The sequence below is a fragment of the Ictalurus furcatus genome, chromosome 28 (genome assembly GCF_023375685.1).
Source record: "Ictalurus furcatus strain D&B chromosome 28, Billie_1.0, whole genome shotgun sequence".
NCBI lineage: Eukaryota > Metazoa > Chordata > Actinopteri > Siluriformes > Ictaluridae > Ictalurus > Ictalurus furcatus.
In genome coordinates, this window is record NC_071282.1 from 9,417,966 (window position 1) to 9,562,144 (window position 144,179).

General features: G+C 39.3%; 4 protein-coding genes across 11 annotated transcripts in view; 1 reads left to right on the forward strand and 3 right to left on the reverse strand.

Moving 5' to 3' along the window:
- Positions 1–3,406: 3,406 nt before the first annotated feature.
- fbxw2 (F-box and WD repeat domain containing 2) lies at positions 3,407–19,487 on the reverse strand. 6 transcript variants are annotated; one of them, XM_053618371.1, is made up of 8 exons: positions 19,469–19,487; positions 15,232–15,314; positions 14,294–14,803; positions 10,729–10,923; positions 10,045–10,178; positions 7,088–7,174; positions 6,536–6,705; positions 3,408–5,998 (listed from the first exon to the last, which is right to left on the reverse strand). In XM_053618371.1, exons 2-8 carry the CDS (start codon positions 15,290–15,292, stop codon positions 5,707–5,709), a joined length of 1,449 nt encoding a protein of 482 aa, XP_053474346.1. In that variant the 5' UTR covers positions 15,293–15,314; positions 19,469–19,487; the 3' UTR covers positions 3,408–5,706. The 6 variants fall into 6 exon arrangements, with proteins under 6 accessions (XP_053474347.1, XP_053474346.1, XP_053474344.1 ...); XM_053618369.1 differs by lacking the exon at positions 19,469–19,487 and adding an exon at positions 17,236–17,360; XM_053618370.1 differs by lacking the exon at positions 19,469–19,487 and adding an exon at positions 17,047–17,162.
- Positions 19,488–23,392: 3,905 nt separating this feature from the next.
- ncs1a (neuronal calcium sensor 1a) lies at positions 23,393–84,523 on the reverse strand. Of its 3 annotated transcripts, none has more exons than XM_053617977.1 (8): positions 83,912–84,523; positions 53,039–53,063; positions 38,635–38,773; positions 37,706–37,784; positions 36,949–37,037; positions 36,662–36,739; positions 29,833–29,951; positions 23,393–27,239 (listed from the first exon to the last, which is right to left on the reverse strand). In XM_053617977.1, the coding sequence occupies exons 1-7, from the start codon at positions 83,973–83,975 to the stop codon at positions 29,853–29,855; spliced, it is 573 nt and encodes a 190-aa protein (XP_053473952.1). In that variant the 5' UTR covers positions 83,976–84,523; the 3' UTR covers positions 23,393–27,239; positions 29,833–29,852. The 3 variants fall into 3 exon arrangements, 2 of the variants coding, with proteins under 2 accessions (XP_053473952.1, XP_053473953.1); XR_008385028.1 differs by lacking the exon at positions 23,393–27,239 and adding an exon at positions 36,117–36,509 and having other exon boundaries at positions 29,885–29,951; XM_053617978.1 differs by lacking the exons at positions 23,393–27,239; positions 29,833–29,951 and adding an exon at positions 29,958–36,509.
- Positions 84,524–95,652: 11,129 nt separating this feature from the next.
- gpr107 (G protein-coupled receptor 107) lies at positions 95,653–131,904 on the reverse strand. Its single transcript, XM_053617769.1, has 18 exons — positions 131,494–131,904; positions 130,956–131,078; positions 128,274–128,324; positions 128,089–128,177; positions 125,932–126,041; positions 124,799–124,830; positions 124,615–124,671; positions 122,861–122,986; positions 119,944–120,077; positions 119,742–119,817; positions 119,110–119,183; positions 118,912–119,029; positions 116,606–116,736; positions 116,124–116,167; positions 110,595–110,644; positions 105,700–105,783; positions 102,147–102,271; positions 95,653–97,122 (listed from the first exon to the last, which is right to left on the reverse strand). The coding sequence occupies exons 1-18, from the start codon at positions 131,686–131,688 to the stop codon at positions 97,032–97,034; spliced, it is 1,710 nt and encodes a 569-aa protein (XP_053473744.1). The 5' UTR covers positions 131,689–131,904; the 3' UTR covers positions 95,653–97,031.
- Positions 131,905–132,274: 370 nt separating this feature from the next.
- Positions 132,275–144,179, forward strand: part of ndor1 (NADPH dependent diflavin oxidoreductase 1) — a 21,218-nt gene continuing 9,313 nt past the window's right edge. Inside the window, exons 1-9 of the mRNA XM_053617768.1 lie at positions 132,275–132,460; positions 135,661–135,814; positions 135,991–136,068; positions 136,903–137,000; positions 137,862–137,960; positions 140,597–140,698; positions 141,039–141,242; positions 141,396–141,523; positions 141,830–142,047. Of these exons, the coding sequence (XP_053473743.1) occupies positions 135,680–135,814; positions 135,991–136,068; positions 136,903–137,000; positions 137,862–137,960; positions 140,597–140,698; positions 141,039–141,242; positions 141,396–141,523; positions 141,830–142,047 (1,062 nt within the window). The 5' untranslated portion in view covers positions 132,275–132,460; positions 135,661–135,679. The remainder of the gene's footprint in view (positions 132,461–135,660; positions 135,815–135,990; positions 136,069–136,902; positions 137,001–137,861; positions 137,961–140,596; positions 140,699–141,038; positions 141,243–141,395; positions 141,524–141,829; positions 142,048–144,179) is intronic.

Below are 144,179 nucleotides of genomic sequence, written 5' to 3' on the forward strand. Positions count from 1 at the left end.
TGTTAAGGTGAGTTAATATCATCAAAAAAAGTTTATATTAGGCCTATATATTACCAGTTTGATGTCAGTGATGAAGTAGAAATGCTTTTGTTTGTGGTGAGAGAATGTGAAGCCTAACAGGAGTTTTTTTTAGAATTCAGTCACTTTATTCTGTTAATATGAATTAATAACATTCAATAAGTAAGAAATTATACTTTAATCTTCAGAATTTAGTTAATGTGTTACTGTTAATTTGAGTAATGTATTTTCTGTTTATGGGACCAGTTATTGTGAAACAACTTGTTGAAATGGAGAAAATAAAGTGTGGAAAGAATGGTGAATTTCAAATTGTTTATTGAATAGATTTTTTTTTTTTTTTTTTTTTTTTACAGTTAAAGCAGGGTTTTGATAACCACCGATTTAGACAGAATCTTTTGAAAATAATGAGTGAGTGGATGCTGCCAACTGCCAGGAACTTTCTTTAACGTTTTTTTTTTAAAAAAATTATTTACACTATGGTCATCTTGGAAGCATTTGACTTAAACCTTTAGAGCCCTCTAGTGTCTAAAGCAACATGACAACATCAGGAAGACAGAAAACAATGAGGAGCAAAAACATATAGAAATATCCTAGTAATGATAACCAGATTACTACAACCCTATTCCAAAAAAGTTGGGACAGCAGGGAAAATGCTAATAAAAACATAGAGGAGTGATTTGTAAATGTACTTTGACTTGTATTTAAACAGAAAATGTATAAAGACAAGGAAGTTGAGGTTTTACCTAATCAACTGCATAGTTTTTGGTAGGTAAACATTTATTTTGAAAGTGATGCATGCAACACATTCCAAAAAAGTTGGGACAGGGCCATTTAGGACTAATAGCGATGTGAAGTTGAAATAAGAAGGTGATGTGAAAACAATCAGAAGGTGAGGTGAGGCAATCGTCTAATCATAGTATATAAGGAGCATCCAAAAAAGGCGTAGTCCTTCAAGAGCAAGGATGGGTCGAGGCTCGCCAATCTGCCAACAGATGCGTCAGTGAATAATCCAACACTTTGAGAACAACATTCCCCAAAAACAAATCGGTAGGATTCTGGACATTTCACCTCCTACAGTGCACAATATCATTAAAAGATTCAAGGAATCCGGTCAAATCTCGGTGCGTAAAGGGTAAGACTGAAAACCACTTCTGAATGCACGTGATCTCCAATCCCTCAGACGTCACTGTCTTAAAAACCGTCATGAGTCTGTAATGGATATCCTGACATGGGCTCGGGAATACTTTGGTAAAACTTTGTCACTCAACACCATTCGCCGCTGCGACCACAGATACAAGTTAAGGCTTTACTATGCAAAGCAGAAGCCATACATCAACACTGTCCAGAAGTGGCGTCGACTTCTCTGGGCTTGGTCTCATCTGAGATGGACAGTAGCACAGTGGAATCGTGTTTTGTGGTCTGACGAGGCAACATTTCAAATAGTTTTTGGACAAAACAGCCGTCGTGTTCTCCGGGCCAAAGAGGAAAAGGACCATCCAAGCTGACCATCAATGTCAGGTCCAAAAGCCAGCGTCTGTCATGGTATGGCGGTGTGTCAGTGTCCATGGCATGGGTAACTTGCACATCTTTGAGGGCACCATTAATGCAGTACATATTTTGGAGCAACATATGCTGCCATCCAGAGCAGGACAACATCAAACTACATTCTACCCAGATTACAAGTGCATGGTTGTGTAAGCAGAGAGTGCGGGTGCTAGCATGGCCTGCCTGCAGTCATGACCTGTCTCTGATTGAGAATGTGTGGCATGTTATGAAGTGCAAAATAAGGCAACGAAGACCCCGTTACACAAAGTAAAACATCAAATAATGTGTTAATAATGTGTTTTCAATATAGGGCAGGGTGAACTGAATTTTCAAATGACTCTTTTTGTTTGTTTGTTTGTTTTGCATTTTCCATACTGTCCCAATTTTTTCAGAATTGGGGTTGTATATTCAGAATCACTTAGTACACACCAGACAGTAGGCTGAGACAAGTGTCAAGAACATAAAAATATGGGCTTTTACTCAGAGCATGGAAGAAGGATCAGGTCTACTGTTGAACTCTTATGAGAAAAATAAAAACCTTTTCCAGAGAAAAAGAAGAGAAAGAAAAAATATCGACCAGGACCTGAGGCATATAATCTTTCTTTGACTTCTAACACTTAACAATGTAACTCCAAGATTGCAGTTTACCTCTTATGCCCATTTAGATTCCCAAGACCTAAGGCTTACTATTCAGTAGCTACACTGAAAATTCAAAGAAATAAATCTGATATTATGATTGATGAGAGGAATTGTGGAAATTTATAATCTTAAAAGATTCTAAAATATTTCCAAAATAAATAATGAACAGCATGAGGTGGAGGTTCAACAAAAATCTTATTAGACAATAAAAGCTCTCACATTAGTACTTTATCAAGAAATTCAGATTCTATATATATAGAATTTTTTATAACTCCGTCTAGTCATGGATGCCAGGGACCTCATACTTCTGAACACATTTGCCACTTTAAAGTTTTGGTGTGGCACGGTGGTTTAGTGGTTAGCACGTTTGCCTCGCACCTCCACCCTGCGTGCACGGAGTTTGCATGTTCTCCCTGTGCCTAGACTGATTGGCATCTCTAAATTGTCCGTTGTGTGTGTGTGTGCGTGTGTGTGCGTGTGCGCATGACTGTGCCCTGCGATTGGTTGGCAGTTTGTCCGGGGTGTCCTCCGCCTTGTGCCCAGAGACTCTTTGGAGACAGGTTCCAGGCTCCCCCAGATCCTGTGTAGGATAAGCGGTACAGAAAATGGATGGATTGGTATCTCAAAAGATTATAATGTAATATTTATTAATTTATAGTGAATCTAAAAAGTCTACACACCCCTGTTAAAATAGCAGGTTTTTGTGAAGTAAAAGAATGAAACTAAGATAAATAATATCAGATCTTTTCTCACCTTTAATGTGTAATTGTAAAGTATACCAATAAAGTGAAAAACAGACATTTTTGTAAGGAAAAAAAAAACTTGCAATAACCTAGTTTCATGAGTGTGCACACCCCTAAACTAATACTTTGTTGAAGCAGCTTTGATTTAGATTTTATGTGCATGGCACTTCTTGACTTGGCAATATTTAATAACCCTATCCATTGTAAATCCAATAACATAAAAAAAATCATAGCTAATGTATTTCCCTTGTGATCAAGCAAACCTTACCTGCCAGCTGTTAGCAACAGATGATGAGCTTGTTAGTTTAATTGAATGCCAATGTCATGTAAAGAAGAAAACACACTGGATGTGATGTTAAAGCAAAATAATCAACAAAGCAGTGTTGGGATGTATTACCATCCCAAATGTGATTATTTTCCTATAGCAGCATGTCCCTAAGTGTTTTATTCCTTGAATACCACATTAAAATAACAACATATACATTTGATCTGTTTTTAATTACATCTAATGTTGTAACACTTCCATGAAGCAAGTTACACGTATGTTACAAGCAGCTACAGTATAAACAGTTGTTCTCTTGCCGGCCTCTTTTCTTTTCTCTCTCTCTTTCTCTCTGGAAGTTACAAAGATCTGAAAATTGAATGGTTTTTGGTAATTAACATTTTCCCTCAAAATCTCTTGAATTCTTAACTGGCTATGATAGTTGATACAAAATTAAAGCTAAAGCATTTTTTGATGGTTTATAAGTGTTTCAGTACTGCCTCAGTGACTCATTTTTGACTTTAAATCACCAAATGATACAACACATTTTACATGACAAAGTGTACCCTCTGTACAAAAACAATTGCGTGAATTTCACTGACAAGTAAGTCTCATGACTGTGTAGTGCAACAATGAACTTTTTTTTATCCTATTATAAGAAAGAGTATGCAAGATAGAATAAATAATATGCCATTTCAAACCCTGCCCGTGTGTGCCTTTGTTTCACAATATATGCATAAAATGTGTCAGATTCAATACCAACTGATTAACTAACATCTTTCATCTTGTGTTCAGTAACGGTTACAATTTTGAGACAGATGGGATGATGGGACACATCAGTGACAAAGTGTCCATTGCTTCACACTTCTGTTACTTTAATTTGTTTGCATTTTCAGTGTGAAGGCACTACACTGTTGTGTAAAGTATAAGTGGTTCATAAATGTGTAATTTGGGACACAGATAATGCTGGCACATTAAAGGAAATTCTGCATATAAAACACAGAACAAAGCCCTGAAGTAAGATGGAAAATACTCCTATTTTACTTACTGCATATTCAGTACTCTTTGCACAAAGAGAGAGAGAGAAAAGAAAAAGAGAAAGAAAGAAAAAACAGAAAAAAAAAAAAAAACACAGAACCATCTTTTCTTAGCCATTTTCATTTATTCAAAAGACAGCATGTTATATACAACCAACATACCAGAAATTGCTCATTGTGAACTGATGGCATTATGGTCTACAGTGGCATGAGTGAATGTTACAGTGAGGTCTATGTCTTAAAGAAGTGTTGTGATAAACCATGCAATGTGGAGGGTATAGCCCAGGTTCCACTGGTAATGCCCTAAAAGCAAAAAGGCTTCCCCTGATGTTATAAGAAGACTCGCACTACTGAAACCAACCATCAAGCCTGACTATTGAACAGCTACCAAAAGACAAATGTTTTAGGTTAAAGTTTGTCCATGTACTTTGATGCAAGTTAAAAAAGTGAGATTTTTCTGTACATCTATGCGTCCTGTAGAACTAAAGGATTGTGCTGAAAATAACATTAACCTTCTAATGAAGTTGATTAGTCTTTAAAAATGAAGCTTAAAAAATTAACATTCACCGAGATTCACATGAAGCATTTTTAAGTGAATTAGCCTCTGCAGAACGGTAAGAGTACATACTGTGGTGTTGATTATACTGGGTTAAAAATAACGAAACTGTAAAAAATAAATATACCTTTCATTCTGGAATTTGTTCCAATAAGGATTGTACTAATGAATTTCAAGATCTTTCATAACATACCTGCAGGCATTTAAGTGTTAAAGGAAAAAGGCACATGACTAATTTCAAGTGAAAGTTGAAGGGTCAATATTAGTAAAAACCTAATGACTGTCATACAAACCAACCATACAGTCTACAGTTTATCACACAACAAAGTGTACACCACACGTGACATGCCAGAGCGCATGGGTGTGGCTATCTGCAAAAATCCTGAAAGGAAATCAAGAAATTAAGGCAATCTTCATTATCCTGTATTCTGATCACAAATTTAGACCAACTAAATACTTTGGGTTAAAAAAAAACAAAACCCAAATGACAATTTATTTTTATATAAATTTCATGTTTTCATGAATTTGGATGATTGAGCTGTGGCAGAACGTTACTGTTCAGTCAAGTACTTGATTCACAGTTGCTTTCACTTTTCTGTAGCAATCAGAAAGAGGTTCAACCCAGCCAGCACCTTCTTCAAGGTTTCATATTGTATCCACATACTGCACTTCAAAATACACGTCAGAATGTGCAAGAACGGTTTTTACTTGACCAAAGGAAAGAGCCAGTTTCTTCTAAAAGCTAAAAGCAACCAGCAGAAACTGAAAAGAGGAAATGAAGAAAGACAGACTTTGGTCCATGCAATATCTAAGCTGCAGGTTTTTGAAATCAAAAGCACCCTTTTTTGTCTTTTTTGTTTAGCGTCCCTGGTGTCAACTAAAGTTGGCGCATGCTCACTTCCTTCTTCAGCCGTTCTCCTTCCACAGAACCAGATGAATGCTATGGTCCGGCATGCTGGTGGCGAACACCAGGCCGGCATCGTTCTTGCCGTCAAAGCCATTGAGCCATGAGGTGATTCCTGGAAGGAAACTGGAGCCTCTTTTGGATTTGCGGTAGGCTGGCAGCGGCCAACGGCCTGTGATGGCTTCAGTCCTCAGGTCCATTACATACAAGTGGTGGTTGTCAAACAGTAGAGCGAATACCTCACCAAAGCTTAGAAGGGAGGGACTGGCTGGGTCTTGATGTGGTTTGATAACTCTGTGAGGGGCATAAAGGACATGTAACACACTAGAAAAGATTAGAGTGACAAATTCTACATAAATCATACAAGGGTGGCAAGACAAATTAACATTTTGCCACAAGCAAGCAAAGGCAAGCAAAGTTAAACTTATAGTAAATAACCACAAGATAGGCTTAATGACTCCTCAGCCCATTGCAACCATGGTGCAGATATTCATGTGTACAGAAAAGATATTTGGCTGTATTTAAATGAACTAATTTACTGCTACATTCCCTTATTTGGTACACTCCAACCCTGTAATGTGAACATAGTCTAACATCCAGCATACAGGTTGCTACATACATTATCCCATAATTCCATCCAGAGGTCACAATAATTGTTATTTCATAAAATTTTACCACATGACAATTCTTCTACTCATACAATCAGACTGTGGAATATTACTCGTCATTATGTAATATAAACAATGCAGAGAAAGGAAAAGTAAGATGATGGAACACGTATGGAAGACTTTTGTCGGTTTCCAATTTGTGTAATTGGCATTAAAGCTTTACCTTAGCACATCAAAACTGGCAAAGTCCCACTGGTAGACACCAAGGTCTGAACTGCAGACAATGTAGCGGCCATCAAACTGTAGACGGGGCTGCAGACAGACACTGCGATCCTCAGACACGGACAGAGTCTTTAAGCACGTACAGTTGATCTCTCTCCCTATAGGCCACACCTGTTTTGAGCAGAGAGATGGGCCATGCCCTCTGTAAAGTCCTGTCATAATACTTACACATTGTATTCAATGATCATATAGTACCATGCACGTTTAGTATGCACACTACCCACTCATATTTATGTATATTGTGTATCTCTAATATATGTGTGTGTATTTTTGCATCCTGTAAGTACATTATTATTTTTTCTTTTTACCCAGGATATCCTTCATGTTGCATTTACATTAGTATATTTTGTTAGTAGATGTTATCTGTTAATATACGTCCAGTCTCCGTCAATGGAGCAACCATAAGAATTTCGATGTGCAGTTTCCCATGTGTCAGCCGTGCTAATGACAAACTCTGTGATTTCAATCAAGTTGAAAATGATCTTTAGATTACCTTGATTTCATATTTATCTGCACTCAGTAAGATGTAGTCCCCAGGACTGTGCATCATGGACTCAACTTGGCTTTTCTGAAGTAGTACCTAAATCAGGGTGAATGACAGGTTCATATCATAGATAAACATGTTACACGTAAGGAATAACTGATGACAGTCCATTGAATTTTTAGAATTTAATGCACACCTGGGGTGCAAAATCACGGGTGTGCATTATTTTTTTAATAATTCAATGGACCGTTATCAATTACTCCACTTATACCACAGTCACTACACCTCACAACATCGCCCAGATGTTTTATTTCAAGACATTTGTCAGGTTTTTTTTTTTTACCTTAAAACGCTCTTGTGTGTGGAACTAATGTATTACACATTCCACCTCAAGCCTTCCAAAACATAATTTTAGAGCTAGTAACAGAGGCTTGAACTATTGATATGTAGTTATTTTAGAGAGAGAGAGTGAGTTCAGTTTTTTTTTCATTTCATGCTGATAAAATAAAAATAGAACAAACAAAAAACACAAACAGATACTGATCGGCCTACTTGTTCACAGAATCCTTCATTTTTTATTAATGCAAATAATATGATGAATAAATAAATAAATATTTAGACATGTTCACCGTCTTTTGGGTCTCATTACTACAATCACATGTGTTCTCAGGCTTTCTCTCTTTTTTTTCCTTGTGCTCTCTCTCTCCCTCTCTCTCATGTGACTGCACATCAACAGCTCAAGTCCCCCGCTTCGCCTCGTGGCCACATTACCACCTCGGATGCACATTATTTTTCTAATAATTCAACGGCCCGTCATCAATTATTACTATATGATTTCTGAAAAATCAAAATGGTTGTCATTTTGTTTGTTGTTCAGTGCATGTGCTGTGTGGACACTAGGCTAACTTTTCCGTTATTTGAGTTAACTTGGCCGAGTGATATGGAACTGTAATGCGCCCAAAACCTGACCGGACCTACTTTGGCTGTGCATTTACTGAAAAATATTTGCAGACCTCAGAAAGTAAGCCAATCAGAATCGAGAATTTAACAGTGCTGTGGTATAATAATAAATAACTGATGACATTCTGTACACAGCACTATAAACTGTAAACATTATAATTTGTTATCCAATAAATCAGACATTTGTCATCAGACAATTGTCGATGAACAGGAAAGGCTTGACTTCAATCATTTTCCTGCAGTCAGATGCAGGTGTGGGATTTGTAAGAATACGCTATTCAACTTAGCAACCATATAAAAAATGCCTATTTAGCAGACACAAACTGGAACATCACCTGCACTTTGAAGCTATACAAACTCAAGCAAGACATTCAAGTTATTTATTACACTATTGAGACCCAATACTAGATAATCCCCATATGAAGACACATTGTATTAATTACACATCTAATGCAGTTTCACTCCATCTGTGCAATCCATAGGGTTAAAATATACAGAGGGCACGCTGGTCACATGATCGTTCTTTCATGGAGAGCATGTGAAATCTGCACTTGTGAAGCCGATATCTCCGGATTGTAACAACAAACAAGCATTACACGTTGAACATGTTATAATGGTTAAAAAGAACTCTTCATTAGCTTTCAAAACACCACCAGAGACTGTGGAAATCTGACATTTTTGCTGACGCTGTAGCTGATTCTGCTACAAAGCTCATCATGTTTCAGTCAGTCAAGTGCCCGGGTCAGACACTTTGTTTATTCAATCAAAATTTGGAAGAATTTATAAATGTATTGTTTATAATTCAGAAATAAAATAAAAAAAAAAAAACTAAATAAATGAGTCTTTTTGGTCAAAATTTTTCTTCATTCAAATTTTGTTCCAAATATTCTGAGAATCATAAATCAAAACAGTGAAGCTAGTGTCATGAATCGAATCGAGATTGGAGTGTATTGCTACACACTACACAACTATCATGGCTCTAGACCATCAAATTTTTTTGCTGCGCTGCTTGCGCTGAATTAAAGGGTCAGTACACTGTTTAAAGATTTAAATGAACTATCGGTGATATTGGCCGATATCACAGTGAATAATCGGTTATCGGTATCGGCTGAGAAATTTCGTATCGGTGCATCTCTAATTTTATATGATACTTATATGATTCTTTGCTCTTTTTTCCATACTGTGGGTTTTATTGAAGTTTACTGAAAGCAAACATCAACAACAAAACAATTCCTCCTCAGCATTCAGCAACTACACGTGAGACGCCTTGTTTGTAAGCTATGGTTGTTCCAACAAACTACTTCCTGTTGTTTTATAGGAGGATAACTCAGAGTCGCCCCCATTCGTTTCAAAGAATATTACAATGGCGAGCGTGTCAAGTATAAACACCTCGTCTGTTTGGGGAGGTGTGCACGCAGTCAGTGGAGGCTTGCGGTGCGGAGCCAGGTGAAGGTATAAACAAGGCTTCAGCTACATGAGGATGAAGTTGATGGTCCAGAAACATCTGGAGCTTTTCTTTTAAGAAATCTGTCCATATTCTTTTACACTACACACGCATCATCACGCCAATTATTAGGATAAAACACACACATATGTTACGCATACTGATGTTGATGTGCTGCTGACAGGTCGAGGGAATAATTTTTTTTATATATAATGTTTTATTATTATTTGTTATGCATGTGTGTCAGTCTTATTATTTCTGTGTCTGTGTTATTATTTCAGACATCAGATATTCATCATATATATTAAAGGTTTTATACACATTTTAGCATTTTAGAAACACTTGAAGGATTTTTCACGGCACCCCTGCTCTCATCAGACCGTACCGAAGGAGTCTGCAGGTAAAACTGCTCTAGACCACCAGTGTTTTGGTGCTGGAACCAAACCTGTTTTGTAGGCCAAAAACCGGCTTGTTTGTAGTAAGAGAGCATGGAACTGATCGAGCTAGAGAGTGGCACATTGCTTGTGTGCTTAAATAACGTACTTAAGTATAAAAGTATTACCTTAGTAACCCACTCCGTGTGCCCAGTGAGGGTGTTGAGACATGCTCCGGCTGACAGAGCCCACACTTTGACAGTAAAGTCTGCAGAACCGCTTACCAGTGTGTCCAACTCATCATTGTAGTCTACGCTGAACACTGAGAAGAAAGAAGAAAAAAAACACATCCTAATGCTCCAGTGTAAGCACCTGCACAGTCATGTAGTACAGGCTTGGCAGCAATCATTTTACCTTAATCGCAGTTTACCTGATAAAGATCCTGATGAACAAGTTAATCAACAAGAAAAGTAAAAATAAAACTAGCCCACAATAAATAAATGAAAAGCCTTGTAGCACTGCCTTAATACGAAGCAAAATTGACTATTTTTAGTCCATGAGTTCTTTGGCAAAAAATATCAGGCAAAATAACACACGAGAGAGAGGGTAAGAACATTATCCATTGCAACGGTCTTTCTGATACACATACAGGGAGGCTCCTCTCTTTTCCACCAAACTATAGTGTCAACTGTTGATAAAGCGTATTATACAATAGACATTACATAACCTTAACGAACTATAATATTTCTATTTGTACAGACCGAAAAGCCACAGCACATACACTAAATACCTGTATATCCACAACTCGATTCATCATTTCTACTGCATGGCGCAGAATACCCGACACTACAACATCGCAGTGGGACACAAACCTGCACCAGTGTGTCCACGGAACTGCTGGATTTTGGCGCCTGTACTCCATTCCCAGCATGCAATGGTGTTGTCAAATGACCCCGTCACTAGTTTTTGCTCATCAAACTTCACAGTAGCACAGGTGTGTGTCTGGATGCCGTAGATACACTGGCCAGTGCGGACATCCCACAGTTTGGCTGACAGGTCATCAGAACCTGAAGGACAAGTACACACATCCTTCATGTTAAACAATCATCTGCACCAAGTCACTTTGAAATGTTCAAATATTAAATTTAGGGGGGTAACCCATCCCTAGTTTTCAATTATTGGGATCTCAATATGTCTACCTGTAGCCCTACAGGAGCAGTGCTTACTCTGGTGTAGGTTAAAATTCAAAGTTATAACTGCCCTGCAGTTTAGGAGTGAAAACCTAAGAAATAAGCGCTGCATGCTGCATTGAAACTAGAGCTGCAACAACTAATCGATAAAATCAATAATAATTTATTAAGAAAATTGTTGTCCATGAATCTCATTATCTCATTATTTATATTAAATGCCACCAAGAACATTGTAACTTATGTTTATATCCAAAATGCTCCACTGTGTGCAAAGGACAAGGAAAAATGGTGCGAGTTGCTTAAAAGTTTTAGTTTAATTCAAGTTTATTATTATATGCTATATATGCACGCTTGCAGTGTAAATTCTGTTATTTATTATAACGGGAGCAATCTGTAAGTGATCTATTAGTAATGAGGAGTTCTATGTAAGTGATCTATGAGTAATGAGGCCGCGTTGCTCCTCACTCGCAGCGTAGACGCGGTGATAAACAGTGGGTAATGGTAAATGGTCTGCACTTATATAGCACTTTTTTAACCTTAGCGGTTCCAAAGTGCTTTACACTGGATCTCATTCACCCATTCACACACCAATGGTAGCAGAGCTGCCATGCAAGGCAGTAGCTTGCCATCAGGAGCAACTTGGGGTTCAGTGTCCTGCCCAAGGACACTTTGGTATGTGGAGTCGAACCGCCAACCCTACGATTAGTGGACAACCCGCTCTACCACCTGAGCCACAGAGCATAAGTAATATCTGTAATGTCTAATTAAAACGGTACGATCAAAGTAAACACAAGTAAAACAATATGCTTAAAGGCAGCAAGTAACAGAAAGCGTAAGATGCACTGAAAGTGAGATTTTATTAATTTACAGTAATTATCAGTGCTTTTTTTCCCATGTAAAAACAACTGTTCGTCCAATTTTATATATTATATATATGGCCGATAGTTTAAAAACATCTGGTGATCAGGGCCGATTATATCCTGTCAATCAAAGAGGGCGGGAAAACATCAATTTCGTGCTGTGTGTAAAGATATCTCATGTGAAATGACAACAAAACTGCAGTTTGTAAGCACTGCACCACTAAAATTTTACACCGGAAGTGAGCGGCAATAAAGCGGCATCGAGTTTTTGTTTCCCCCACATGGACAAAGCAACATAAAAAATATCAAGGCAAAAGACTGACGTGACCTCTAGCAAGCAGCTACTCTGTTTTTTTTTTTCTCGAACCAAAGAGATCACAGGCCCAGGTTTTGTTTTTTTATTGATAAGACCGATGTTTGTCACATGTCACCTTGATATCAGCGTGAAGAAACAGTAGCTACCAGACACACATCTTTCACTTCCAGCATCCTTTCCACTTTAAACTTTGATTCAACTATGTATTATTATTATCGCTTGATCAGAGACCACTGCTTTAGCTAAAAACCATAGTTTTCGTCTCCCTTAATCACCATAACAAGGGGTTAAAATCTTAAAATGCTACAGCTAACAGATAGATGTTGGCACCTGTATACATCAAATGAACTACTGAACTGGTACTAAATGAAGTTTCAGGTTGCTAAATGTTGTTGTATTAGTTCTTAGCTACATTAGCCTTGTAGCTAAAGACACAAACAGTGGAAGCATGTCTTAGCTAGTTAATTACTTCTGGGAAAATTTGAAGGATATTTTTTTTATCATTCGATTTATTTAAATCTTGGTTGGAATGAAAACCTGTTTGTCCCATGGCATATCTCGGCACAGAATGGTCCTAGCTTCTAGGAACAAGAACCAATCTCTGGCACACATTACAAGGTACATGAACGTATATTAACATTTTGCACATTCTTGTTCCTTAGACTTAGATCTAAAGTCCTAATAAAATGTTCAAGACTGCTCACAGTTCCACTTTTAGGGTCAATTTATAATGGGAAGGGTCCGAGTCTTAATTCTGTATCGATTCACAAAATGTCAAAAATCTATTTTCTAAATGTTATTTGATAAGGTGAACGCAAAAGGCAGAACACGGAAGTGCAGTGCCCAGACAGTCTGTGGCGTGCACATAACAGACACGCAATGGCTGAGCGAAAAATCAAACCACGCACCCTCTGAATTAAAAGCTAGTGTATGGAAGCACTTTGGCTTCTATGAAGTTGAAGAGAAAAAAAAGACCTGGACAAGAGCCACACTATATGCAAGTTGTGTCAAACTAAAATAAAATATTTGAGAAACAAGACAAACATGAGAAACCGTATTACACGTTTCCACCCAGAGGAGGAAGAAAAACACCCGGTTGTAGTTGCTGCCAACAAAAGGCTTCCACCCAACTTGGAAAGTGCGAAGCGAATTACAAACTATCACAACTTTTATTGCCAAGGATTTGTGTCCATATTCAATCGTTGAGAGCCAGGGTTTTCACACTACGCTGCGCACTTTGGAGTGGAGATATAACATCCCATCTCAAAGATATTTTACTGATCCAGCGATCCCCACACTCTACGACGAGACCAAAACCGAAGTCATGGAATCACTGAAGAAAGTGGGTAGGATAGCTGTAACATGTGATGCACAGAAATCCATTGCCACAAAATCTTATGACAAAATCTTCTGAAGAGTAGCAGCTAGCATCTCATGTGCTCCAAACAAGAGCAGTGAATGAGAGCCACACGGCTGCAAATATGTCCGAGCTGTTAAAGAATGTTGCAGAGGAATGGCAGATCACGAAGAAAGATTTAGTTTTAGTTACTGAGCAGTAATGGCGATTTGGCATACTTCCGGGTTTCACCGAATTAGTCAATATAAAAATAAATAAATAAATAAATAAATAAAAAGATGCATTGATAATTGTTTCATCATCACATCGCAGCCCTGTGAACCCTAATCGAATTGTGAGGCACCTAGAGATTCCCACCCCTACCGAGTCTGTCTTAATTTTTAGGGGGTACTTCGTTAGGGATAGTGTGCATACAGAACATTTCAGGTTTGAGACGTTTCTTTTTTTTTTTTTTTTTTTTTTTTTTTGAATGGGGGCGAGAAATGTATCTAATTCCTCTCAATTTCGGATTGAATATCTCTGGTGAGGGACCAGATATAAACCTGAAATTCCCACAGAAATAAGTCCTCTATAGTAGCATTCTGATGTAAAAATTTTGTTCCACCAGTTACAGAGCTAGGTCTAATAGAAATCTGGGTGAAAAAGCCTACTTTATACATGCAAAATCCATAAAATAGAAGCAAGACCCAATTCCTAGGCTGTAAAAATCCACACCTGTGCAGAGGAGGCCATCCTTGTAGTACAAGGCATACACTCGAGCGCTGTGCCCAATCAAGGAGCTGGTCTCAAATGCATCCTCCTCTTGCAGCTGTTTCATGCGACGCTTGGCCTTAAGGTAGACGCGTTTCCAGTGGCCAGCATCCTGGATGGAGTCGTCGATTCGCCAGCCCAGGTCTCTACACACACCTTGCCACACTTCAGTGCAGGTGTTGACTACTTTGTTCCATTGCTTGCATACCAAGCAGCAAGTGAGCAGCGTCTGAGGGTCAAGCCAGCGCAGCAGGTAGAAGGCCAGCTCCAGGGGTAAGAGGCGCAGGAAGTCACGCTTCAGCAGTGCCTCCAGTCCATTGGAAAGGTGCCGGAGTTGAACTGCGCCACTCAGAGAGATCAGGTGGTCCAGCAGATGATTGCGTTGCTGGTCATTCAGTGCCAAGAAGGAGGTGGAGACCGACTCCAGCCATCCCTCGAAGGCCTCCTTCTCCATGGGCACATGAGGGCGACTACCTGAAAAAAGCAACAATGGTTTAAAAAGTCAAGTTCAGCTGGCAGCATCTACAACTGACAACACTGAATATAACAGTTCTCAGTCTGGTGTTTGGACACTCCAATTCTTTACCAAACTGATGACGAATAAAACATTCATGGCATTGCAGTGCAGCAAGTCTGACATCTCTATAATCAATTCACAGAAATAAAATTTAAAAAATCAAATATAAGCTTCTAACATTAGATTAAGATATATAAGCTATAACAAGAGTATATGGTTCTCCTTTAAAAGATTCTGAATCAATGTACCAAGTAATCAGACTATCACATTGGCTAAAGCTTCAATTATTTTTATTGTTAAATGTTAACAGTGCCAAACATTTCTGATGAACTTTAAACAGTAAATGAGAATTTTACACATTTCATTATTGTAACAGACCACTGACCTATGCTTGGCTGTGAGATCTTATGCTTCATAGCTCTACTCCTGAATTCACACCACTCCATTTAACCCACACCTCACATTTTCCTGAAACAGTGGAGCAGTGCACAAACAGCCTAGATGACTTTTCTGATTTTCTCTTTTCTAATAATCTACAGGCTACACATTCATGACATCTTTGTAGATAATGATTTAAAGTCAAAGCATTCAGAAGGGCTGATTTCACTGCCAGCAAAGAAAAAAAAAAGAAAGAAAAAAAAGAAGGAAACGACACCACAACATGTGGGCTCGAGATTTATGCGCTCTAAAGCAGCTGGTGTAGACTGAAACACTTGTTAAAAAGGGAACATAACAGCTGCATGCTGCAAACACTTCAGACACACATCTGCAGCGAACTGCTCGGTGACAAGATCAGTGCAACGCGGCATCAATCCTGAACTACTCCTGAATTCTTACTGAACACCTGTGAGCAGATCATCGCACCACCGGTTAGTTCGGTGAAGGTTGTGCAATTGCTGGCGAACATATGTAATTGAAATGTTAAAAATATGTGTGACTGTCGCTGGGTTTCCTGACATGGAGAATTCTTGACCACGAGACACAGTAAACTACACTCATCTGCAAGAGTAAACATATTCAGCACGGGTACTTGGTTAGGGTACGGCTCACTCGGCTATAGACAGAAACGGTGCGACACCCCAGATTTAACACTGTACCCTGCTGCCCTACATCGTCCTGTGGAGATCCGGAGCAGGAGGATTTGGGTTGAAATGAAAGACTGCTGGTGTTTACTGTAATGTTCAGTGATGTGTAAACCTGCCCATTGACACACTTCTATTAGTTTCTGTTGTGTTAGAATAAGGTAATGTAAATACATTAAACCTTCTCTGTTCATGATGGATCATGTGTTTTAAAAGCAGGCAGTGGTCATAGTAGAAAAATTTGAATGTTGGCAGAAATCCACATTTTATACGCCATACACAAGGAAGTATATCTGTTCTGTGGCATCCTGAATTTAAAGCAAAATCATGTGGTGTCTAGTGATCTACAGCCCATCAGCTACCCCACCGAAATCTCTACAACAATCACCCGAGTGTCTCACACACACCGTCCACACACGAACCCAGCAGCAACAAACCAGGGGTTTAACAATACAAACTAATTACTCCTACCATAAAAACCATCAAAACTAATACTACTAAGCAAGCGTCGTTAGATAGCACATTTAATAATGCAGCTGACCCGGTTTTAGCTATAAATCAAAAGTCGTTGATTTAAATAATAATAAAAAAAGAGTGTTGGCTATTTTAAAAACTCATGTTAGCAACACAGCAATACTAACTGTCAGTTAAGGCTTGCCACCAGAAATATGTGTAATATTCATACCTTTCTTACTAGTTCACTAGCTCTGTGGGAAAGCAGACCAAGTGTACTAACCAAAACCCCTCACAGCTATCCAGCTAACTAGCGAGCGACTTACCATTTCCAGGAGAATCCAATTATTAGCGAGGATGCTAGCTAGCGAACCAGCGGGCAGAAAACACTTCCGCTAGATAACCAGTGCTAGTAAAAGCGCTGATGCGTCTGTACTAAATGACCAAGGTTGTGTTATTGATGTGATATGACTGGGTGTCCAACCTTACCTAGCCTTGAACTGCTAGCTAGCGACAACCCTTAGATATTTGGCTAGCATGACAGCTTCTCACAGCTACCATGTTAAATATTAACAGAACTAAATACGAATAAGACCTACTAAATTATACAAACACATTAATATATAGTCCTCTCATTTACATGACCATAAAACAATCAAACACACTCCCGAGTCCGCAGCGTTAAGATGAACTGCCCTGCTAATCAATAACGAGAAAAGAGTCCGCTAGCAGTCTCAGAGCGGGTTGTACACCAGCGGAAGGAAGTTTAGAGCGAGCTCACGCCTTATTTTCCCACCCGTATTCCGACAAACCCGCAGTTCTCGTGTTGTGATTGGCTAGTTATTCAAACTTACAGTCAGTCTTTGATTAGACGATGGACTACTACCCAATCCTGGCCCAGGAGGCGGGATATACTAACAAATAAAAACGGGTGAGACGAGAAAACTTGCGAGCGAAGGTAAGAGTTGAATGATTGGTTAAGACAAAAAATGGTGTATAGTTTTCCTGCCACAAGCCACGCCCACTCGGAGGGTTGACTTCTCGAATCAGATGTGCATTCATGTTCTACAACAGCTCTGACGTCAGATCCGGCTGTAACAAATGACAGGTTTACAAAAATGCGCTAGTTTTAATGCGTTTTCGTTCACTCAAGTACATGATTTTTGTATTTTGTCCACCACTGGTTAGTATAGCTAGTTCTAGTTTAAGCCTAATTGCCTTAGCACTGCATTTGAATGGGCTTAATCTACAGCTAAATAACTTAAAACTGAACAGAACTGGGTGATGGCCAACATACAATAAATTGTCTTAAACTAACCAATCTCACGACATAAAAAAATATAATACTCAGTTTTTCAAGAATATCCAGAATAATGCAGACTGAAGAAATAACATGTCCATTAATAATGCTAAAATAAATAAAACTTTTTTTTTTATTTTGGTTTGAGTTCGGTGTGCAGGATAGATTTTTACTGTGAATGTTTTTTTTTTCTCACTTAAATCCGCGGGAAATTAAAAACAGATATGGGTAATATATAGGGATAAACAACCGCTCTAATTAAAAGGTGTTTGAAGAACTCGTATCCGCTGTATGTCTCATCATGACCAGTAGGTGGCGGTGACATTCAACGTTATACACCACACAGTCGCGAAATACTGACGTCACTGAACATCCAGCGAACCAGTATTTAAAGGTGCTATAGTCAATATTTTTAATTTCTTACTAGTACAAACAACGTGGAACATTATGTATAAATAATAATAATAATAATAAAAAATTAGTTTAAAACATTGTCTCAGAACAGGTGCGGAAAAACCCCTTTTTGAACCCTGCCTTCTGGTCCGGAAAGTTTGTTTGTATTTGGATTGGCTTCTTAGTTCAATTCAATTCAGTTCAATTTGATTTGTATACCGCTTTTAACAGTGGACATTGTCTCAAAGCAGCTTTGCAGAAACATATAAACACAGGATACAGAATTTAAGTGTGTGAATTTATCTCTATTGAGCAAGCCAGTGGCGACGGTGGCAAGGAAAAACTCCCTAAGATGATATGAGGAAGAAACCTTGAGAGGAACCAGACTCAGAAGGGAACCCATCCTCATCTGGATAACAGCAGATAGTGTGAAAGTAAAAGAAAGTTAATTATGGTTTAAACATGAAGTCAATATGGTGTTAACATTAGTCATTTTATAGACACGCCCCCAACCACCTGTCACATTCTCATAAATCTTTATGAGGAGAAGTTGCAAGTTTATAGTTGTGATTTGGCTTTCAAGCAGTTGAATCTCTGAATGTGCTTGAAAGTGACATGATACTCCTTGCTAATGGTAATGTTAGTTAGCATGCTAACTCTAGTTGGAATGCCATAAGTTCTGGGGGCGGAGCTTTATATACATGGGTGGAAATGGGGGCAGGCTCATTGAGTAAAAAAAAACATTCGAATCTTGTTCAGATCCAGTCATTTAAACGTTCGAGACCTATTTTCACAAATCTTACCTAATAGACTTTTAAAATAATGAACCCATTTCAGATTTAGTCCCCCTTCAATGTTAAAATAAGCTCTTCTGGGAAGGCTTTCCACTAGATTTTGGAGCATGACTGTGGGGATTGATGATCATTCAGCCACAAGAGTATTAGTGAGGTCAGGCACTGATGTTGGGTGAGGAGGCCTGGTGTTCAGTGGGTTTGAGGTCAGGGCTCTGTGCAGGTCACTCGAGTTCATCCACACCAAACTTGGCAATTCATATTTTCATGGATCTTGCTTTGTGCACAGGGGTAATGTCATGCTGGAACATGTTTAGGCCTCTTGGTTCCAGTGAAGGGAAATTGTAATGCTACAGCATACAAAGACATTCTATACAATTGTGGGTTTCCAACTTTGTAGGAACATTTTAGGGAAGAACCACATATGGGTGTGATGGTCAGGTGTCCAAAAACATTTGGCCATGTAGTGTATCTTTTATAAATCTGCTTAATAAATCAGATATTAAATACTGGCTTCCTCAAATTACTTAGAGGGCCATGGCAAAACTTCACATTTATTTAGTAGAGTAAAAACAAAAGAAATCAAATAAAGTACTTACGTACAGTGATACTGGTTCCCAAATCTTTAAGATCCTTTTTTGGAGGTGTGATGGCAGACATAACAAATGAGAATCCCAGATGCAGGTGTGTGTGTGTGTGTGAATCCTGCAGGGATGAGATGCCCATTAAATGTGATAGACTGTCAGCTGGAAGCACATATGCAGGAGCCGACTGAGAGTCAGATCAGACAGTTTCACAATCAGCCTGAAAAGCAGATGGCCATGAAGGCAGATATCATGGATCACAGTAGACTACAAGCAAGAAACGTGCGGAGGAGTTAGGTGCATGACTTTCTTTGTTTTGAATATGTAGGGTTGTTCTGATGAAATGCAGTGGGCCTTGCAATGATAGGAAAATAAACAACGATGGGGCGGTGTGATGCAGTCCCATGCAAAGGTGATTATTTTGATTATCCTAAGGTGTTTTATTTTTCTCACACTACAGAAATTTGCCAAGGATTACAATTTTTATTTATTACCTTTAGCCATTTATAGTAGTTTCAAACTGAGTATGAATATGAGCACATGGTTTTGGGTATTCACTGCTACTACAACTGCTACAGAAATGAAAACCTTACTTAGTAATAATCAATCAAGGGCATCAAGGAGCATTTTATTTAGCTCTCTTTAGGTTGGTTGCTACCATGTGCTGCTAGCAATAAACTCCTCCTGTAGAGTTTTCTTTAATCGAGGGTGTAAGGTGGCCAACCTGTGTATCGGTAAGATTAGTCATTAAAATGAGTGCATGGTGCTGTGAATTGCACCCTTATTCATGAGCAAAGTGTAGACCTGAAGTGTGTGTATCTCAGTGTTCAGTGATTACAGAACTGACATTCTCTCACATGCAAAAGCTTTTATGCATGCTTTTGAATACCTTTGTGTGTGCACAATACACAGCAACTTGTACAAATTTTTGCTCATGTCCAGAATCGTTGATACTGCTCTACTCATTCAGGTTGGCCGCCCACTTGCTTTCTATTAAAGACACTGTTTAAATGCCAAAAGATGTTTTATCATGTTACTTGTATTATAAGAAGATGCTGTAGAAGAAGAAGAAGAAGCCTTTATTTGTCACATATACATTATAGCAGAGTGAAATTCTTTTTCCACATATCCCAGCTTGTTAGGAAGTTTGGGTCAGAGCGCAGGGTCAACCATGCCACGGTGCCCCTGGAGTAGAGAGGGGTCTTGCTCAAGGGTCCAACAGTGGCAGCTTGGCAGTGCTGGGGCTTGAACCCTTGACCTTCTGATCAGTAACCTAGAGCCTTAGGGTTAGGGTTAACCATTGAGCCACCACTGCCCCAAGTATTGCTGATGTTATCACTTATAGTATGTCATTCATTCTATTTTACTGCTAGCATATGGGACAGTGGTGTGCCCCATGTGCGTAGTTCATCTTCCTGATATTCCATGGAGCACAGTTTGTAGTCTGTTTTGCTCTGATTGCTATCGGGAAATATGTCCAGATCACTATTTCATGTCATCTGTCATTACATCACAGAGAATCGTGTGGTGTTGGATGTTGGTATCGGAGCTTTATTTTTTAGTTGTACAAATACGAGTAAATACTGATACCTGATAAAAGTATGGGATGTCCATGAGACAAATTAGTTGTTGCTATCACTTACAGTATGTTATAGTCATTCCATCACCAGCCTCTCTCTTTTTTTTTCTCTCCTATCAACAATGGTAGTTTTTCTTTGTTAAATAACAGCATGTCTGTTAATCTGTTTAGTAATAGCCTTTGTTATTATGTTGCATCCACCATACAGGTTCCTATGACTGAGCAAAATCAACACTATATCACTAATCAGATTTGAGCATTTTACTGGGCTGTGGAATAATAAATACATAAATAAATAACAGCAGTAATTAATATTCCATTTTAATGCTAATTCTTTTCAAAACTAGTTGAATTCATATTTGCTCATTTAGCAGATATACTTCCATCCATCAATCCATCCATTTTCTGTACCACTTATCCTACACAGGGTTGCAGGGAGCCTGGAGCCTATCCCAGGGAACTTGGGGCAGAGGGCAGGGGGCACAATCACACACACATTCACACACTATGGACAATTTGGAAATGCTAATCAGCCTACAATGCATGTCTTTGACTGGAGGAGGAAACTGGAGTACCCGGAGGAAACCCCTGAAGCACAGGGAGAACATGCAAACGATTCACTTATGCAAAACAACTTACAAGCAAGACAGAAATCAAACCCAAACATATAAGTGAGGCTCACTGAGCACTTTATTAGGAACAATACTGTACTAATACTGGGTAGGGCCTCCCTTTGCTTTTGAACCAACCTCAAATGGGCCCAAACTGTGCCAAAAAAGCATTCCCCACACTATTACACCACCTCCACCAGCTGTTGCCGCAAGGCAGGTTGGGTCCATGGATTCATGTTGTTGGTGCCAAATTCTGACCCTACCATCTGTGTGCCTCAGCAGAAATCAATTAGAAATTCATTAGACCACACTACGTTTTTCCAGTCTTCAGCTGTCCAGTTTTGGTGAGTCTGTGCCCACTGCAGCCTCAGCTTTCTGTTCTTGGCTGACAGAAGTGGAACCTGACGTGGTCTTCCGCTGTTGTAGCCCATCTGCCTAAAGGTTTGACGTGTTGTGCATTCTGAGATGCTTTTCTGCTCACCGCAATCATACAGAGTTCGTTATCTGAGTTACTGTAGCCTTTCTGTCAGCTTGAACCAGTCTGGCCATTCTCTATTGACCTCTCTCACTCAACTGCCGCCCACTGAGTGGTTTTCTTTATTGCACCATTCTGAGTAAACTCTCGAGACTGTTGTGTGTGAAAAGCCACAGGAGACAATCATGCGATAGTCAAAATCACTGAGATAACATTTCTCCCCATTCTGATGGCTGATGTGAACATTGCCCAAAGCTATCTGCATGATTTTATGCATTGCACTGCTGCCATACTATTGCCAGATTAGATAACTGCATGAATGAGTAGGTGTACAGATGCTCCTAATAAAGTGTTTGGTGAGTGTATTTCGACTCTGCCCTGTTCTTAAGACTTTTACATGAGTTTGTGCTGAGGAAAAGTGATCTGCTTCAAAATAGATCTGCTACTGTGTTTTATTTCTGTTATATACTGTAGTCTATTTTTAACAGTGTCATGTAATGTCAGTAGCAGTTTAGCTATAAACTATAAGCTTCCCTTACTTTTTTAGTCTTGTCGCACCAATGGAAAAATATAGAAGCTAACTTTTTGATGCCATGTCTTGGCTACATTCAGAGTAAGAAGAAAAATTTAATTAAAATTTTCACCAAACTACTGTTTTAAATGTGGTTTGTAAAAATTCCTTCACACTAGTATTAATCCTCTCTGTCCGTTACATCAGAACATGTGATCAAAATCCATAATTACCAATTAAATTTGGCAACAGTGTATGGAACAGCCACACTTCCAATCCTCATTACACCAGCTTAAGAGAGGCAGTGAGAAATCATGTTTGATTTAATTATCCATGTGACACACGGAGCGAATGGTATTTTGGAAGTGTTACTCTCACTTTACTATGCTAAAGAGCCTTACAATCTTCAGCACAGTATTGTGAAACAAAACTGCAGAATGTCACAGTTTGCAAACTGTTAACTTATATAGGTATATATGCTAACTAGGAGTTAGCATCTATAACTAGGAGCAAAAATATTGTTTCATGATACACAGTATGTATCACAAAACATAGTTCTGCTTAAATGCCAGGAACGAAATGGTGTTACATTGAAAAAAAGGAGGAATTGATTTTGTTTTCATTTATAAATGGAGAGTATTTAACCAAGAGCAACATGGAATTAAAATAACTGTTAAGAGGAAAATTAACATCCAATGTTTCATTAATGTGAGTAACAACACAGGGCCAGATGAACTTAGCTGTGTGAACCTATTTTTAGGCATAATTATAATTGTCCTCCTCAACCATATGCATTTGTGGGAGGATCATGCAAAAAGTGGGAAGTGGGACTAATTGCAAATTCTGTTCGATGTACTAAACTTTGGGCAAATTAGTGCCATGTGTGTGCTCAGAGATTTATAGGCAGTGCTGTCATGGATTACCACAGAATCAAGCTATTATTGAACTGCCAGTATTGTGAATAATATGACTTTTGTGATCTGCAATTTTCCAGATACAGGAAACACACTTTTATATGAAGTAGCTTATTCTGTAAAAAAAAAACAGCTGTACCATAGCACTGTTGAATTCTTAATTCTGACTGGTCAAAAGGTCTTGATTAACCCTTTCTCACAGTACAAACTGACTTATTGGGCATTTTCAACCAGTATAAACAAATTAATTATTTATTATAAGATTAGTGAGGACACTGTTGGGTTTCTGTGTGTATAGTGACTATGTGTTAGGTGCTGGTGGGCGATGGGAAAGGGGAGGGGTGTGAACCCCCTGCTGGGGAAACAATTAAATCCTCTTCACAATAACATTGGTACAAAGATAAAACAGACAGCACAACTAAAACTTTTCTGATAGTAAAACACTGTATACAACTGCCACAATAAAATTATAACATTTAACACTTGACATAGTCTAAGCCCAATTTAAGCAGATTTATAAAGTGTGTTATTTAACAACTGTATAATCATTAATATGGTAATACCTTCTATAAGGAGGTTTATGTAACATTCATGCAAAGAGTCTCAGGTGTCAGTGCTTGGCAACTGTCAGTAAGTTTTCCACTCTTCAGCATAGAAGACTTTCTAGTTTCTTCGCAACATGACAATCTGTGTGGTTTTTTTTTGTTGTTGGTTTGTTTTGTCAGCAAATTGCTGTGGTATATAAGGAATAATGAAATAGTCAACCTTGAGGTAGTAATGGCCCCCTACTTCGATTGCCTTATAACACATACAGTAAAGCACACTTACATAGTAATCAAAAGGCACATCAGCTGCATTAATGCCCTCCACACCAGTAACTTGTTCTGACATGATCATATTTAATAAAACAGATTTATTTTAGCATTATTATTCTTAAGCTAATTTCAGACACACTGTGAGTGAATTCTGTAGCTGAATTGCATTCCGTTTTGCTCTGTGTCTCCTGACACGTGTACGTCTAACCCAGAGTCTGTCAGTCAGTATGTTTACATGGACAACAATAATCCGATATTAATCCGATTAAGACAATACTCTGATTAAGAAACTAGCATGTAAACAGCGATTATTGATGACCTTAATCCGACTATAGTCATACTCGAAGTAAACACAAATCAAATTAAGACATGTGGAGTATTCCTTATTTAGTCGCATTATGGAAGTGCATTATAGACATGTACGCACCTTAATAACACTATTAACATCGTGTGGGAGTTTTCACCGCATTTTGCGACAGGACACACACACACACACACGGCAGTGCTCAACTGTTTGAGGGCAAACAAGAGAGCACGGCTGCGTCTGAAACTGCGTACTTACCTACTATATAGTAGGAGATATACATGTATTTTGGCTACTATGCAATAGGTAAGTACGCGGTTTGGGACGCAGCCCACGGCTTCAAGCAGTCGTCTATTTGCACGTACAGCATGACAAATAATTAACTGCACTTGAAGCTTTCGTAAAATTAAAAATGAAACACCCAAAACTGTATACGGTACCATAATGAAGACTAACTGTATGTTGATACGTGAAATTCTGGAGGGAACGTCGGACGGCGTGGCACGGTGATGTAATGACGTGTGCCGTTAATCGATCTCTGTTCTATAACATGTAAAACAGGTACATGAAAGGAGTAATCTAAAAACGACTCAGGTATACACCTTAATCACAATATTGTCTTATTCAGAATAAGGTCAATAATTAGATTACTGCTGTCCATGTAAACGTAGTCAGTGTTGAAAAGTTGTTAACAAAAACCATACACGTGATTCTTTGGAAACTGCATAGTGGCATAGTTTAAAACAATATTAATGTTATAACATCATATCACTCAGCCTTACTGCTAACTATATCACGTTTCAACATAGCTTGCTAATCAGGGGGAAAAGTTTTATTATTCTCAATTTAACTCCCTCTGTAAAAGACCCAGAGTTCTGTTTTAAAACCATTTTGATTTATTTATGAACTCCAGTAACACGTCATTACATACGTTATGATGTGAGTGTATTCACAATATTGACTGTGTTAGCAATACAGTGCTGAGTTCTTGAAAGGAACATGCAGCACTCCTAACCACTTCTCTAAGGAGACCAAGATGGGTCATTTATACTTTTTAAAAAAAGATTTATGCTTAAAAAGCTGCCCTTGATGTAATTCTTACAATTTCCCCCCAAGGTACAAATGATGGAAATGTACCTTCAATACTTAAAATAATATAGTTCTTAATGTTCTTAAATATGTTTTTCCCATGTCAAAGACTACAGGGTGTAAAATGTATGGTTCGAGTGTCAATACATGTAAATAATGAAACTTGAACTGTTTCCTGCCGCATTAACAGAAAAGTCAGCAGTTTGTGTAGACAAACAGGGAATGAATACATACTTTACAATTTCATCCTGTACAAGGTGCTTCATATTCAAATACGACTGTCCTGTTGAACAAAGTACTTTTTTGATTTCAGATTTGTTAGTACCATAGATAAACATATTATAATATGACCATAATAGCTCATGATGTCATTTTGTACAGAGAGATGTGAAGCTTCTGGCTGCCATATTGGTGTGCCTTCTCCATAATGTAAAATGACTTAATATGGACGTGATGTAAACACTGTTTTATCTAGCGTTACTCTAAAATTAGCCAATTAACCAATCATTTTCTTAGCTAACAAAGGTAGCTTGCTAGATTAGACTCTTTTTGTCACAAATTTCTGTTAAGCAAGTAAAGTGGATTGAAATGGAAAATAGTATCTGAGTTAAAATAAACAGAATTTTTCAAAATGCACCATATTAAGAGAAATCAGTAATCTGAAAATTGTGGAACAGTTCCTTTTGAGACATATGAGCCAAGGCTTAACACCTTAGCAGGTCTATAATATTCTATATTTAGCTAGAGAAGCAATACATCACCATATCAGAGTTTAATGCAAGTCACACGCCCCAATATGATCAGAGAAGCATCACAAGAGCAGCACAGGTTGCAGCAGTAATTTACACCACACATGTGATCAGAACAGTTTAAAACAATGACATAAATAGGTAATTAAATACTGGATGCATGTCTGTATACATGAAACCAAGTATATTACATTTTCACTTTATCTTCAAAAAGACTGGCCTATCAGGTCCAGTGAATCACAGCCTTTCATGTCATTGTCCATAATCTACAATTCAATAACACAGTTTAAAGTTTTATTCATTTATTATATACTCATATGGAAAGTGGAACATGTTGTCCTGTTTGGAGGCCCCTCATGAGTTTGATGTGTCTGAATGTCTTCATCTTGCTCCACCAAACAAAATAAAATGGACGGGTCTACTGGTATTCAGTAATATACTGATTTTTATATGTGCACTGCTCATGCATGGGTGCTTCTCTCTCCTTTAAAGGAAATTACTTAAGTCATCATATTCACAAGAATCTGGAGAATAATTCTGCAGAAGATGGCACTGTAATGTTGTCTTGACCTGTGTTTTTCTTTGACTATGCAGATGAATAATTGACAGCTGAGACGTATCCACAAGCATCCCCCACAATGCGCCAATGCAGTACATGGTCCAAGCAAGTGTGGGAAAGCAAGGAACACATCAGCTTCTCTCACAGAGCAAGCAGGATGGCAAAAATGGATTGTCGAGGTGGCCTGCGATCAGACAAAATGTCATTGAACAAGAAAAATCTATTTTGCAGTGGTGCTTGAAAGTTTGTGAACCCATTAGAATGTTCGATATATCTGCATAAATATGACCTAAAGCAGCATCAGATTTTCACACAAGTCCTAAAAAATGATAAAGAGAACCCAGTTAAACAAATGAGACAAAAATATTATATTATACGTGGTCGTTTATTTATTGAGGAAATTATCCAATATTAGATATCTGTGAGTGGCAAAAGTATGTGAACCTCTAGGATTAGCAGTTAATTAGAAGGTGAAATAAGAGTCAGGTGTTTTCAATCAATGGGATGAGTGAGTGTGAGTAAGCGCCCTGTTTTATTTAAAGAACAGGGATCTATCAAATACTGATCTTCACAACACATTTGTGGATTTGTATCATGACATGAACAAAGGAGATTTCTGAGGACCTCATCAAAAGAGTTGTTGATGCTCATCAGGCTGGAAAAGGTTACAAACCCATCTCTAAAGACTTTGGACTCCACCAATCCACAGTCAGACAGACTGTATACAAATGGAAGTGTATACAGTGATCTATCAACGAAGATCACTCCAAGAGCAAGACGTGTATAGTCCACAAGGTCACAGAGGAGTCAGGGTTACTTCTAAGCAACTAAAGGCCTCTCTCACATTGGCTAATGTTAAAGTTCATGAGTCCACCATCAGGAGAACACTGAAAAACAATGGTGTGCATGGCAGAGTTGCAAGGAGAAAGGCACTGCTCTCCAAAAAGAACATTACTGCCCAGCTGCAGTTTACTAAAGGTCACATGGACAATGGAAAAATATTTTGTGGATAGATGAGACCAAAATAAAATTTTTGGTTTCAATGAGAAGGGCTTTGTTTGGAGAAAGGAAAACACTGCATTCCAGCATAAGAACCTTTCACAATCTGTGAAATGTGGTGGTGGTAGTATCATGGTTTGGGCCTGTTTTGATGCATCTGGGCCAGGATGGCTTGCCATCATTGATGAAACAATGAATTGATGGAACAATGAATCTGTCCATGAACTGAATCTCAAGAGAAAGTGGGGCATGCAGCAAGACAACAACCCTAAACACACAAGTCGTTCTACCAAATAATGTTTAAAGAAGAAAGTTAATGTTTTGGAGTGGCCAAGACAAAGTCCTGACCTTAATCCAATATAAATGTTGTGGAAGGACCTGAAGCAAGCAGTTCATTGAGGTAACCCACCAACATCCCAGAGTTCAAGCTGTTCTGTACTGAGGAATGGGCTAAAATTCCTCCAAGCCGATGTGCAATACTGATCAACAGTTACCAGAAATGTTTAGTTGCAGTTATTGCTGCACAAGGGGGTCACACCAGATACTGAAAGCAAAGGTTCACATACTTTTGCCACTCACAGATATGTATTCGATTATTTTCCTCAATAAATAAATTACCATATATAATATTTTTGTCACATTTGTTTAATTGGGTTCTCTTCATCTACGTTTAGGACTTGTGTGAAAATCTGATGATGTTTTTGGTCAAATTTATGCAGAAATATAGAAAATTCTAAACTTTCAAGCATCACTGTAAGCACCAAATTGCTAATATATATATATATATATATATATATATATATATATATATATATATATATATATATATATATATATACTCTCACCAGCCAAACATGTGGCAGCAGCACTATAGGTAAAATCATGCATATACAGGTCAAGAGCTTCAGTTAATGGTCACATCAAATATCAGAGTGGAGAAAAACATGTGATCTCAATGATGGAATCTGTACATCTGAAGACTGGAAAAATATTGCCTGGTGAGCTGCAGTCCACTGGATTTTTTTTGTTGTTGTTAAAATACTCAAGAGTTTCTGAAATACTCGAACCAGTCTGTCAGGCACCAACAACCACGACAGGGTGAAACGTCACTGAGATCAATTTTTTCCCTCATTCTGATATTTGATGTGAGCATTAACTGAAGCTCCTGACCTATATCTGCATGTTTTAATGCATTGCGGTGCTGCCACATGATTGGTTGGTTACATGAATGAGCTGGTATACAGGTGTTTCTATTAAAATGGCTGCATAATATAATATAATACAGTTTCAACTGCGAAATAGTTCTTAGGGTTGTCATTCTGTTCTTCACAAGCATAACTTTTTAGTTTAATTGTGTTTGCACAATTGCTGTTTTTGTTGTAAAAAATGTGGGTTGCCAGTCCATCAGAGGGCACCATGCAAACACACTTTCACACACACATTCACACCTGGGGCAATTTAGAGCAGCCAATCCACCTACCAGTATATTTTTATGCGGTCAGAGGAAAGCAGAGAACTCAGAGGAAACCCAAACAGACACTGGGAGAACATGCAAAACTCCACACAGACAATAACAATAAGTTCATGGCAGACTCAGTGACCCTGGAACTGTGATGCAGCAGCGCTACCCGCTGCACCACTGCAGTGTACAGCAAAAAACTGAGTTCATAGCAATGTTGTTTAAAGGCTTGTGTTTCTAAAAGAATTCAGAATTTTGTCTCATAACTGTATCATTGTCCCAGTAAACAGTGAATAGATGGAGAGAGATGGATACTTACTGTGCCATGTTGAAGTCTGGCTACACAAGTCCATCATAGAGTGACAGCGCCTGTACAATGGAAGGATCTGCCTTGGAGCCCTCTTGAAACTCCTGTAGTGTCAACATCCCGTCTGCATTCTGGTAATGGAGACATGGATACTTTCCTCAAACTCAAACTTAGAATCAGTCACAGGGCTGTGCAGTGCAACAATACTGTCACAGTGCCTAGGTTAAAAAAAATCACTGAGTGCTAAAAAAAGATCACAGATGGTCCTGTGAATAAGAATTTTGTGTTGTTGTGTATGTGTGTATACACATCCATAGTGCGTTCATGTTATGATGGCGCTATGGTAAATTCATAATAATGACTAGGTGATTCCACTCAGAGGTTGTTCATCTCCTCCATCTCCAACAAATTTGCCACAAGCCTCCAGTCGAAGTGACATATCCATGAAATTGGTTGTTAGTAGGACTTTTTGTTGTTTGTGTTCCTGTTAATTAAAGTTAAAACAGGTCCATGATAAAGCTTCAGACTTAAGGTATTTTACATTGTTGTCCTCATCAAAGCTGTTTTGTGTTCCAGTTTGCCAGTTCATTGTATCAATAAGGTCATACAGTATAACAGGCCCCTACTAGCTTAGTGGTCTTGGTTAAAAACGTATGCATGTAACCATCAAATTTCACAAGTCATAATTTGTGTAGAAGAAATACAAGAAATAAGTAAACAACACATGTAAAAAAAAAAAATGCAGCAGTAAAATAGCCAGTCTGCCCAAAGGTGTCTAAAACCTAATTGTGCTTTTCTCACACATTGAATGCCGTGCTAAGATTGCAGTTGGATAGTTATGTGCTGTAGTGAAAATAGACACAAGACACAATCAATACAGTTTGTAATCAGATACCCAACTCCTAAAATGTCATCATCATCAAAACAGAGAAGAGCACTTACACACTCTCTATAGCTCAGACAGACATCATTCGAGTGAACAGGCAATGATGAGGCTCATGTTTAAATGCCAAAAGTGTTTAAATGACTTTGGTGATGAGACAGAGACTGATGTCGATGATGTTAATAAGCTAAGTGATAACTCATTTCCTGTTGTAAACTTATAGTCATTTTGTTTTAGTAGATTTGGTTGTAAATGTATAAACAGGTGGGGCACCTTTCAGTGGTATTTGAATTAAATCTTTAAAAGTAATTTTCTCCATTTTCACTTGTGCATAAAAATACATGCAAGTAAGATACTGATTTCAGATCAGCAAAGTCAGTAGTTTTCAGCACTATATATAGTAGAAAATATTAACATTTGACACACATTTAGCAATAATTGTTAGGATAGTATTCATTCAATAGGATTCATTCAAGAACTATTTGAAAATATTTATTGCAACAAAAGGAATTCTGCTATTCGTACAGACAAAGAACATTTTCTGATATCTTTAGAGCCTTTTTTTTGTAATAGTGTAGTTCTTTTCTTGGTGCAGACTAAACTGTGATTTGTAGCATAGTACTCTGTAATAGTGTGCATATGTTACCTCTGCATTACATAACATTACACTATATTCACATTAAAGAATACATAAGTATTATTAATACACTAGGCATAAACAGTATATAAATTTGAAAGTACACTTGTTTTGTTTTGGGGCGGGTGATTAAACATTTTTTTGAACTCACAGTGGATTGCTGGCCTCTGTATAGCAAAATTTCTCAAAGACAAGCTGAATACTTTACCACTGCAGTTTGTAATCAGATACCCAACTCCTAAAATGTCATCATCATCAAAACAGAGAAGAGCACTTACGCACTCTCTGCACAACAAAACTTGAAATAAAAAAGTAATTGGTTCTGTTTGTGTCACGAGTCATCTCAGATCACTCTTATTTTAACAGCATGAGTGTCAACCAAAGTGCCGTATAGTAAAATAAAATAATAATAAATATGAATTTAAGTAAAGGCAGACTGAATAGATCTGTTGAATAAACATATTCTGAGTGCATTGCATAGATTAAAATGAAGGTGTATATTTAGACATACTAGTATATCAAAAGTAAACTAAGTATACTTGACAATGTACTTGCAGTACTACAGCTTTTCTAGTAATCATTGCTGCCTAAATAAAAAGTTAACATTCTACTGGGTGATTTGTGTGACTGACAGGATGAGTATGTGCTGGTTTGGATGGTAAGTTTTCTGTAGTTTACTGCCCTAACTAAGGACTGCAATGCAGTTTGGAGTGTGATGTGTTGGAATGGAGATTGAGATTGTCTGTAGTGGTGAGAAATACTGTGTGAGAGGTTCTCACTCCATTAATCAGGGAATTAAAATATCTTGGTTTGAAAGTCTACTCAAGCCAGTGCATTTCTGACCTTTAATATAATCTGTCCTTCATGGCTTTGGTGCAGTAAGGGCTACTGCAGCACAGGGGCTGGACCATGATTTACTGAGTGAGTATCAACAGACAGTTATGAGCCCATGTATGAAGCAGATAATAAATAGAAAAATATGAGAGAAGTATGAGAGGCATGGCTTATCAACATTGTAAACGATGGTATTTATAGGCCTACACATATAATTGGATATTTTCCAATTTTAATGCAAACAGATGGCCAGACAAATATATAATTGGATACTGTGTAAAAGTCTTAGGAAATGCTGTAAAGCATAAATGCCTTCAAAAATAATGAAAGTAAACATTTTCAACATTAAAAAAAATACTAAAAAGAGCAGTAGACAGCACTAAATTAAAGAAATATTTGGTGTGACAACCATCCGCATCAGTAGTCTTAGGTACACAGTACACATTAGTCCCAGGTTTGTGCAGTTTTATGAGATCATTGACTGGTAAGTTTTTCTAAACATCTTGGAGAGCCTGCTACAGTTCTTCTGCCCACTTTGACTGCCACACTTCTGTTTTTGTAGGTAATACTTGACAGCAAGCATTAATGTTTTGTCTGAAAAGTGGTCTATTATGCAGTATGTTACTTTCTTTACTGACTGTGATGGAGTGTGATGTTTGAATGGATTCAGAGAGTGGATTCACTACATATAGACTGCACAAGTCCTGTGTGACCAACAGACAAAAACAAACAAACAAACAAACAAACAAATACTATTTACAGTCTAGGGTAAAGAAGAAAAATTATTCTCAGTTCAAACCGACTCCATTAGCCCAACAGCTACCCATTGGCTAAGCTCCAGCAGCCACTTAACTATCCTAGTTTCAACTACAGTCTAGGAAATAAGGTAAGTACCTTATAAAATGTACCAGTAAATACATTTTTCCAGTTTTAATTAACAATATCTCTCCTTGTACAAGGGCCCCTTTCTCCACCATAGAGTGTCCAGTCTTTATTGGAAACAATTTCTGGCTAAATACACTGCACTGGCCTCAGGTCAACACCCTCACCCTGCAGTAACACTGCTCCGGTTTCACTATCTGATGCATCTGTCAGTTCAACAAAAAAATTTTTAATAAAAAATATGGGCTCTGATGAACTGGCTCTGAGCACAAGCGTGGAAGTCTTGGAAGGCTGCTTCACTCTCCTGTGTCCACTTGATCTTTGGGGGTTTGTCCCTTTTGGTCAGATCAGTGAGTAGCAGTGCATGGCTGAAAAGGTTGGAGATAAACCCCCGTTACCATTTGCCTAGCCCAAGAAAGAATTTCACCTTCCTCAAGGATTGGTGCTGGTATTCCTCTGATGGCCTCCACCTCATCGACTTGTGGTCTTTGAAATGTTTTGCAGTAGCTCCATTTAACTCAATCTACATAACTTTAACATGGTATAGGCCACTCACTGGGCACACAGAAAGCATTCAGCTCCTTTGCTGCTTGACACAATGGTATCTGCCAGTATCTTTTACACATACGTAATGCTAAAACCTTTACCCAGCCTCTCTATCAGTTGGTCAGCTCTCTGCATCAGGCAAGGGTCAAAATCCGATACTGTGCTGAATTTTTAAATGTCCACACAAAACTGTAGTCCTCCATACTTTTTTTTTTGGAACCAATACCACTGGGATACTTTTGGACAGTTCAATCTCCTCCAGCTCCAACATTTCCTCCATCTCTCAGGAATCTATCTCGCTGGTACCCTGCAGTTTGTCTGTTGAATAGATCCTGCTTTTGTAAGACAGATGTGGTGTTCTGTGATGTTCAGTCTTCCTGATTCCTCTCTGAACAGATTTGTTGTAATTCAGCTCTTTACCTACATCTGTTGTTGTTGGCTCAGATGATCTGTTGGTGCAGTATCTTCCTCAATGGCACATGCCCAACTCTCAGCTTTTTCTCACCATGGTCTCAGCATGTTGATGTGGAAGTTTAACTGAAAAATCTTCTTCTTCTTCTTTCTGTCTGGCAGACTCAGTTCATATGTAGCTGCTCCTCATTTCTCTGTCCAACTTTTCTCTTGCTGTTAGGCCATATTCTCATTCTTGAGAACATAGGCCAGGACATTCAGACCTTCCTCTGTGTTGTCCCCTTCCAAAGCCTCTATGAGGAAGTAGAGAGGAAGTATAACTGTCTTCTGTGCAGATAATATGGAAAAAAATCCAATTGAAGCTTGTGGGGCTTCACTGTATGAAAAAAAACATATGGGAGCCAGGTATCCCAGTCAGCTATGGTCTCCATCATGTACTTGCCCAGCATGTTCTTGTGTGTTTTAATCAAACACTCCACCTTCACGCCAGTTTGGGGGTAGTATGGTATGGTATGGGGGTTTTAATGCTCCTAACAGTGTGAACACCTCTTTTATCTGCTGTGTTATAAAATTAGTGCCTGGATCTGTCAGTACTTTACTCAGTATGCCTGCTCTAGAAGTCACTTGTATTAGGGCATTTATTATCTGGCATATTTTTCAAAGGTAACATATAGCGAGTTATGTAGTCACAGATTATCAAAATATAATAGTTTCCCAAATGACTTTTGGCAGGGGATCTACTATAGCCATGGCAACTCTTGAAAATGGCACCTCATGATTGATTGACTGACGTTATTAAAGGGTCAGATTTCTGTCCTGGGGCTTTTAACTGGCACTCTGGACATGATTTACAAAATTCCACCCCATCTAGATACTGACTGCTATTCTATCAATTGTTTTGTTTTGTCCTAGTTGCCCATAGTACTGAGTGTCCCAGTTTTAGTGCTTTCTTTCTGAGAGATTTAGGAACCATTAAGTACTCGCTCACCTCCTTGACTCCGTACAATTTATCTTCCTTAAGAATAACTCGCCCCTCTCCTACATATATAATGTATAATGAATCTTTATTTGTCACATATACATTACAGCACAGTGAAATTCTTTTCTTCGCATACCCCAGCATGCCAGGAAGTTGGGGTCAGAGCACAGGGTCAGCCATGATACAGCTGGAGCAGAGAGGGTTAAGGGCCTTGCTCAAGGGCCCAACAGTGGGGGCCTGAACCCCCGACCTTCAAATCATTAACCCAGAGCCTTGCAGTGCTGGGGCTTGAACCCTCAACCTTCTGATCAGTTACCCAGAGACTTAACCGCCAAGCCACCACTACCCCTTAGACCACTTTCATTTAGTAAATAATGAATTTTAAATGGTTCATCTTTTTTTCTGAGGTTATGTTGCTATGTAACACAATGTTTCATTGCTAACAGGTGTTTTAACTGCTCCACTATTCTACTGCCATAACTTTCTCTTGTCTTTTGTCCCTTTCTGATTGCTTTCTTTTGGGCTTCTTTGCTATAGGTAAGTCATTTTTACGGCTCAGCTGATTTCTTTTGTTTAGCTTAGGGTATTCACGCTACTTGTGACCTATATGGGTACAACTGTTGCATTTCAGTTGTGTTTCTTTCTTAAAGTTGTTGTGTGCGTTTTTTCCCTTTAAAGTTTTCTTTAACTCAACATCCTTGTGCAGTGGTACAAGTACCCTGCTATTTTGGACCAATGTCAACCCCTCTCCCAAACTTACCAGTCACAAAGCTGGATCTGGGTCTATCTCTGACAAGCTGTAATTCATCTTTTACTTGTCTCATTACCATATATGCTTCCACCATTTTCCAGTGCTTGTTTCACGGATGATGGGCTGCATTCAAAAATCTAAGCCTTCAGCTTTGGATTCACCATTTTAGAATACTGTCTAGTCCTCTTTAGTTTTCTTGCTTATAGTTATCCATTTCTCATATAGGACCTTCAATCTTGTTAAGAACTCTGTTGGCATTTTGCCCTCAAGTACATTGTTTTCTCTGAAGTGCTGCCTGTTAGTTTCTTTACTGATTTCATAGGAACAAAGCCTCATCAAAGTCCATGGCCACATATGCTGTCCACATATTTACCTTGAAGCAGCATTACAAGATGCAATGCCCACTCCTTTTTGGGCCACCTAGATCCTTGAAGGCAATGCATTCAAATGCCTCTACGCACATCCTCTTGCAACAGACAAAACTGACATTGTAGTGAATGCCACCTTTGTTCTTGTTTCACAGCTTCTCTTTCAAATGGCTCGTCTCTTTCATGCTAAGCTTGGATGAAGATCTGGAACATGTAGCAACGGCACTCCACACTCACAGTGCTTTTATCTGTTGCAGACCCTTCACTGCTGCCACCATTTGTGATTGTGTCTGACACTTGAGTGTATTCATACAAGCTCTACAGGTAAGCTCCAGTGTTCTTTTATTTCAATCCCCTAAGTCACTCCAAGCCCCTAACTCACTCCTTAAATCTGGGGGCTGTAAATAAATATAAAATAAACATTTAAGACAAGCTTAATATTTAAAAAATAATAATACCTAAGACAGCATATTGTATATAAAATCATGCTGGAAGGTTTTCTTTTTTCTACTGTAGATATTAAACTGAAATCATTGTGTGTGGACTTCACCTTGTCCATCATAGCGAAAATGCGATCTACTCTTTTCTCTGGGGTGTTTTCTTCCTCTGGTAGCTCCACTGTGTTTCCCTGCAATCGAAAGAAGCTGAAGCCTAAGAATGTGATCTGAGAGACATGAACTCACATGCTCATATTTACATGTTCACAATCAGCCTCTAGCCAACATGGAAAATATTCACACAAATACACAGATATAAATAAAGATGGCATTTCACTGGTCAGGTTAGTGATACTATGAAGGAGGAGAGAGAAACAGGAAGCTACATTATATAACTCACCACCATCTGGTAGATAGCATCCACAATGTTCAGCATCTCATCTCGAGTTATGTAGCCATCATTGTCAAGGTCATAAAGTTTAAAGGCCCCTGCAACATCAACACTATATGAGCATATACAATTGCTGTAATGCTTCTACACATGTAAAAATTCTGATGTTTTTCAATAGCTGTACTATTGAGCCTGAAGTCACTGAGCATGTTTATCAGACATGAGAAGACAGCGTTCAGGGTAACCTTTCTGTATGGACATAAGATCATTGCCACTGTGGTGACAGAATATTAACAGCATTCAATTTCACAATCATATGTTTCCTTATCAGATGTCAGATTAGTCAGCCATGTACATTGTGCAAACAAATATAAAATTCATTATCAATGAACCCAGATTGATCCGTCATTGAATTTTAATTGCTATTCTCGAGCAAGGGCTGTGACTTGACACACTAAAATGTAACATTACCTGTTTTGTAAATTAGTCTGTGCTGCTAAAACTAGGCTTAGCATTCATTTACATGCAGCTTATGTATTCTTGTGCACAAATTGCCAAGATGCCATGCATGATTTAATTTCTATTTCCTGTTATTATGTTTTGTATTGACACAATGCCAACACAGAGACAGTATATAAAAACTCTTAACTTATTTAATATATTACTCAAATAAATAATTGATTGATTTATTTTGTTGAAGTCATCAAGACTTAAGGAGTTGTATGTTGTATATGAATAATGGACATCTTAATAACTTAGCACTTACATCTAAGTTTTTCATCCAGTGTTCCTCTGGAGGTGACAGAAAGCGCTTGGATGAATTCAGAGAATTCAATGCGTCCATCCTGCCGAGAGAGAGAGAGAGAGAGAGAGAGAGAGAGAGATGGATAGGTAGGTACAGGTGAGCAGAACCATCCATCCACCCATCCATTTTCTATACCACTTATCCTTCAGGGTCTTGTGGAACCTGGAGCCTATCCCAGGGAGCATGGGGCACAAGGCGGAGTACACCCTGGACAGGGTGCCAGTCCATTGCAGGACACAATCACACACACATTCACACACCCATTCATACACTACAGACACTTCAGATATGCCAGTCAGCCTACCATGCATGTCTTTGGACTGGGGGAGGAAACCCCCGCAGCACAGGGAGAATATGCAAACTCTGCATACACAGGACCGTGGTGGGAATAGAACCGCGAACGTGCTAACCACTAAGTTACCATGTGCCTGAGCAGAACAATATCATATGGGTATCAACTAGGTCTGAAGTAGTACCTGTTATGTGCCATCATCATATCTGACTATTGTACAAGGCTTGAACGCTAAACTGATTTCCAACAATAGATATGCCTGCTTTCTCACCCTGCAGTTAACCGTCGAGTTAATACTATTAAATATTCCAAAAAATATATAAGGCACTGACAGTTTTCTCTGACAGCACTGGTCAGGAAATAGTGTGATTTTTATGTGTTGACAGGCAGATGAGGTCAGTGTGTGTTATAAACTGTACACACACACACACACACACACACACATTAACTGTCTCTTCATTACAGATAATAAAACAAACACATCTGTGTTTAATCCAGTACTGTATATAAAAACTGCTCATGGGTACTGGGTTTTCCTCCACTTTTTAATTTTTTTCTAAAGCCTCCTTGCAACCTTGCAATCTTGACGCCTCCTTACCTTGTTCTCATCAAAGACGTTAAAGACAAATGTAGCGAACTTGGTGGGATCCCCGAAGGGAAAAAACTGCTTGTAAATTTTCTGAAAGCCAGCTGAGTCCAGTTGCCCACTGGGACAGTCCTTAATAAAACCCTTGTACCTGAAGAAAAGAGAACAGAAGAGAGGAATAGAGGCAGGAAGGAAACAAGTTGTGGGGGAGAGATTTGGAGAGAGATAGGAAGCAGTTTTTAATAAGTGTGAGCTTCTAAATTAGTTTATTTGGCATCTCTGTATACAGTAAAACACATCCAACATGTTCATTAATCTTATGAATATCAAGAATCCGTCAACATAAATGAGCAATGCATTATATGAAACATATAAAGAAACAGAGGTAGGCCTAGTTTCCCCAAAACATCCTGCAGTTAGGATAATCTCAACTGGTAATCTTAACTTTGTTTGTATGCCAATTCCCACACACCAGCACACGCTCCGCTATCACACAACAGCAGTCAGGCTAACCAGGCTAACACGTGCATCTTTTCAAATTACTGCATCACAAGGCGACGTGGCTGTGATTGACAGGAGTGAGAGAGTATGCCATGCCTCCCACACAGAGAGCACAGCCAATTTTGCTCTCTAGATTCGCAGCGTATTGCTATTGCATTGTCGGAATTTGAACTTGCGATCTCCCGATGACAGAATGAACCGTTTTCTGTTGCACCAATTGGAAGCCCCTCACTCTACCATTTAATAATCATCCTTGTGCTCCAGTGCTTCTGGGAAAATCAGCCCTGACATTTAATCTGAAATTTGAACAGCTGAAAAGAAATTGATAAGTAGAAAAGCCTCTTCAGGGCACATGCTTAAGGTAAACAAGAGAGCAAGAGATTATTTCTGGAGGGTGTGCTCACAGAAAATGACAAAATATGCAAAGATATGTAAATACGTGGTGGAAAATGAAATTTTTATTTTTTTTTTGCAGACATCAGAATCTGAGCTCCAATGTATGACATTTTATAGGAAAAATCATTAATCATTTACAGACACATTTAGCAAGACATATATAACACAAGATCCACTATATAGAAACAGAGATTTATTTTCTGATACCATATATATTCGACAAGACACATATACACATTTTTGCCAAGTTTCACAAGGCCAGCTGTTGTTGGGGGAAAAAAAGCTAATGAAGGCCTCTTGGATGCAGTACACACTTATGCAATGAAAGTGTGCAGAGTTAAAAAAAAAAAAAAAAGGGTTTAAATGAACATGTAAATAATTTCTCGTTTGTAAACGTAAAACTAGCCCACAGTATTCATACTGACACAGTGAACCTCACACCAGTAGAAATTGTGTACAGATTTTGTTCTTTTATGAAAGCTCACAGAATATTTGTATAGCACCAATCTGAGTGGATGATCACTGCTTTTTAATGAGAGTCAGCTATCTTTTTATGTATCTTTGCTGCTTGACGGCTACTTAATGAAGCTTTCTGCCATTTTGAGCTTGTTAGAATTAACACAGTTCTCATCCTGTATTTCTTCCAAATGTGAGATCCTGTGCATGCACAGCTCTCCTGTTTGAAGGGCACGCCATGTTGCTAATCAGCAGGAGATGTTACAGTGTTACAGACAAATTTATACTGTCTAACAACTTATTACAAGGGTTCTGTTAGACACGGACAGATCTAGGCATTTCTCTCTGATGTCTTAACACAAATAATGGCATTAATGTTCTCATGGTAATGTACTAATAGCTAGAGAGCGTTCACATATGCAGTACTGCTGTCACGAGTTCCCCTTTAAGCAGCGCGCTGTGGAGCATGTGAGCGCGCCTGCACGAGCAGGTGCGCGAGCACCTGCTTTTCCCTTGTGGACAATCGTGACATTTCGACACGTGCACTTGTTTATGTTTCTGTCATGTCTCCTCCCCGTTCTGTCATTGGTTATTGTTTCATGTGTGTCTGAATCGTCCTCAGCCGTCAGCCATTACGAGGCTGATTATCTCCGCATATATACCGCGCGCCTCCCAGCACACAATGCGGAATGTTGAATGAGTTATAGTCGATTAGTTTAGAGTCCTTACGCTAGCGAACCACAGTCCATTGTTTCATGTTTAGTTTCGTTTGTTAAGTTCACGCTGGTTTCTCCGCTACCAGTCCCTCGCTGCTGTTTGTTTCATGTTTGGTATATCGACCCTGTATCCCGAGACCACGAAGTTGATTCCTGCCTTGCCTCGTTTATGCCTGTTTGCCGATCGCCTGAACCTTGCATGTTACTGGATTACGTTTTTGGATCACGTTTTGGATTTGTCTGCCTGTCTCTCTTTAAATAAAACTGTTGTTCAACCTGCGCTTGCATCCTACCTTATCTCCGTTGCGTCACGAAACGTGACAACTGCTGTACCGTTGCCATTGCTGTCTCAACCTTGATTTAAGACAAATGCAGGAAGTGGTTAATGAATAAAAGACTTATCGGAGTGTATTTCCAATCAGACGCTTTACTACAATAAATTCGGCAGTATTTGAATTCTGGTCTGTTTGAATTTGACTTTAATTTTATCGTTGTCTGTTTGCTAGGCAATCAGAGTGAACTGCATACTTTTGGATCATTTTAGTTTACAGCTCACTTGCTGAAATTGGGTTAATCGTGTTCTCACTGCAGTCAAAATACACCAAGACACAGATGGCAGCAGTTCAAGGACACCATTAGATTTGAGTGAGTTTTCTCTTGTAGGCATTACTAGCCTGTATTAGCTACCGCTCACTGCTTTGTTTGCTATGTTATCTCGTTAGGCCGATTAACCAATCCTCATACCAACTGCTTATCTATTATTGAGGAAAGACACAGAGGACCCCCTTGTCTAAGAAGAGGCTGACCCACTGGCCTATAAAAGTGCTGGACACTCAGCCTCTTTTGTGACATGTCACACTATGAGGACCATCTCGTCCTCATGGAGCCAAGCTGTTCAGGGACTCTGTACTACTGCTGCATGTGTATCACCATGTTCTACATCCTTAACATTGCCCTTCCCAGTTGTGTGAGTGAGTCATCATCTCTGCGTTGAGTCATGTTCCTTATGACATTGCTGACATACTTTATCCAGGTGTTTCTCATCATCCAGGTGCATTGAAGGAGTAACATGATCCACCAGTTATGTAACCCCTCATCCAGAAGTTGTGCTAGTTGAGTAGGTGACAGGGAATTATGGCTGTATAATAGAGGTATTTATCGCAAATACCATGTAATACCTCAGTAAGCAACTATGACTGAAGGTCGCAGAATGCTTGAATACACACATACTGTGTGTATCCAGATGCACACAGTTATCTTGGTTTCATTGAACCATAGTTACAATGTTAATTTATTATACAGTATGTTTAGGCCATTACAAATACTATACCAACATATAGTACATAAATGATATGAATGATATACATATCTTTAAACAACCCATGCACCATATTTACTTGGGTAATGAGCACTGTTTCAGCAAAAGACTGATTGGAGTTTAATACATCACTAAAATCAACTATGCCCAAACAAATGAATGAAAGCTGTTGTTAATGAGAGATCTCAGGTTGTAGACTTTAGTTATTTTCTTTCATTGGTATGAATGTTTCCTTATGAGTTCATCTAGCTGCACAATTGTTCTGCTTGGTGAACCAGCTGATATGCTGCACAAACAAACAGGTTATTTTAATCAAGCCGCAGCCTTTTGTAATCAGCAGAGGAGATGGCTGGAGAGATGGTAGTGGGAGGAGATGCTTTCCAAACTGAAGACACATTTACAGTCAGCAGATTATCTTGACTAACAGTGTGGAGGAGGGAATATGGCAGTAAAATCTTGAGACGGATAAAATGCATTTTAAGTGTCTGTTTGTAACATCTGAATAACAGTGAAAAAAAAATGCTTGCAATCATAAGATGAGTGTGTGTTTGAGGAAATAGTAACAAGAAGCTTGATAAAGCCAGCTGTGCTGTCATTGGTGCTCCAGCTGTTAGTATTGCAATAAGAAAGGCTGTCAAATAACAAGACAACTACAGATGCAGGCAGTAAACTCATTCATCCATGTAGTTTTAGACTGTGATGGCAGAATTTTACATATCTGTTTATATTTACAAATACACATATGTTTTCCCTCAATGCAGTAAAACGTTCTTAACCTTTTTTTCCCCGAACTTGGGTATATACTTGGGCTTAGTTTACCCTACAGTTTGTTCAGCCAAGACATGTTTAGTTCAGTAATATATTCGGTAATATATCGCCAAAGGTATGTGGACATTTGACCATCACACTCACATGGAGTGTTTGTTGAACATGCCATTCCAGATTTAGTCCCACTTTTGCTGCTATAATAACCTCCACTCTTCTGGAAAGGCTTTCCATTCGATTTTGAAGCGTGGCTGTGGGAATTTGTGCTCATTCAGTATTAGTGAAGTCAGACACTGATGCTGGATGAGGAGGACCTGCAATCAGAATTCCAATTCATCTCAAAGGTGTTCAGTGGGGTTGAGTTCAGGGCTCTGTGCAGGCCACTCAACTTCTTCCACACCAACTTTGACATACCATGTCTTTATAACCTTGCTTTGTGCACAGGGGTAGTGTCATGCTTGAACTTTTACGAACGTTTCGGCCTTTTAATTCCAGTGAATGGAAATCTTAAAGTTACAGCATAGAAAGACATTGTTTTTAATGGCAGCATTCATGTATCTTTCATAGTGATACATATCCCATAATCCTGTGTGTCACCTCGAGTACTAGAGCCAGTCTGGCAAAAACAGAGAAGAAATTACAGCAGAGAGGGTATATTTATGGTTTGTTAGCTTGTTAATAGTGTTTAGTTGGTGCAGTAGCAGAATATTTGTGAAAGAGGTCACTAGTTTAGACTAGTTTAGTGTCTTGGCCACTTTGTGCGACATATGTGGCTTTCAAGTAGTGTCTCAAACTGTTTACTTACAAATACTTTCATTGACCAAAAGATATTATTTGGCAAAGTAATACAAATTTCAATTTGTCAGGATTGTGTCTCCACCTTAAGAAGAAATTCATTTGTTTGTTCATTAATTAATTAATAATTCATCTTGAGTAAGCGCTTTGTTTTGGTCAGGGACGCTCCAGAGGGCTCCAGAGTCTATCCTGAGAGCATGGGGTGGGGGTACACTGTGGATGAAATGCCGTTCCATCGCATGGCACCCTATGCACACACATTTAGTGTAGATAGCATGTTTTTGAGAACTGAGAGGAAACCAGACAGCTTGGAGAAACTCCATGTGTACATGGGGAGAACATTCACAGAAACTCCACACAGACACTCAATAGAGCTCAGGATCAAGTCTGGGATGCTGTTTCTCTCAGGCAGCGACACTACCTACTTAGTGGTTAGCACATTCGCCTCACACCTCCAGGGTCCGGGTTTCGAGTCCCGCCGGGGCCATGTGTGTGCGAAGTTTGCATGTTCTCCCCATGCTGCGGGAGTTTCCTCTGGGTACTCCGGTTTCCTCCCCCAGTCCAAAGACATGCAGGGTAGGCTGATTGGCATGTCTAAAATATCCGTAGTGTATGTGGGTGGGTGAGTGTGTATGTGACTGTGCCCTGCGATGGACTGGCACCCTGTCCAGAGTGTACCCCGCCTTGTGCCCGATGCTCCCTGGGATAGGCTCCAGGTTCTCCGTGACCCTGAAAAGGAGAAAGCGGTAGAAGATGGATGGATGGAAGTATTTGATTAATTGCTCTTGTTAGTTTTCCTGCATCAAGTAAAGATATGTTTGAGAGGAAAAGCACAAGTTTACTGCTTTCCTATGTATAGCACCAAGGTACAGTTAGCCTTCTTCTAATACAGTATAAACAAATGTTCTATAATCAATAAAACATGAGAAGACAAGGGAGGCCTGAGAAATATGCACACACAACAAGGTTCATGAGATTCATGCATTTAGAAATGCTGTTTAGGACCCATTGGTCTCTAAACATGCCCTTAATTTCTAATTTGCAGACAGCCTTATTTTAGCTTTGAGGACAGAGCTGCTTCAGTAACAGCCAGTTCTGAAGATCAGAAATCATTGCGCTGAGTCTCTTATTGCTTTTCTGCCAAGTAGACTGTACTGTGTTTTATTTTCTACAGCCAATATGAAGAGCTAATACAAGAGTAAACTTGTATTTACAAACCTGTAAAGCCATGAGTGCAGGTTTGTTAGAATACAATCAAACAGTATTCACACATATATGTTCTTCACACCCAAATAAAAATGACAAGGCATTTGTCTCCATCTATGTCCTTTTATCAGTTTTCACTTTGTTCTATTGATTTACCTCCTGATTGTTCTGTTCAGCTTCCCCTAATGCTATGTTTTAATACATTCTCTCTCTCTCTCTCTCTCTCTCTCTCACTCACTCACTCCCCCCCCCCCCCCCTCTCTCTCTCTCTCTCTCTCTCACTCACTCACTCCCCCAACTCTCTCTCTCTCTCTCTCTCTCTCTCTCTCTCTCTCTCTCTCCTGGGCATGCTGTCCCATGTCAATTGCTCTCCATCTGCTGTATGTGGTATACAGCAGGCGGGTAAGCTGAGGTTTTTGGCACATGCATTAAGGGAATTAAGAATGCAGAGAGGAAAGAGAGAAGAGAACGACTCAATATAACAAAATGTACAGTCCAAAGTGACACAGCAGGGGCAATAGTTAGGAAAGTTTATTTGCGAGAAACGAAATCCTTGAAACAAGTGAAACTATAGTAAAGCACTAAAGTGTTTGCTCACTCATATAAATAAACATTAAGGCACCTGCTCTTGAGAGTGTTCATGGCTGTTGTGGCATTTGGGAAACTGGAGTAAATGCAACTTTCATAAACAGGGTTGACCTTTTCCCAGAGCCAAATTACCAGCAAAATGTAGCTTTGATATTCTGTTTGGGTCAAAATAATCCATTTAAATTCACTAAAAGTGGAACAAAATAATTTTCTCCCCACATGAATGGGTAAATTTTTAGCTCAGTTTCTCTATTAAACATGGAGGAATCATATTTATATTTAAAATATTCTATTCAGTCTATATTAGCATAAATGTCCAATCCACAGCACTTATTTTCAGTTAAGCACTACCGATGATATAGCATGCTTCGTTTTTTTATGCAGAAAATGACGGCTAATATGTACAATAACCTTAGTGTAACATGAAGGCTGAGGACAGTCCTTGGACAAGCTGTAATTACAACACAGTTCATTTGAAATTCTGATAGGAGACAGCGTGAAAGTTAACACACCGCATGGTTGCGCTAATTGTGGTCCCTTATGGTGGTGTTGATGTAATGAACATCATTACCATAAAAACACTTTGCTCTAACACTAAAAGCAGCACTACCATACACAAACAGAACCATCTACAGCAAAGTGCTGACTGCACAGCTGGATTCTGGATGGGGTTAGATTTTGACACACAGGAGTTTTATGTCTCAGGGGCTGGTGTGGATTGGTTAAAATTTGTGTTACGTTACAATACACATTCTTCAGAAACCATCAGTGCAAACTGGCCTTATGGGTAAAAGAACAAACCAAAAGTGTTACATTGACTGGTGTTATTTTTAACCATCACCTTCCCTCATTGTCACTTGCTTCCACTGACACAGATAAACATTAGGATGATCAGCGTGTTTTTCACTATTAGAACTTTTATATTTTGTGTTTTAGGTCTCATGTTCTACCTTCAGTCATGTAATCTAACATAGGCATCTACTAAAACTCATTGGCAAAATGACCCCTGTATTTCTTGATAAAAACAGCTCTAAATAAATACATTAATTAAAAAAAAGTATTTTTGTATGTTATGTATCAATTTCCAACTGTCATACAATTGATCTACACACATATTGCAGTCACTTATTGGTGATATTGGAGGTTTCTGTAGCCTAATCTCAAATGGTTTTCAAGTATACAGTACTATGAAAAAGTATTGGCCCTCTCTGGATTTCCTCTATTTCTGCATATTTGTCACTACATGGTTTCAGATCCTTATACAAAATGTTATATAAGACAAGGGGAACATGAGGGAACACAAACCACAGACTTTAAATGATAATTTCATTTCAGGAAAAAGATTAAGCATAACATCTATCTATCTATCTATCTATCTATCTATCTACCTGTCTGTCTGTCTGTCTGTCAATCAATCAATCTATCTATCTATCTATCTATCTAAATCCCCTATATACACTCACTGTCCACTGTAAAACACAACACATCAAAACTTGAGGTGGATGGGCTACAACAGCAGAAGATCACATCAGGTTCCACTCCTGTCAGCCAAGAACAAGAATCGGAGGCTATCATGGGCATGGGCCTATCATGGGACTCTTGGAAACTGCACAGTTGAAGACTAGAAAAAAAAATCACCTGGTCTGTTTCCAGTCTTCAACTGTCCAGTTTACAAGAGTCTGTTCCCATGATAGCCTCAGATTCTTGTTCTTGGCTGACAGGAGTGGAACCTGATGTGCTCATCAAACCTTGAGATGGATATTGTAGCCCATTCAGCCCAGGGTTTCAAGAAAAAAGCCTCTACTCTCATCCAAAAACAAACTCAAGCATCTACAGTTTGCCAGACACTAAAGCTTAAAATGGGCCGTGGTTGAATCTTCCAACAGGAGAATAATCCAAAACATCAAAATCAACACAGAAATGGTTTACTGACCACAAAATCAAGGTCCTGCCATGGCCATCCCAGTCCCCTGACTTAAAACTCACAGAAAACCTGTGGGGTGAACTGAAGAGGAAAGTCCACCAGCTTGGACCTTGAAATGTGAAGGATCTGGAGAGATTCTGTATGGAGGAATGGTCTCAGATCCCTTGCCATGTATTCTCCAACCTCATCAGGCATTATAGGAGAAGAATCAGAGCTGTTATCTTGGCAAAGGGAGGTAGCACAAAGTATTGACTAAAAGGGTGCCAATAACTGTTGCACACCTATATTTAACAAAGTTTTTTTTTTTGATAAACCTGCATTCTGTTTGCAATTATTTGATATCCATGACAGCAGAGTAGTTTTGTTCATTTTTTAAATTTTTTAATTTTTCATAGCCTTCTTTGCTCATATTTACCATATTTGCCAATATTAGTGGAGGGCACTGTATACACACACACACACACACACACACATATCCACACATGGACACACACACTGACCGTCCAAGTGAATAAGTAATTGCTCTTCTAAACTTAATAACCAAACTCTTCCATTAACTGAAGATCGGTCTTTCAGATCAGTGTGGAGGAATTCTGGCCAACACGTTTTTACAATATTGCTTTAATTCAGTCACATTGGAGGGCCTTCGATCATGAAATGCCAGTTTAAGGTCACTGGGGTTAGTCTACTCTAAACCTTAATTTTGTTTCTTTTGAGCCATTCAATGGTAGAGTTGCTCTTGTGCATCAGATCGTTGCCTATAACCCAATTGTGCTTGAGCTTCAGATCACAGACTAATGACCAGATATTCTCCTTCAGGAAATTCTGGTAGAGAAGAGAATTCCAGGTTCCCTCAATTATGGCAAATTGCTCCAGCCCTGAAGCAGCAAAGCATGCCCATACCATCACACTACCACCACCATGTTTGACTGCTGGTATGATGATCTTACTGTGGAATGCTGTGTTTATGCCAGATGTAATAGGACCCATATCTTCCAAAAAGTTCTACTTTTGACTCATCAATCCACAGAACATCCCAGAAAGCTTGGGGCCATCAAGGTTTTTTTTTTTTTTGGCAAACGTGAGACAAGCCTTTATGTTCCTCTTGGTGGTTTTCACCCTGCAACTCTCCCATGGAGAAAATTTCTTTCCAGTTTCTAACTAATTGTGGGATCATGAATGCTAACCTTATCTGAGGTAAGAGAGTCCTGCAGTTCCTTTGATGTACATCTGGGTTCTTTTATAGCTTCCTGGATGAGTCATCGAAACACTGCTAGAGTAATTTTTGAAGGACGGTCACAGGTTTTCTCCTTAGAAATGGTTTTGTAACCCTTTCCTTTAATGATGTACATATTTCAGTAAGTTTCTTTCTTATCTCTTCAGGAATTTCTTTTGATTATGACATAATATTTTAACCTTGTTTTATTGAATGATGTTTAGATTCAACAGAGCTGGCAGTAATCAAGCCTGGATGTGTCTAGTCTAATTAAAAAGTGCATTTTGTGTTTACTCAGGTTGTCTTTGTCTTATATTAAATTTTATTGGAAAGTCTGAAACAATTATACAAAAATAGAAGTATTAAGGAAGGGGGCAATTACTTTTTGCTGTATAGTACACTAGGGTTTACTATGTTGTATGCTATGTAATGAACATGTGTTGTGACATGGATTCAATTGAAAATTCAGTCTAATTGTGTTCCATCCATCCATCTTCTACCGCTTACTCCTTTTTCAGGGTCGCGGGGGAACCTGGAGCCAATCCCAGGGAGCATCGGGCACAAGGCGGGGTACACCCTGGACAGGGTGCCAGTAGTCTAATTGTGTTTTGAAATTAAAAGATATCTTAGTAAAGGCAACTTGAAGATGCTGGATTTCTTAAGGACTTATGTTTTCTTATGATGTCTTATGTGCATCCAGGATCAAGCCAGATACAGTGAGGGAAAGAAGTATTTGATCCCCTGCTGATTTTGTATGTTTGCCCACTGACAAAGAAATGATCAGTCTATAATTTTAATGGTAGATTTATTTGAACAGTGAGAGACAGAATAACAACAAGAACATCCAGAAAAACGCATGTCAAAAATGTTAGAAATTGATTTGCATTTTAATGAGGGAAATAAGTATTTGACCCCCTCTCAATCAGAAAGATTTCTGGCTCCCAGGTGTCTTTTATACAGGTAACGAGCTGAGATTAGGAGCACACTCTTAAAGGGAGTGCTCCTAATCTCAGCTTGTTACCTGTATAAAAGACACCTGTCCACAGAAGCAATCAATCAATCAGATTCCAAACTCTCCACCATGGCCAAGACCAAAGAGCTCTCCAAGGATGTCAGGGACAAGATTGTAGACCTACACAAGTCTGGAATGGGCTACAAGACCACTGCCAAGCAGCTTGGTGAGAAGATGACAACAGTTGGTGCGATTATTCGCAAATGGAAGAAACACAAAAGAACTGTCAATCTCCCTCGGCCTGGGGCTCCATGCAAGATCTCACCTCGTGGAGTTGCAATGATCATGAGAACAGTGAGGAATCAGCCCAGAACTACACGGGAGGATCTTGTCAATGATCTCAAGGCAGCTGGGACCATAGTCACCAAGAAAACAATTGGTAACACACTACGCCGTGAAGGACTGAAATCCTGCAGCGCCCGCAAGGTCCCCCTGCTCAAGAAAGCACATATACATGCTCGTCTGAAGTTTGCCAATGAACATCTGAATGATTCAGAGGACAACTGGGTGAAAGTGTTGTGGTCAGATGAGACCAAAATGGAGCTCTTTGGCATCAACTCAACTCGCCGTGTTTGGAGGAGGAGGAATGCTGCCTATGACCCCAAGAACACCATCCCCACCGTCAAACATGGAGGTGGAAACATTATGCTTTGGGGGTGTTTTTCTGCTAAGGGGACAGGACAACTTCACCGCATCAAAGGGACGATGGACGGGGCCATGTACCGTCAAATCTTGGGTGAGAACCTACTTCCCTCAGCCAGGGCATTGAAAATGGGTCGTGGATGGGTACTCCAGCATGACAATGACCCAAAACACACGGCCAAGGCAACAAAAAGAAGCACATTAAGGTCCTGGAGTGGCCTAGCCAGTCTCCAGACCTTAATCCCATAGAAAATCTGTGGAGGGAGCTGAAGGTTCAAGTTGCCAAACGTCAGCCTCGAAACCTTAATGACTTGGAGAAGATCTGCAAAGAGGAGTGGGACAAAATGAGATGTATGCAAACCTGGTGGCCAACTACAAGAAACGGCTGACCTCTGTGATTGCCAACAAGGGTTTTGCCACCAAGTACTAAGTCATGTTTTGCAGAGGGGTCAAATACATATTTCCCTCATTAAAATGCAAATCAATTTATAACATTTTTGACATGCATTTTTCTGGATTTTCTTGTTGTTATTCTGTCTCTCACTGTTCAAATAAATCTACCATTAAAATTATAGAATGATCATTTCTTTGTCAGTGGGCAAACGTACAAAATCAGCAGGGGATCTAATACTTTTTTCCCTCACTGTATAACCAGTAATGTTACTAAGGGTAAATACACATATACAGCCAGCTCCATAATTATTCGCAACCTTTATAAAGTTAGGTAAACAGGTTCTGCACAAAGGTCTTTGTGGTTAAATATCTTAATCTTGCATGACAAATATGAGTGATACAGTCGTGTGAGAAAATAAGTACACCCCATGGAAATTGTTGGCTTTTTTGATATTTTTGGACAAGCAAACATTTGATCGTCTTTGAAACCGTGCCTTTGAAACAATAAAGTTGATATATTTTAACAAAACTACAAAGAAAGTGAGATTTTTCAATCATTTATTCAATAGACATATCAATAGATGTGATACTCTCCTATGCAAAAAGTAAATACACCCTTTGTATCAGTAGCTAGTATTTCCCCCTTTAGCAGAAATAACGTCTTGTAGGCGTTTTGCATAATTGTTCACCAGTCTATGACATTGGCTTGCTGGAATTTTTGATCACTCTTTTATTCAATTTTCTTTCAGTTGCAAGATGTTTGAGGGTTTTCTTGCATGTATTGCCCGTCCCCCGACAACATTTCAAAGGGATTCAAATCCGGGCTTTGACTAGGCCATTCATAACCCTCCATTTCTTCTTTTTGAGCCATTCCTTGGTGGATTTGCTAGTGTGCTTAGCATCATTATCCTGTTGAAAGGTCCACTTTCAGTTCAACTTCAACTTTCGGACAGACAGCCTCACATTATCTTCAAGCACTATTTGATAATGATGCAGAATTCATAGTTGAATCAATGAATGCATGCTGTCCAGTCCCTGAGGCAGCGAAGCAACCCCAAACCATAACATTTCCACCACCATGCCTCATAGTTGGTTTGAAGTGCTTCTCCTGAAAAGCTGTCTTTTCAGTGCCAAACATTTCTGCTGTTACTGTGGCCAAACAACTCTAGCTTTGATTTGTCTGTCCAGAGCACATTATTCCAAAAGGCTCATTGGCAAATTATTGGCAAATCGGCAAATCCATGCACGTCAAATTTGTGCCATTACTTTCTGATTGCAGAAGCATGCACTTTGACACCAACAGTTGCAAGACTTACTAACAGATCCCGTGATGAAATTCTGGGGTTCTTGGAGACTTCTTTTTGCATCAGATGGTCTGCTCTTGGGCTGAATTTGCTGAGATGCCAGTCCTGGGCAAATTGGCAGTCATTTGAAATCTGTGCCATTTGCAGATTATTTTCCTTACAGTGGAATGATGTATTTCAAATAATTAGGAGATCTTTTTAAATCCCTTGCCAGACTCATAGGCACCCACAACATTTTCTCTGAGGGCCTTAAAGAACTCTTTAGGTCATGATGACACCACACACCTCAACAGCAAAGGGAGCACCAGACACTAGATATAAAAGGGATATAAATAAGGTTCCACCTGCACTCCCTAAGCAGGTTCTAATCACTGGCACCCAATCTTGAACAGCACATCTATGCCAACACATTATTAAGAAGGCATCTGGTTGGTCACATACCTTTACCATGGTCAGTGTTAAAAAATTATGGAGCAGGCAGTAAGTTTATAATAAAATTATGATATTTCCTCCTTTTCTTTAATCAAGAAACATAGTTTTGACCTTTTAAGTGTGGTTTATTTGATATGAACATGGCAATGTTTCTTTCTCTTGCTATTAAATGAGATAATGATTAAATAGGATATACTATATGGTATCTATAAGATATACTGTATATAAAACTTTACAGTTGAATTGCTATAAAATCAAGAGATATTCACTGCTCATTAGTGAGCTCAGTAATTGACTCAAGGGTGGTGGATGTGGGAAAACACTGAAATGTGTAGCACTGTGATTGTCTCGAATTAAGATTTCACACTAATGCTACTGACAAATAAAGCCTGTACAATCAATCTACACACTGACACAGGCATGAGCACAGGAGCCAAAAGCTGCCCACAGTGCCCACACCAAATCCACATCCAACCACAAGTCTGAAAAGCAATTTCTGTCTTTATACACCCTTACTCACTTCACTAAGGATACAATACCTCACTGTGTGTCCATGGTAACACTGAGATTCAGAAACATGTATTTTCCAAACACATTCATCAATACTGTTACAGTAAATCTGAGGCTTATAATGCCCAAAACACAGAGATTTCTTTTATAATAATTAATCTGTGATTGATTTGGAGTGCTTGGTGACATGTAAAAGAATCTGATGGGAAAGTAAAGGAGAAGAAGGATAAAATGTAACTTACCACTGCTGGACTTCTTTTTCAGTGACTGCAGAGAAAGACAGGAGAGAAGAGACTATTATTAATAACCCAGTCTGCAGTATGAGGTATTACAGAACAAAAAGGTATGCACTGTATATAAAATGTACTGAAAAATATAATTCTTATATTCTAGGCTAGCAATTTACATTCTAATAGTTTTAAATTAGTTCTAATTTTTTCTTGTAGAACCATGGCAGATCCCTGTGGTTTAGTTTTGCATGTGTATGTGTCCACACTGTGCACCTGACAATACAGCAAAAACTGACAGAGAGAAAAAGAAAAGTGGTGCTGTGGAGATGTCAACCTTCAGGTTGGAGTCGGTGTCAGCTCTGCCACTGAATTGCGACAGACACTGCACAGTTCTAGCTTACACGTGTTTTATATTTTGATTTGGATCAGAATAGCTATAAATAGATCGTTGCAAATAGATGATCCAAATTACTATAAGAAACTCTTAATCAGACTTATGCATAATAAGTAAATCCCTCATTAAGCCTTTGTGCATGGGGACATTGAGATCCTGAAATAGACCACGGCCATCATGACAGAAATGTTTCATCATAGGATAGGAAGGTGATCAGTCAGAATGGCTTTGTATAGATGTGTAGTGGCACTTCTTTCTAATGGGACAAGTGGAGCCAAACCATGCCAGCAAAATGCTACAACACAACAGAGCCACCAGCCCCTTCAGTGGACAAGAATTCAGGCTTACAGTTCAGCAAAATGCTTCACAATCAAGACTGCACTGTTCTCTTGGTGTGCACCACATATGTATTTGCGCCCACATGTTGATATCACACTCACAGCCATGCTGTTGTACTGCATTTCAGCACAGCTGTGATCTGGTTGTAGATAGTGTCAGGTTATCACAGCTGTGCTGAAATTCTGTATAGCCCTCTTGCTTGTGTGATATTGCTTAACTGTATTACAGTAATGACATAATAGCAGAAAGACCATCTATCCATGACAGATGTTCTCCACCTTTGCAATAATTTTAAAGTTAAAAGTTTATTCTTTTCATCATTAATGCATCACCACAGTTTTGCCCTACAAAATGGCTAAATACACCTGCCTAATATGCCTTATATGTCTGGCACCAAGATGTTAGCAGCAGATCATTTAAGTCCTGTAAGTTGGGAGAGGTGGGGCCTCCATTGATCGGACTTGTTTGTCCAGCACATCCCACAGATGCTCGATCGGACTGAGATTTGGGGAATTTGGAGGCTGAGTCAACACCTTGAACTCATGTCATGTTTTGTCATGTGCCTCAAACCATTCCTGAATAATTTTTGCAGTGTGGCAGGAAGCATTATCCTGCTGAATAAGGCCACTGCCATAAGGGAATACCATTGCCATGAAGGGGTGTACTCGGTCTGCAACAATGTTTAGGTAGGTGGGACGTGTCAAAATAACATCCCCATGAATGCCAGGACCCAAGGTTTCCCATCAGAACATTGCCCAGAGCATCACACTGCCTCCGCTGGCTTGCCTTCTTAACATAGTTCATCCTGGTCCCATCACATCCCCAGGTAAGTGACGCACCCGGCCGTCCACATGATGTAAAGAAAAAGTCATCAGACCAGGCCACATTGCTCCATCGTGCAGTTCTGATGCTCACGTGTCCATTGTACGTGCTTTCAGCGGTGGACAGGCGGTGGTCAGCATGGGCACTCTGACCGGTCTGCAGTTACGCAGCCCCATACTGTGGCCCCATGCACTGTGTGTTCGGACACCTTTCTATCATAGCCAGCATTAACTTTTTCAGCTATTGGTGCTACAGTAACTCTTCTGTGGGATCGGACCAAACCAGGTAGCCTTCAATCCCCACACGCATCAATGAGCCATGGGTGCCTATTGCTGGTTCACCGGTTGTCCTTCCTTGGACCATTTTTGGTAGGCACTAACTACTGCATACCGAGAACACCCCACAAGACCTGCCATTGACCCTTGTCAAAAATCACTCGGATCCTTACGCTTGCCCATTGTTCCTGCTTCTAACACATCACCTTTAAGAACTGACTATTCACTTACTGCCTTATATATATATATATATCTCACTCCTTGACCGGTGCCGTGGTAAAAAGATAATCAATGTTATTCACTTCACCTGTCAGTGGTTTTAATGTTATGGCTGATCGGTGTCTAGTTTCAGTTAAAATTTGGTTACTTTTCCAGTTAAACGTTAAATGTTGTTCTTAGTTTGATGAAGATATGTGTGCCCGTCATGTGATACATCATCGCACCGTCATCACAATGCCCATTCAGTCAAAGCACTCTATGAGACATATGTGCCAAACATGAGTACAGTTTAAAGGTTTCATTTACCAACAAACATCACTGTGAAAGACAATTTCATGCAATTGCAACTTCGCAAATTCAAGTCGTTTTCTGCAAAAAAGCACAAAAAACACAGTAAGTTGTGTTGCAATTTGTGAAAAAAATCCAGCAAAATCAAGCATTTTGGCTGCAACAGTCACAAAAAAAAAACTCTGCGAAGTCCTGTATGGACTGCAAAACAGGGCAAGAACCAGAATCACAAAACCAGGAATGAGAATGGGCTCAAAAAACAGAACATCATACAAGAAAACAAAGGCTCTAGCAAATAAATGCCAGACAAATTCTCAGTGAGTCAGTGCTGGTAAAGTGCATAAATGGTGTGAGTGCATGAGTATATGAGTGTGAGTGTGAGCATGTGATTGCTCTCAGGTGTACATGATCAGTAATCAAGTGACTATGAACATGACAATGGGTGTGAGTGTTTTAGTCCACGTTGGTCCTGTTTGTAGGCTGTGGTGTTGTCTGGGAAATTGAAACGACGCTGATGTGGTAATGAGATTTTACTTGAACATTATTTTAACGTCTGCATTCATAGTAACACTGCATTCATAGAAACACCCCCCCCCCCCAATAAAATAACAATAAAAATAAATTAAAAAGGTGTCTTCTTTTTGGAAAACCAGAATATGGTCACCCTGGCTTTTGTGATATAATGTTACCCACTTCAGGGACAGTGATCTTTGATTTATTTATTTATGTTTTTTATTTCAGATCATATTGCTTTTCTTTTGACTTTATTTACATATCACATATTTACATACATATTAAACTAATCCAAAAGTAACTGTAACGGAATACATTTTTAAAGTAACCCTCCTGACCCTGGATGCGGCCGACACAAAGCAGACTTAATGTTACCCCGACCCTTTACCTTTTTTTTCTCTTTCTCTCTCCTGAAAGTAGTAAGACCAAAAAAAAAGCAGCTTTCTCATGTTAATGAGAAACCACAAAACACAACATCATCCTTCCTTAGATGTTCCTGTGGTGGAAAGCTTAAAGAAATAGCCTAACTTATGACAAATGCAAAGCCCTGACACTCTGGACTCCTTCCAAAAATGTTAAATAATCATCTCCTTACAGAAATCTTCACAATATCAACAATTATACAGTTTTCGCCATTAAATATCAACACATTTCTAAATCCATTTATTATCAGGCTGAGGTTATGTTGAGCATCCACGATACAAGGCCTTGTGAATTAGCTGTTAATATTGAAATGATAATATATTAATATAATGAGCTCATTATAAACCTGTGATATGACTTGCAGACTGAAATACTGCCAGAGTTGTGCAGCTACAGGAAATTAATCAACATATTCTCCAAGACTTTTATTGACAACATTTTCCAGTGAAATGGAGTGAAATGCTTTCCTTGAGTGTCTGTAAAAATGTACATTCTAGAAAAAATATAGAAATATATTAAAATATTGAAATATAATATGATGGATTTAAATATTGGTGGCAGAAAAAGTACTTAGTAAGTGTAGTAAGTGTTTTGAATATATTATGCATGCAGTGCAGTATATGTGCAGTTGTTTGTGCAAAAATTATTCTGTGCAATATCAGGCTGAGGTAGTGGGTATTGTGCACACAAGTCCAAGCTCTAGTCCATGGTGTTGTCCTGGTTGAGGGCCTGAATGACCTGTGGGAAGAAGCTCCTCCTAATTGTCTCTGTGTTGGCCTTCAGGGAAAGGAAACACTTCCCTGACCACAACAGGGAGAAGATTCCATTGTTCCCAAGAGTCCATTCCACTTCATTTTAATTTGCTGGATGTTCAGCATGGGGTGGTAAGGTACACCACCTCAAGTTCAGAGACACATCTGGAGCATGAGAAATTATTAATATGGCTGTTGATATGTTGCCAGGTGAATGTGACAGACTACAAAGCCTTCTTCAATTTTGTAATGTTAAGCTAGACTCAGTGTACCGAGTTGTACCGCAACAATCAGCAAGTTGACATTTTACCTGCTTTCAGTGCCCATGTTTCTATGCATGTTAGGTGGCCAAAAACTGGCTTTAGCGTCACACTGTTATAGTCATACTGCATTTGTCACGTACAGGTTTTAACTATAGAATTGATCCACATGTCTGCATTTATTTTTATTATTATTTACTTTTCACTCATTCTCATGAATTTTGGATTGTATTGAGATTTTTGTGTACTGAAATTTTTAGAGATCATTTCCATCCATCCATTTTCTATACTACGTATCCTTCCTTCAGGGTCACAAGGGAACCTGGAGCCTATCCCAGGGAGCATCGGGCACAAGGCGGGGTACACCCTGGACAGGGTGCCAATCCATCGCAGGGCACAATCACATACACATTCACACACTACGGACACTTTGGACATGCCAATCAGCCTACCATGCATGTCTTTGGACTGGGGGAGGAAACCAGAGTACCTGGCAGAAACCCCCACAGCACGGGGAGAACATGCAAACTCCACACACACATGGCCACAGTGGGAATCGAACCCCCAACCCTGGAGGTGTGAGGCAAACGTGCTAACCACTAAGCCACCGTGCGACCCTAGAGAGCATTTATTTCATTTATTTTATTTTGGAGCATAACCGGTTGTGTCTGAAATTATAGTGAGCTTTATTATAGAGACTTTATAGATTTTAAGAGTACATATTTTTGTAAACATTTTAATACACTGAAAATGACGCACTATTAGCATCACATAAATATATATCAGTTCCTACATTCTTTTGAATGTCCATGGAATAAAATAAAATATCAGATGCCATGAGTGAACCTTCTGCCATCATTTACACAGTTGAATGGCCATGTAATACAAAGCAATGTGACAGCATGAAATAAAAAAATGACCTTATATGGCCATGGGCATTGTTTCGACTCAGGACAGCTGTCATTTGCTGCTATTGTCAAGCAACTGTTTGATGCCAAACACAACAGTGCTTCACCTTCACACATTCGCTCAGAGTAGGCTAACGGTTGAGAGGCAGGAATTTGGCCAATAGTTGCTGCAAGTCTTTTATAATCGATCAGTTGCTGTGCGAGAAGGTGGGATTACAGAGAGGGGTTAAAGGAATGCAAACATGTGCACATGTGATGTAGTATTAGACCATAAGCATGTGATAATGAAACTAAACCCAAATCCTGGACATTTTCTCAAATTTAGAAATCCTGGCCGGACGCTTCTTTAAGGTCCGAAAAAGAGGACATATCCAGGAAAAAGAGGACGTATGGTCACCCTAACAAAAGCACTTCAGACAACAATTTGTGTTCATTTCTAGCACCACGAGGTTGCTCACGTGAGCCACGACTGGCAAGAGAGAACCAGAACTATAATCAAGCAGCTGTCTATTGTCACAGCTCAGTCAGATCAGAACTCAATTTCCCAAGATGCAACACTCACTTCTCATGCACGCATGCGCTCACCATCCCCGGAGTTCTGATCAGACACACCTGGCACCAATCACACACACACACTCTCACCGCTAGTACTTAGGGATGTCATTCACCTAGAGTCAATGCGAAGTATACGTTCAGTCAACTCGTTTCTCTGGGTTACCAAACCGATCTAGTTAGTTAGTCTTCTCGTTATCCTCGACCCTTGTTTCCGGTTTCGACTACGCTTTCTGCCTGACCCCGTTTGTGTTGTTCGTCCGATCGCTTGACCATTGCCTGTCTTACGACTACATTTCTTGAACTTCCCGATACCACGCTCTACACCTGCCGCCCGCTTCTGCTTCCGTGCCGATTCGAGGTTCGTGACAGAATACTTCGCCTTCCAATGGAAGCGGCGGGAGATCCCTGTTGGCCGCAAGCCATCGAGGGACATGGCCGGATGATTAGTGACCATGATCACCGTCTCGCAAGCCTGACTGAGCAAGTAGCTCGGCTAAACCAAACCGCACAGTTTTCTACGGCACCAACCACACGCTTACCTCCCACTCCAGCGCCGGAGAAGTACGACGGAGATCTGGCACGCTGCCGAGGTTTTTTACTCCAGTGCTCCCTGTTTTTTTCCACGTACCCAGACATGACGGAGAATCGGAAAATAATCCACTTCATGGAACTCTTAACCGGGAGAGCTCTCCTCTCGGCCACAGCGGAATGGGAACAGGAAGGGAACGTCATCAGCACATATGATCAGCTGACATCACGTTTCCGCACTGTATTCGATCATTCTCCAGACAACCGGGAGACTGGGGAGGAATTATTATCCTTGACGCAGGGATCACGTTGTGTGGCGGATTACGCTCTTGAATTTCGTACTGTGGCCGCTAGGAGTGGATGGAATCAACCCACTCTAAAGACTATGTTTCGCCGGGGATTAAATGCCGACATCGTAACGGAGCTGGCGTGTCGCGATGATCAGCTGACTCTCGACTCACTCATTAACTTAGCTATATGCCTGGATCGTCTACTACGGAGCCGCCGCTCCATACGCAGCGAGGCGGAAGTACCAGCGTCTGAGAGCCCTGGTGAACCAATGCAGCTGGGACAGACTCGGGTGAGCATGCAGGAGAGAGAACGACGGCGCCATGAACATTGTTGTTTCTACTGTGGCGAGAAGAGCCACTTCGTGCAACAATGCCCTCTCAAACAGTGCTCTACCCGAGGGGAAACCAAAACTCCCAAACAACCTCAGTCAGGGGTGAGTTTAGAACCCATTGCCCAGTACTCAGTTCAGTCTGCATTTGTATTACCAGTTATATTAGAATACTCAGGCGTTTCCTGTATTTTAGAGGCGCTGATTGACTCTGGAGCGGCGGGGAATTTCAACGACCAAGAGACCATACTCCAATACAACATCCCCGTTCGTCCTCTCAGCACCCCCTGCTGTGTCCAAGCCATTGATGGAGCCCCCATTGGAGATGGTTTAATCACCCACTGCACCGAACCTATTAACCTCTGCACCAGCGCTCTTCATCAGGAAAAAATTACGTTCCATGTCATTGTGACGGCCCGGCATCCAGTGGTTCTCGATCTTCCTTGGCTCGAACATCACAACCCACAAATTTCATGGAATCAAAGGGAGATCACTCGCTGGTCAGCTCACTGCATCAATTACTGTCTCCAAGTCCCTGTGATCACCTTAGCGTCCACATCCGTTGAGAGCCCTGACAAGGCGGACAACGTTCTGATCCCCAGTGTTTACCGCGACCTCATTGAAGTATTCAGTAAAAAGAAGGCTAGTGGACTACCTCCTCATCGAGATTACGACTGCGCAATCGATTTGCTTCCAGGCACTACACCACCGCGAGGGAGAGTCTATCCGTTAACAGTAACTGAACAAAAAGCCATGGAGGAGTACATTCAGGAAGCATTGCACTAAGGTTATATACGACCATCTACTTCTCCAGCATCAGCGGGGTTTTTCTTCGTAGAGAAGAAGGGAGGAGGTTTACGACCATGCATCGATTACCAAGGACTAAACTGGTGTTGCGTCAAGTACCGTTACCCACTACCTCTAGTACCAGCCGCTCTGGAACAACTACGCACTGCCACCATCTTCACGAAACTGGACTTATGCAGTGCATACAACTTGGTCCGGATTCGAGAAGGAGATGAATGGAAGACTGGGTTCAGCACAACTTCAGGTCACTATGAGTATCAGGTCATGCCGTATGGGCTTTCTAACGCTCCCTCGGTCTTCCAATGTCTAATTAACGACGTGTTACGTGACATGCTGGGACGCCATGTGATCACCTACATAGATGACATTCTAATATATTCTAACTCCCGGGAGGAACATGTTCACCACGTCCGCCAAGTTCTACAACGACTGCTCCATCATCAGTTATATGTTAAAGCTGAGAAATGCGGATTTCATAGAACCACCATTGCGTTTCTGGCATACATCATCAGCCCCGAAGGGATCTCCATGGACCAAGAAAAGGTCCAGGCAGTAATAAACTGGCCCACACCCACGACGATCAAGGGACTACAGAGGTTTCTGGGGTTTGCAAACTTCTACAGAAGGTTTATTAGGAATTTCAGTGCCATCACCAGCCCCCTAACGTCCCTGCTAAAGGGGAAACCCAGACGTCTGTCATGGAATCCAACCGCCCAAACCGCCTTCGATAAGCTCAAGAAAGCCTTCACTACTGCACCCATCATCAAACATCCGGACCCATCTAGACCGTTTATAGTGGAGGTGGACGCGTCAGAGACCGGGGTAGGAGCCATTTTATCCCAGCGATTCGGAGAGAGGCCAAAGCTCCATCCAGTGGCATTCTTCTCGCGAAAGCTTTCCCCCTCTGAGAGAAACTACGATGTGGGAAATCGTGAACTCTTGGCAGTTAAGTTAGCGCTGGAGGAGTGGAGACACTGGTTAGAGGGGGCTACACATCCCTTTGTCATCTTCACAGACCATAAGAACCTGGAGTATCTTCGCACTGCAAAGAGACTTACACCCCGCCATGCCCGATGGGCCCTGTTCTTCACCAGGTTTCACTTCACGTTATCATACAGACCAGGGTCCAAGAACATAAAAGCTGATGCCCTGTCTCGTCTCGACCACACAGAACGTGTCAACGAGCACGAGGAGTATATCATCCATCCTTCATGTATCATCAATGTGCTAGAGTGGGATCTGGACCAGGAACTAGAGGAGATTCCCCAGTCGCAAGTACCCGTAAAAAGTCCCCCGAACAAACTTTTTGTACCCGGAGAGTACCGTCAAGAACTCATCATCTGGGCGCACACGGTACTCGGTACAGGGCATCCAGGGGCACAGCGCACACACCATCTCCTAAAAGAGAAGTACTGGTGGTCCAATATGGAGGGAGATATACACAAGGTGGTGGCATCTTGTTCATCTTGCGCACAGAATAAGGTACCTCGGACCCTCCCAGCTGGGAGGCTCAAGCCCTTACCCATACCCGAATGCCCATGGTCACACATATCAGTTGACTTCGTAACGGATTTACCAAGATCCCAAGGAAATACCACAGTTCTAGTCACAGTGGACCGGTTTTCCAAATCCGTACGTTTTGTTCCATTACCCGCTCTCCCCACCACCTTCGTGACAGCCGAACTTCTATTCCAGCATGTTTTTAGATATTTCGGCATTCCGGAGGAGATTATCTGTGACAGGGGCCCGCAGTTTACTTCCAGAGTGTGGTCCAGCTTCATGACTAAGATGGGAGTAACAGTGAATCTCACCTCCGGGTATCACCCACAAGCCAACGGACAAGTTGAACGAATCAATCAGGAATTAGGGCGATTCCTCCATACTTTCTGTGCCAATAACCCCGAGGATTGGAGCAAGTTTCTGCCATGGGCCAAGTACGCCCAAAATTCACTACGTCATTCGACTACCAATCTCACTCCTTTCCAGTGCGTACTAGGTTACCAACCTCCACTGTTCCCATGGAACGCGACTCCCACCGCAGCTCCTGCCATTGACCAATGGTTTGAACGTAGTGAGTGTGTCTGGGCTGACACCCACCGACGCCTGAAAGAGACCACAGACACATACAAGCGCAAAGCAGATCGCCACCGCAATGAAAACCCTAATTACCAACCAGGCGATAGGGTGTGGTTGTCCATTAAGGACTTAAGACAAGCTCATAACTGTAAAAAACTAACGCCAAGATACACTGGACCATTCAAGATCCTCAAGCGAATCAATGAAGTCACTTACCGTCTGGAACTGCCACGACACAGCCGCATCTCCCCCTCATTCCACGTATCACGTCTCAAACCTGCTGTCAACGGTCCATTAGCTACAGAAGTACCATCTGAAACTCCTCCGACCCCTCTGGAAATTGATGGACAACCGGCTTACCGTGTCAAGAAAATCATCAAATCTAGACACAGGAGAGTCAAGCTAGAGTATTTGGTCGAGTGGGAGGGTTATGGACCTGAGGAACAATGCTGGGGTCCCAAGCAGGACATACTGGATCCACAGCTTACTAAAGACTTTCACGCAACTTATCCTGATCTCCCAGGTCCACGACCCCAGGGGAGGCCAAGAAAGAACTCGGCTCCCGGATTGAGCCCTTTGTGGGGGGGGGTTCTGTCACAGCTCAGTCAGATCAGAACTCAATTTCCCAAGATGCAGCACTCACTTCTCATGCACGCATGCGCTCACCATCCCCGGAGTTCTGATCAGACACACCTGGCACCAATCACACACACACACTCTCACCGCTAGTACTTAGGGATGTCATTCACCTAGAGTCAATGCGAAGTATACGTTCAGTCAACTCATTTCTCTGCGTTACCAAGCCGATCTAGTTAGTTAGTCTTCTCGTTATCCTCGACCCTTGTTTCCGGTTTCGACTACGCTCTCTGCCTGACCCCGTTTGTGTTGTTCGTCCGATCGCTTGACCATTGCCTGTCTTACGACTACGTTTCTTTAACTTCCCGATTCCACGCTCTACACCTGCCGCCCGCTTCTGCTTCCGTGCCGATTCGAGGTTCGTGACATCTATATTGTGTTATGTCTAAAGATTCATTTCTTTGGTTTTAAATGAAATAATTGTAATCCTGATAATATTCCCATTTATATGGCTTTACATGGCATGATATTCAACATGATTTTGCTGTTACAGGTACAATCACACATTGTGAAGGATAATTGTGAAGGAGTTGAGATTGCACATATAACATGCTCACTAGCAGCCAAAATCCACCAGTCTTCTTCTTCTTTTTGTGTTGAGGTTCCACTTCATCGTGGAACCATGGTGGTGGAAGGATTAGCTGCTCAGCAGTATGATACTGAAGGTTGCCCAGGGTGCGCCAGGGGAGGCTCCTTCCGTGCACAAATCCACCAGTAAGAGTGAGTGTTGTGTGTGTTGCTAAATGAATAAATTTCAAATGTAATCTTATGCTGTCCTCTTAATCCACCAGTAAGAGGACAGCATAAGATTACATTTACATTTATTCATTTAGCAACACACGCAACACTCAAGCAACAAAAATGGTAGTGGGCATGGTGAAAGTAAACAAAACATATGGGATTTAAAAGACAAGCAGTTTGTTTAATTGTGGAAGCAGAAAGAATGTCTCTATAAGGTCTTGTCTCATCCATGACATGGAACTCATCTCGTCCAACACGAAGAACTCATCTTGTACAGTGTGACAAGTGATAACCATAAAAGACTGCTGGAATCGATCACACAGTTTAAAACTGCCTGTATACTGACAGCTGCTGTGGCCAACTCACACTGATCTGATCAAGCAGGAATCAGAGAGGCTTACAATTCACCACTCAAACAAGAGTTCTTCGGCATGCTGCTGGGAATCACACGGTCATTCAAAATATTGGAGTCGATTATTCCGCTTATACCACAGTTACAAGCTCTCAAGACATGTCAGGTTGTCAGGTTTTTGTCCTTAAAACGCTCTGTGGAACTAATTTATTACATATCCCATCTCAAGCCTCCGATGCTAATTTCAAAATGTCATTTTAGAGCTAGTAACGGAAGCTTGAGCCATTGATAAGCAGTTATTAGAGAGAGAGAGAGAGAGAGAGAGAGAGAGAGAGAGAGAGAGAGATCATGTTTTTTTCTGTTTCATGCTGAATATATAAAAATAGATAAATAAATAAATAAACTAGTAAATAAATAAATAAATATTGACCGGCCTACTTGTTCACAGGATTTTTAGTTTTTTTATTACTGCAGAAAATACGACGAATGAATAAATAAATGAATATTGATACTTGATCACTGGCTTTTCTGTCTCATTACTGCAATCACATGCGCTCTCTCATGCTTTCTCTTTCTTTTTTCTTGCTCTCTCTCTCTTGCTGATAACTACACATCAATGGCTCAAGCCTGCACTTCGCCTCGTGGCCACATTACCACCTCCGGTGCACATTATTTTTCTAATAATTCAGTTAATAATAAGTCGTCAATTATTACTTAATTATTTCTGGAAAATCAAAATAGTCTGTCATTTTGTTTGTTTTTAGCTCGGTGTGCTGTGGTGGACAGTAGGCTAACCTTTCCATTATTTCAGCTAACTTGGCAAAGTGATATGGAACTGTAATGCAGTCAAAACCTGACTGGAACTACTTTAGCTGTGCATTTACTGGAAAATAATTGCAGACCTCAGAACATCTGTTAGCCATTCAGAATCGAGTATTCAGCACTGTGGTATAAGCTTGAAATAAAGAATTGGCCATAATGCCATGTCCATTAATATTACAACCAGATAGCACACAACAGTTTTGCATGAAGTATGTTTTCTAATTGGGAAAATAATGGTGCAATGTTGTTTTTTGATCATGCGCTCCTTTCAGCTATCACTGAGTATGATAAGGCATTTAAACCCGACAGCACCCCCTCTTGGTGGTGGTTTATTTAAACTCCACTCTCTCACCATGTAATGAACAGATATTCAGCCCATGTTCACTTCATGCAACATTTCTCCCATAATTAAACTGACAACTGACTTTCCTGGGGGGCGCTTTCTTGTTTAGCCAGTAACACACAACTGAATACAACCAGTGGCTGGATAAATATTACAACTTGTCTAAAGCTAAAAGAGGAATCTGCATACGATGTTGTTGAGACCCAATTTGTTCATGTTGTGTTGATGTCAGCTAGATGTGTGTGTGCAGACTGTGAACACTGTGTATGTAATGTGGACTAGTAAAGTTTGTTTGTATAAATGAAATGATGCTCCCTCCATGAAATGTGTACTGCCTGCTGTTGTTTTGCATTGCTACAGGAGCTAGCAATGTGTTTCCAGCTGAGCCCATGGTAACACACACACACGCACACACACTCAAGCTTTTTGTCCAGACAGCAGCGTAGTCATTACAAAGGTCAGTGAAGTGTATCCAAGCGGACAGGAATGAGCATGGCGAGATAGGGGCAGACGTGAAGGAGAGTTATGTGTAGTGGGCTCTGACATGTGCAGTGGCTGAGAAGTAGAGAACAGCATGCGAGAAAAGAGAGACGGACAGCAAAGAAGGATAACACTGCTATCTTTTTGATAGGGGTGTGCAAAAGTACCTATTTTCAAAACTGACTGCTCAGTCAGTTGTCTGAAAGACTAGTCATCTAATCGAAAAAAAGCCTTGTGTAATGGTGCTGGCTTAGGGCCGCTTCCACCCGACACCAGTCTCTTAGTGATGTGTGGACACCACGCACAGTCCTTTAATAACCAGCATGCAGAGATCTGTTCATCAATTAACTGTGATCAAATAATACGCACTGAATAATGCATTGCCACCTCACACCTCCAGGGTCCTCAGTTCGACCCTGAGCTTGGGTTATTGTCTGCGTGGAGGTTCACGTTTTCTCACAGTATGACTGTGGGTGTCCCCTGGGTATGAATGAGTGTGTGAATGTGTGAGTGCAGTGTGTATTGTGATGGACAGACATCCCATTCAGCGTGATCCCCTTCCCGGGATCCACGTCCACCCTGACCCGGATAAAACACTTATTGAATATGAATGAATGAATGTTTGAATGAATAAATCAGGATCTATCCTGCATATACAGTGCCTTCCACTAATATTGGCACCCTTGGTAAATATGAGCAAAGAAGGCTGTGAAAAACTGTCTTTATTGTTTAACTTTTGTTCAAAGAAATTCACAAAAATACTCTGCTCTCATGGATATCAAACAATTGCAAACACAACACAGGTTTATCCAAAAACAATATCTTTGTTAAATATAGGTGTGAAACAATTTTTGGCACCCTTATGCATTCATATGAGAAAAATATATTTGAAGTATATTCCCATGGATATTTTACATTATTAGTACACCTGGGTGACTAGGAACAGGACATTGTTCGACCATGACTTCCTGTTTCACAGGGGTATAAATATGAGTTAAGACTCAGGCCAATTTCCCTTAGTCATTCATAACAATGGGTAAGAACAAGGAATATAGCTGTGATGTGCAGAAAAAGGTTGTTGAGCTTCACAAAATGGGAAGTGGCTATAAGAAAATAGCAAAAGCATTGAAAATGCCAATTTCTAGCATCAGGGCAATTATTAAGAAATTCCAGTCAACTGGAAATGTTGTGAATCAACCTGGAAGAGAACGTGTGTCTATATTGTCTGAACGCACTGTGAAGAGGATGATTTCAGTGGCCAAAAAATCTTCAAGGATCACAGCTGGAGAACTGCAGAAGTTAGTTGCGTCTTGGGGTCAGAAAGTCTCCAAAACTACAATCTGAAGTCACTTACATCACCACAAGCTGTTTGGAAGGGTTTCAAGAAAAAAGCCTCTACTCTCATCCAAAAACAAACTCAAGCATCTTCAGTTTGCCAGACACTACTGGAACTTCAATTGGGATCGGTTTCTATGGTCAGATGAAACCAAAATAGAGCTTTTTGTCAATAAACACCAGAGGTGGTTTTGGCACACAGAGAGAGGTAGCCATATGGAAAGGTACCTCTTGCCCACGGTTAAATATGGTGGTGGAATGAAATTCCAACCTCAATCCAGACTGCAGAATCTGTGACTATCTTCAAAAAACAGCTAAAGACCCACCTCTTCCGTGAACATGTAACCAACCCCTAAAAAATAAATAAATAAATAAAATACCTTACTCTGGCACTTGCACCTCGACTCTGTGCACTTTGCTTCTTCTAGAACTCAGTTAATAGATCTTGTATGGTAGCACTACTTGTATTGTTCTCTGCTTGATATCGCTTTGCTTGTATTTTCTCATCTGTAAGTCGCTTTGGATAAAAGCGTCTGCTAAATGAATAAATGTGAATGTAAATGTAAACATGGTGGTGGCTCTTTAATGTTTTGGGGCTGTTTTTCTGCCAGAGGACCTGGACATTTTGTTAGGATACATGGCATCATGGACTCAAATATCAAATATCAACAGATATTAAATGAAAACCTGACTGACTCTGTTAGAAAGCCTAAAATGGGTCGTGGTTGGATCTTCAAGCAGGACAATGATCCAAAACATTCATCAAAATCAACACAAAAATAGTTTACTGACATCAAACTCAAGGTCCTACCATGGCCATACTCCCTGACTTGAAACCCATATAAAAGCTGTGGGGAGAACTGAAGTCCACCAGTGTGGACCTCAAAATTTGAAGGATCTGGAGAGATTCTGTATGGAGGAATGATCTCAGATCCCTTGTTGTGTATTCGCCAACCTCATCAGGCATTATAGGAGACGACTCAGAGCTGTTATCTTGGCAAAGGGAGATAGCACAGTATTGACTAAAAGGGTACCAATAATTGTTGAACACCTATAATTTAACTTTTTTTGATAACCTTGTGATGTGTTTGAAATTGTTTGATATCCATGAGAGCAGAGTATTTTTGTGAATTTTTTTAACAAAAGATCAAAAGGTTAAACAATAATGACAATTTTTCACAGCCTCCTTTGCTCATATTTACCAAGGGTGCCAATATTAGTGGAGGGCACTGTATGCCTGAACTGTTACCTCTGATTCACTTTTCTCGCTGCCATCTAAAACTTTTCTGGCTTTACTGGTGCCCAGGTATCTCACTCCATGCACATCTTCTTGAGAAGCCAAGGTCAAGAGCAAATAAATACAGTATGTACACATTTTGATGTTCTTCAGAACATCTCTATAAATAAATACTCCACTCCACAGTAAACTGCTTTTTTATTTATAGCGGTAGATTTTACACACCTAAATGTAAGAATCACTATAACCTTTTATTGCCCCAAACACTGTTGTCACAAAGCGACACTGTGATGGATTATGCACAATAACTGGAGCGTAGCTCACAACACATCAAGTCCTTCAAGAATTGCCTTGAAAAGTTATTGTCACAAGGGCAGCAGTGGCCGTGATTCTGTGGCAGTGGTGGTAGTGCTTTAATGCTAATGGACATCATTTATAGCCATAATTCCGCCATCACAAATAGCCTAGTTAACAAATGGGCAATAATTAATAGACAGTAATAGTGGCATGATTTACTGTGGCCACAGCTACACTGTTTTGCAATTAGTGTTGACATACTTTCACTTTGTGTCTTGTTGTATGTCTGCCAAGCATGTTTACCACAATAGCTAGGCCCTTTATAGGATCATTAGTCATGGATGCTTATTGTGACATGTCAATGTAATGGTTGTTAAACTGTGACAAGCCGTTGTCAGTGTCCAAGTGTTGTATTGTAAGAGATTTATAAAAAAAAAAAAACATGCATAATTTGCTTTTCGCAAATGTGAAACAACCCCCAAAAGATGAACATAATAATATATTAAATTACATTATGATACAATAAAATTACTACTTATAGTAATCAGACACACACACACACACACACACACACACACACACAAACACACACACCAACAAATGTTTGATTTTGTTCTGCCTGGATAAGGAGCTCCTGTAAGCACCATCTCGCAATCAAGATCAGTCTAGCTGGCTCTCAGCATGATGCAGAGGGAGGACTCTGATTAGGCTTATTTTGTACAAATAATGTCAATTGGATCGCAAATGAAGAAAGGAGAAAACTGGTTTATGGCTCATAACAGTGTTGCATAAGATAAGTCTACTCATCCTCTGAATCATAGTAATCCTAACATATCTCAGAGCAAGCAGACCCGGGTTGACACTGATGCTAAGTACAGTCTCCAAGATGGAGCTACAGCAGAGAAATCCAAATGGTAACACCTCCTCCTGCATCTCCATGCTTCTAAACACAAGCCCACATAAACACAAACATAAACCTACTTGATGTGGGTGAGAAATGCATTAGCAGGTGGAGAGCATGAATTCTGCAAAGCTCAAGATGAAATCTGTCAAAACAGGGAAATGTAAGCTTATGTTTGATCACAAAGCCATTCAAAACATAATTTTCAAAAGGCCAATTATTACTGATAATGAAATGAACAATGCATTTTACTTTCATTATAGTCACGTTATAACTACACTTTCTAATCTACAGTGTGTTGTCCCAACTAATGAAAGTACTTTTTTTTTTTTTTTTTTTTTTCTTTTAAAAATATGTCACTGTTGTGGAGTTTCCATGTGTGCTCCATAAATGTAGATGAGTTGACCAAAAATAATAGCTTGGCAAAAAATTACATTTCCACATTTTGTCCCACTGTCCCAAATGTATTTGATCAGTTGAGATTTCCTCTGTGTTGTTGTTGTTGCCATAGGAACACTTGCAATTTGCTTTTGTTTATGTTTTGCCTTGTGCCTTTGTCTCCATCCCTGTCATGTCATTAGTCTTTTCCTCATTGTGTTCACCTATTTTGCATTAGCCCCAGATTAGTTTATCTATTTATACACTGCCATGTCTTTGTCTTATCGTGCTTTATGTAATTAAGTCTGACCTTAGTTTCTCAGTGCTCCTGTGTTTCTAGTTTCTCTTTGTTTTGACTCCTGCCTGTTTGTACAGAGTAATATTATTGATTACCACATTATACTCTGCCTGCCTGTGTGTCGAAAGCCACCACAAATATGACAATGATTTCTGGATTTTCCCTAATAAAGCACACGCTTTATCACACAAGTTTTACACACACACATCAACTTGCACCTTACACATGTGTGGTTTCTGATGTTTGCTTCTTTTTCAGTTTTGCTCTGAGGCTAATATACTTAAGAAATATGTTGCATAGCCCATAGTACTTTCTTCAAATGACATTGTTAAGCTACATACTCTCATTGTCAAATAGCTGTATATATACAAATTTAAGATTAGAGTATGATTCCATTTGTCTAAGATGGCTGCCTCCATATTGTTAATACTGAGTTTAGCTACACAGTAAAATGTTCATCATGTTTATAGATGGTAAGACATTATTATGGTAAGACATATTGTGTACTGAGCCACATATTTGATGTGATAATACTGCAGAACTGGTTGTAGTTTGAGGTAGAAATTGAGTGAGACTTCCATTACTTAATTTGCTACTCCAAACTATGTCCATTTGCACTGCAATACACAAGCATGTGTTTGAGACATGTAAGAACATGAATTATGTGTGAGAATGTAACCAGGTACTGTAAGTGAATGGAATAGCAAGTGTAGAGAAGAGGCCTTCCAACCCTCTCTTTTTCCATTAGTCTTTACTTCATAAACACACTTCCTTGCACATGCCATAGCTGCTTTTATACTATATAACATTTTATACACACACACACACACACACACACACACACACACACACACACACATATATATATATATATATATATATATATATATATATAATACAGAAAGTGACTGGATTCACAAAAATTGTCTTAAGAAAGAAGTTATGAAAGTTCTTAAGATAAATTTTAAGACTGGTAGGACTTGAAAAAGTTCTCAAATATTTTCCCAAGAACATCTTTTTTCTCAAGAATAAAATGAGAGAAATGTGACAGCTACAGCAAATTCAATACTGCCAAATTTTAAATGTATCAATTTATTATCCTTTTTTAAGTAGCAATCACCTCCTGATGATTTATTAAAATTTTAAAGGGGGTGAGATTGAACATCATTAAACAAACATTAACCATCATAGGAGAATTTACTTGCTGGAAAGCGGAAACCAATAAGCCAAGGATGCTAGTTTATATAAGTGAAATATTGTAGTAGTTATACAGTATTTATTATATGTTGCAAGTTTTATCATTTTGTAAGGTTTAAAATTTGAAACAACCCAATAAATTCATTAAACATCTTACCCTTTGGGGATCTACGACAAGTTGGCAGTTATCTTAAAGTTAAGAAGTTATTTAAGGACGTTATTTTTAAGAATTAGAATTTTTATGTTACACGTTTTACATTTTTACATTTTTACATTATTACGTTTTGTCTTAGGGATAAGAACATTCTTAAGAAGAATTTTTGGGAATACAAAATTGTTACAAAATAAGAAGAAAATGGCAGTTAAGAAGAATTTTGTTTCGTGAATCCGGCCTCAGCATCACAATAAGTTCTGCCAGCTTGGAACATATATCAGTGTTGTCAAACAATTATGTTTTCCCTTACCCATACTACTACAACTACAACTACAACTACTATTACTACTACTACTACTACTACTACTACTACTACTAATAATAATAATAATAATAATAATACGTTTGACCTATACAGCCCTTTTCTCTTAAAAGAAATTAAAACATCAATTGGAAGAACAAAGTTGAAGAGATTGAGGTAAAGGGTTTAGGTAAAGAGTTTACGGGCCATGACACTAAAACTAAAACATTAATATTTGCCCCCAGCAGTGGGCACCAGTTTGAATTTGGGGATGGCTTAAAGTCCAGTACTAGCAGACCTGGGAGTGCAGACAGGTAAGTACAGGTGAAGACCCTAAACTACCATATGAAGACACTACGATATGAAATGTTATATGATATATTTCAGTTCCTGAAAACACTGTTTTGGTGTAGGGGCAAAAATTGATAAGAGATGATAGTGTGAACTAACAAAGTAGGAGTAGATACGGTGCAGGACTGGGAGATAACTAAAGGACAAAAATTACTAGGCAACAATCAGGAACTTGGGAAGGAGGGCTGAGGAAGAAGGGAGAATAATACCAAATGACTAAAAGAGGAATCAGGATGAAAGAAAAGGTAAACAACACAGAGAGGTGTGTACTGTAGTACTGAACAGTTGGTTACATCTTTGTGAGTGCTACGATAATACAGTACACACTCTAGGCCTCCATTCTTTCTGATGTGTCTTCGTAATAAAGTGAGTGTATGTTGCTTACCCTAATGACTGGAGGGCCAGGAGGTCCTCTGAGCAATGGCAGTCTCAAACTAATTATAGGCCACTCTATCCAGTGGCCCATCAGCAGTAATTACATAGCCAGGGCTACGACAGAGGCCAAGAGAGGAAGCTACACATGTAATAATGTTCTAAATATCATCTTACACCACAAAGAGGAAGCACCTTCCCACACTGGTACTTCCCAAGTCCACAGGAGACATTTCAAGATCTGGAACAATGATTGTGTTCAAAATGAATTAGCATTAGCATTTTTTATACTACACAGCCTTGTGACTACAACAATACATGTGGCTGCAATTCTCTGACAATTATGTTTTATTTTTAAGCGTGGGTTTTTGGTGATTTGCCTTTATTTTGGAGCCAGGCATTTAATATGCATGGAGTAATCGCACAGTTAACTACCTAGCATAAATCATTTGTATCAGGAATAAAGCTATCATGGCCAGACAAGAAGAATCTTTTGGGGAAAAAATATCAATATTAAATGTACAGTACTTATGCACATTCATTCATTCATTCATCTTCAGTAACTGCTTTATCCTAGGTAGTGGTGAATCTGGAGCCTATCCAGGGATCACTGGGCACAAGACAGGAACACAACCTAGATGGGACACCAGTCCATCAAACAGCACCACACATGTGCATGCGCATGCACACACACACACACACACACACACACATTGGGGCAATTTAGAGTCACCAATCTGCATGTCTTGGAGGTGACCACAAGTAACTATTAAAAGGTAAGCTATAAAAAGATGGTGGCAATGGGCAGCCTTTGAAAAAACATGCATACATGAGAACTAACTTTTGGCGTGACATGAGTGAACCTTTTGGCGTGAAAGTAGTCATTTAGACTCCTGACTGCTGCAGTCACCACCTCCAATGCGGGTAAAAAGCAGGCACAACCTTGCAGTTTGGCATGATAAAGTGGTGAGTATTCTGAAATATATGCGTCCCTGGACATAGAAATATTAATGGATGGCATTCCAGACCAGAACTTATGTATACTATCATAGAATATTTCAGAAATGATCATGCTGTTAAAAAAATGATTCTTATTTTTTCTTTTCTTTTCTTTTTTCAGCTAAACGTATCTAAATTAAGGGCAGAATTTCCACTAAGTTCAAGTAAATAGCTTAATAATGCCAGATTTTTGTTAAACAGAAATACAGTGCTGTGGAAAAAGTATTTGCCCTGATCCTGATTTCTTCTGTTTTTGTGTATATCTCATACTAAATTGTTTCAGAAATTAAAACAAAATCTAAGATAAAACAAAGGCAAGCTAAGTAAACAGAAAATACAGTTTTTGAATGATAATGTTATTACATCAGTCTGGGAAGGGTTACAAAGCTATTTCAAAGGCTCTGGGATGCCAAAGAACACAGTGACAGCCATTATCTCCAAATGGAAAAACTCAGCACAATAGTGAAACTTCCCAGAAGTGGTGGACCTTCCAAAATTCCTCCAAGAGCACAGCAACTACTCATCCAGGGAGTGAAAAAAGAGCCAAAGACAACATCAAAGGACCTACAGGCCTCTCTTGCATCAATAAAGGTCACTGTTCATGACTCCACTATCAGAAAGACACTGGGCAAAAATGGCATCCATGGAAGAGTGGCGAGGTGAAAACCACTGCTAACCCAGAAGAACATTAAGGCTCGTCTGAATTTTGCTAAAACACACCTTGATGATCGTCAAACCTTTTGGGAGAATGTTCTGTGGATTGATGAGTCAAAAATGGAACTGACTGGAAGACAGGGGTCCCATTACATCTGGTGTAAACCAAACACAGAATTCCACAAAAAGATCATCATACCTACGGTCAAGCATAGTGGTGGAAGTGTGATGGTGTGGGGATGCTTTGCTGCATCAGGGATTGGGCAACTTGCAATAATTGAGGGAAACATGAATTCTGCTCTCTATCAGAAAATCAGAGAATGTCTGGTCTTCAGTCCGTAAGTTGAAACTCAAGCGCAACAGGATTATGCAGCAAGACAATGATCCAGTTAGTTTTTCACATTGGTGATAGGTGTTTTTCCGTTTCAATAAAAAAATTATAAACTGTATCATGTGTTTACTCAGGTTGCTTTTGTTTTATGTTGCATTTCATTTGAAAATCTAAAACTATTTAGTATGAGATGTACACAAAAACTACTTTTTAACAGCACTGTACATACATTTGCTAACTTAATTTATTAGTAGCCACATGGACATAATTTGATTATGTAAAGGCTATATAAGGCCTTTTAGAGTGTACAGAACAGGGTGACTGTTATAAGCCTGCTAACCAAGGAATACTATAATATTATAATAATTAGCCAATAATAATCTTCAGATATGAGATTCAGCCCTGCATCCTTCTTCCATTTCATTTGTACAGTCTGATAGGATCATGATGTGCTAATGTGCTACAGCTAACTGAACAGACCAGGCAGACAAATCTGGTAAAATAATGAATTAATGATTTAACCATAATATAACAACTTCGACAATATATCACGTGTTGGCTTACACTCTACAATTTGGCATCATTTCATTTATAAAATCAGAAATAACCATGATGCTCAAAAGATGTGCCAGACCTAACTGACTCCAGTAATTGGGTGTAATCATCACATGCTGACAAATTATAATGTTCTCATAATAGCTGGTTCGTGATTTTACTTTTATATATTAATTTCAGCCCCATGCCAGATTTTGAACTACAACCCCAGTTCTGAAAAAAATTTGGACAGTATGGGAAATGCAAAAAAAACAAACGAAAAGAGCCGTTTGAAAATTCAGTTCACCCTGTCCTATATTGAAAACACATTATTAACACATTATTTGATGTTTTACTTTGTGAATTTCATTTATTTTTGAAAATAGACACTCATTTTCAAGTTGGGACAGTCGACTGTTTACCCCTGTGTAACAGCACCTTTTCTTTTACTAACACTTATTAAGCATTTGGGCGCTGAAGACACCAGTTGGTTAAGTTTAGCAAGCAGAATTTTCTCTCATTCATCCATTATGCATTTCAATAGCTGCACAACTGTACGGGACCTTTGTTACCTTATTTTGCGCTTCATAATGCGCCATACATTCTCAATCAGAGACAGGTCATGACTACAGGCAGGCCATGCTAGCACCCGCACTCTCTGCTTACACAACCATGCGCTTATAATCTGGGCAGAATGTGGTTTGGTGTTGTCCTGCTCCGGATAGCAGCATATGTTCCTCCAAAATGTGTACATATCTTTCTGTATTAATGATGCACTTACAGTTGTGGAAGTTACCAGACGCTGGCTTTTGGACCTGACGCTGATAAGTTCGGATGGTCCTTTTCCTCTTTGGTCCGGAGAACAAGATGGATGTTTTATCCAACAACTATTTGAAATGTTTTCGTCAGACTACAAAACACGATTCCACTGTGCTACTGTCCATCTCAGATGAGACCGAGCCCAGAGAAGTCGGCGGTGCTTCTGAACAGTGTTGATGTATGGCTTCTGCCTTGCATAGTAAAGCCTTAACTTAGCAGTGAATGATGTTGACTGACAAAGGTTTACCAAAGTATTCCCGAGCCCATGTCAGGATATCCTTTACAGACTCCATTAAGACAGTGATGTCTGAGGGATCGGAGATCACGCGCATTCACCAAGATATGGTGAACCATATGCACCAAGATTTGACCGGATTCCTTGAATCTTTTAATGATATTGTGCACTGTAGAAGGTGAAATACCCAAAATCCTACCGATTTGTCTTTGGGGAATGTTGTTCTCAAAGTGTTGGATTATTCATTGACGCATCTGTTGGCAGATTGATGAGCCTCAACCCATCCTTGCTCTTGAAGTACTAGGCCTTTTTTGGAGGCTCCTTATATACGATGATTAGACGATTGACTCACCTGTTTCACATCACCTTCTTATTTCAACTTGTTACATCGCTATTAGTCCTAAATTACCCCTGTCCCAACTTGCATGCATGCATGGAACATGTTGCATGCATAAATTTCAAAATAAATGTTTATCTTCAAAAAACTATGCAGTTGATTAAGTCAAACATCAAATACCTCTTTATACGTTTTTTGTTAAAATACATGTCAAAGTACATTTACAAATCACTCCTCATTGTTTTTATTAGCATTTTCCATACTGTCCCAACTTTTTTGGAATAGGGGTTGTACTTAGATTTCATTTCATTAGTTGATTTCATTCATCTTAAATAACACACTTGCTACAATACAGTACAGTACAATATTAGATGCTAAAATATTTATTTCAACAAAATCAATAAAAACAGATAAGATCCAAAATGTTGACTGAAACATAATGCATACTGATCTACTGAATGTCAGATCACAGATGACATGTCTGAGGGAGCTAGGGAACAAATGTCAGATGCTAGAAAGGTAGTCTAATATGGCCTATAATCAGGCCTGGGCTCATGCATGAGCTAAACTGGGCTGTAGGCTCCTGAGGGAAAGGGGCTCACCAAATAAATAAAAACAAAATTGAATAAATATTTAGGTTTTTATATATGTTTAGTAGTATGCCAGTCATGGGGAGCACGGTGGATTAGTGGTTAGCACATTTACATCGCACCCCCGGGATTGGGGGTTCAAATCCCGCCTCCACCCTGTATGCACAGAGTTTGCATGTTCTCCCTGTGCTTCAGGGGTTTCCTCCAGGTACTCTGGTTTCCTCCCCCGGTCCAAGGACCTGTGTTGTAGGCTGTTTGGCATTTCCAAATTGTGTGATTTGGAAATTGTGTGTGAATGTGTATGTGATTGTGAACTGTGATGGCTTGGCACCCCATCCAGGATGTGCCCCAAGTTCCCTGGGATAGGCTCCAGGCTCCACTGCAACCCTGTGTAGGATGAGTGGATGGATGGATGGATGGATGGTATGTCAGTCATATTTGGCTAGTAGTTTGGACAATGGGAGGGAATGCAGATGCAGCCATGTGGGCTTTTGATGTTAGGTAATTGTCATAATATCAGATAACAGAAACACACACACACACACACACAAATACAAAAACAAACAAAAAACAAACATGTGGAGGATTGATTTTACTGAGTTGGATTTTTCAAGAACTTTGCTATAAATATATCTGGATGATGTAATGTCTAAAAATTTAAGGCCCTACCTTAGTATTATATTTTAGGGATTTTGTATTTTGGTGGCTAAGTGTTTAAGACATTGGACTTTTGATGAGAAGGTCCTGAGTTCCTATCCACTGCTGGGCCTTGAGCAAAGCCCGTAGGCCTCAACTGTTCAGTTGTATAAATGAGATCAAAGTAAGTCACTCTGGATAGTGTCTGATAAATGCTTTATAAAATGTCATGATGTATCTACAGGGAGCATCCCATTCCAGATTTAGTCCCCCTTTTCCATTATAATAAGCTCCACTCTTCTGAGAAGACTTTTAACTAGATTTTGGAGTGTGCCTGTGGGGATTTATGCCCATTCAGCCACTAGAGCATTACTGAGGTCAGATACTGATGCTGGGTGAGAAGGCCTGGTGTGCAGTTAGTGTTCCAGTTCATCACAAAGGTTCAGTGGGGTTGAGGTCAGGACTCCAAACTTGACACACCATGACCTCATGAAGCTTGCTTTGTGCACAGGGGCATTGTCATGCTGGAACAAGTTTGGGCTTCTTAGTTCCAGTGAAGGGAAATTGTAAAGCTACAGCATACAAAGACATCCTATATACAGTCATGTGAAAAAAAATAAGTACACCCCATGGAAATTGTTGGATTTTTTTTTTTTGTCATATTTGGACAAGCAAACATTTGATCATCTTTGAAATGGTGCCGATTAATGAAGTTGATATATTTGAACAAAACTACAAGGAAAATTTGCTTTTTCAATCATTTATTGAAAAGAATTATTAATAGATGTGATTTCTTCTGTGGAAAAAATAAGTACACCCTTGGCCTTCAAAGCTAGTATTGCCCCCTTTAGCAGAAATAACATCTTGTAGCCATTGTCCTCCAGGCTTGCTGGAATTTTTGACCACTCTTCCATGCAATATTCTTTCAGTTGCAAGAGGGTTGTTTGAGGGTTTTCTTGTATGTACTGCCCATTTCAAGTCCCCGCACAGAATTTCAATGGGATTTCTACCACCGTGCTTCACAGTTGGTATGAGGTGCTCATCCTAAGAAGCTGTCTTTAGTCTGCACCAAACATGTCTGCTGTTACTGTGGCCAAAATACTCTGTCAATACTCAGCACATTATTCCAAAAGGCCTGGTCTTTGCCTATATGCTCATTGGCAAACTGTAGTCTTGCAAAGGCTTTTTCCTGGTATGCCTCCCCTGCAGGTCAAATCTCTCTCTGGTTGTAGAAGCCTGCACATTGACACCAACAGCAGATCCTGTGATAATTCTTTTTGCATCAGATGGTCTGCTCTTGGGCTGAATTTGCTGGGATGGTCAGTCCTCGACAAATTGGCAGTCGTTTGAAATCTGCGCCACTTGTAGGTTATTTTCCTTACACTGGAAGGAATAATTTGGAGATCTTTTTAAATCCCTTGCCAGACTCATAGACATCCACAACCTTTTTTCTGAAGGCCTTACAACTCTTTAGATCTTGGCATGATGACACCACACACCTCAATAACAAAGGGAACACCAGACACTAGATATGAGAGGGGTATAAATAAAACAGTTTCCACCTGGCATCCAATCTTGAACACCTGATTCTAATTTTATGGATTTGAAGGTGTGATAAATGTAGGGGTATACTTACTTTTTCCATGTGACTGATCTGTTTTTTTGTTAATTTAAATTGTGAAAATTAGTACAAACTGTCAGTTTTATGTGTCATTTGACAGAGTGTATCAACTTTATTAATAGGTACTGTTTCAAAGAGGATCAAATATGCCTGTCCAAATATGTCAAAAATCCCAAACAATTTCCATGGGGTGTACTTATTTTTTCCACATTACTGTAATTGTGTGTTTCCAACTTTGTGGCAACAGTTTGGAGGAAAACACATATGGCTGTGATGGTCAGGTTTCCACAAACATTTGGCCATATAGTGTAGGATCGTATCATTATGATACTCTTAAACTGTGATCCTCTCAGAACTTTATGTAAAAAGTGATTTTCTGTGGTTATAGATATATAAGTAGAGTGCTTTCATTTTTACACTGTTTAGTCAAACAGCTTACAGAATATCTGTTCATATAGTGTCTATCTAGTTCTGAAGGTTTACTGCCTTTTCCATGTTACCTAGCACAGGTGAGAATCTCTAGGTTCTTGTGTTATCTGATATATTATCTGATTCAGAGTGCCAAGATGTGATTATAAAATGATTCTTTATGCATCTTGATTTAACTTCTGTAATCTTCACCATGGGTCTTCAGTTTTATACGCATATGAACAATGTGGCTGCACAATTTCACATTAGGAAGCACATTTCCACTTTTATTGTTTAATTACATGAACTTGGTCTTCAGACAACAATTGGTGATCTATATTCCTTGGCTTTGGAAAGTATTCAGACCCCTTCACTTTTTGCACATTTTATTGTATTATAGTTTATATAATACAACATAATAACATAATTTTAAATTGATTAAATGTAATTTTGGCCATTATTCTATACACAATAATCCACTTTTTTTTTTTTCAAATTTATTAAAATTGAAAAACTGAAATATCTCATTTAGATAAGTATTCAGACCCTTGGCTAGCACTCCAAATTGAACTCAGGTGCATCCTGTTTGCTTCAATCATCTTGAGATGGAACTCAAGGAACTCTCCATAGACCTCCGTGATCAATTTGTGTCGAGACATACTTCTGTCTGTGAAGGGTATACAATCATTTCTAAAGCTTTGAATGTCCCCATCCATCATTGTTATATGGAAGATGTTTACAGCACCAGGACTCTTCTTAGCCCTAGCTATATGACCAAACTGAGTAAGCAAGGACCAAGGACCAATGGTCACTCAGAGCTTCAGAAGTTCTCTGCAGAGATGGGAGAATCTGCTGAAAGGAGAACCGCCTCAGAAATACTCCATCAATCAGGCCTTTATGGTGGAGTGGCTAGACAGAAGCCACTGCTGAGTAAAAGGCATATTACAGGAACATAAATGACTCTGAAAGCATGAGGGAAAAGATTCTCTGGTCTGATGAGACAAAAATTAAACTAGGCTGAAATCCAAAAGCTACCTCTGGCAAAAACCAGGTACTGCTCATTAACCTTCTAATACCCGACCTCAAACCGGGGTGAAGGTTCACCTTTCAGCATGACAACGACCTGAATCTCTTCTAATGTCCTTGAGTGGCCAAAGCCCAAACTTAAAGAACATCTGTGTAGAGACCTGAAGCTAGCAGTTCACAGATGCTCTGTCATAAAGAATGGGAGAAACTGCCCACATCCACATGTGCAAAGCTTGTAGAGAATTACCCAAGAACACTCAACGCTGTAATTGCTGTCAAAGGTACTTATACAAAGTACTGAATAATGTGTCTAAAGGAGAGATTTCACTAACTGATTTTAATACATTTGCAAAGAAAAGAAAATCTAAAAACTTCCTGCTTTGTCATTATGAGTCACTGGTTGTAGACTGATTGCCAAAAAAAACATTTTAAATTAAATCTATAATGCAATAAAGTGTGCAAACTCTGAAGGGGTCTGAATACTTTCCCAATCCACCATACATTATGACTGCTTTTACAAACATCCACCCATCTGTCCATCCATCCATCCATTGTCCATACCACTTTTCCTACACAGAGTCACAGGGAGCCTGGAGCCTATCCTAGGGGACTCGGGGCATGAGGTGGGGGACACCCTGGACAGGGTTCCAACCCATCACAGGGAAAATTGCACACACATTCATACACTATGGACAATTTAGAGATGCCAGTCAGCCTACAAGGCATGTCTTTGGACTGGGGGAGAAAACTGGAGTACCTAGAAGAAGCCCCCAAAGCACGGAGAGAACATGTTAATTCCACACACACAGGGCGGAGGCAGGAATCAAACCTCCGCAGCAAACGTGCTAATGTATTGTGCTGTGGTTGAACTGTGTGACTTCATACAAATTAAAATTTCTTACAAAATAAAATACATAAACCTGTGTAAACATCTGATTATGATGTTTTGTAAATGGATGCCATGTCCATCTGTCTTGATCTGTATCTGTTACTGAGGTTTAAACTTGGTCAGCATGGGTCTCTCTGTCACCTGTTATTAACTGACTCTGTTTGTGTGGCACAACTACAACTGGCCAAAAAGTGTTATCACAATAAATGTTCCTATATTGATCTCAATACTTAGATTTTCATAAAATAGACTATCCTCATGAATACTGTAATACCACATCCATTACTGTTTACAATGTAGAAATGTTTTAGTAAATATTTATTACCAGAACATAACATACATGCACCCATTATATAACATAAAATATGGCTACACTTACAACAACACTTAAGTGCAGTTTTATACGCTTTGCAGGGGTGGACTAATCATAAATTTGTATCTAGCCCACCGGACAAGTACAAGCTCTCCTCTGCTGCGTAGTGCCATGTTTTGTTATGCCAGAAACCTGACTAACTATGCTAAAACGCAGTGTAATAATGCTGGAACTAGTTGGTTTATTAAGTGTATTAAGCCAAAGAAATGAGGATATTAATTTTTGGGGACATAAAGGATGAAATCCTCCACAATACCCAGCAGCAGAGTGTTATTTATTGAACTCATTGAACTGTGGTGGCATAAACAGGCCCAACGTAATGTAATTTCAAAATAAATGCAGTCGAAATAAAAAGGTTAATGATTAGAGCGCTATTAATAGCTGAGCTCAGTGAAAAACAGCAGAGATCCCAGTAACAGTATTCTGTATAGAGCCATAAATAAGGACACATTCAGGTTAACACACATCATACATGAACATCTCTCTCTCACACACACACACACACACACACACTTCCTTCTCAAAACACGTGCAGCATTGTATGCTTTTTCACAGGGATAATATTCAATTCTAAATTGTGACCTAGCTGTTCAGACGAGGGTGAACTGCCTTCCTAGATGGTAAAAGAGAGGATTTTGTAAAGAAAAATCTCCATTTCGAATAAATATTTGTAGAGAACCTACAGGACGATTATTATATCTTTATATCTTTAAAGGAGCAGTTTGTCATTTTTAGAGTCCTCTGCTGCCTGTGGAGTGAATTACAATTGCAATAAAAACACTGGTAAGTCTTCCACCTCTCTCAGCTGACCCCATCCTCTATGCTGAAATTACATATGCCTCGTGAGTTGCATTGTAAGAAAAATGGGCGTGGGGGTCAGCCGGCTGGGTTCTGCGCTTCAGCTCAAGGCTGAGATAAACAGAAGCCTGAAATTGAGAAACTAGCCAGCCATTGTACAGCAATGCTGCAAATCAAAGATATTTTTAAAAAGATAGAAAAAAGATTATTATTATTATTATTATTATAGCTATTTTAAACATTACCAATGACGTCTGATTCCATTAAGCCCATGCTAAATGTAGTATCATTAGTATGTGCAGTTCACTTTAATACCAATTTTAATCAGTTTGGTGAGATCTATATCTACATCTACATCGGGAGCGCAACTTGTGAAAGAAAATCATAGTAATAAATATTTAAGTACTACACATTTTAGGGCTATACCTTTCTACATTCACTCATTAAAGGCATTAAAGGGAATTGTATTGGTAATTTACAGTTCACAGTGTCACACAGCAGCAGATGTCACACTGATAAACAAACAAGGAATATTACAAACATAAAACTTAGTTAAACTGAGATGTTTCATTTTTAAGATACTGTTCCCACATGATTGCTACCTACTTGCTGTGTGTGTATGTATGTGTGTGTGTGTGTGTGTGTGTGTGTGTGTTACTCACAGTAGGTTTTCCTGGTCAGCTCCTCCACCACCTCTGGCTTGAGTTTGCTGTTGGATTTTCCCATCTTCTCTCTCTCTCTCTCTCTCTCTCTCTCTCTCTCTCTCTACGTGTCCACTCGCTCCCTAAAATCGCTGCACACACTTCTTCCCATTCACATTTATGAAAGCATTACGTTGTCTCCTCTCTTCTCCCACACAGACATACAGAAGAAGGGAAACGATGTAAAAGAGACAGAATAAAGAAATGTGGAGAGCACGCTGCTGCCGCTGCTGCTGCGAGTTAAACGCGCGATGAAAGAGAAGGTGTGTAAAAAGAAATCTTAATCCCGTATCTCTTGTTGCTTCTCCTCTCCTTTTTACGTTAACAGCAAGAAGTGTCTGAGAGCTCGAGCCCAGGAGAAGATCCTGTCCCTGAGTAATTTCCTCAGGTCTGTGTGGAGAACACGGTGTGGACACAAAGCGCGCACCCGCACACTGCCTTTCTCCCGACTGTGTTGACGCGGTTGTCCCTGACAACTAAAAGCTCCGCCCCCGTTTATATGCAAGCTATCTAACTCTTTCTCTCTCTAGACACACACACACACACACACACGCACACACACACTGTCTACGTTTGAAGAAGTACTGGAATAAAGTTGGTTTGAAGTTGGACGTTCGATATTCGCGGATATGCGGAAATTAAGGGACCGTCTCTAAAGTTACATACAACATTAACACGTTTCTAACTTCTATAGCATTTGAAGGGAATGACTTACAGTCATATAACCAACTGTAAAGTGTTCATCTAGGTGTCAGCTATAATGCACACCTCTTAGATTTTTGATATTTAATAAAAATAAACTATTAAATCATATATAAATATTGCCATGTATTTTATTACTGCATGGACTCATACACAAAATATACCATAATTTAAAGCTCAATAGCATTTGAAGGGAATGACTTACAGTCACAAAACCAACTATAAAGTGTTCGACTAGGTGTCAGGTATGACGCACACCTTTTAGATTTTTTATATTTATTAAAATAAGCTATTAAATCATATGTAAATTACATATGAATTTCACTACAGAATGGGCCCATACACAAAAGCTCAATAGCATTTGAAGGGAATGATGTACAGTCATGAAGCCAACTGTAAAGTGTTCATCTAGGTGTCGGGTATGATACGCACCTATTCAGTAATGAAATACATGTCAAATTTAAATATGATTTAATAGTTTGTTTTATTAAATATCAGAAAGGTCTAAAAGGTATCATACCTGACACCTAGATGAACACTTTTGGATGTGTGACTGTAAGTCATTCCCTTCAAATGCTATTGAGCTTTAAATTATGGTATATTTTGTGTATGAGCCCATGCAGTAATAAAATACCTGGCAATTTTTATATATGATTTAATAGTTTATTTTGTTAAATATCAAAAATCTAAGAGGTGTGCATCATTTCTGACACCTAGATGAACACTTTACAGTTGGTTATATGACTGTAAGTCATTCCCTTCAAATGCTATTGAAGTTAGAAACGTGTTTAACAATGTTGTATGTAACTTTAGAGACTGTCCCTTAATTTCGCAGTTCTGCACATATCGAACGTCCAACTTCAAACCAACTTTATTCCAGTTGAAGACGTCTATTTTATTTCATTCTGTAGCAATACACTACAGAGAGACTAGCTTTTCTCGTTACGCCTCATTTCCACTACATGTACTGTTATATTATAGCTAATAAAAAGTCCTCTGTTGGACGTGAGAAGAAAAGCTCAAAGCCAATGAATTGATTTCCTGTTGCACGAAGGTTTGATACTGTTGTCCCTGACAACTTTGCTGATTTTCTTAGTTTTAAAATGAAAGACAGTTTTATAGGTACAAATGACAAATATAAATATAAAGCCTAGAAAATACCGTTTTCAAATGCAAGCCCTCTTTGGTATCTACTGTTTATAAAAACATATATATTTTTAAGTTTTATTTGATGAAATGAAATCTGTTAGCCTATATATGTATACAGTGCTGTGAAAAAGTATTTGTCCTTCTGTTTTTGTGTATATCTCATACTAAATAGCTTCAGAAAACAAGGACAACCTCAGTAAACACAAAATAGAGTTTTTAAATGATAATGTTATTTATTGAAGCAAAAAAAAGTTATCCAATACCAACTGGGCCTGTGTGAAAATGTATTTGCCCCCATAGTTACTAATTCCCCAAATCTATGAAACTGCATTCATAATGGGGTTCAGCTGGACTACACACAACCAGGCCTGATTACTGCAAACCCTGTTCAATCAAATCAACACTTAAATAGAACTTTTTCAACAACATGAAGTTGGTTAAAAGGTCTTACCCAGTAACACACTATGCCAACATTGAAAGAAATTCCAGAAATGATGAGGAGAAAGGTGACTGAAATACATCAGTCTGGGAAGGGTTATAAAACCCAAAGGCTCTGGGACTCCAAAGAACCACAGTGAGAGCTGTTATCTCCAAATGGAAAAACTCAGCACAGTAGTGAACCTTCCCAGAAGTGATCTTCCAAAATTCCTCCAAGAGCACAGCAACTACTCATCCAGAAAGTCACAAAAGAGCCAAGAACAACATCAAAACACCTATAGGCCTCTCTTGCATCAATAAAGGTCACTGTTCATGACTCCACTATCAGAAAGACACTGGGCAAAAATGACATCCATGGAAGAGTGGCAATGTGAAAACCACTGCTAACCCAGAAGAACATTAAGGATCGTCTGAATTTTGCCAAAACACACCTTGATGATCCTCAAACCTTTTGGGAGAATGTTCTGTGGATTGATGAGTCGAAAGTGGAACTGTATGGAAGACAGGGGTCCCATTACATCTGGTGTAAACCAAACACCAAATTCCACAAAAACGATCATACCTACGGTCAAGCATGGTGGTGGAAGTGTGATGGTGTGGGGATGTTTTGTTGCTTCAGGGCCTATATATATATATATATATATATATATATATATATATATATATATATATATATATATATATATATATTGCCCTCCACTAATATTGGCATCCTTGGTAAAATTGTCTTTATTGTTCAACCTTTCAATCTTTTGTTAAAAAATTTCACAAAAATACTCTGCTCTCATGGATATCAAACAATTTCAAACACATCACAGGTTTATCCAAAAACTATATCTTTGTTAAATATAGGTGTGCAAAAAATATTGGAAGCCTTTTAGTCAATTGTTTGTGCTACCTCCCTTTGCCAAGATAACAGCTCTGAGTCTTCTCCTATAATGCCTGATAAGGTTGGATAATACATGGCAAGGGATCTGAGACCATTCCTCCATACAGAATCGCTCCAGATCCTTAAAATTTCGGGTCCACGCTGGTGGACTCTCCTATTCAGTTCACCCCGCAGGTTTTCTATGGGTTTCAAGTCAGGGGACTGGGATGGCCTTGGCAGAACCTTGATTTTGTGGTCAGTAAACCATTTTTAAGTTGATTTTGATGTATGTTTTGGATCATTGTCCTGCTGGAAGATCCAACCACGGCCCATTTTAAGCTTTCTGACGGATGCAGTCAGGTTTTCATTTAATATCTGTTGGTATTTGATAGAGTCCATGATGCCATATATCCTAAAAAAATGTCCATGTCCTCTGGCAGAAAAATGGCCCCAAAACATTAAAGCGCCACCACCATATTTAACCGTGGGCATTAGATACTTTCCATATGGCTAAACTCTATTTTGGTTTCATCTGACCATAGAACCTGATCCCATTCGAAGGTCCAGTAGTGTCTGGCAAACTGAAGAAGCTTGAGTTTGTTTTTGGATGAGAGTAGAGGATCTTTTCTTTAAACCCTTCCAAACAACTTGTGATGATGCAGGTGACTTGTGTTTTTACCAAGGGTCTGCCAATATTAGTGGAGGGCACTGTGTATGTGTGTATGTACAGTATCTCACAAAAGTGAGTAAATATTTGATTATATCTTTTCATGTGACAACACTGAAGATATGACACTTTGTTACAATGTAAAGTAGTGAGTGTACAGCTTGTGTAACAGTGTAAATTTGCTGTCCCCTCAAAATAACTCAACACACAGCCATTAATGTCTAAACCGCTGGCAACAAAAGTGAGTACACCCCTAAGTGAAAATGTCCAAATTGGGCCCAAAGTGTCAATATTTTGTGTGGACATCATTATTTTCCAGCACTGCCTTAACCGTCTTGGGCATGAAGTTCACCAGAGCTTCACAGGTTGCCACTGGAGTCCTCTTCCACTCCTCCATGACGACATCATGGAGCTGGTGGATGTAAGAGACCTTGTGCTCCTCCACCTTCCATTTGAGGATGCCCCACAGATGCTCAATAGGGTTTAGGTCTGGAGACATGCTTGGCCAGTCCATCACCTTCACCCTGAGCTTCTTTAGCAAGGCAGTGGTCGTCTTGGAGGTGTGTTTGGGGTCATTATCATGCTGGAATACTGCCCTGCGGCCTTGCTCTGCTTCAGTATGTCACAGTACATGTTGGCATTCATGGTTCCCTCAATGAACTGTAGGTCCCCAGTGCTGGCAGCACTCATGCAGCCCCAGACCATGACACTCCCACCACCATGCTTGACTGTAGGGAAGATACACTTGTCTTTGTACTCCTCACCTGGTTGGCACCACACACGCTTGACACAATCTGAACCAAATAAGTTTATCTTGGTCTCATCAGACCACAGGACATGGTTCCAGTAATCCATGTCCTTAGTCTGCTTGTCTTCAGCAAACTGTTTGTGGGCTTTCTTGTGCATCGTCTTTAGAAGAGGCTTCCTTCTGGGACGACAGCCATGCAGACCAATTTGATGCAGTGTGCGGTGTATGGTCTGAGCACTGACAGGCTGACCTCCCACCCCTTGAACCTCTGCAGCAATGCTGGCAGCACTCATACATCTATTTCCCAAACACAACCTCAGGATATGACGCTGAGCACGTGCACTCAACTTCTTTGGTCGACCATGGCGAGGCCTGTTCTGAGTGGAACCTGTCCTGTTAAACCGCTGTATGGTCTTGGCCACCGGGCTGCAGCTCAGTGTCAGGGTCTTGGCAATCTTCTTATAGCCTAGGCCATCTTTATGTAGAGCAACAATTCTTTTTTTCAGATCCTCAGAGAGTTCTTTGCCATGAGGTGCCATGTTGAACTTCCAGTGACCAGTATGAGGGAGTGTGAGAGCGATGACACCAAATTTAACACACCTGCTCCCCATTCACACCTGAGACCTTGTAACACTAACAAGTCACATGACACTGGGGAGGGACAATGGATAATTGGGCCCAATTTGGACATTTTCACTTAGGGGTGTACTCACTTTTGTTGCCAGTGGTTTAGACATTAATGTCTGTGTGTTGAGTTATTTTGAGGGGACAGCAAATTTACACAGTTACACAAGCTGTACACTCACTACTTTACATTGTATCAAAGTGTCATTTGTTCAGTGTTGTCACATGAAAAGATATAATCAAATATTTACAAAAATGTGAGGGGTGTACTCACTTTTGTGAGATACTGTATATATACATTGCATTCTTGTATTTAATGAGTTCACTAGATAGTCTACTGTCAAACGTCCCTTACTTGTACAGTGTGGTTTCAGGTTTTAGGCATATGGCTAAATGCAGGCAATTGCAGAAACTTTCCAAATATGTCCACATGGAATATTCCAATCATAAATAGTAGTGAGGTTACAGTGCCTATTACATGTCTTCCTAAATACTGCAACAAAAAATGGGGTTTTAAAAGTTGTAAACATGACAAGTAAATAGGAAATTTAAATAAGTGACTAAAGTGACCTAGAGGAAAAAGTCAGAATAATGTCATGAAAAAACTATGCACACTAATCACTGATAATCTCTTTAAGAATTTAAGAATAAAATTTAAACGTTGATATACACATATTAATTGGCACCCTGTCCAGGGTGTACCCCGCCTTGTGCCCTATGCTCCCTGGGATAGGCTCCAGGTTTCCCCGTGACCCTGAAAAGGATAAAGCGCTATAGAAGGTGGATGGATGGATGGATGGATACACATATTACCAGAGCTTTTAATAACTTAAACATCTGGGGGTCCAGAACAGCTAAAACATACTGTATGTTCCACTTTTGTAGGTTCACCATGCTTTCTGTTAGTAATCTTATTCAGAATTCTTTCTCAGTCTGGGTTTAACAGTCAAAATATCCATATATAGTTAAAAGTCTGACTGTTAGAGTATCTCACTGTGACTAATGCTCTGTATCTGTCTTTATGTGAAGCAGAAAGCAACCCCAGGCTTTCAATGCATCAAACATTCCATAGGAGCCTGGATGATGTCAGAGCTTTCCCTCACTACTGATGTCACGGCAAAACACTTCAAGCTATGTCGGCCCATCTGAACCCTTGGTGCAGCATAATGATGAATTTGTGCTCTGCTAAAGATGTCAAAGAGACAGAGTGAGAGAAAGAGAGAGAGAGAGAGAGAGAGAGAGAGAGAGAGAGAGAGAGAGAGAGAGAGATGTTTACAAATGATGCTAAAAGGAGGCAGAAACAAGTAAACAAGTGAGCAAGAGTGCTGAGTCAGTGCTATGCTGTCCTATAAACATCACCTGCAGTGTCACTGTCCACCCTCCCTTCAGAGAGCAGAGAGACCATATTGACTTGGCAGACATTGCATACCCTAGATTAGAAAAGCTCTTGCACAGGCCATTTTTAAAGTAGGCTACGTCTCCTGATATGGCCCCTTTTCCCTCCAAGGGAGCGATTTCTCTTTTTTTATTCTTCTATCCGTCTATCAGCGCCAAGCCAGCCACATGAGACTTGAGACAGGTGGCAGTGCCAAGACATTTGCATGCAGTAAGAGTGGCATTAGATTTTGCTGGCTGCAGGTAGTGTTAAAACAAAAGAAGTAATATTATATGCTTTTGCTTTTCAGCAGCTTGGGAGCAGAGAGAGTGCTGAGCTCATACATGCCAGCACCATCTGGGCGTAAATAAGGAAATATCGCCAAAACAAACAACACACCAGTGAAATAGCAATGACAGCACCATAATGGAGCTTACCTGCACAGCAGGCCTGCTCAGCGGAGACCATTTCAATTTGCTCAAAGCCTCCAGTTTGGCTTTGACAAGACAAATGGCAAAATGTGAGCACAGGCATTCTAGTACATTCTAATGTACAAGTGAACGAATATAAACAGAACAAGCAAGCACAAACCATATATAAAAATTGCAACATCATGCTATGGCTCCAAAGCTAGTTTTATAAATCTGATCCAAACTGGATGTAAAAAAACCAAATCAGATCAAGTTGTCTTGCAGTCCAAATATTGCATCAAAAAAAAGAGGTCATGACCTCATGATCATTTCACATTGCGTTTTCAAGTTCTGATAAAATATGCATTGCCATACATAACAGGACAATAAGAATTCTCTTTTTATCATTCTCTTTGGCAATACATAATTTCTCAAAGCCACTACACAGACATCACTGCTTTTTGGCAGAGATTTAGCAGATCTCCAAAGATGTCCCTTTGCCCCAACACAACAGTGCAGAGTAATCCATCTCTGTCTCTGCACTCCCCAAAATTACCCTCCCTCTAAAAAGAGGCCATCCCAGATGTGAAAGCAACACCACGCCCTCTCCGATCAAACTTAGAAAAGGGTCAGCCTTCTGACCAGGTTGCTGAGCAAACCAGGACTTTAAAAGGTTAAGGACAGAAAGAAGCAGAGACTATTATATGAAGGTCAGTGCAGGTTAAATGATCAAAGAACAGAGATGAGCTTTTCCAGGGACTAAATGAGTGTCCTTGTAAGGAGGGCAATGAAACATAATCATGACTGTAATATATTTCTGCAGCTGTTTCCTTCAGACAATACAGAATGAAACATAGTGCTCAATAGGGAAAAGTCTGTTGAACATTAGTGTCTCAATCTGCAGTGCTATAACAAATCTATTACCTTCCTTACTTTAAGTTCACCTTCACAGACACTCAAACAGGGCTTTGCTCTGTAGGTCTGTAAGCAAACATATTTAAAACCATCATGTATCGGTGACTGTATACTAGCAGCAAATTTAGTTCTTCCTAATTATTCATTAGTGAATTCATTAACGAATGCATGCAATTTTACATGAATGATTTATACAGTTCATGAATGATACGAGATCAAAGAATAAGAAGAGAAAAACTGTCAGGGTACAAAAAAAAAATTCACTGACATGAGTGAACTGAAAGTCACAAATGGGCTTAACATAACACAATGTAAAATATCACATGTCCAAAAATGGGTGGATCGAGAAAAAGCCAGCTGGAAACACAAAGCTTTGCATCTTGAAAGCTATATCGTTAAAGCAGGTCATTTTTCACACTGGGAGACAGCTAATGTGGCTTATATCTAATCTTTACTCCCGAAAAGACAGAGGAAGGTTGCCTTGAGTGCCAGCAGAATCACACAACCCCCCAGTGCTAATGGTAAACGACTGTGGAGATAAATGCTACGTGTCAAGACAATCAACATCAAAAGAGACAAATTAAGCTAATCCTAGGTCCCTAAATAGCAAGACATGCAGCTTGTACCTAAAATAGTAATGTACTGCTAACATTAACAGTTACCACAAATGATGGATTAAAGCGGATTTAGTAAGGGGTCAGTTATTATATAATAAATGCATAAAACGTGTAACATGAACATTTATAATTTATGTCAGATCTTCAAGATAAACATATATATATATATATATATATACACACACATACACACACACACACACACACAACAGATATAATATTCATATAATGTTTTGAGTGCAACATATTGTAATAATTTTGTGTATAATTATAACACACAACAGTGTGCTGCCATTAACAAGCAAAGTTGATCATTTTCCTGTTACAGCACATCCCAAAGTGTTTTATTATTTATATCATAGCGATGATTACATTTTTTTTACTGATTAAATAATGATAAAGCATACATTTTTATTGTTATCTTCTTGTCTGGTGCTAGAAGTTGGTCCTGAACCAGCAACTGCTGTAGCCCCTGAAATTGTGTGAGATCACCATATCCACTGTGTCAGGAATGGACTCCAAGGTCAACAGGTTGGGTCCAAGGCCAAGTGGTTGGGTCTACCCAATGACTGTATACTGTATATGGTTGAATGTCGTAACAGGTTTAAAAGTGAAGCCAAAATGTTTCTGAGGACCTCTAGTGTCTGACTGTAGTAGAGTTTTTAACCCCGCCCATTCCCATGTTTGTGAATGGAAAATAAGCGAAAGATTTTAGTTTAGCTGACCTTGATATTATCCCCAATAAATTTACTTACAGTGAATACATTTTATAAGAGTGGCGCACGGTGGCATAGTGGTTAGCACGTTCGCCTCACACCTCCAGGGTCGGGGGGTCGATTCCCACCGTGGCCCTGCATGTGCGGAGTTTGCATGTTCTCCCCATGCTGCAGGGGTACCCTCTGGGTACTCTGGTTTCCTCCCCAGTCCAAAGACATGCATAGTAGGTTGATTGGCATGTCTAAAGTGTCCGTAGTGTATGAATGGGTGTGTGAATGTGGATGTGAGTGTGCCCTGCGATGGACTGTCCAGGGTGTACCCTACCTGGTGCCCGATGCTCCCTGGGATAGGCTCCAGGTTTCCCCGTGACCCTGAAAAGGATAAGCGGTATAGAAGATGGATGGATGGATAGATGGACATTTTATAGGAGTTATTTGATGATAATTAAAAGGGCGTGGTTGACAGTATTGGGGTGGGCTGAAATGAGCTTCATGAATGCACACGCACTTTCCAACACATACCTGAAGCTTACTGCGACCATAGCCCAGCAAACTTCATTTGACATTATTTAAACTTTGTACAAAACATTAATAGTGTTGACAATTTTCATAGCTCTGTAAAAAGCCATGTCTTAATCTGCTGTAAACTGGTCTAACGGCCCCTCAGGGAGTCCTCCCCATCCAGTAGCTGCTAGGTAGCAAGCCAAAATGCCTTTAAGGGAAGATGAAAAATTACCTCGCTTGCTAGATATCATAATATTAATTTGGATTGGATATTAAAATTGACCAAATCAGGTCCTATTGAAATAAATGATACATTATATGAACATTCAGTTCATTCAGGTAGCTAGGTTATCCAGTCGCTACTTTTCAAACAAACAGAACATACAGATCATAGAGCATATTCAAATGGGTAACTTCCTGCAGAGTCAGCACTAGATGAAAATCATGGAGATCAGCGATATCTCCAACAAGAAGTTTGACCTTTCCTATTTACTTGTCAGAGGTCTGTTTCAAATGGGTCTAACATACCATTGCTGAAACATCAGCAGATTCTTGGCAGAAGAAAAGGCCTTGGATGGGTGGAAACAATAAAAGACATGGTCCTCAGCCAGCAGAGGAGGGAGAGGAAAGTGCTAGTGGTATCAGAATTAATCAGATGCAGAGTAGTACAAAGTTAAGACAGTCAGCCAACATCAACAAGGAAGCTGGACAACAAAGGAAGGCATAGTCAACAAAGTTATAAGCTGGTCTGATTGGTGGAAAATCCCACATGCCAGGTTTAGCTTCTTCATCAGATCCACCTATGACATCCTGCCAAGTCCCAGCAACCAGTGCCGATGGTCCAGGTCCCAAATTCAATCGTACACACTCAACAAACATCTTATTTTCTCTATTATTATTTTTTAATTATTCTCCATTCTTATCTATATTGATGCTTTGGCAATATTGTATGTAAACAATCATGCCAATAAAGCACTCTGCAATTGAAATGAGTTACATTTTGCCTCACAGGGAGCTAGATTAGAGTTTGTGACACAATTTTTGGTGTCTCTGGCTCTTCAGGCTGTTCTCAGTTGCTTGTTGACATTTTGGCAACGTCGCAATCTCTTAAAGGGCATCTAAGCCACAGCAATGACACGCAGCACTCAAGACATGAGGATGATTAATAAGTTAGTCCCACTTCAGCGGTTGCTTGTTTTTCTCTGGCAAAATGTGTAATTTGCTATCCTCAGTAAACCCATACCAGACTGACTCATCTAAGGCCCTAGTGTCAACTAAGTACTAGCTAGCTTGATTTTCACCATTGCTTAGGTGAAATGTAAGCTGAAGGAATGCTAATCTGTTAGCTGGGTTAACAATAATTAAAAAGAGATGTTTTTGAAAGCACTCATTCTCTGGTTGTTTTTGTGTCAGGACATGTTTAGCTGATAGCAAAAAATGATACAAGGGTGGCCTATTCTCAAATCTTGCCTAGAGCCCCATAGACCCTCAGGGCAGCTGCTCATCCATGCACTGCGTACAGCTTTATGAAACTGGATCATTTGCATTAACATTTGCAACATAGATCCTTCCTATCAGTGGTTTGGGCAGAAAACAAGACATGAAATATTGTATAAAACACTACAGTTTTGCTCGGAGTTTCTTATCAAAATTACAGTATATATCAGGACACGTGAAAATGTCTTTGAGAACTGAGTTATGATATTTGGGCCATATCACACACCCCTATTTAAAATCTTTAAATTTTAGACACACTCCGAAAAGTGGTCATATATTACTCTAATCCTTCAAATAGCGATAAACCAAAAATACAGCAAAAATCCAAAAAGTAAATGAAGTCCACATCAAAATGATACCGCTTTAAACCATTACCCTGAATATTTGAGAAGAATGTAAAGATCAGACCTTTCTCAAACATAGAATGGCAAAATTTGTGGTCATCATATGCAAGGAGAAAAGCGGACTTGTGTAATTTGTAATTATTGTTGTATTTGGAATGTTAAAAGAAAAATGATAATAAATTTAAATATACACCAACATTTGTTCAACAAAATGTCTTCTAAAAATTGACTTTCATTAAGTATCGACCCTTAGTGTTACTGTGAAGAAGCCAAATTAGATATTTTCTTTTTAAACCTTCGATATAGTAATAATTGGCAGTGATATTCCGTATAAAACGCAAGCCCAGGGCATAATGGCCTTTACTAACAAGTGTAAACACATCTCACGTGACTGACGAAGAGCATCCATCTGTGTCCTCCAGAATCTTTTCAATGTGACATGTTAATGAATATAATGACGCTCCTCAACTACTCCGCGTTTTAGAAAATCCGCAGAGACGACTGATCGATTAGACTTTTGTCCCTGATATCTGATCGACATCACACAGATCGGAGAAAAAAAACAAAAAAAAAAAACATCCATTTGTCTTTCAACTTCAGACAAAATAAACAAATGTAGACACAATTCAACAGAAATCAAACCATTGCACAATTTAATACTGAGAATATATCACCACTTTATGTAGCCCACACATTTCTGAAAAGCAAAATATTTAAGCATTAACATAAAACCCTTTTATAACTGATCCAAATGATAACTTAAGATTTGTGATTTCAAATATTATTAAAATTATTGATACTCTTGAAAGATACAGCCCAGTGCATTCATTTGCAACATCCACATAGGAAACTCTTAGATTCCCCGAAATATAACATCATTAATCCTCAAATAAAAATGATACAGTAACTGCCACTGAAAACATGACAAAGTCAAGGTTCATCCTTTAAAGGTAGGAAATCTTGTGTCTGTACAATTATCTCAGATCTGTACATTTATACAGGAAATACAGCCTAGCTTTTTCATCTATTTTTTTTCTTTTTTATTTAAACGCCACTTTCAGCGAAAAGTAATTCAACTCAAATCTGTAAAACCTGTAAGTAAACTTGAGGCTCTGGAGTACCGAGGAATCTGCATAGTGACACTGCAGTGACTTGAGATTTGCTCGGAGCGTTTCGGCTAAAGTGCTAGAACAAAAATACCATAAAGAGACCATGAATTAAAAAAAACAAAAACAAAACAATAATAAATAAATAAAAGCAAAACAACCTGCATTAACTGAAGACAAAAGCACAGCACCAAGCGTTTCCATTAGAACTACTGAGAAAGGGAGGTTAGTGAGTCTTTATACTGTCTGTAGAGCATTTACAGAGATATTACACCACGTCCCAGCATGAGCGCATCCAGTGGGAATTTTCACCGTGTCCTCCACAAGCGAAGGTTAAAATGCCCGCCATGTCGCAACTAGCCATGAAGTCCAGACACATCCCTGAAGGACTACGTTTCCCATCATGCCATGCTCTCCCGCTCCTCTGATGGGCCGTTTGACACTTTCTTCACCTTTTTCACACCCTCCCCCATGGCTGTAGATGTAGTTACCCTGTGGAGAGAACAGATTCCATGCTGAAATTACTTGCAGAACAATAAATGTTGATCTCTTTAGCTGAGAGACTTCTGCCCCCCGCCCCCCCACCAGTTTGAGATGGGCGGAGACATACTGGAAGTAAGAGACACTGCATAAACTTACGAATGAGTAAGAATTAACTCATGTCTCTACTCCACCCAGTGTTCTTCACCACACACTCAACCTCTCATTAGAAACCACACGGTTGAGCTGTTTCTGTTGCTGTGAGGACACCACCACCAATCATTATACAGTCTGATATGCACACACAGTTTGTCTAGTTCACCTATATATTCGTATGTCTTAACCATCCTTGGTAAATGCTTATTAAGTGAAGACTTTATCACAAACTATTCCTTAACCTTTAGAACCATACTATACACTTGAAACTAAAACTTGCTGAAACACTCTTTAGAGGTTCCACTCACCCTAAAACCTTTAAAACTGAAATGAATTGTTTTGTAAGAGACAGTCCCTCCAGGATTTTACGATTTTGCGCTCGCAGAAATGAACGCAAAATCAAGCAAAAATTGCAAGCTCTTCCAAATATTGCAAAATTACCGCAGATTTTGAGCAAATCTGTGGCCAAGAGGCGTTGTGTGACATCACAATGCGCATTCAGCCAAAGTCTTCTTCGATTCACGCGTGTTAAAAAGGTCTCATTTACCAAAAAAAAAAAAGTTGCATCGCAAATTTTGAAAAAAGCCGCACCAAAATCAAGCATTTTTAGTCATAAAAATCACACACACAAAAAACCTGCGAAATCCTGTATGGACTGGAAAGAACAAATAATGTCAGTGTTGCTAGAAATTATAATCCATCCATCCAAACTGTCAAAATATCAATGAATTGTCCATATTTCTGCCTCTACAGTGCTCCTCTGGTCTTGGCACTCAGGTACTGAGCACTGAGAACATGGCCACATTATGTTAATTAGTCAAGCAATCATATGCCTGAAGTGTTTTACTCCTTGCAGTAAGTTGACTCAGTTTTAATTTATTAAAGAATGACGTGTCATACATTTTTAACCATTTATAGTCACTTTTAATATCCATGAAACAAGATAGTTCCTCATAAAAGCTATAGTCATTCCATCACTAGCCACACAGAAAACTTCACCAATTATGAGTTTATATGGAGCAATTGCAGTACAAGATCCTGTGCAAGGTTTTACTAGAGAAACAATCACATATTTGAAGGAGCGCATTAAAAGAAATCGATCGCAGAATCATGAAATCCTGGAGGGACTGTATAAACCTGCGCTTTGCATTGAAGTCGGCACTGCTGTCAGAGCTGTGCTGGTGTAGAAAATTAATCATATGCCATATTAAAGTGATCCTGCACGGTCCTGTAGGTTCATTTTGTACAACATCAAGAGAATCAGACCCTCTCTCACCAAACAGGCTACACAGCTACTAGTCCAGGCTCTCGTCATCTCAAAACTAGACTACTGCAACACACTACTCTCGGGCCTCCCAGCCAGCTCCATCAAACCCCTCCAGATCATTCAGAATGCAGCAGCGCGCCTCGTCTTCAACCAGCCCAAAAGAACCCATGCCACACCTCTCTTCATCTCCCTCCACTGGCTTCCTGTAGCTGCCCGTATCAAATTCAAGGCCTTGATGCTCACGTACAAGACCTTGTCTGGAACAGCACCCCGCTACCTCAACACTCTCCTGAAGACTTACGTTCCCTCACGCAAACTGCGATCATTTAATGACCGACGCTTAGTAGTTCCTACTCAGCGTGGCTCAAGATCCCTTTCCAGAACCTTCACACTAACCGTCCCTCAGTGGTGGAATGAACTTCCAACCTCAATCCGGACAGCAGAATCTGTCACTATCTTCAAAAAAAGACCCACCTCTTCCGTGAACAGCTAACTAACCCCTAATTATTGATTACACCTCTACTCTGTGCACTTTGCTTCTCTAGAACTCAATTATAAATCTTGTATGGTAGCACTACTTGTATTGTTCTCCATTCGATATATCGCTTTGCTTGTATTTCCTCATTTGTAAGTTGCTTTAGATAAAAGCGTCTGCTAAATGAATAAATGTAAATGTAGTCAACACTTTCTGACCAATCAGAATCGAGGATTTGACAGTGCTGTGCTATAAGTACAGTTAGCTTATAATTGTTTGGGTTTCTTCCAGCTATATTGAGAAGTTGTGTGTTTGTACATGTTGTAGTTTTAAGCCTTGTGGTTAGCCTCATAGTTTTCGAGCGTATTAAGAAGCTCAGTGCTCAAATCATTTCTCTTGCCACATTTTAGCACCAACAGACCCGAGCTCAAGCTGCACACTTTTCCTGGCTTCAGCAACCTGGATGTGATGTGCGTGCTGTGTGATGGTGTCTGTCACGAGTGGGACTGTAAGCTGCAGAACTAAGCTGCTCTGAGCTCCCAATGACTCAGCGGTCATTTGATTTTTAATTTGCATTTTGTGCTTTTTATGTTTCCTTTTCAACTGATTTGTAAACGGAGCTCGAGTGTTAGCAAGGTGCTATATAAAGAAAACCTGTTATTCTTAGCATTTCGAGTTAGTCCAATTAGCTCAATTTGTCTACATGATTATGACTAATCAGCTCGACCCCCACTCCCTCCTTCCCAATTCCGCCTAAACGCAATCTCAAGACATCCCCTTGCCTCCTTTCCAGCTGATGTGTATTAACAGTTCATTTTTTAAAAATGAACTATGGGCGGAGTTATCATAAACCAGGGGGTGTGGTTAATTTCTTTAGGAAAAGGTGCAAAGCTGAGCAGTTCGGTTTTAGCTAGGGGCGGAGCTAATTTCTGGGCCATAAAAATGTAAACAGAAGGCTGTAATGAATAGATTAGCCAGATCCATTACAAATCACAGTTTTCATAAGGTATTTTTTTTATATATTTAAATTATAGGATTATTTCAGGTCTATAAAAATTTATACATGATTACAAACTGAAATCATGATTCTGAATCAGTATTCCTGTCTCAAAAGCCTAATCTACAACCCTGTAATATTTATAACCACTCCCGTTTTTGAGGTAAATTGTTAAACATTTTATACAACATTTGCTGAAACAGTAAGTACGAGTCTATATTACGTGTACGAATATTACGTGTGCAGTAAACGCATCATATGGAAAACATCTGGCAGCTCGACTCGCAGTTTAATGGCTTGTTGGTTTATAGTTTGAAGAGAAGAACAGGAGCCATGATCCCAGCACCAGGGTTCAGATTTAGGGGCAGATGCAAGAGGAAACCATCCCCCTGATTAAAACAATGACAGCCAGCCTTTTGGGTTAATAAAATGAAGCGATATTACTTCTCTCAATATTTTAATTCCATCCACATTAGATTTACAGACCTAGTCACCACAGATGTGCTGAGAGTTTTAATATTAGAAAAAAGTTGTACTATTGTTCTATTATATTATAATAAATTCTATTATATTAAGTTTATTAAGAAAGATTCATTCTTTAACCATCCCAAACTTCAAATAAACATCTCTTAGTGCTGTTTAATCACACTGTATTGGCTACCAGATTTTTTTCCTGTTTCTGTTTGAAATCCAGCTAGCTGCCCTCTGAGCTCAGGGAAATGGAGGAGACGTTTATTGCAGGTGTTTACTGCAGGACGAGACAAAGAATCTGCTTTTATAAGATTAAATGTCACTCCGAAATATCATTATTTACATTACATAGAGTAGATTGTACCTTAAATGATGACACATTTGTGTTCTCAATATAATTTGAGATTACTGGGTGATTTTTACTTTCATACATTTCCTCATTTCCCCCTGAAATGGATTCCTGGCTATTCTACTGCTACCATCATTTTGATTATTTATTTATTTATTTATTTATTAAAAAACATGTCGATCACTGCCTACCACACAACAAAATGAAATGTCTGAAAAATCTCACATCCACTCTGCACAGAATACACAGCTGGAGTGGCATGGAGCCAGCCTTGGCCGTAATGAACAGGAGAGAGGTGGTGTATTCACCTAAGGGCCAGCTGATCCTCCACCACAACCAGCAGCACCTGCAACTCCTTCTCCTGGGATCAGGAGAGGCCTAAAAAAATGCCAGGCCACATGGCGCCTGCTTGAGTAGCTGGGTCATGTCAGCTTCCTGGCAACAGCAAGGGAACATTCTGAAGTGAAAATCTAGGCTGATGACCGGAGGCTGCAAAACCATACGAACAGATCCTGTACTCACAATAGAGCCTGAATTCAGAACCAGACCACACCAACCAAGCTTCGGATGATCTATTTGCAAATGTATGCTTTAATAGAATCCATTTTTGGCCCATGCTTCCCTGTCATCTATCTTCTCTGTTCTTTATATGACTCATCGGGCACAATTTGCACATCTGCCCTTCTAGTTCACTTCCCATCCATAAAAAAGGAGAAAAAAAAGGCATGAGATCACTCACCCACTGCCCTGTACAGACTGAGGTGAAGGACTTGAGGAAGGACTCACCCTTAGCGGGGTGAGCAAAAATGCAGAGAAATGTGGAGAGAAAAATGGTGCAGGTGAAGAACAAGGACACATGTTGCTAAGCTATTTCTGGCTGCGACAGAGCGAGGGACAGAACGAGAGAGAAAGAGAGTGAAAAAAGCAGAAAGGCCCTGCTGGCGCTAGAGATGAAGCGGGGGCTAAATCCCACAGGCACTACTATCAGCAGGCAGTCGAACAGCATTGTGGGTAATGTAAGAATCTATTAACCAAAGTGAAAATAGACCAACATGTTGATTAAAAAAAAAAAGTTTAAACTAAAAAGTTATGTACACAGAGTACAATACATTTCATTACAATATAAATCTAGGACGTGATTGAAGATCACATGTTAATTTGTTTTCTTTAAGAAATGCAGGGAAGAGGCAGAAATTAAGAAATGGGACACTGGCAATGCCTTTACATGAGGGGAGCAATGAGCAGGGCTTCTGGCTGTACTGTGCATCTATTTACAGTATACAGCATGAGTCATATTTCTGTGTTTGTGTGAACATCTTACACATCATCCATCTCCATGTCCTCCTCGTCCTCCACAGACAGCAGCAGGTAGGGGTTAGAAGAAGCTGGACGGAACTTGTGGCCAGTCAGGACGAAGAAGGTCAGAGTTGCCAGTTCATCCAGCAGCTGTGAAGAGCAGCATAACGGCGTGTTACATCACAACATTAATGTAACCCAAAAGTTCTTTTAGTTCCCATCCATCCATCCATCTATCATCCATTAATCCGCCATCCATTAGCTCAATTCAATAAATTTTTTTTGTATAGCACTTTTAACATTGGACATTGTTACAAAGCAGCTTTACATATATAAATACATCAATTCAGAATATACATTTTAAATGTATAAATTTTTCCCTATTGAGCATGCTAGAGGCGACGGTGGCAAGGAAAAACTCCCTGAGACGATATGAGGAAGAAGACACAAAAGGGAACCCATCCTCATCTGGGTGACACTGGAGAGATTATAAATAAATCCCTTCTATAACTGTGTACTACATGGTCAAACAGTGCAATTGTGTACCCAGGAAACTCATTATGGTTTTCACATGAAGTCTATATTGTTGAACTTTTCCACTGTTCACTGATGGAGACTTGAGTGCAAAACTGCGGTCCTAAGCCATCGTAGCATAACTGTTCATATGAATTGCAGTCCGAAGCCATTTTCATGGTTTCCATCATCCATTAATCCAGTGGTTCTCAAACTGGGGGCCACCAGCTTGCGTTGGGGGTGGAAGAAATAGAAATTCTAGAACATTTTTTAAAAAAAATTAATTTGACCTGTATGTCAGGATTGTCAACTTTTGAACTATGATGCACATAACCATGAGAAATATTAATAAATGAAATCAATTATACACAGCACACTAAGACACACACCAAACAGAGACATCCGTTGATATACTAGTGTACCGTTAGCTACACGCTGATAAAAACCTAAGCCTCTTTTAGATAGAGGAGGTAGTCTCTTAGCTGAGAAAGTTAATACAGAAGAGCCTAGAGTGAAAAAAAAAACAAGTTGTAAAAATTTGATGAGTCTAGGGGGCCACAAAGGGATACACCCCACACAATGGGGCCTCATGCTGAAGAAGATTGAGAACCACTGCATTAATCCATCCATCCATCCATCCAATGTCAAAACACTTAAAAGTTTGAAGAGGTTCTGGATGACTACAGGCTTCATTTCCATTATTCTGCAGTCCAAACAGTTTTAAACTGGGAGAGAATGCAGTAAAATATTGCTCTGTTCTACTGAAGTAGCATGTGGTATTAATTTTCAGGCGAGACCATGTTTCTGGCTTTGTCTCAGTACTCTAATTGATGGCTCCTCGATTCGGTGTCCTTTAGCCCATGACCTGGAAATCGATCAAAGTCCTCCATCATTAAGGATGTATCAATTATTTAAATGAGCACATTGAAATCAAGGATAAGGAGAAAGAAGGCTTCCAGACTGAGGACACACAGGTGCTTATTGTAAAGCGTGACACATAGTAGTGGTATAAACTCTCCACCACAATATGTAGCGCACTATTTAAGTGTGAAAACCTACAAAAGGCTTTCAGTAGTAGGTGTTATGAAGGTTCAACTGGTGTACTGGCTGTAATTCTTCATAAGGTAGAGTGTTTGTCTACACTGTTACACCAGTATGGGACACATTTAAATAAGAAAATGTGGAATGTTACGAATAATCTACAAAGAATGTGATGGGACAGAGGAAAATCAATGATCAAAAGACATCAAAATGTGTGCGAGTTTCCAGAAAACATGCCCAGATTAGACGCCAGTTGAGGATTGAGTAGAATATTGTACAGGCTAAAGCATCATCCTTTATATGTGTAAAGTTAAACGTACGTGTGCAGTCCTTTTCTAATTGATTTTAATGTTATTCATTCATTGTGCAATCCCACTGTGATCCATTATGCCACAGAACAAGCGATACAGCTGTGCGATCATTAATAAATGTCATTCTTTGAGAGAGGGCACCTCATTTAGCAAATACTTTTGGGACTGATTCCTGGATTGTCAATGGATCTATTGATCGTCAGGGTGAGGAGGAGTTAAGAAGCAAGGAGGGGATGCAGGGATGTGAAACAAGGAAACAATTAAAGAATTGAAAAGAACCCAAAGGCCTATAGTTGATGTATTCATCTTCTTTACACTCTTAATGCCCATGTCCACTTACCTTCATTTTAACATACTACTGCTGTGTATCGCTTCTGTGAGTTTATTTATTTTCAATTAAGAGTGTTCTGAGTTTCTTCATTTTCTTCTTGCATATTTGAGTTGGAAAGGACTATATTTGCTAAAGGTGAGGTCATGTTTACAAGAGAGCTACTAATCAGAATTACTCATCTGCTTATTTTTGTAAACAGAGGAATCAGATGTTGTCAGGGAAATGTTGTTCCAAGAATAATAATTAAAAAAAAAAACATGCTCCTGCACACTGCAGTGCTATGCTCTGCTGATCAGCGTAACTTTTTTTTTTTTTAACTAGCTGGAATGGGGAAATAGTAGTTACAAGAAATATGAATTCTCTGCTTTTCATTCAAATATGTGAAAAATACAGCAAGACACCAGGCAACACTAAACAATTCCTACACACTTTTCTAGTACTAGCACTGTTCCCGAGTGGTTTGCGCTGCTGGGGAGATGCCGCTGTCGATCAATATGGATCTGCCACTGATAAATGCTTATTTATTATCAGATCTTTTAATAGTTGATACCATATTGCCAGGGACTTTATAAGCACATTTATTCATGTATTGTTAAAGTCACACGGTCAGAACTAGAGGTAGAAGAAATCCTTCCAAAACGACCATAAAGCTTAAAACATAAAATGCAAAATTTTCAGGAAGCCAGCCATTCTATAATTTGTGATTCATCTCCATATAGAGCGGGGCATGGTGGCTTTGTGATTAGCACGTTTGTCTCGCACCTCCGGGGTTGGGGGTTCGAATCCCGCCTGTTTGTGTGTGCGGAGTTTACAAGTTCTCCCCATGTTTTGGGGGTTTCCTTTGGGTACACAGGTTTCCTCCCACAGTCCAAAGACATGTGTTGTAGGTTGATTGGCATTTCCAAACTGTCCACAGTGTGCATGCGTGCGTGTATTAGTGTGTGTGTGTGTGTGAGATTGTGCCCCGTGATGGGTTGCCACCCCGTCCCAGGTGTCCCCTGGCTTGTGCCCCAAGTTCCCTGATATAGGCTCCTGATCCCCCGCAAGCGATATGGAAAATAGATGGATGGATCTACAAAGAGCATTAGGAAAACATTCACTTGCATAACAGATGAAAAGAGATAAAAAAAACATTTTAAAAAATTTAAATGTCAAATAACACAGTTTATAATGTCTTGAATGTCTTATGTAGAGGGGAAAAAAATCTCTGAAGAAAAGTATGTTTTCATGTCGTATTCATGGCTAATACAGTCTAATTTGTACCTTTCACACACACCTACAGCTCCGTCATCGTGTACTCTTACTGCTGAGAGGAATTTCAGGAAGTATATTGATGACTGAATAAGTTGGCGCAAGAGGAAAGAGAAACATCCTTCACCCACCTGATAGAGCCATTTCCACTGGAAGGGCACGATGACCTTGATGAGGATGGCGATGATACGGGTGAAATAAATATAGCACACGATCTGTGAAGTAGAAATACAGATATTAATCGTGCATACACGCGGAGTTCCTCACATCATTCAACTCAGTCAGTTATCTAATCATTACAAGGTAATTACTGACATCTGGAGTGTAAATAAATATGTAGGGCTCTGGCATTTGAAATCAATGAGAGAGAGCAAGGACAGCAGTAACATCAAGAGGCGCATATTGAAAACATAATATGCTGTTAATAAGTGATTGATTACCCATAACTGATCAATTAGTTAAAGATTTAGAAAGCATCAGTAAGGAACAGGTATGAGTCCCTAAGGTAATGCATGACACTATCACTGCTTATAATGTTATATATATTATAAACACAATAACAGTCTGCTGCTTGCTGGTTAGTACAATGCCAGTGACAAATAGGTTCGCTCATAGAAATACAGTGCATCCGGAAAGTATTCACAGCGCTTCACTTTTTCCACATTTTGTTATGTTACAGCCTTATTCCAAAATGGATTAAATTCATTATTTTCCTCAAAATTCTACAAACAATACCCCATAATGACAACGTGAAATAAGTTTGTTGAAATCTTTGCAAATTTATTAAAAATAAAAAACAAACAAAAAAGCACTGTGCGCTGTGAATACTTTCCGGATGCACTGTATGCAACTTTCATGTTTATCTGAATAATTACGCTAGTAATGGGCTACAAAAGCTAATCGTTTACATACTATTTCTAATATATCGTATACATGTGTTAATGAAGGAAAAGCCCTAATGAAGGGCTGCAGAGTGGAACAAAAGTTTGGCTAAAGATCAATAGCTTATTTAATAGATCATAAACTTGATTAGCCAGTTGTTATCCTAACAAATGCTACTGCAGAAGTGCTGGGATGTTCCCATTTGACCCATTTCTGTGAGCAAACCTACAAACCTCCACTGCAATAACCAGCTATTAGTAGATAGTTTGTATACTCAAAAACTATAAAGTACTGATAAATTAAGCTCAATTAACAGTTTAGTCAACCTCACCTTACTATATACATAATCTTTTCTTTAGTACCCAATACTTAATACTGTAGTTGCTTAATATATACAGTTGTTCCCCAAAGTTTGCATACCCTGGCAGAATCTGCTAAATCTTAACACTGTTAACAAAATAAGAGGGATCATAAGAAATGTTTATTATTTAGTACTGTCCTGAATAATCTATTTCACATAACAGATCTTTACATATTAGTCCACAAGACAAGATAATAGCTGAATTTATAAAAATTACGAAGTTCAAAAGTTTACATACCCTTGATTCTTAATACTGTGTGTCGTTACCTGGATGATACACAACTGTCCTTTTGTTTTGTGATAGTTGTTCATGAGTCCCTTGTTTGTCCTGAGCAGTTAAACTGCCTACTGTTCATAAAAATCTTCCAGGTCCTGCACATTTTTTGCTTTTCCAGCATCTTCTGCAAATTTGACCCTTTTCCAACAGTTGCTATATGATGTTGAGATCCATCTTTTCACAAGGTATGTAAACTTTTGAACAGGGTAATTTTTAAAAATAAATTCAGCTATTATCTTTTCTTGTGGACTATATGTAAACATCTGTTATGCATCATAGCTTTTTCAGGACAGTACTAAATAAAAAATAACAACATGGGATTTTTATGATCCATCTTATTTTGTTAACAGTATTAAGGTTTAGCAGATTCTGCAAGGGGTATGCAAACTTTTGGGCACAACTGTAAAAAAAACCCCCCCCAAAAAAACATGCATTGGTAAATAACTACCAAGACATCTCCATAAGGAAACCAAAAAGACAAACATGAAATACTCTACAAACTGGACAGCACCTAGCAATTTAATCATCAGCCAGACTATGTTCCACTCTCACTCCACGTCATCAGACTTATTTCAGCAGCAGTGATGCCCAACAAATTCATACCTCCGAAATGAAGAAAAGAATCTCAGAAACATCAGTGCTGCAGCTCAGTACAAATTATAATACATATTCCAACACGGTAAGTCATGAATAGATGAATATAAATCACTTGTGTCATTGTACAGGTCAAGCAGAACCGACATCTAATATAAATCCTGCAATGAGGGAGAGCTCTACAAAAGAACGTGATATTATGTGAAAACCCATTACAAAGAGAGCGAGCGTCAATGGTCTGGATACAGAAGAAGAGAATCAGATAGCAAGAGAAAATAGGGGAAACCAATGCGCAAGTGAGAATCTTTCATGGATCGCACATTCAATACGTTTTGCACAATGAGGAAGAAAGTGACGGACTTCTGGGAGGGTTCATGAAGGGCACATTCACATATGCAGTCTTTTTTTGTGGTGCAGTTCATTTGGATAGTTGTTAAAAGAATCAGGAAAAAACATTTGCTGGCATTCATGGAAATGATATATAATTTTCAGCCATAACGTTAAAGCCCAATACTGTGTTGGTCCCCCTCATGCCGCCAAAATAGCTCTGACCCGTCAAGGCATGGACTCCACAAGACCTCTGAAGGTGTGCTGTGGAATCTGGGACCAAGACGTAAGCAGCAGATCATTTAAGTCCTGCATGTTGTGAGGTGGGGCCACCATGGATTGGACTTGTTTGTCCAGCACATCCCACAGACGCTCGATCGGATTGAGATCTCGGGAATTTGGAGGCCAAGTCAACACCATGAACTCTGTCATGTTCCTCAAACCATTCCTGAACAATTTTTGCAGCGTGGCAGGGAGCAGTATCCTGCTGAATGAGGCCACTGACGTTAGGGAATACTATTGCCATGAAGGGGTGTACTCGGTCTGCAACAAAGTTTAGGTAGGTAGGACGTGTCAAAGGTAACATCCATATGAATGCCAGGACCCAATGTTTCCCCGCAGAACATTGTCCAGAGCATCACACTGCCTCCGCTGGCTTCCCATAGTGCATCCTGGTGCCATCTCTTCCCCAGATAAGCGACGCACATGCAACTGGCCGTCCACATGATGTAAAAGAATGTGATTCACCATACCAGGCCACCTTCTTCCATTGCTCCATGGTGCAGTTCTGATGCTCACGTGCCCATTGTAGGCACTTTCAGCAGGGGACAGGCGGTGGTCAGCATGGGCATTCTGACCTGTTTGCAGCTCGCAGCCCCATACACAGCAAGCTGCCATGCACTGTGTTCTGAAACCTTTCTATCATAGCCAGCATTAACTTTTTCAGCAATATGTGCTACAGTAGCTCTTCTGTGGGATCAGACCAGATGGGCAAGTTTTCACTCTCCACCTGCATCAATGAGCTGATTGGTGTAAATATATACACTGTAGATCGATAGATAGATTCTTTAAATGAGCATTTTTGTTTAACTGAGAGTCAGTACGTTTACATGAACAACAATATTTTGATATTTAACTCTAATGAACAAAACTAGCATGTAAACAGCAATTTTTTATTACCTTAATCCGATTAAAGTCATACTTGAAGTAAACACAAATTGAATTGAGACATGTGGAGTATTCCTGTTTTAGTCGCATTATCGACGTGTGTTACAGACATGTACACACCTTAATCACACTATTAACGTCGTGTGAGAGTTTTCACCACATTTTGCGACAGGACACACACACACGGCAGTGCTCAACCGTTTTACAGCAAACAAGAGAGTATGGCTGCGTCCGAAACTGCGTACTTACCTACTATATAGTAGGAGATATACATGTATTTCAGCTACTATGTAGCAGGTAAGTATGCGGTTTTGGATGCAGCCCACGACTTCAAGCAGTCGTTTATTTGCACGTTTAGCATGACAAAAAATTAACTGCACTTGAAGCTTTTGTAAAATTAAAAATGAAACACCCAAAACTGTATACGGTTCCATAACGAAGACACGTTGATGCGTGGAATTCTGGAGGGAACGTCGGATGGCGTGGTGTGGGGACGTAACGACGCAGGCCATTAATCTACATTCTATAACATGTAAAACACGAGCAGGAAAAAAGTATTCAAAAAGCAACTCATGTAAACACCTTAATCAGAATATTGTCTTATTCAGAATAAGGTCAATAATTAGATTACTGCTGTCCATGTAAGTGTCAGTCAGTGTTTGACTGAATGCGTGATGTGTGAAGCTAAATTGGACCGAAGAGATCATTTGAGCGCGCAAATGGACTAACAGGTGAGACAGTGATCCAAAACTGGGCAGTGGTGGCTCAGTAGTTGATTAACACTTCCTAATACTCACCTGTGCCTAACCCGTGTTATCAGTGGATAATCTTACCCAGATACTGTAGATTTATACCCAAGAACTGCTGCTGTAATCATAAAGACTGTCTTGTGCTTATCCAAGGACTTATTCTGAACAGCCTTTCAATATATAATACAGCAGTCTCCTTCTCCACTATGCAGTGTTTTATAGTTGAACAGCATGGCTACTGTTGCAAAATGCACTGTAATATTTAAAGGTAATGCTATGCAATATATTTTAAAGTAAGGCAATATTAAAAATGCATTGTTTCTTGCAGCTGCAGTTCAAAAATAGTCTGCGGGGGAAATAAAACATTAACTGCATGTTTAGTGGAATTTTTTTTTTGTAGTTGTTTGAAGTACAACCTTATCCCTTAACTTGTCAACTAATTCTGCCTTACTTGCAAGCCATATTAAAACAACACTTTGATGCTCTGCCTAAAGATACAACCAAAACCGTCTTCTATTTCAAAGCAATGCGACACAGAACATGAAAGTGTGATCCCCTCTGGACACCAGAGTTTTCAGCAGGTGTGAAATGAGAAAAGGCGAGAGAGGCAGAAGGGGAAAAAAAAGAAGAAGGAGAGAGTATTAGACAGTGAATAATGTCAGTACTTACCATCACATAGTAGTGCCGGAAAAGCTTCAGCTGAGCCAGATTGATGGCAGCTTTTAAAATAACAACACACAACAAAAGGAACGCTATTATCAATTGATTTGGGCACAGAAAGAAGCAAAACCTCAGTGATTTTAATCACATAATTTAAAGCATGTAATAGTTGTAATACGTTCAGTAATTAAGCATACAAAAGGGGAATCAGCATGTTATTTAAAACGGAACAATATACTGCAGCTGAGACAGAAACACAGTGTGACCTCTTTCTTTTATTTTTATACAAGGTTTTTTTCTGCAATCCAGTGAAGTGGGACAGACACAGGGGGGCTTTGGGAATAACCTGTTCTGATCCTAGTGTTTACACACACGCACAACTATTCCCATCTCATATTTCTATGATGGGAATTACTATTTTTTTCAGTCAGATAGCTGGATTAGTACAGTGGCGATGTATTAAAACCGGGGCGGCCAGGGGATGGGGGGGTTGGGCTTGAGCAGGGGGCACCACCACTCGGGTCAACATTGGTGGATGAACAGACATTGATCGTTCCATTTAGGTGGGCTTTTTTTATTTTATTATGAAGCCACTTTTACCAACCGACTGTTATTCACTTACTGCAAAAGGTTTTAAAATGGATATTCACTACACTGCTTGTCTTTTCATTTGTATCACCATCAATCACATCCCAAGACTTCTGGCCACTTTGTGTTGTTGCCAACGTGCAAAAACGACTTATGGTCAAGCACTAAACTTTAGACAGGTTCAGCCACCAATAATATTGCAAACGATAAGCTGAATAGAAAAGGGAATGGTCACTTTTGTGTGGTTGTGTGTGTGTGTAGAATATTTTTTCCAGGAAAAATGCACAATGTTAGCAGGTATGGCAAATAAAAACGTGAGGTTTGAACATCAAATCAATCGAATACCGCTGCCCTAAACAAAAACATGTCAAGGGTAATTTCTCTCAAACTGCCAAACACTGACTCTTCACATTCAAAGCAACGGGGAATTAAAATGTGTTGATGTTGATTACTTTGAACACACAGTAAGCTGCTGATACCCATTATACTACTCACAACCATCCTCTTGATTTTTTTCTTGCCTTTTTTGTCTTGACTGCTATTAACGTGGAACACAGTTTGGGCTTTTTATACTTTAATGTTTGCATACATCGATTGTTTGGAATATCCACATCTTATGTAAAATTTGAGAAAAATAAAAATTAACAGAATATTTTGAAAAAGAAGTGGTCACGACCATAATTTCTATCTCCAGATATAATTTAAAAAAAAAAAAAAAGAGGGGAAAAAAAAAAGCAGTACATGCCATCTGGTAGTGTTAGAACAGATAACAAGAAGGACAGGCTGGGCCACAGGGGGCCGAATATTACAACTAAGAGGATCCAAAAACCTCTCTGAGGATATAAAAGACAATCGAGTCAGTTGTAAAAAAGGAGGGCAAACAAGTTATTAAAGTGCAACTCCAGGGAAAAATGGAACAAAAACATGATCTTAAACAGTATTCTCTTGATCATTTCTGACTTAAAACAAAAGTAATGTTCTGACACGAACACATTTTGCTAAAAAAAAAAAAAAGCCTTTAGATACAAGAGATGCACCAAGCTGCAATGACATTTACGGCCTGTCTGACATCTGCAATCTCCCCTGGGGTGAGAGCAAAATGTGTTCTCCCAGACAAATGGCTGCCAAAAGGTAGGGTCTGAGGAGGGAAAAGCCAGCTCGGAGGCACCAAAACAAAAAGCAACTCCTGAAGAAACGCATGTATGCACAACATTGCACTGTAACTTGACTGGGAGTTTTGAGTTTTAGGAGAAGTCAAATCTCATTTGCTGTCGCGTTCCATCGGGCAAATACATCTATTCAAGTCCGACTGAGGAAAGGAAGCCTGAACGTTGGGATTCAGTTATAAAACTCCTTGTGATGCCTCTGTACATCTCAGTGCTCTAGTGTCAAAATAACTGCAGTAGAGCTGCTAAATAAGCAACAGCTTCAATCAGGAATCAGTGAGGTGCCAGCGAGGACTGTGTCATTACCTGCACTGTGTACTACTGCTTTTACTTGCGCTATAACTTTACACACGGACTCGATCTTAAACTGTGCATACGACAGTGTTGGCATGGAGTTTTTCCATTGTCTTGTACGTTGCAACAACACATGACCGAGCTATAACCATTCTATTTATTTCATAGCTAAAAGTATTTCAGAACGCTAAAGATGGGTTTTACTTTTCACATAAAAGCTGAAACATACCTAATATTCAGTGTCAAACCATTCTACAACTGTGACTGTATAATGGCCAAAACTAAGCAGTGGCTCACTGAAAAGGTCAAAGAAAAATGGCAGCCCATTAAGAGCGATAAAATCTAATAGCACCTCAAACAGGACCCTGTAATAAACAGCAAGCAGCTGGAGATGTGCTAAAATGGGCGACGGGTGACCCCCTTTGGAAGTGACCGAGCACAGACGAGCATTCTGTATCTGCTGTAAATGAGCTAAGGGCTTACAATAAGCTAAGCATGCTGACAAAGTCGTGAATAACTTATTCAAATTGGCTTGCACCATAAACGACAACATGATGCCTAATATAGTCGGGATAGCAATTCTGTTAAGGTCTACACACAGTATGAGGACGGTAAAATATTGGCTTGACTGGATGTGACAAACAGTATTAGCTCCAGGTTTATTTCCCATGAGCAGCCTGAACATACAGTAGATACTGGTGTAGTGTGTTAATGGAGTTTAAATAGACATTGTACACACTGTGAATACTACTTTTTAAACATTTACTTTAAAACTAAAAGACTAAATGAACCTGACCTCCAGGCTGAAGCACGCTTTCTACAGCTTTCATTTTTAATGCTATGTGGTGGAACAGACACAGTGTTGGGCAGCAGTGTCACTACAACTACCAAACGCCATCAGTTTAACTATATTTCCCTGAAGAGAACTGGTCGAGATCTGTCTCTGACACTGACTGAGGAAAACGGAGTACCTGCACTGGTAATTCCCATTTTCTAGAAGGACATGAATGCAGTGTGCAGTGTGTGTAAGTTTGTGTCAAAAATATTTAATTTGTTTAATGTTAATCGCTCACTCAGGATTGTCCTGAAAACCATCCACACACTCACACACACACACACACACACACACACAATATAATTTGTTATCATTTGTAATAAGCTGAAGAGAGGACATGTATGCCAGCATGGAGTGGAGTGTCAGTGTAGCTCAACTAGCCATGTAGTTTGTACAAAAGACCATTTCCTGCTGTAAAAACCAAATATTATGAATCAGTTATACATGACAGCCAACTGTGACCGTCACACATTACAGTTAGATTTAAAACAGGACTAGAAACAGACTTGACCTAGATAGGTCACTTCTAGATATTGTGTGGATGTGTGTTTTTGTTTTGTTAGAGTGACGGAGTATAAATGTAGGTTTTCACTTATTCAACTGAAAGATTAAATTCGATCATTTCAAATATTGAAAGTTGATTACAGTAATGGCTGGAATAGGAAAATCATTCAAATCAACTGATTTGTTTCTTTAATATATTAATTTGAATTGAATTCAAATTAAAATCATAATTAGTCAGCCCTGAGGATCTATCGTTATCAGAAGCTCAGTCCAAAGCATTCAAAGACTTTCTCCAGATCACTGGCATGATGACTCATATTGTTACAATGGAAATCAGTCAAGCCACCAACACATCCCAAATGGGTAGAACGTGTCATGTCAGACCTGAAACGTGAAAAGTTTAAGTATTCCATCTGAGGCATAACTAAGACATTTTTCAAGGTCTGGCAGCCATTTCGCTCTTATTTTGTACAAAATATTTGTATCTGAACAGGAAAGTCTTCAGGACAGAGGAGTTTATGCTTTTTCTGTAAAATGACAAGCTGTGTGTTTTGTTTTGTATTTTTTTTTGAGAGAGAGAGAGAGATAAAGCAAAAAGTAGATGCTGGTGAGGGAGCGACTGTTTATCTGTGCTATAACACAAGTGATAGCGGGAATTAACTTGTCTCGTGGACATTCCGCGACATTAAATCGGGGTATAAACTGCTAAAATGCGCGACGTAAAGAAATAAAACATTATAATCATTTGCAAATCATTCCGTTGTAAGTGGAATAACACACCAGACCATACTGAGATATACTCCAGGGTGGTCCATTGTGTGTTATTTCTTATGCATGTATGAAGAGTTGCTTCTGGCTTTGAGCACATAACAATTCCATGTAAATTGAGCAACAGGAAAAGAATTCCTCTTTGGTAAGAAAACATTTGTATTACTTTTGTACTATTGTCATTACCATTTCCATATTGTATTGACTGCATACATTTAAATATTATATTATATATATATATATATATATATATATATATATATATATATATATATATATATATATATATATATATACACATACACACACACACACACACACACACACACACACACACACACACATATATATATATATAAAATAATGTAACATTTTTATTTTTATTGTGCAACAGCATCTTGTAAGGAAGCTGCAAGTGTAATTTCATTGTACGAGTGCAATGAGAGTTGTACATATACAATGACAAAGATTCGATTCAAGTCAATTATCAGACATGAAGTGCTACTGAATAATAGCTACTGAAGAGACTTGCTCTTATTACAGTGATTAGAAGGGACAGTTCCATGTCTAATTCATTAAAATATTGAATGACCTTGAAATAAGCATAGATTAGAGCACAAACGATACATCAGATTTCAACCCATCCTCCAGTGCCACTTTCAGACATGTCCGTTCAAATAGTACATTTTTCAAACGTATTTCCATGCCTGTCGAGTACCCGAATCCCACACTTCCTCCTTTTTATTATTCCTACTGATGCTACAGAAAGTAAGGATGATGGTTTAAAGCAGCAGTGTAATCTTAAGAGCCCTCTGTTGGCTGAGAACAGAACTGCATTTGCAGGTAAGTCCCTGAAACGTCTTCCTACACGGTTTATGAAAAGCACATATATTACAAAGCTTTGGTCTGGTGTAGGGAGGAGCTCATTTCCAGGAGGGAAAGATATTTCAGCAGTATTGCTGGACATGGCTCTTCAGGTTTCCTCTCTCCTCCCCCAAATCACTGGCTATGCTAAACTGCTCCTACACAGTGTCACGCGATGGACTCCCTTCCCATCCAGAATGTATATTCCCACCTAGATCCCAGTGTTTATAAAACAGGCTCAGGGTCTACAATGACCATGATAAGGATTAAGCACTTACTGAAGATGAAAGAAAGATCTAGAAACTTTACATGTTTGTCAAAACGTACGTTCATGTGCTTTCTGAACAAATGGGTGCTTGGTACCAATAGGCAATCACAAAACTGATCAATAGCAACATAATGGTAAAGTTTGCATACCCACATTTTATGATCAGATTTTCCTGTAAGCAAGGCCCTATGTGTTAGAAATCAGTGAAGCATTACTTCAACAAAAATGCAGTGACTGAATTTCAAGTCTACCTTTTCCATCAGTTGCTGATGCCTCTTGTAAATGCCTGATAGACCTGCCAGGGGAAAAAACACACACACACACACATACACACATACACACACATACACACACATACACACACATACACACACATACACACACATACACACACATACATACACATACATACACATACATACACACACATACACACACATACACACACATACATACACATACATACACACACACACATACACACACATACACACACATACACACACATACACACAGCAGTCAAACCCAGAGCATTCCACAGAAACATGAATATTTCTAATTTGCTTGAATTAACATGAATCATTAATATTTCAGCAGTGTTTGCATTAATATTCAAATATAACCAGCAGGCCTTAAAGAGATCCACGTTAGATCTAGGTGACGTTTCAAAGCTCTGGGAAACATGTGGCAGCTTGTGAGCACACTGAAGCGGGAGAGGAACAGGAACTCGTACCAGACAACGGGGAAGAGGATAGCTCCACAGCACAGCAGGTCCACCAGGAACAGGATCTCCATCCATAATCCATACTCGCTGGAGCCTTCCTCTGTCGACTCGATGATGATGTACGCCACGTTTGCCAGGACCTGGAACCAAGTTTCACCTTGGATCACTACAGGTTTTACAGGCTTCATCTTGTATCTGAACATCTCGTACGGTTCCAAATCGCTGTTCCTCATATCATGTGCTTGAACAATGCTAGTATAAATAACAACATTTTAAGCAAGGCATGTGTGTATGCCTTTACTATCGCACCACTGAACAAACACTACGATGACACTGATTCACAGATTCAAAAGAAGAATTATTTACAGGCTACAGTGCATAAAAATGGTTTCATTCCTTCTTGTTAGAACAGTGTGAAAAAACACCCACCAAGATGTAGCCATAACAACAATAGTCTAACAATAGCCTCTGCATGTAATTCAGGTAATGACTAATCAAAAAGCACACAAAGCCTCCATTTGTTAAATGCAAATCAGCAGCCCTAAAGAACAAAAACATGACAGGGTGTGCTGTTTTATGGAAATAATCAATGATAGGGTAGCATGAAGATTATATTCTTATAGCAGCATGTTCCAAAGGGGTTTATTTATTTACTATAGAAACAATAACGTATTCGAACAAGTTCATTACTACAAACCTGTGATTTGCCTTGAAGCCGGTATTACTGTCAGAGCTGCTGATTAGACTCGAGAGTTCAACATCGCTGTGGTATAAATACTAATAAGCAGCCCTAGAAAGAGTTAGAGAACACCTACCAAATGCTGTGGAGTTCTTCACCTCCACCTCATCCATTATTTTCTAATGTGTACTGCTGCATGTCTAGCTGTTATGGCATGCATTTGTTTTATCTTACGGTATCTTATGGTGCATGTTTGTTGCATCAAAACATTGTTAACAATTAGACATCATCAAATAGCATGATAGTATTCAGACCCTTGGTTAAAGCACTCCAACTCGAACACTGGTGCACTCTGTTTGTTTTGATCACTTTGAGATGTCTTAAGAGCTTGACTGGAGTCCACTTGTGGCAAATTCAAGTGACTGGATAAGATTTAGTAAAAGAACACACCTGTGTGTATAAGGTCCACAAATCACAGCACATGTCAGACCAAAAACCAAGCCACGAAGTCCAAAAGAAGTCTCCGTAGACCCTTTTGTGACCAAACTGCATTGAGACACAGTTCTGGGCAAAAAGGTATAAATCATTTCTAAAGCTTTGTATGTTCCAAGGAGCATAGTAGACACCATTATTGTGAAATGGTAGAAGATTGGAAGCACCAGGACTACTCTGTCTGCCCAAACACAGTAACCAAGTTAGAATGGCCTTGATTAGGCTGGTGACCAAGAACCCAATGGCCACTCTAAGAGAGCCTCAGAAATCCTCCGTAGAGATTTGAGAAACTGCCACAAAGAATTACTCTCTCAGAAATACTCCATCAATCAAGCCTTTACGGTTGAGTGGTTAGACGGAAGCCACTCCGGAGTAAAAGGCATATGCAAGCACTTGAAGGACTCAGAGCACGAGGAAAAAGTCTCTCTAGTCTGGTGAGACACAAGTTAACTAAAATTTAAATTGAACTCTGGATGCTTCTGGCAAAACCAGGTACTGTGAATCAACTTGCTAATACCATCCCCACAGTGAAGAATGTTTGTGGCAGCATCATGTTATGCTTCTCAGTGGCATAGATGGGGAGACTGGTCTGAATTGAAAGGATGGATGCAGCCAATTACAGACTGGTCCTTGTAGTAAACCTGCACACAACCTCAGACTGGGTTGACGGTTCATCTTTCATCATAACAATGATCCAAAGCATACAGTGCTGGAGTTGCTCTGAATGTCCTTGAGAGTCCAAAGCCCGGAGTTAAAACATAGAACATCTGTGGAGAGACCTGAGCTTGACCTCAAGAGAATCTGCTAGAAAGAAAGGGAGAAAATGCCCAAATCTTGGTATGCAAAGCTTGTCAAGACTTACCCAAAAAGATTCAAAGCTGTACTTGCTGCCAATGGTGCTTCTACAAAAGTAGTATCTGAACAATTATCTAAATGAGACCTTTCAGATTTTGATTTTTAAATAATAATAATAAAAATTCTTAATTTATTATTATGGATTACTTTGTGGAGATTAATGGTACAAAAACTTTTTAAAGTAAACATTTTAAATGAAATCTCAAACACAAAGTGAGCAAAAGCAGAAGGGGTCTGAATACTTTCCAAACCAACTACAAAAAAAGCCTTACAAAATTTGAAGGTGTACCTGTAGAGGGATGACGATCATGAAGATCTTTTTGTCCTTGTCTGAGAGGATGTGTTTGACAAAGGCCCAGCCAGTCCCTATCAAAGCTATAGTGATGAACAGCAGCGCCCCCTTCAGCCTGCAGAGAAAACAGTTCTTTACAACCATGGAAAAACACACACTGCTATATGGTCAGATCTACAGTTCTGAATCACTCACAGGTGTGTGATGTAGTAAACCACAGCCCAGCCTTCAATAGGAAAGCCTTGGTTGGAGATGTAGTAGTAATCAATCTGCAGAGCAAAGAGCGTTCCATTAAAAACGTGAAAACGGATCTGAATTAATACTTACAAAGTACAAGTTCTATTTCACTGCTGCTATTTTCCACACAAGGTGATCTCAGCTACCATGGCTCAAGCAGGCTTTATAGCACTTCGTACTCTTAGTAAGCTTTAGAAGTGAGTGAAAAATGTTATCTTAATACGTCTTAAATAGTCCTAACAAGTGATCCACTGATCATTCGGTTTCAAAAAATGTTAAATACATTGGCTATATTAAAAAAAAAAATAGAGAAACATTAAAACAACTTTAAAAGAAATAAATTAAAAGATAAATGATTATCTTTAGTATATTATAAAAGATTGTGTGAGTGTGTTCACTGTATTTTGTATTTCTGAAATGGTCAAACAACACTGAGGGAATTTCAGAAAGACCCAGTGTGTTATTCCACAAATACTGGATTGATACCAGAACATGCAAAAAAAAAAAAAAAAAGCAAATTTACAGTTCCAGATCTTCCAGGTTTAACCGTCATAGAAATCATAAATGAATAATCATAAGCATATGCTCACAGCATGGAAAATGAGCGAGAGGGACTTGGTGAATGGAAGAGCTGCCATGAGCCAGTGGATTTTGTACACGTCGGCTCTGTAAAGAAAAGAAAGGAAGACGGAGAGAAACACAAAGCAAGAAACAGTGTATTACATTATGTCAGTGTTGTAATGGTTTGCGCTACTGCTTGTTTTAGTGTGACAGTAAGTCTGGTTGCTGTACCTGCGCGTGCGGAGAACATGGACCCACAGTGTCCCGATGAGAAGGAAGAACACAGACATGCAGATGTAGAGTTTGGGGAGAGGAATCTCTCCAGCAGACAGGAAGCTGTCTGGATTCTTCTCCTCTATATTGATCTGAAATCAGACCAATTCAACAGCTTTGAGCGCTAGAGCATCAGTCAGTTCACATTACAGTTACTTATAGTTCACTTTCAGAAGCGAAACTTATAAGAACACTTTCCCACTTGCACTTTGGTTTGATACAATTAGTCGAGTGTGAAGCTGCTTTCAAACTGTGCTGTGGTTCAGAGAAACAATTCCTGGTTCAAGCAGCGGTCTGGGGTTCACTTCAGGTCAGTACCAAATAGAACTTCCTGTTTCAAGTTTCACTGTGGTGGGGAAAGTAATGTTGGGCTCTGCAGAAGAAATGGAAATCCTTCGTGATATATGGAGCATTCACATGCAAGTGACTGTAACTCAAAAATGCTGAATTTCTGCTGCATTTAAATGAAGCAGCTTGAAGCCTTCACCAATTACTTATCAGTCTCAGGTCAAATTAAAGAAATATTAATTCAATTAAATGAATAATAATGAGATGTACCCTTTATTATGCTTTTATCCAAACAGAAGAAGTGGCCCATAAAATGGCTATATACAGTTACAAATGAATGACGGGACCTATGGTGCGTTCAAGCCATGTCGGAAAGATCGTACTTATAAGTCCAACACACAGTGGGATTTTCTTTGAGCTCCAAGTTGGGGGGCGCGTCGGTACGAAAACATGGTGGAATCAGCAGATGCACCGTAAACTGATGGTAAGTTTGTTTCAGTTTTGAAATTGAAAAGTTTACTCATCTCAGAAGCTGATTTCAGTTATTGTGTTTGGTATACGCAGCAAATTATTGTCAGGCTTTTTCTAATTTACGATAAAACAAGCTGACTGCCTGTACAAAATATGATGACATTATACAATTACGATTATAATACGTAATGAGAAAGTTTACAGTGGCTTCATAAACTGATTAAAAACACACTGATGGGCATTGTTTTTCCACATTTTCTAGAAGTAGAGTTAACAAGTTTCTGTATCTTTTGTGGTTAATTAAGAGAAAGTACACCACCATCTTGGGCCAACCAAAGTGACTTGAACGCACACGACATCGTAATTACGACTTCCCAACTCGTAAATATGAACTTCCCAGAAGGACTTGAACGTACAGGCGAATCAGGGGTGTCGAACTCATTTCAGGGAGCAGACTAACATTACACCTAGTCCAAAGTCAAGTGGGTCAAACAATGAAAAAAACTGTTTCATAGGACCTGAACACATCAACAACTTCACAAGACATTTTTCATTTAGTGGGCCAGAACAGAACCTTTACTGGTCCAGTCCCGGCCCACTGGCCATATATTTGACAGTCACGGACTAAACAAACCTGCATTGATGATGTACAAACTAGGGATGGGTGATATCTTATCGTTATATAACGGTAGAAGTTCTCCCCACAATAAGAATTAGTCTTCCCGCAATAATAACAATAAAGAGTAGTTGATGACGTATTTCTACGTGACGGTCTGCGACCCATTCGCAGCTCACGTGCAGAGTGAAAACAAGTACGGCAGAAGGCGGGTGTGAAGCTGAGGAGGAGTTTAACGCTAAACAAGTAGCTACCTCTACAGTCTGGAACTGGTTTAGTTACAGAAAATCAGTTTTACTTTTAGATCAATGTTTGTGTTTCTGAGGCTCTCAAGATCACACTATCACTAGCCAAAAACAGTGGTGCATGATACTATATTTACATCGTCACTGATATCATTATCGCAATAAATACCAGAAAATATTGTGATATAGTTTTAAGTCCATATCGCCCATCCCTAGTACAAACTCAAGGACTTGGGCCAAACGTGAAAACGTCCTAAAACTTCACAATATGTTACTGTGTACAAAGCAATATCATGGGTTTTGGTACATCATGAAATCAGCTTACAACATTGTACTTTCATAGAAGACATTAGCAATTGTCACATTATTCTGTTTTGGAAATATTTGTATAGTTATTGAAACTGATTTGTTAAGATGATGACTGTTAGCCTTACAGCATAAGGACGTTCTGCACTTGGGAACATTAGCTATACTGTATGATTTCCTTATTAAAAGCTGCAGGATTCCTGAGGAAAAAGAGATGTTTGGCTTGAAAGAGAGATCACGATTCTCATGTTATTCTTTTGAACAATACGCACTGTATATTTATTAAATTCTTACATTACTGGAGCAGACTGTGGTTGCTCTATTTTGCTAGCAGATGTTTGTGAATGATGTCTCGTCTGTATTTTGAATGACTGATTTAATCACACTTAGTAACATCAGGGGCCAAGAGCGCAGTGTGTCCTCTCAAAGTTAAAAGGAAACCAGGGATATTAATGTCTGATTAAATAAGTATCTCATGCCAAAGTTTCTGTCCTTCTGCTGAGAAAAGCAAAACAAGACGCAGAAAACTGGTCTTGATAAATGCGCTCTGTGCGCAGCCATGATTCATTACTCCATCCGTTGCTTGTTTTAGTAATCAAACATTTTCTCTCTTTCTTCTTCTGTAGATTTGCTATGTTTCGGGTGCGTAGGTGAGATCATATGCTATGTCTGTTGGTCAGAACATAAGGGAGATATACCGGTGCTCTGTTTTTATGCTATAGGTGTGTGAAGTGTGAACGCTGCAGAATCGACGCTCTTCCTAAATGGAACTGCATTGGGAACAGAGACGGCGATTTTAATACGATTTTCGTGTAGTCACAGGTACAGAGATAGTCTGAAGACTGACTGACATTACAGTTATAATAGTGGGGATTCTGGGATTCAACTAATTTTTTAAAAATAAGAACCCTAAATGAAATAAATAAATAAATAAAAATGTTTGGCTCACGTCAATGCTGAAAGTAAGTGTGTTCGGTAAAGACACATCCTGGTTGGCAGCAATGGAGGAGAAGCAGTTGTGGAAGTAGAAGTTGTACAGGCCTTGCTGCTCCTCTGTCGTTACATTGAAGTAAAACTGAAAAAGCAGAAGCAAATCAATAAAGTCCAGGTGTGAAAACAAATCGATTGTCCTTACCAGAGGGCCTAGCTTTCTGCTGAGTCAGGTGTTTTTAGTATTACCCTTTTTTTCCCTTTATGTGTGTGTGTCACACTGCAGAATTTCATCCTCGACAAGGTGCATTTATCAGTCCTAGAGAAGGTGCATTTATCAGGCATTTGACATGTTAGAGAAGGCTATAAAGCGAGATTTCTGACACAGCATTTCTAGACCATTTAATTTAGTTTTGCACTGAACCTACGAGACTAACACACCCAAAGAAGTACTGGGAATGCTTTAGGCCCGTCACGATAACTACGTATGTTAGAGGACATATTGTCCCAGAAATAATTGAGCCAAACAATATTATTGTCACGTTAAGACCATTTTATGCCGCTGATATAATGGTAATATAAATAGCCTAATAATGCAAGTACACCCTTTCAAAGAGCAGCAAACTTTTAATTCTTAAGACTATCCAGACGTCAGAATGGGAATGTCAAAAAATGAAATTTCACATCATATTTATTCATTTTAGTCAGTTTTACTCAGACTAAAATGGCAATGAATATTAGTCAGTGGCATTTTACGTGAAAAGGAAGTGCAAAAAATGCAAACCCAAATATTCACACATTTTATATATTAACTTAAACATATAATAACAAAAAAAAAAACACGTGAAAACGGCTCATCATGAAAACCTGATCTCCTGAAATAATAACATCACAATAAGTACGCTACTGCAATACAATACTGCGAATTCTTTATGGTTTAGTTATTCATTATCAGTGTTTCAGTGCGCTGTTATAGAAAGAGCGTATTCACGACGTATTCAACGCCTTACTGAAGTTCAAGTTCATTTGTGCATTTGCGCCATTTACTGCAGAAACGAGTTGTAATATGTTTATGTTGTGTAAATGTCTGATTAATCTCATACGTGTACAGGAGGTGTTCAGGTGAGTTATTTAACCCGCTAATAAAGCGCTTCAGTTTACCGCTGTTCATTCACTGTTCAGATTCAGATCACGCGGTTTAAGCGGCTCAATCCCTGACATTAATGACGGTGACTGGATTATTTGAAACACTAAAACTAATTTTTCTAGATTTTTTTTCTTCATAGAACATTGTTAGTGGACTGTTAACATCTTGCGTGTCATTTTTCAACTAGTATGTCTGAATTAAAATCGGTGCTAGCGCATGCTACACATTTCAATTTCGAACGCACAGATTTTGCATTTTTAAATTTTTATCTTAAATTCAACAAATAGTCGAAGTTCGCATTTGACAGCCCTAGAGGACAGAAGCAATGCGAATGGCTAAAATATTGGTGACATTTTAAACAAATACGCGTGTAAACACAATGGGCAATATTTGAGGTTGATAATGTAATTATCGTGACAGGCCTAGCTCACTTGAAATTGTTGCCCACATTTTCATATACTTGCTACAAATCTCATTGCTAAGGTGCATAATCTCAATGTAAAATAAATTCTTTTTGTAAAACAGGCCATAACTTGTTGCCACAGATGCCATTTGGGCTCGGAGGGAGTATTGTGTAGATCTGAGATCTCACTGAACCCAACACTAATGCAGCTTTAAGCACTCACCTGAAAGGAGTACTTATTGCCTTTGCTCTGCAGGGGATATGAGACATCAGCCTTATTCTGCAAGAAACAACACAAAAACAATCAATCAATCAATCAATCAATATTCCATGTCAAAAGCAGGTGAAGCACGTGAATCACATGACCCCCCAGAAGAATGAAAAGGACTGCGAGTGAATACTCCTACCTCAGTCACGTCCCGCTTGGATTTAGAGTCAGCTGGAAATGACACAGAAAACACAAAGCGGTTTAAGATGAGAACTAAAAACAATGGCCCAACGACAATAACCCAGTGCTCTGGACTTTCTCCTCTACAAATAAGCCCCAAGTTCTCACAGCTCACATCAGCTTGACTGCTTCTTTATCAGCATGTGATTGTTGCTTAAAAGATTCTATGTTGTTCAGACCTCAAGAAACCTCAAGAAAAGGAAATCTGATTAAACTTTCTTGCAAATGTTCCTGATCAGCACATGGAAACCTTTTGCATAACAACTACAACATGTATGGAATAATAATGTAAATGCAGCTTTTCTGGCCATTAGACTGAAGTGCCAGTGAAAGCAAACTCTAACTTCTGTTGTCGTCATTTTTCTAAATCGGTTTTTTAATATTATTAATGTTTGGTTTTCATCTCAAATTTGACTCGATTTAGAGCTATTTATGCATGCTGCATCTGAGTGCTTATCAGAACACCATACACACTGGATAATGAATTAGTAAATATCATGTCCTCTGATCTGCATGATAGATGATGCAAATAGAAATGTCTGTACTGCAGAAGAAAAAAGAAAAAAAAGAACTGAAACTCATGAGCTATATATTTATATTTCTCCATGTTTCACTAAATGATCAAAACCCCAAAGTATTTCAGGGAAAAAAAAAAAAATCTCTTTTTAAATAAATAAATAAATAAATAAAAAAAATCACAGCAGCAAATCCTTCAATTTTAATGACTGGAACAGAAAGTTTGTGTCATCATATCTTATAAACTTGTGTATCATCCAGAATTCCCACTTTATACAACGTCACATAACTCCTCGGACATTGTACTGTATACGTTTTAATATATTTCGGAGTAATATTTTGTATCTTTAGAGAAGTCGTCGCACTACAAACGAGAACTAGAGCTTATATGAAATGTTGCACGGAAAACAGAAATGCTAAATAATTTCTGCCAGCTTAATTTAAATAAAGTCTTCATTTGCATGAATAATGTTTTAGTATAATTTCGCTTCAGCTAAGGAAAGCATTTTGCCGTTTTCATTGTGTAAACTATAATCCTGACTGTCACTGGATGAACTGAACAAGTTGCAGCTGTACCAGCAGACTGAGCTTTCTCTTTCGACTTCCGTTCTTCCACTACAGTCTCCGGCACCACAGAAACGATGTGAGGAAACATTCCCGCCTCTGCAGAAGTCTTCATCCTCACACTGCATTGTGTAAAAAAAATAATAAAAAAAAGTAAAGAAGTACAATCAGTAACAATAAGCAAAAGATATACATAGAAATATTCCTAAAGCTGAAAGGAGCATCCCATTCCAGATTCAGTCCCCCTTTACGGTCATAATAGGGACTTTAAGCGACAGCTGCGAATGGACCGGTGACGGCATTCTGACGTTGTACTGCACGTGCGCAACGTTAACTGCTACTTCCCGACGTTCTACTGTAACTGTCTACTACGGGAGAATAGCCGGTTTGCTATTATATTTTATGGTATATGACAATGTAATTGCATCAGTATATGATTGTACCATTTGTCTTTTATTTAATCTGTGTTGATATGTTTTAAACTTAAGCTAATTTTAATTTCCTGACACGCATTTCATTTAGGCATTCGTCTTCCTCCATGTAATCAGGATTAAAAGATGAGTACTGTATTGCTCTAGGTTTTTACACTTATTGGCATCACACAAGAGTAAAAACTCTTCTTATGACAATAGTTTATTAATTAATGCCAAAAGCAATCAATCATTTTTGAGTTTTTTTTAAAAAATGACTTAATTTTTTTTTTTGTATTTCAATAAATGACTGAATGCTGCATTGCGGCGTCTTGGTTACGGTCACTTAATGATTTTTACGCTCTCGGCTACGGCGTACCGGAAGTAAGCTAATACACCGCCGTCCCGTTCGCAGCTGCTGCTTGAAGTCCCTAATAACCTCCGCTCTTCTGGGGAGGATTTCCACTAGATTTTGGCACGTGGCTGTGGGGATGCGTGTTCATTCAGCCACAACAGCAATAATGAGGTCAGACACTGATGTTGGGTGAGGAGGCCTGGGGGTGCAATCACTTTCCAGTTCATCCCCAAAGGTGTTCAATAGGGTTGAGGACTCTCAGGACTCTGTGTGCAGGTTCTTCTACTCCAACCTTGTTAAACATGCCTTTATAAAAGTCATTCATGCAGGAACAGGCGTGGGCCTCTTAGTTCCAGTGAAGGGAAACTTAATTCTACAAAAAAAAAAAAAAAAAAAAAAAAAAAAAAAAAAACACATCCTATATAAATTGTGTGCTTCCAACTTGTGCTGCAGGAGCTTGGGGAAAAACCCCATATGCGTATGATTGGTCAGGTGACCACATACTTTTGGCCATGCAGTGTATATTACCATTCAAATCAATTCTTACATACAATTTCATCTTTAAACTTTACGTCACATGACCTACCCGACACCGACACTTGCTCAGAGTGCAAAGAAACAAAAGTGATTGAGATGGAGCTGCTAGACCCGAAATGTCCTTTACTCCAGCTTTATTGACAGCAGTGTGTCAGAAACCATATACGCAGATCTGTCTAAGAAACAGAACAAATTTGGTTGGAGTAAAGTGTAAATAAGACGCTAAACTGAAGGCTATACACATCCCTGAAAAACTAAAGCAGCAAACCTATTATGGTTTTGAAATGTGCCTAACATTGCTGTAAAGCTCTCATACAATAGATTTATATGCATCCAAACTCAAAAAAACACTTTAACGTGCTCATAATTTAAACTGCAGCATTACCTTCTTTTTCGCCCTAGTGTCACAAACGACTCGTTAAATGATTCGTTCTAAAGAATTCAGTCTAAACTCCTCCTTTCAGAGAGCATACTCTGCTCTGATTGGTCAAATGTCCCAGTCTGTTGTGATCGGTCTACCGCTGTCAGTGAGCAGCCTATGAAGACCAGATCTGGGGCTTTTTGTTACAAACCTACGAAGGTTAGTACAGGAAGTAAGTCTGGAATTACTAATGACTCGTTTCAGCTGTTAAGAATCGGTTCCTTCTTTTGGCAGTCAATAACGCTGTTTGTCGTGTGCTTTGATTTTTGAAACTTTGCAGACTTTTTACATTCACAAACAGATATATAACACTACATGAAAGGTAATATTTGAAAAAAAAACACAATAGGTGCACTTTAACTACAGGTCGTAAAAAGATCACACGTTAAATCCAACCATACTCTGCTGCACTTTATAACGATGATTTAGGATTTTAGACAACTTACAGGTTGCTTCTGAAGTCCAGCAATAGGAGAACCACTGCAAAATCACTGCTGGGCAGCTTTTTCAGCACGCAGTAGTCTAAGCCATCGTCCTGCATACAACACGATTAAACATCAGCCATCAGGAAGGAAGGTATACTCTGATCATCAGAGTTACATCACAGGTGAGCGAGAAGGCTCTTCCTTACCAGGTAAGTAGAGAAGCCGTTACTGCTTGTGCGATCCAAACTGAAACCGATCTGTGACGAAAGGTGCGAAAACAGACAGACTGCATAAATGCCTCTGACAACACTTAAACAACACAGTCGTGATAAACACTGTGGTCCAGTGAACCTTCCACAATGACGACTGCTTGTGATATTAGATGGGAGATCCAATTAGGATTTATTACTTCATGATAGGGATGCACCAAAATGAAAATTCTTGGCCGAAGCCGAATATAATGAAAAACTTGGCCGAAGGCAGAAAGCTGAGTACCGAACATTTGCATTTCCATTTATTTTGCCATTTTTTTCACCATTGCATAAATTAAATAGTCAGAATGTGCTTTTTACTATTTTGTCTTGCTTTTCAAAGAAAAAAATAAATTACAAAAACTATAATTTCAAAATATTTATTTAACACTGAACATTTTTTTTTCATTCCAGAAGGCATAGGCTACCAACAAGGCACAATAAAACTTTAAATAAATAAATGAGTAAAATAAAAATATTTTTATGTGGTAAACTTTGAGCCCCCGTTGAATAGCCTATGTTAGGCCTATAACTGACTGCTGAAAGAATGGAACACTCTGTAGCCTACAACAAAAAAGTGCATGAAAAAGTGCATTGGCAAGAGTGCAAAAAATGGTTATATTCGGTTCTATACGGCTGATTATATTGGGGATATATACCGCTCGCGTCCCTGTACACCTCGCGGAGTATTATAGTAGATACGTTGTTGATGTTATGTTCCTTGATAGATTTAGTTAGTTTAAACTATAGATTAGTTCATTTAGTCTCCGCTGGTTTTTCCACTCCCAGTCCATAGCACTAGTTCATGTTTCTTGTTTTGTGTTTTGACTCTGTTTTCTGTGACTGCGACTGATTCCTGCTTTGCCCCGTTTATGCCTGTTTGCCGATCGCCCGATCCTTTGCCTGTCTTGACTGCGTTTTTTGGATTACAATTTGGATTGGTCTGCCTGCCCTTAAATAAATAAGTCTTTACCTGCACCTGCTTCCGTACTCTACTCCCTTACGTCTCGCGACATAACAGAATACTCCGGAACAGAAACAAAACAAACGCACGTGTCCACAGTAAACAACATATGAAGAGCATGCGCTCACTGAGCACTCGTGCACATAGCTCGTGCATGCGCGCGCCCCCTCATCTCTCCGAGCGCGCTGCCGGAAGTGGAGGTCGTGACATTCGCGCGTTTCACTCTGGTTGCTAGGCTATTTGGTCGCGTCATTAAACACATCATTGTTCGGTCAAACACCGAAAGTGCTTTTTTTTTGCTATTTTCGGCCGAATAATTTCGGTTGCCGAACATTCGGTGCATCCCTACTTCATGAGGTCTCAGAAACGGCACATTAAGAACGATGCGGGACAAACTATTACACACACACGCACACACACAGGCACGCACGTACACACTTAAAGCAATTAGAATATTAAATGAAGGGTAAGCAACTCCTTCTGAGAATTTTTATATTGTGTATGTGTATAATTGTGTTTTTTATTTTTATTTTATGAGAAGCCAAAGAAGAGCCAAAGAGCTTTCCTGCAGTGTTTCCTCCGAACGCTTACAGCTCTGTCGTCTGCTTGTTTCATCAGCGGCAAGGCTGGGTGAAAAATATCAGCCCAAACGGAGATCAAATCTAGTGTCACTCTGTGTAATCACATGACTCGACTCTCACTGATAGATTATGTGAAGGTACAGTCTGGGCTAGAAGGAAATCAGCTCCAGCCTGATTTCAGCCTGAAAAATCATATGCAAGTCGTTCAGGTTGAAGTTTTTCTTTCCAGGTAAAAATGCACAGTAGTGCTCGACTGACACGGGCTTTCAGTGGCTGAGCAGCATTAAGTGAATGAAGATGGTGGCATGTCAGTTTGTGTAAAACCAGTACCCATTCAACTCATTAAATCAGATTCAATTCGGTTTTTACGTGGACGAAATATTTTCTTATGAAAACTGCAAACATTTCTAGTTTTTTTTCCTACAAAGCGGAATAAAAAAGTCTTTTAGCAAAACTATGCAGCGTGACTAGGGCAGCCTTTGCAACACAGAATATGATGTGGATGTTTTTTCAGTAACGAGATCAAGCATTCATAAAAGCAATGCAGCTGAAGATTCGCTTTTCAGGTAGTACGCATTCTGCCCGTCACGACTGAAAAACAACAGCAGCCATCCATTTTCTGTATCGCTTATCCTACACAGGGTCACGGGGAGCCTGGAGAACTCCCAGAGAACTCAGGGCACAAGGCGGAGGACACCATGGATGGGGTGCCAACCCATTGTAGGGCACAATCACACACACTACAGACAACTTGGTAATGCCAGTCAGCCTACAACACACGTCTTTGGACAGGGGGAGGAAACTGGAGTACCCAGAGGAAATCCCGAAGCTCAGGGAGAACGTGTAAACTCCGTGCACACAGGGTGGAGGTGGGAATCAAACCGTATATTATATTGTATTTCACTAGGGCATGGGATCTTCTCTAGAACAAGCTGAATTTATCAAAGTGATCATATCTGAGAGTTTATAGTTATTAATCAATCACTGATCAGAGCTTAAGGCGCAAACACAGAGATTCAGGGTGTTTGGATGTGATGTGATGCACAAACATGTGAAAACAGCGGTGTAAGTGGGAACCAGTCAGGAGCTTACTGTGGAGCTGTCAATGTTGTTGGTTGGAGCTCCACTCACACTCAGGCTGTTCATCTTCACGCTCATGTAGCCGTTCTTATAAAAGCCGAACGTGTTGAGGTGAACCCTCTGACGGACATCATCCTGAGAAAAGAGAAAGTGTTTCACTAACAACACCAGCAGTCACCTACTGTATATAAATCACCACCATCATCATCATTACCATCATCATCATCATCATTACCATCATCATCATCACCATCACCACCATCACCACCACAATCATCACCACAATCATTACCACAATCATTACCACAATCATCACCACAATCATCACCACCACCACTTACTGACCAAACAAGAAGACATTAACCAACACTGAGGAGCTAAACAGTGGATTTATCCACACTGTCCAGAGCACATACCCTCAGCATCACAGTATATTCACACATTAATCCACATTTAATCCCCACATTCAGTATGTAAGTGCAGCGCAGTGAGCTTCAGCACCATCCCGCTACACCTGACTGGAATCACTCAGTGCATCACAGGAACATACCTTAAGCACCAGGTGATGGAGCCGAGATCGACTTGGGGTAAAAAGTAACGTAAGAATCAAGCTAGCGCATATAAACACATAACCTTTGTCGGTCGCCATTTTTAAAATGAAAACCCAGCTGTCGACAGTGTATAATCGCTTCCGGGTCAAGGAGCGCTGCATCCTGTGTGTGTATTTTTTCCTTCCCACCCGCATTCCCACAAAAGCCGCCTCCTGTGTCGGATTGGCCAGTAGTTCATATTCATAACATAATTATTCTGTGTTTTCATAAAGAAATATAGCAAGGAAATATACTAGCATTTCTTAAATTAAAGCAAGGGTGTTCAAAACTTAAAACTGGATTTAAAGTTGATGAGACATTTCTTTTCTAATCCTACATCCTACAAAAAAAAACAAACACAAACAAACAAACAAAAAAAACAACTATTCCTTTGCCAGTGCAAGATCATTATATAACTATATAATGATATTCAATAGGTCTAGTTTTTAAAGCATCTTATCTTCAGTATTATTCACTGCACGATTTTGCACATTTTATGTATTTTCTATTTTTTTTGTATGCATGTAAACCTAATTTATCATTGGTGTTGTTATTATTATTATTATTATTATTATTGTTGTTGTTGTTGTTGTTGTTGTATTGTTATTATAACTATTATTTTTATTGTTGTTGTTATTGTTATTGTTGTTGTTGTTGTTGTTATTATCTTGTTGTTCGTCTTACTGTTGTTATTATTGTTATTATTAGTAGTAGTAGTAGTAACGAGTCCTCCGATTGGACACAGATGAACTCTCAGACAATCGTGGCATAGGAGGCGGGGTTTGTCGGAATACGGGTGGGTGGGAAATGACGTGTGCCGCAGTGCCGGTGAAGGGGCGAGAGTGAGTAGTGCGGTGGTGTTCACGCGCTTTGATATTGTACGTTTTATGGGAAACTGCTGAACTGTAGATTTGGGTTATGGACAAGGTAAGCGTCTGACCTTACATTATTCAAATAATAACTTCTCATAATGCTTTTATTTCACAAAAAGGTATACAATAATCTGCAGATCAGATCACTGGGGGGAAAGAACGTGCTGAGTGACACACACACACACACCCACACACACACCCACACACACACACCCATACACACACACACACACACACACACACACACACACACACACACACACACACAGACAGTCACCCACTCACCCTTAAGTTACACTGTTTGTGTGTGTGGTTGGATTTAAGATACAACAACAAACACAACACAGGAGCAGAGGTCACTGGAGTTCATCCAAAGAAATAAATCTAAAACCATGTGAAGTTAATAAGAAATTCACAAATGTTTATTTTGGACGGTTTTATTTTCTGAGTGGAGTAAGAGAGAAACTCACTTATACAGGTATGATCTGACTCTGAGGAGTCTGTACAGTCTGTGAATAACACCTCATGCTCCTCATAAGCCAAGTAAAGTGGAAATGGTGGATGGTTGTAATTGATTTAATCGGAATACATTGTTTTTAAAAGTCTACACACTGACTGTATCTGTTGAAGAAGCTAATAAATAGTTGTTGTGTAAGTAAAGATACATTGCAGCTATTATACAGAAGTCGAACTGAGAACGTTTTCTCTTATTGGGGTTTAAAAAAAAACAGGGAAACAACTGTCGAGTATTGTGCGTATGGCAGAGAAATGATGAGACACCACAGAGACAGCGGTCTGAGAGCAATGAGAGCTTTAACAGACATCCTTCCCATCGTCTTTCCAGTGAATTCCCCAGGCTTCTCTCTGGAAGGTGTTACTGGATATCTACAGTTACAGCTAGTATTTTTAGGAATGTTTTTTTATTCCACAAGCTGGTGGTTTGATTATTTCTCAATTTAAATGATATATATATATATACTCAGCAAAAAGGGAAATGTTCAAACATTCAACTGCTTTTATTTCCAGCAAATTTCTTAACATGTGTCAATATTTGTATTAACATAAAAAGCTTAAACAACTGAGACATATACTGAATAAGTATCACAGACATTTGATGAACAGAAATGGATTACTGAGTCCCTGAACAAAGGGGGGGTCAATATCAAAAGTAACAGTCATCAGCTGCTTTAAGTACTACAGCGCATCTCATCCTCATGGACTGCACCAGATTTGTCAGTTCTTGCTGTGAGGTGTTACTCCACTCTTCCACCAAGGCATTTGAAAGTTCCTCATAACGTCTGGGTGGACAGACGGTTACATGTAATTTTCCACTACAAGGACGATCAGCTGTCCTTCCTGTCTCCCTGTAGCACTGTCTTAAGCATCTTACATTACAGACATAGCAGTGTATTGCTCTGGCCACATCTGCAGTCCTCATGCCTCCCTGCAGCAGGCCTATGGGATGTTCACGCAGGTGAGCAGGAACCCTAGGCATCTTTCTTCTGGTGTTTTTCAGAGACAGTAGAAAGGTCTCTTTAGTGTCCTAAGTACTGCATCTGCAATAATTGTTTATGCCTTGTTGAACAAGCATGAAAACATTGTTTAAACTCTTTCCAGTAAAAATCTGTAAAGCTTATTGGGATTTTTACAAAATTATCTTTAAAATACAGTCTTTAAATATGTTTAAAGAATCGGTCGTGAGGCATAGAGAAGGAAGATCAGAGTCTGAGTACGATATGTTATATATATGTATAACAGCTATTTATTTTAACACACAATGAATTTTTATGACTTGTACATTATCGAGTCAGTACAAAAAACATTTTGATTTCCAAACATTAGTTTTCCATCACACACTTAAATGTTGCGGAAAAATGTTTGTATGTCAGTAAAGAAAGCCGCAGATTATTTAAGAGACACTTTTCAGACACAAAACACAATGAAGACTGTTGGGTTTTGCTGCAAAAATAAGAAGCAAGTGCCACAGAGTCTCCAGAAAAACCATGTCTGCTTCAGCAAGATGCTCAATAAAACTTGCAGCTCGTTTCCTTATAAATCTGCACTAACTGTACCTGAGACTCCTTTTTTTTTTTTTTTTAAATCAAAATAACACCAAATATTGACTTTTGTTTCTTGTATTACTGTTTACTGCTCTTTATAGTATTTATATTTAATAAAGAAATGTTCAATTTCATTATTCTTCGAGGCATCTTTGCTCTATTGCATTTTTTTGCACATGCCTGTGTTCTGTACTGAGGAACGGGCTAAAATTCCTCCAAGCCGATGTGCAGGACTGATCAACAGTTACAGGAAACGTTTAATTGCAGTTATTGCTGCACAAGGGGGTCACACCAGATACTGAAAGCAAAGGTTCACATACTTTTGCCACTCCAAGATATTGTAATATTGGATCATTTTCCTAAATAAATAAACGACCAAGTATAATATATTTTTGTCTCATTTGTTTAAGTTGGTTGTCTTTATCTACTTTTAGGAGTTCTGATGATGTTTTAGGTGATATTTATACAGATATATATAGAAAAATCTAAAGGGTTCACAAACTTTGAAGCACCACTATACATCTCTATCTATCTATCTCTGTGTGTGTGTGTGTGTGTGTGTGTATAATATCTTACAGAAGTAAGGTTATAGTATTTTTCTGTAAAAAAAAAAAAAAAAGGGAGAAAATTGAATTAAAGATCCCATTTTATTTCATTGACGTGCCAGTACATTGTTTTTTTAGAAGCAAGTGCTGTACAACTGCTGAATTTATTTGCATGTATTTGAATATGCAATAAATAAGATGCACAAATGCTAATATTTAAAATATTAGTATGAAAATTTATCAAGGAATTATTGTTTTATTATATTAGATTATCTTATTTATAAGTTTACAATGGAAATTTGATCATCAGCATTATCCACATCACTCTCTGACTCATGGCATTTGAACTGACCTGTGTTTTCTCTTACATCACTGCTGAAATAATCTCCGCTGATTCATTCTCAGAAAGCATCTTGAATAAAAATGGAAGAAAAAAAAAACAAATCCTCATTTTGAATAAGACATTTGTAAACCGAATAGTCAATAATATCACTGTTAGGGTATCAATAGGTTTCAGTGGTTGAGGTTATGTTTATGTTTAAGCTGTATTCTGGACTTCACAAACGTCATGTCCACTCTGAAGTGTGTAATAATGTGGTTTTGAGAATAGTCAGCTACTTTTCTCTCCTGATTCTTTCCTCTAATCGCAGACTAGTGTGGTGTAACAGGATGTCGAGTCACACGCTGCTGCTTCTGTACGGGAGTCAGACGGGCACGGCCCAAGACACGGCCGAAAGAATCGGTCGTCAGGCACAGAGGAGGAGGATCAGAGTCCGAGTGCAAGCTCTAGACACGTACAATGTGGTCAGTATACACGTAAATTCATGTGACATCATAAAACCTGAACATACACAGTTTTTAACTCAGGAATATGAATGAATGAATAACAGTGCTGTGTGTTGAGTATTGCAGTGTATATCGCACCCTAGGGTTGAAAATGTGTCGGTCATGGGAGATGTTCATGCTTGTGTGTTGAACAGGCGAATCTGATATCGGAGTCTCTCGTGGTGTTTGTTTGCTCCACCACAGGACAAGGTGACCCTCCAGACAACATGAAGGTAGGAAAGAGTGGTATAAATAAGGGGTACGCTGCAGTACCGCTATAACACACCCTTAAAGGCCATGGCAATATGTTAGCTATACTGTATATTAGCTTAAGGAAAGTGTGTAAAATGACCTTATGGAGGATATAAAATGTCAGAGAAAGCTGTGTAGAAGTGTAAACAGGAATATTCCGACATCTGCACATTCATGCTGTTATCTAATCAGCCAATCACGTGGCAGCAGCGCAATGCAAAAAAAAAGCCTCTCAGGACACACAACATATCAAACCTTGAGGTGGATAGGCTACAGCAGAAGACCACATCAGCTTCCACTTCTGAATGGGTACAGACTCTGAATGGACAGCTGAAGACTGGAAAAAGACCGTGTGACATTTTCCAATCTTCAACTGTCCAGTTTCGTTGAGTCTTTGCCCACGATAACCACAGATTCCTGTTCTTGACTGACAAGAGTGGAACCTGATGTGGTCTTCTGCTATTGTAGGCCATCCACCTCAAGGTTCAATGTTTTGAGCATGCTGAGATGCTTTTCTGCTCACCGTGGTTGTAAGGAGTGATTATATGAGTTATTATATCCTTCCCGGCAGCTCGAACCAATCTGGCCATTTTCCTCTGACCTCTGTTATCAACAAGGCGTTTGGCTTTGGAAGGTGCTGTGTGACTGATATTGATGCTTTAAATGAAAGCATTGTAACATGCTGTGGCCTGGAGAAGTTGAGGAGGGTGTGCTATGAGCAGTGTTGGAACACAGAACCTTCTCCAGCCCTGATATGTCAAATATGAAGAGTTGAGAATCGTAGCTGCAGGTTAAAACATGTTTTTATCCTGCAGAACTTCTGGCGGTTTGTGTTCAGGAAGTCATTACCCTCAGGATCTCTGTGTCGCCTGGACTACGCCGTGCTCGGCCTTGGTGACTCCTCATATCCTAAGTAATATTTGCCATAAAATTGACCTCACAGCTTAAGCGACAGTGTTTTGTATGAGTATTAACCCCCCCCCCCCTTATTTTTGTCCCACATTTTGTAGTGTTACAGCCTGGAACTGAAATGGACTTAATTGGAATTTTATTTCAAGACTTCCAGTATAATTGCTGTTCACCAGTGAGCTCAGTTCAATCTGACAAAACCTGAGAAATTGTACAAAGAATACTGAGCAGAAAATATCAGGATCTAGATGTGCAAATCTGATAGAGACATATATCAGAAGAGTAGAAACTGTAATTGCAGCCAAGGGTGGTTCTACCAAATATTGACCCAGGCTGTGGTAGCATTTATGCAACCACCAATTGCCTGTTTTTTGTTTTGTTTTGTTTGTTTGTTTTTTTGGGGGGTTGTTTGTTTAATCTCCCTTTTATGTCACAATAAAGACAATATTGTGCACATTGAAATGTTAGACATCTTGTAAAATGGTAAAAATTTCAATTAAGTCCATTGTAGTTCCATGATGTAACGCTGCAAAATGTGGAAAAGATCCAGGGAGGTGAATATTCATGCAAGGCAGTGCATTAATCAAGGACAAACTAATAAAAAATACTATTAAAACTCATCACTTATTCTGTAGTGAACCACTCTGCCATTTTAACTGTGTGTGTGTGTGTGTGTGTGTGTGTGTGTGTATGTATATATATATATATATATATATATATATATATATATATATATAATATTTTATAGGCAATTGAGTATGTGCACTAGTCCATGAAAAAAAATTAGTGTCTGCTTACTTTGGAAATGTAAGAATTTACATTTAACCTGTTAATTAAGGTTAATTCTGATTCTCCTGCATTCTAGGTTCAACTTTGTGGCTAAGAAGCTTTATAAGCGTCTGCTGCAGCTTGGTGGTAATGCGCTACTTCCTGTTGGCCTGGCAGACGATCAGCATGATCTGGGGTGAGAATCGTGTGTGTATATATATATATATATATATATATATATATATATATATATATATATATATATATGTATAATATAAAGTCTTAGCAAAAATTACACCAAACTTTGCACACAGTTGATACGGGATTGCTCAAGTGCCGAGTCTAATGATCGTGGGGTTCAGTTAGATAGGACACGAGTACAGAGTGGACATGGACTACATATCTGGGCGACTATGTTAAAAGAATTTCCTATAAGAATACAAGTGTAATTTTGACTAGTATTAATAAATTGGGACTACAATATTGATGTATTACTATTGCTGATATGTCCATATAGAAGTTAATATCCAGATGAGTTAATGTAAAGTGCGTATTTTATGTAACATCTTTATAATCATAATTATGAATCTAATACCAGCATTGTTTCAGTCTGCCTGTTGTTCCTATTGTACATTAAGCTGCTCCATGGTTCAGTGTGATGTGTTTACATTCACTCTAATCTTTATATCATGCTTTTCATGATGGGGAATTTGCGATTGTTCTTATAATCTTAAATTAACTGCATTGTAAGAATAAATCTCGTCAGCCTTCTGAAAATCATAATACAGCCAACCATAATGGACCATTTGTAGTTATGCCTCTGCAGTGATGCTCTGTAGTGATCAACTCAGGTATATGTGTAGGTGATCCCAAATACAGAGACATGTCATATTACAATGAGTAAAGCAATGTTACTGCCCTCTGATGATCGCCCCCTCCTTCCTCCATTTTTCCTGCATCGTTAGAGCTTTGCTGCTTCTTTCAGTTTTGAATTATCAATATTTTATAACATGAAACATGCCATACACATGCTACAATGATTACAGTCCCCTCTGAAACTATTGGATTGGCAAGGTCAATTAATTTGTTTGTGCTATACACACAAATACACCCCCCGATAAAGTCCTTTGTTGACTTGGCAGTGTGTTTTGGATCATTGTCTTGCTGCATGATGAAGTTCCTCCCAATTAATTTGGATGCATTTCTCTGTAACTTGGCAGACAAAATGTTCCTGAAATCTTCTGAATTTATTCTGCTGCTACCACAATGAGTTACATCATCAATAAAGATTAGTGAGAATGTTCCAGAAGCAGCCACACAAGCCCAAGCCATGACACTACCTCCACCATGTTTCACAGATAAGCTCAATATGTTTTGGATCATGAGCAGATCTTTTCTTTCTCCACACCTTGGCCTTTTTATCACTCCAGTAGAGGTTAATCTTGATTCCAGAACTTTTGTGGCTCATCACTGTATTTATTTACGAATTCCAATGTGGTTTTCTGATTCTTACTGCTGATGAGTGGTTTGCATCTTGTGGTATGGTCTCTATATTTCTGCTCTTAAAGTCTTCTTCAAATGGTGGATTGTGATACCTTCACCCCTGCCCTATGGAGGTTGTTGGTGATGTTACTGGCTATTGTTTTTGGGTTTTTCTTCACAGCGCTCACAATATTTCTATCATCAGCTGTTGTTGTTTTCATTGGCCGACTCATTCTGCATCTGTTGCTCAGTACACCAGTGGCTTCTTTCTTTTTCAGGACATTCCAAATTGTTGTATTGGCTATGCCCAATGTTTGTGAAATGCCTCTGATTGTTTTTCCCTCTGTTCTCAGTGGCTTGCTTTTCTCACATAGACAGTTCTCTGATCTTCATGTTGGCTTACCCTTTTTAACAACAAATGCCATCTTCACAGGTGAAACTGAAGGCTAAAACCAAAAGTAGATGTTATTGTTTAAACGATTAATCTAACAGGACACACCTGGGTAACGAGAAACACCTGTCAGTAACGTGTTCCAATATTTTTGCTTGCCTATAAATTGGCTGGTCTAATACAAAATGTGCTACGTTCTATGTCATTTAACAAATCTACATATAAATACTAGGAAATAAAAGCTGAAATTCTAAACTCATCTCAAACCCAAACGTCTTCAGTCTACAGCAAAAGCAAGTGAATTGGCCTTGCTGTTCCAATAGTTTTAGAGGGGACTGTATATGAGCAAATAGGAATCCATTTTATTTTCTATCCATTTTAATATTATCTTACTGACGATGTACTTCCTACATTTCCACATCCAAATTATTATTATTATTATTATTATATATTTTTTTCCACAAGGTTGATCATGGTGGAGAGGAGTCTTCCAGTTCAAATAATCTCTTAATCATTTGCAAAACTACTCTGATGCATTGCAATCTCTGCTATCACTGTCTGTATATATAAATACCATAAAGCTTTATTTGTGTGATAATGTTAATGTTGACACCCCTTCCCTCTCGCCTGGCCTAATACTCACCTCACACACTGCTCACTGCCTCCGACACACACACACACACACACACACACACACACGTGAAGTGCAATGTAAGATGGAGATTGTTGAGATTGGTACGCACAGGTGTTATTGCATCATTTAACTTGTCAGGGTCTAGTATCCAAATACAAGGCTGTTTACAACAGGCATTTACAATTTGCATATTCATAAAATTTGTGTCTGTGCATTTCATGCCTTTTTGCTGTTGTCTGAAGATATTTCCTTTGTCGAAAAATGTCTTGTACATTATAGAAAGATGGCATTCAAACCAGTTATGGGTGAATTTCATGTTTTCCAGGCCGGATGGAGTGATTGATCCCTGGTTAAGTTTATTCTGGCAAAAGGCTCTGGCTCTTTATCCTCCCCCGGCTGACTTAAGCCCCTTACCTGACGAAGATCCGTGAGTCTAATTCATCTTCTCATTCAGGCCTGTTAGAGGTGTTAAATGTATCTCTGGAGGATGCCAGTTTAGCACAGTGGCATTTGGATTAGCATAGTTGTTTATTTACTTCTTTTGTAGTTTGCTCTGCTTCATTTCCCTGCATGCAGAAACCTATAAGTACTTAGAAAATATACTGATTGTTTTTTTGCTTTTTTTTATTCATAAGCTGACTACAAATGACTCCTACTGATTCCTATAGTCCCTCCCATTCTATAACCTGAATGTTTAATGATGAATGAAAGAAAGCGGAAAGATCTGAAAACAGGAATGAATTTAGGTTAGTTTGTGTTTCCTGCAGACTTCCTCCTCGGTATGTTTTCCACTTCCTGGATGATGCTACAGAGGAGCCAGTTGTGAAGCCCATGCTAGCACATGGCCAGGCCCCACCCTCTTCAGCCCACCCCTTCCCAGCTCGAGTGGTGTCCAATCGGAGAGTAACAGCCCCTGGTCATTTCCAGGATGTGAGGCATATCGAGTTTGACATCACAGACTCAAACATCCAGTGAGTAGTAGAAATGTTAATGTATCAAATGAATGTGTATCTTTGGGTTTGTGAGAAAATTTGGATCATTTGGAGGCAGTTTTGTCATACATTATTAAACTATGAATTAAACCCCCCCCAAAAATAGCGTTTCATAAAACCTGTGTGTGGCAGGTACAGCGCAGGTGATGTGGTGATGATGAGGCCGTGTAATTCCCCAGAAGATGTGGAGCAGTTTTGCCAGCTACTGAGACTCAACCCTGACAAATACTTTGTGCTCACACCCACAGATAACAACACAGGTGTGTGTGAGTGTGTGAGTGAGTGTGTGAGTGAGTGTGTGAGTGAGTGTGCGAGTGAGTGTGCGAGTGAGTGTGCGAGTGAGTGTGCGAGTGAGTGTGCGAGTGAGTGTGCGAGTGAGTGTGCGAGTGAGTGTGCGAGTGTGCGAGTGAGTGAGTGAGTGAGTGAGTGAGTGAGAGAGCAGATTGATCTCCAATTTTGTCCTCAAATTTCATGCCATGTGTCTCTTTTCCATTAGACAGCAGAGTGAAGTGAACGCAGTAGGTATGACTGTGTGTCGCTCAGTGTCTCTGTCTTGTCTCTCTCAGCTCCTGTCCCTGTGCGTCTCCCTCAGCCGTGTTCCATCAGGTTCCTGGTGCAGGAGTTTCTGGACATTGCCGCAGTGCCGCGCCGTTCTTTCTTTGAGCTGCTCGCCACGTTCGCCGCTAACGAACTGGAGCGAGAGAAACTGGCTGAGTTCAGCTCAGCGCAGGGTCAAAACGAGCTGCACAGTTACTGCAGCAGACCACGGCGTACGGCTCTGGAGGTAAAAGGCTCACTCACTGGTGTCCACTATCCCTCTGAACTTGTATACATGGGTTTTAGATTTCTGAATTCTGCGTATACTGATTGGTATTTACAGATGACTGCGTATACAGATTGGTATTTGCCTCAAATTTGTTACTACAAAGATTCTTCAAAACAAAGACTCCTTGTACCTTTGTTTTAAACAAACTCAGGGAAGGTTAGGTAAGGTTATTTAAATGTCAATATGTTACCATACTAAATTCATTTGTGAGATTACAAAATATCCTCCATGGCTTTGGGTTTTGGATCAATTATGCGTGATATGAACAAATTTAGAGGATGATGTGAAACCTGGAAACTTTTCACAACAGAACCTGTTTGCTAAGACTTCCTGAACATTAGTGATAAACCACTGAACATATGACAATACAGCTTGAGACTGAAATCCCACTCATGCTAATCTGTGACAAATTCAAGCTCATTTACTAGCAGTTAATGATCTGATGAGCTATTAGGGATGGCAGGAGAATATGGGGATGTTTCCAGTTTGCATGGAGTCTGCCATTTTAAACGATGGTAAGGTAAAGATGTCGTATAACGTGATCTCCTAGCTTGGTGCTGAGAAGAGAGAAGATAACTTGATATGATAATGATTGACATTAAATATATAAATGTACAATACTTTTCAAAAATCCTTTTTTTTATTTGCCAACAACCAACAAAACATCTAGTTTAACCAAAGAAGCATTTGGTTACCTTTGTAATAAAACTCTAATTGTTGTACACAAAAAAAAAAAAAACAGTTAGTGGTACAGCATTGCTTTAAACACTTAGTCAGACCATCTCTAGATACTGTTCATGTTTTTATAACAAGTTAATATAACAATGCTAACTTCACATGATTCCACAGAATTCAAGACTTTATAAAGTCTATAAAGTACACTACATGTTAAAATGTACATAGTGCAACCTTCAGTTCCAGATATAAGAAGGTATCTGTGGCCTACCTGAAAGTAAGCTGTGTTTAGGAAAGTGTCATTTTCAACTGACGCCATACTTTCGTCTGCTATGATGAAAGGGTCAAGTGTGCAAAGTTGGAAAAATTCAGAATATCCCATTTCTGAAGTAATTATGTCATTAAGAACATTAAGGCTCGTCTGAATTTTTCCAAAACACACCTTATCCTCAAACCTTTTGGGAGAATGTTCTGTGGATAGATGAGTCAAAAGTGGAACTGTTTAGAAGACAGGAGTCCTGTTACATCTGGCATAAACCAAACACAGAATTCCACAAAAAGAACATCATACCTACGGTCAAGCATGGTGGTGGAAGTGTGAAGGTGTGGGGATGCTTTGCTGCTTCATGGTCTCGGCAACTTGCAATAATTGAGGGAAACATGAATTCTGCTCTCTACCAGAAAATCCTAACGGAGAATATCCGGTCATCAGTCCGTAAGTTCAAACTCAAGTGCAACTGGATTATGCAGCAAGACGATGATCCAAAGCATAAGTCCTGACTTGAACCAATGGAGATGCTGTGGCAGAACCTTAAACGGGCAGTTCATGCTTGAAAACGCTCCAATGTGGCTGAACTAAAGCTGCTTTGTAGCAGATCTACAAAGAAGAGTGGGCCAAAATTCCACCACAGCACTGTGAAAGACTGATCTCCAGTTATCAGAAGTGTTTGTTTGCAGTTATTGCTGGTAAAGGTGGCACAACCAGATTATAATTTTAAGGGGCAATTCGTTTTTCACATGGGTATTTTTTGTTTCAATAAAAAAGTAAATAAAAACTGTATTGTGCGTTTACTCAGGTTGCATTTGTATTATGTTCTATTTCATTTGAAGATCTAAAACTATTTAGTATGAGAGATACACAAAAACAGAAGAAATCAGCACATACTTTTTCACAGAACTGTACTTTTCCACATTTCTGTATGAAATGAAGGTCGTGTGTCTCATGTAAGGTCAGGTGTGTCTTTCCAAACCCCACATGTATTTCTTTCTGTGTTGTTTTGAGGAAGCTCCTGTGATGGTGCAACCTTTTACACAAACCCTGTATTTTGCAAATGCAGACTCCACTTAAGCCCGCTAAAGCCTATCCATTCAGGTGGAACTGAGCAAAGAAAAGCTGTTCACTCATAATAGCTTGT

What these genes read in the sequence shown, in the direction of transcription:
- ncs1a (XM_053617977.1), bottom strand. Translation starts at nt 83,975, where the DNA reads ATGGGAAAATCCAACAGCAAACTCAAGCCAGAGGTGGTGGAGGAGCTG. An exon ending in GCTGACCAGGAAAACCTACT is followed by an intron (nt 53,064 to 83,911) that starts GTGAGTAACACA and finishes CTTTCTCTGCAG; the next exon opens with TCACTGAAAAAGAAGTCCAG. An exon ending in GAAAAAGAAGTCCAGCAGTG is followed by an intron (nt 38,774 to 53,038) that starts GTAAGTTACATT and finishes TCTTTTCTTCAG; the next exon opens with GTACAAGGGTTTTATTAAGG.
- gpr107 (XM_053617769.1), bottom strand. Translation starts at nt 131,688, where the DNA reads ATGCGGGTGGGAAGGAAAAAATACACACACAGGATGCAGCGCTCCTTG. An exon ending in AGAGAAAGCTCAGTCTGCTG is followed by an intron (nt 124,831 to 125,931) that starts GTACAGCTGCAA and finishes TGTCATTTCCAG; the next exon opens with CTGACTCTAAATCCAAGCGG. An exon ending in CATGTTCTCCGCACGCGCAG is followed by an intron (nt 119,818 to 119,943) that starts GTACAGCAACCA and finishes TTTTCTTTACAG; the next exon opens with AGCCGACGTGTACAAAATCC.
- fbxw2 (XM_053618371.1), bottom strand. Translation starts at nt 15,292, where the DNA reads ATGGAGTGGTGTGAATTCAGGAGTAGAGCTATGAAGCATAAGATCTCA. An exon ending in GATCTCACAGCCAAGCATAG is followed by an intron (nt 14,804 to 15,231) that starts GTCAGTGGTCTG and finishes TGCTTTTTTCAG; the next exon opens with GTAGTCGCCCTCATGTGCCC. An exon ending in GGATGGCCTCCTCTGCACAG is followed by an intron (nt 10,924 to 14,293) that starts GTGTGGATTTTT and finishes CTTGTCCTTCAG; the next exon opens with GTTCTGATGACCTGTCAGCC.